The sequence below is a fragment of the Canis aureus genome, chromosome 25, assembly GCF_053574225.1.
Source record: "Canis aureus isolate CA01 chromosome 25, VMU_Caureus_v.1.0, whole genome shotgun sequence".
Lineage (NCBI taxonomy): Eukaryota > Metazoa > Chordata > Mammalia > Carnivora > Canidae > Canis > Canis aureus.
In genome coordinates, this window is record NC_135635.1 from 34,232,071 (window position 1) to 34,353,966 (window position 121,896).

Below are 121,896 nucleotides of genomic sequence, written 5' to 3' on the forward strand. Positions count from 1 at the left end.
TACAAGAAATGCTTAGAGTCCAGTCTATCGTCACACTGAAGGGTGCAGTTGGAGCTAAGAGGCCATAAAGTAGTAACTGACACATTATGAAAGGAAAGCAAATTAATACTTCATGTGGAGAAGAGAATGAGCAGGTACTCTTTCCCTCCTACTACAAAACCACCGTGAGGCATACTCCTGGTAAGATCTCCGCACAGGGGCTCTGTCTCTGACGGTAGCACACAAAAGTGGGCATGGATTTAGGTGCCAAATTTACCCTTCCTGGTAGCAACCTTAAGAGTTTGAAAACAGATCACAGAATGTTCTGATTCACCTCAGTGATTTCATATGGCTTTGTCACCACCGTTCTACCGACATGCTTTATCAAGCTAGATATAATTTCAGCCAAAACCACCTCCTATCCCCTCCTTTCTTACATAATCAAAATGCAGGGGTGTCTATATGTAGTGATGCTCCCTCATACAATAAATGTAGACTCCAATGTCAAGAGTATCTGACAATTTTTAGAGTTCTATTTTGCCACTGCACTTAAATTTTGCCTGCTCTGGTCTACCAAAACTTGGTCAGGGCTTCTTTATTTGTGTTCTAATTGTTTTCCTGACCTTTGAGGACTACTATGTGTCCAAAGAGGATTAGCTTAGTTTCCTGGGACCGCCATTAACAAAGTTCTACAAACTTGGATGGCTCAAAATGACAGAAATTTATTCCCTCCCAGTTCTGGAGGCTAGAAGTTCTAAATCAAGGTGTCAGTGGAACCATGTTCTCTCTGAAGGCTCTAAGGGATGTTTCTTCCTTGCCTCTTGTTACCTTCTGGGGGTTGCTAGTAATCCTTGGTGTTCATTTACTCCTAGATGCATACTCCAATCTCTGCCTCCATCATCACATGGCCCTTCCTTTGTGTGTATTCGGTCCCTGTGCCCAAATTTTTCTCTTCTTTAGAGACACCAGTGATTGGATTAAAGCCTTCCCTTACCCAGTATGATCTCATCAACATGATTACAGCTGCAAAGACCCTATCTTCAAATAAGGTCACATTCACAAGTATAGGGGATTATAATTTAAAATAACCTGTTTGGGAGACATGATTGCACCTACTAGAGAGCACTGCTTATCCTTCTGTTTTCTCTATACATAAATGTGACATGTGCAGAAACTATTTCATCATGCATCCAGGAATTGCTAGGACTGGCTGAGAAGAGGAAAAGATAAAGAACTAGAACATTCTGGCTTCTAAAACCAACCACTATATTTGGTTGAGGTCCATACATTTCAGAAGTGTCAGGGAGAGAAGAATGTGTGCAATCTTGAGCAAAGGCATAACTTAGTGAGTAGATTTTTTTGTGTGGATATGCTTTTAGCAATAAATATAACTCCAAAAGTGTGGGAGAGGCTAACCGAATAGGCATTGATACCATTTTATGGGTCTATGGGTGCCATTTCCAGGTTTTGTTTGTTTTCAGCTCATTTATATTGCAAGATCACCTACTAGTTGTCTCACTAGTTTCTCTACCTTAAATGCTTCCCCTCACCTCTCCACATCTCTTCTATTTTAGGCACCCCATGTCCTAGATCTTCTGTGGGACTTTCCTTAACTTAGTCTTCAATTCATTCTACAAATATTCATTGAGTGTCATTATGTGCTAGGCACATTGCTTGGTGCTTAATGATGAGTAAAAATGGATTCAGTCTCATCTCTCATTGTGCTTATAATCTAGTGAGAGAAATAGATACCAAACAGCCAGACAAGTATAATATGATCACAAGTGATACAAAATAGAAATGCAACATGCAATCATAGTCCCCAGTAGGAGGACTTGACCTAGTCAGTGATGTCAGGCAAGGCTTTCCTGAAGAAGAGAATGCTTGAGCTGAGATCTGAAGGATGGGTAGAGGTTGCATAGGTGAAGAGGACAGAAGAGGAGAGTGCAGGTAAAGTAAAATAGCATGTGCAAAGGCCCTGTGGCGAGCAGGAGCTTGGGAACTAAAAAGGTCATGGGGAGGGAGGACAAGTAAAGAGTGCTGGAGAGGTTAGTGGAGACATGTTGAGACTTGCTAAGTGGCTTTGTCTTTATCCTTTCTCCAAAGAGCAATGGAAAGACATGGAAGATTAGGTGGATTAGTTGTTGGTTTGTCTTTCTGAGAGTTGACAAGGGCTGCTTCACCTAGAGGGGAACTCTGGACAAAGACCAGAATTAGTGACAAACATCTACTTGGGCAGACATGGTCTACCTCTTCTAAACTCATTATTCTCTATTATTTGTATCCTCCTTACTTGGTTACCAGCTGTATGAAACCTTAAGCAAGCTACTTGTTTGAGTTTTCGCTTCCTCTTCTGAAAAGGAAGATATTAATAATAGTTACCTTAGAGAACTTCTGGGCAAATTAAATTAAATTAAATCATGCACATAAAACATTTAGAAAAGCATCTGATACATTGCATGGCCTCAGAAATATTAGGTGCTATTTTTTTATTATTACATCTTAAGCTTTAATTATCTATTTATTTATTTATTCTTTTATTACTTATGCCATATAATCAGCACTTCATTTTAATTTTGAATCATACCTTTTAATTGTGCACTTCTTAATTTTAACTCTTCAATTAAGACTGAAATCTCCTTAAAGGCAAAAACTGATTGTTCTCTTATCATCTAATATGCCGCTAATCTAAAATCTTGTTCATCAGTTAGATCTTCAGAGTTTGCTCTGTCTCTACTCTCATTTTTTTATTTATTTATGACAGTCACACACAGAGAGAGAGAGAGAGAGAGAGGCAGAGGGAGAAGCAGGCGCCATGCCGGGAGCCCGACGTGGGATTCGATCCCAGGTCTCCAGGATCAAGCCCTGAGCCAAAGGCAGGCGCCAAACCGCTGCGCCACCCAGGGATCCCTCTACTCTCATTTATTTTGAATCATGGAGGCAGCATAGAAAGGCGGAAGAGTGATATGGGCTGGTGGAAAAGGTAGGGGGAGGGAATGTATTCTAATCATGAACATTGACCTCCAGGGTTGAGTGGTCCAAAGAGCAGCTGCCAAGAAGGTGTGTTTAGAAACCCCTCAGGACCCAGAAGCAGAAGCAATCATCATCATCATCAGAGTTAACATCTAATGAGTATCTACTATTAGCACCGAATTAGCTCTTAATCCTCACAACAACTCTGTGAGGATGGTATTATTGCTATGACTCCATTTCACAGTAAGGTAAAGTACAGTAGTGTGGACAGCTTAAGCACCCAGTGTGACACAGCCCTCATGCACATAGGAAAGGCACAACATTGAAGGCATATAGCGGACTTATTGTTTCTGTCCCAATCTTGGGTCTGAGCAGGGTATCCCTTAGCCTTGCCTAGTCCTCCAAGTCTCCCCTGCAGCAGGCCTGAACCACAGGCAGCAGTGTGCTGCCCAGGTCAGACAAGGTTGTGTTCTGCTCCACCTAGCTAGAGGCTTAAGGCAAATCACCTGAATTCTCCATTTGCTATTTACTCATCCGAAAAAGGAACAGTGAAAAGAAAGGACTTTCATCAGTGTAGAAATGAACTGCAGCTGTTCTCCCTATTAACCTCCTCTCAACTGTTGGGGTGAGGTCAATCTTCTGTGCCATACATTTCCTGGGTTTTCCTGGCTTCCATATTCTCACAGTATCCCTTGTAGCTACTGACTTGGTTTAATTGCTGTGCTTGTACAGTACACTGTGCATTTTGGCATCTGATAAAAAGTTAAATTAGGAAACCTTCATGTGGCATCACTGCATTTATTTTGGCTTCTAAGTTGCAGAAGAGATCCTCTTTTTAGGTCTTAGTATTTTTCTAAAATCAGGAATGAAAAGAAAAGCAAGCCAAGCCGCTCTAAGTTGAATTGACAGAGAGCTCAAGGAGGACATAAATGAGTATTTTAAGCACTGACTTAGGTAACAATTAAGGGAAGTGGGATGGTCATGCACCATTTAACATGGTGGCACTCCCAGGTTCAGGTTCAACACCAACCAAACCTGTCTTGGATTTACTAGGTGTGGCAGAAGAAAATGCCACCTACAGGACAAACTGAGTTGGAAATAACAGTATGAATCCATAATTTTTTCCTCTTTAAAAAAAGAAGAAAGGGCAAAACAATAAGGATAGAAAGCAAATGGCCATGAGGAAATTCTGAGGGGTGAAGAAGTGTTCTAAAACTGGATTATAGTGATGGCTACATAAATTTGTGAAAGCTCATCAAGCTGTACAATTGAAATGGGTGATTTCAACCTCCGAATGATTTCCAGACCAGAAAGAGTAAGAGTGAGATAGGATAGGAGGGCATGAGGAGAGGGTGTAAACAGAGCATGGGGTTGATTTTAAATTACACGTTGGGTGAGAAGGATATCACAGAGCCCCAATATTGGGTTTTAAAGCCCAAGTAGGATTAGAAGAATGTCCTTGAATGGCAGTTGCCCAGAATTAGCAAGTTGGAAACTGAAAGGTGAGGAAAACATCCATAGGGGACCAGGGAGGGTAAAAGGAAAGATGGTTCATCATGAAGAATTGGAACCTGAGGAGATGAAGAGAGTATCCCCACAGAGGGATGTCACTGTGTGATATGTCTGAGCCAGATTGGTATGAAGAGGGTATGTTTGAAGGGGGACTATCATGGGATATTAGGGCCCAAGCAGATATGTCTATGCTATGAGATGATAGGCTGGCACAAGGTATCAGAGTCTAAGCAGGGTGATATCCCCACAGAGAGGTAACCTGGAGTAGGGTACTGGAACCTGAGCAAGGTAGGGAAGGCATCCACACCTGAAGGCAGCCGAGGATGAGAAATCCAAAATCAAGTAGGGTAAATGAGATGCCCAAGCATGGGGGCAATTTGAGACAGTGTCTGAGCACCCAAATGGAGTTATGAAGTCATCTACTCAGAGGTAGGGTTAGTAGAAGTTATGGGATATTGGTTATATACAGAAAGATTGAAATTTCTGTATATGTAATTCCAGAAAAAAAGGAATTAATATGAAAGCTAATAAGAGCCATCACTATTAGAGAAGGAAATTAGAAAAACAGAAAGGATGAAAACTAGAATAAACCCTCTGCTGTTAGATTGGAATTGGAAATATTGGTATGAACTCATGTTTTCCAATATAGAGAGAGAAATAAGAGATAAATGTGAACATATGTCTATATGTATATGTAATTTATATGTACACAAACATATGTATTTTTTAACTCTGTCCACTGAGAGGAACTAAGAACAATGACATCTCATTAGCAATGACCATACATAGAGCTCAGATGTTGGTTTCTAAATGCTATTATTTACTAAAAGGAACAGGAGGGCCCCTTGAAGAATGACTCTTCCCGAACTGTAGGGGGAAAGTACAAAAACTGCCTGGAATGAATGCCTTGTGGTGCCAGAAATAAAGTATTCAAAGAATGATGGAGATAAATCAAAGGACACAGAAGCCAGCTGAAGGGGGTGGTGCTCTCATTTGGCCAAGTTTGGGATAATTTAAGCATCAGCATAAATAATAAGTAAAACAGGAAGCCATAAATCCATACTGATATAAAGAAATAAATTGAAAGCTTCATGAAGAGGGGGTATTTATATTCTTACAAACCATCTCTCCATAAAAGTTACTAATTACAAAAGGAAAAAAAGTAACTGCGTAGTGAAGAAGCTCACAGATAGCACTATAATCAAATGATCAAAGTGACCATATCAGTAATGAGAAAATCAAAACCAGGAGCTACTTCATAAACTTCCAAGTGAAGAACACAGCATCAATTCTCTCACATTCAGTTAAAAGTGCATAACCCAAATCTAATCATAGGAACACATTAGATTCCAAATTGAGGAATATGCTACAAAATAAATGGCCTGCAGTTTAATGGAATCTGAGGATCAGATTGTAATAATGTGTCAATGTTAACTTTCTGATTTGGGTGGTCACAATTAGGTTAGGTAGGAGAATATACATGTTTGCAAGAAATATAAACTAAAGTACTCAGGGATGATGAAAACACTTTTTGCTCAAGTGATTTAGGGGACAAAAGATTCCTTGCTATACTTGCCACTTTTCTATAAACTTGAAATTGTTTCAAAATTATTTTTTTAAAATGAGTGGAGTTGTAGAGAGTCACAAGAGACTTACACCCTAACAATGAGAATAAGGGGATTAATCTACAAAATTACAGCTTAAAAAAATCTATCAGAGATATGAGGAGACAAAGAAACCCAAACGAACTAAATTTCAGTGTTATAAGGGCTTCCTAGGAAATAAGGGAACCACAGAAGCCTTCATTTCTGACAGAGTAGTGAAGGATAAAATATCTATGATATGGGAATAAGAAGAGCAGCTGAACTTTCAATGAACTTCTAATGGCTGTGTGTGGCAAGCTACAGAGCAAGTCTGCACCCACCTACCCATGTTTTCCTATGGCCTTCACCATATACACATGGGTAGTAACTCAAATGCTAGGGACAGGACAGGAAAGCTAAGAGAGATCTCCTCTAGTATGCAAGTCTTCCCCAAGCACACAGCTGCAGCCATGAAAAGAGAGCTGAAAGGAATCCCTCTGAGTACTCTTGGCCTTTAGGGAGAGTACTTCAGGGGACCTCCAAAGACTAGGGACAGAGCAGCAAGGCAAAGAGAAGTTTTCTTAGGTGCAGAAAGCCAGTAACATGACTGGAAAGCAAAGAGGACTTCCCAGAAACATATGCTGAGCAGCTGAGCTAGAAAGAGAGAAATTTCCATGGTTATGAAGCTGGTGGCTACATACAAAGCAAAAGATGATCTCTGTGGTCTTGCTAGTGTCAGATCCCAAGCTCTGCTAAAGGGAAAGTCCTTATCCTGTCCTTAAAATATTTGAAGCCAATGGTGATCTAAATCAAACTAAAATAGCAAAAATCCCAGACCTATTTTTTTTTTTAAGATTTATTTTAGAGAGACAGAAAGAGTAAGAAAGCAGGGGGATAGAGGCAGAGAGGGAGAGAGAGAATCCTCAAGCAAATTCCCCAGTGTGTGGAAAGCCTCATGTGGGGCTTGATCCCAGGACCCTGAGATCATGACCTCAGCCAAAATCAAGAATTGGCTAGTTGGCCACTTATCCAACTGAGCCACCCAGGCATCCTACCCAGACACATTTTAAATTTCAGCCTCCTATTCAGTGTGCCCTTTGTCGAGGATAAATATTACTCTGATTTCCATTTTCTATTTTATATATATATATATATATACATAAAATGTCCAGCATGTAATCTAAAATTATGAGGCACATAAAGAAGCAAAAAAATATGATCCATTATAAGAGAGGAAATAGTCGATAGACGCATTTTAAATTTCAGCCTCCTATTCAGTGTGCCCTTTGTCGAGGATAAATATTACTCTGATTTCTATTTTCTATTTTATATATATATATATATATATATATACATAAAATGTCCAGCATGTAATCTAAAATTATGAGGCACATAAAGAAGCAAAAAAATATGATCCATTATAAGAGAGGAAATAGTCAATAAAAGCAGGCACAGAGTAGGCCTAAACTTTGCAGTTATCAGACAGAGATTTTAAAATATTGTTGAAAAAAAACAAAAAAATAAAATATTGTTGATGAATATGACAAAGGAACTAGTGTAAAAAGTAAACACCATGTCTAAACAAATGAGGAATTTTAGCAGAAAGAAAGAGAGAAAGAGAAAGAAAGAAAGAAAGAAAGAAAGAAAGAAAGAAAGAAAGAAAGAAAGAAAGAAAGAAAAAGAAATTGCTAAAAATAAATGTTATTAGAAATGAAGAAGTCATTTGATGGTCTTAACAGAATTATGGGCACAGCAGAGGAAAGAATCAGTAAACTTAAAGATATTTCAATAGAAATTATCCAAACTAAAACAGAAATAGAAAAATGGGGGGAGGTGATAAATAGCATCAAAGATGCTGGGAGAGGACGCCTGGGTGGCTCAGTGTTTGAGGGTCTGCCTTCTGCTTGAGATGTGATCCCAGGGTCCTGGGATTGAGTCCTGCACTGGGCACCCAGCAGGGAGCCTGCTCTTCCCTCTGCCTTTATCTCTGTCTCTCTCTGTGTCTCGAATGAATGAATGAATGAATGGATGGATGAATGAATAAATAAATAAATAAATAAATAAATAAATAAATAAATAAATAAATCTTTAAAAAAAGATGCTGGAATGATATCAAATGGTCTACCATATTTGTATTTGAAGTCTCAGAAAAAGAAGAGAGATAGAATGAGACAGAATATTTGAAGAGGTAGGTAATAGATACAAATTTTCTAAAATTGCTTAAGGAAATCAACCCACATACCATAGCAGCTCAGTGAAGTCCAAGCAGAATAAATACAAAGAAAATCACACATAGACATATCACAGTTAAAATGCTGAATACTGGGACACCTGGGTGGCTCAGTGGTTGAGCATCTGCCTTCAGCTCAGAGCGTGGTCCCACGGTCCTGGGATCAAGTCCCACATCGGGCTCCCTGCATGGAGTCTGCTTCTCCCTCTGCCTCTGTCTCTGTCTCTGTTTCTGCCTCTGTCTCTGTGTCTCTCATGAATAAATAAAATCTTTAAATAATAATAATATAATAAAATGCTGAAAACCAAAGATAAAAATAAAATCTTAAAAGCATCCAAATTAAAAAGAACAATTATGAATTACAGTTCACTTCTTATCAGAAACAGGGGAGGTCAGGGGCACCTGGGTGGCTCAGTGGTTGAGGGTCTACCTTCCGCTCAGGTTGTGATCCTGGGGTCCTGGGATGGAATCCTGCATCAGGCTCCCTACAGGGAGCCTGCTTCTCCCTCTGCCTTTGTCTCTGCCTCTCTCTCTGTGTCTCTCATGAATAAATAAATAAATAAAATCTTTAAAAAAAAGAAGAAGAAACAATGGAGGTCAAAAGACAATAGAAAATTTCCCTTAGACAGCTAAAGAAACTTGTCCACCTAGAAATCTACATATATTGCAAACATGAAGGTAAATGAAACACATTTTCAGACAAAGCTGGGGGAATTTATGTTCATAAAGCATTCTTTACAAGAAGGGAAATGATACAGACTGAGTGTAGATCTACAAGGAGGAATAAGAGCCCCAAAGACCATAAATATAAAACTAAATATAAAAGACATCCATATGTTTTTTAAAGACCATTGGTTGTTTACGAAATACAATGACATTGCACAACATGTAGCATGATAATCAGGGCTCAAAGAATGGGAGTTTAGTAAGTGAAATTATAGTGTATAAGAGTCATGCATTGTTTGAGAACTAGAATAATGTTATTTAAAGGTAAATTGTGCAAAACTAAAGATAATTGTAATCTCTAGAAAAGCACTAAAAGCAACAGGTGATGTTTAGCTAAAAAGTCAATGGCATATTATTCAATTTGTCCAAAAGAAGGCAGGAGAAGAGGAACAGAGAAACAAATAATAGAAGGGACAAGTAGGAACAAAATGTCATCTAACCAAGATTTAGAATTAAACCTAAACATATCAGAAGTTACATTAAATATAAATGAGCTAGTCTCCAATAACAAAACAGAAATTTTCACACTGGAGCAAAAAGATCCAAGTATATGCTATTTAAAAGAAACACACTAGAAATATATGGACACAAAGAGGAAGGAGGATTTAGAAAATTTTAAGAAACACACTCCAAAGCATGGGGACTCCTAAGAAGCAGGGTGTAGAGGACCACCTCATTTGTTTAGTTGTAAACTCAGTGCTGTCCAGAAATCACGATGTGGGAATGGTGTGCCCCACTTCATTCTTCTGAGGAAATCCCTCAAGATCGAGGGGGAGTTGGGATGCTGGGAAGTCAACAAAGCAGCAAATGTCAACTCCATACCCATAACTAGCTACATTTCCTGATCAGCATGAGAGGACTGCTCCAACTACTTAGTATTTTTTTACCAACACAAAGCACTTGACCTTTACTTTGGCATGTACAGTCTTATTCTGAGTAAATGTAAGATTTTTTTTAGGCTCTGGAAATAGTGAAAATAGCTCACAAACCTGTGAACTCTTAGAGAACTGAGGAAAAATCTCTGGTTTGAAACTAGAATTTGGAGGCTACACTAAGGTCTAACACTATATGAATATAAAAACATAAGAGTGGGTTTGTTTTCTCATTTTACTTCAACATGTAAGGAACTTGGAAATTACCATTCCATCCTAACAAGAAGTTAAAGCTAAACACACTGAAAAATCAACAGCTCTTCTAGGATCTATACAAGAGGTAAGGATACATGTCAAACTGCTGCCCTCAAGTTTGGTGAGTGATAGGTGAATATAGGAAGTCATGGCTTCCCAGAGGAGAGACTCAAAACAGAAACCACTGTGGGAACCAGTGCCAGGGTAGGAAAAAGGAAAACCTAAACAGTAATTGATGAATGGCTGGATGTTCAGTGTGGACAACTCTGAGAATTTAAAACTCCAGAGGAGGGATCCCTGGGTAGTTCAGCTATTTAGCGCCTGCCTTTGGCCCAGGGTGCAGTCCTGGAGTCCCAGGATCGAGTCCCGCATCGGGCTCCCAGTGTGGAGACTGCTTCTCCCTCCTCCTGTGTCTCTGCCTCTCTCTCTCTCTCTCTCTCTCTCTCTCTGTCTGTCATGAATAAATAAATAAATCTTTTTAAAAATAACAAAAAAATAGGGATCCCTGGGTGGTGCAGCGGTTTAGCGCCTGCATTTGGCCCAGGGCGCGATCCTGGAGACCCGGGATCGGATCCCACGTCGGGCTCCCAGTGCATGGAGCCTGCTTCTCTCTCTGCCTGTATCTCTGTCTCTCTCTATCTCTCTGTGTGACTATTATAAATAAAAAAATAAAATAAAATAAATAAATAAAATACAATAAAATACAATAAAATACAATAAAATAAAATAAAACTCCAGGGGGACCCAGTCTATAGGAGAGCCTCACAATTTGTGAGATTTACCTCTAGGGGCTCAACCAGGTTCCCCTAATGAAAAGAAGAGAAAAATCTCCCTGTGCTTCTAACAGAGGGAGGGGAAAGGGAACCATTTGAAATATATCAGAGCATGCTGTTCTTCTTAGTAAGGCCTATCTTTAAGAAAAACTAGTTAAACAGAGCCTAACTTGCTAGGGTATTATCAGACCTGAAGGAAAGGAGGTGCTCAACTCCAGCCTATGCTAGCCTTACATGTAGAAGGGAAATACCCAAGATCACCTACTCTAGCCATCCTGTCCCACCTATGGTAGGAGAGGAAAAAAAGACTGAGACACACCTTAAGGTTCACAGTCCAGAGACACAGGCTCACTAAAGGACTGAAACTTAATCACAGAGCCACAGATTACCTTACCACAACTTCCTAAAGGTCCATTATAGCACTAAAGGTCCTATATACTTAGGACATTACTAAAGGTCCATTATAGCACTTCCTTTCATTCAGTCCAGCTATCATGTCCAGCTATCAAGAAAAAATTACAAGACATACAAAAGGCAAAACACACACACAATTTGAGGACACAGAGAAGCATCAAAATCAAACATGGGAAAAATGTTGAAATTATCTGGCTGGAAATTCAAATAACTACGATTAATATGCTCAAGATTCTAATGGATAAAACAGACAGCATGCAAGAATAGATGGACAATATAAACAGAGAGATGTAAATCTTTAAAAATAACAAAAATTAAATGCTAGAGATGAAAACCATTGTAAAAGAAATGGCGAATGCCTCTTATGGGCTTATCAATAGACCAGACATAGCTGAGGAAAGAGTATTTGAGCTTGAGGATATCTCAATACAAACTTCCAAACCTGAAAAGCAAGGAGAACACAGACTAAAAAAAAAATTTAAAAATTCAAGTCCTGAAAATAAATATCTAAATAGACCTATATCTATTAAAGACATTTTATCAATAGTTAATAACCTTCCAAAACAGAAAGCACCAGTTCTAGGTGAGTTCTCTGGTAAAGTCGATCAAACATTTAAGGAAAAAATTATACCAATACTCTAGAATCTCTTTCAGAGGATAGAAGAGGGAATATTTCCTAACTCATTCTAAGATCAGTCTTCCCATATTACCAAAACCAGACAAGGACATTACAAATATTTCCCATGAACATAGAGCAAAAATTCTCAACAAAACATTAACAAACCAAATATAACAATGTAAAAAAGAAAAGAAAAGGATTCTATACCATGACCAAGTAAGATTTATCCCAGTTGTTCAAGGCTGGCTTAATATTTGAAAATCAAGTAAATAGTCTAAAGAAGAAAAATCACATAATCATATCAACAGATGCAGAAAAAAGTATTTAACAAAATCCAACACCCATTCATGATAAAAACTCTCATCAAACTAAGAATATTGGGGAACTTCTTCAACTTTAAAGAGAATATATACCCCCAAAAAGTTCTACAGCTAACATCATACTTAATGGTGAGAAACGCAAAGCCTATCCACTAAGATCAAGAACAAGGCAAGGATGTCTCCTCTCACCAGATCTTTTCTTTTCTTTTCTTTTCTTTTTTTTTTTAAGATTTTATTTATTCATGAGAGACATAGAGGCTTCCCTTGGGGATCCTGATGCGAGACTCAATCCCAGGACCCTGGGATCACCACCTGAGCCAAAGGCAGACCTTCACACACTAAGCCTCCTAGGTGTCCCTCACCAGATCTTTTCAATATTATACTGAAAGTCCTTGCTAACTCAATTAGATAAGAAAAGGAAATAAAAGATATACAGATTGGGGGGACGCTTGGGTGGTTCGAGTCTCACATCAGGCTTTCTGCACAGAGCCTGATTCTGTCTATGCCTATGTCTCTGCCTCTCTCTGTGTGTCTCTCTTGAATAAATAAATAAAATCTTAAAAAAAAAAAAGGTATACAGATTGGGAAGAGAGAACTAAAACTCTCTTCACTAACAGATGACATGATCATCTATATAGAAAATCCAAAAGAATTGACAAAAAATCCTGGTACTCATAGCAAGTATAGAAATGTTACAGAATATAAGATTAATATTAAAAAGTTAATTGATTTCCTACATCCAGCAATGAACAAGTGGAATTTGACATTAAAAACATTAGGTCACCTGGGTGGCTTAGTTAGTTAAGTATCCAACTCTTGATTTTGGCTCAGAGTCATGAGATTAAGCCCCACATCAGGTTTCCCAGTCAGTGAGGATTCTGCTTCTCTCCCTTTCTCTCTTCCTTTTCTTCTGCCCCTCCCTCCACTCACACACACACTCTAAAATAAATTAATCTTTTTTAAAAACACACAATGTTATTTATATTAGTACTCAAAAAATAAAAAGCTTAAATATAAATCTAATGAAACATATACGAGCTCTATGTGAGGAAAACTACAAACTCTGATCAACAAAATCAAAGAACTAAATAAATGGAGAAATATTCCATGTTCATGGATAGAAGACTCAATACTTTCAAGATATCAATTCTTCCCAACTTGATCTATAGATTCTATGCAATCTCAATCCCATCCTCAAAATGCTGGGGAAGGGAAGAAACTGATCCCCAGGGTTACTACATTATTAAATTTAACAGTGTTCAATAACAACAACAAATCACAAGACATACAAATAAAAAAGTATGGTCCATTCAAAGGGGGAAAAAGATCAACAGAAATTGTCTCTGAAAAAGACCTAATGGCTGATCTATGAGACAGAGACTTTAGAATAACTGTCTTAAAGATACTCAAAGAACTACAGTAAGATATGGAGAAAGTCAAGAAAATGATGTGTGAACAGAACGGAAATAATAATAAAGATACAGACAACCTAAAAAGAAACCAAAAAGAAAGCTGATAGCTGAAAAGTACAAGAACTGAAACTAAAAATTCATTTGAGGGATTCAAAGGCAGATTTGAGAAGGCAGAAGAAAGAATCAGCAAACTTAAAGAGAGGAAATGGAAATTACCAAGTCTGAGGAACAGAAAGAAAAAAGATTGAAGAAAAGTGAACAGAGGGGATCCCTGGGTGGCTCAGGGGTTTAGCGCCTGCCTTTGGCCCAGGGCGAGATCCTAGAGGCCTGGGATCGAGTCCCACGTCGGGCTCCCTGCATGGAGCCTGCTTCTCCCTCTGCCTGTGTCTCTGCCTCTCTCTCTCTCTCTCTCTCTCATGAATAGATAAATAAAATCTTTAAAAAAATGTTTAAAAAAAAGTGAACAGAAAAAAAAAAGAAAGAAAGAAAAGTGAACAGAACCTAAATCACCTGTGAAACACAATCAAAAAGACCAATGTGCATTTTGAGGAGAAGGGGGGTTCCAGAAGGTAAAGAAAGAGGAAAAAAAGGCAGAGAGAATATTTGAAAATATAATGTCTGAAAACTTCCCAAATTTGATGAAAAACATGAGTATAAACACCAAAAAAAAAAAAAACCCTTAAAGAACTCCAAGAAAGATGAATTCAAAGAGATTCACACATAGACACATTACAATCAAATTTTCTAAAGCAAAGACAGAGAGAATCTTAAAATCAGCAAGAGAGAAGCAAATCACCACATACAAGTGATCCTCAATAAAATTATCAGCAAGTTTCTCACCAGAAATTTTGGAGCCAAAATATAGTAGGCTGACAAAAATACAAAAGAAAAGAGAAGAGGGAAAAAAAAAAAAAAGAAAAGAAAAAGAACGGTCAACCATGAATCCTGTCTGCAGTAAAAATATCCTTCAAAACTGTGGGAGAAATTAAGATGTTTCCAGGTAAACAAAAGCTAGGGATCACTAGGCCTGCCCTGCAAGAAATGCTCAAGAGATTCCTGCAAGGTAAAATAAAAGTACACCAAATAGTAGCTCAAAACCATATGGAGAAATAAAGATCTTAATATAGGTTAATATGAAAAACAAGAACAATAACAAAACAAAAAGATATACAGGTAAAGAAAACAAAAAGAAAAAGATATACAGGTAAATACATGGACAATTATAAAAGCTATCATTATTCTAACAATGGTTTGTAACTGCACTTCTGTTTCCTATATGGTTTAAGAGACTACTAAATTTAAAGAAAAAATTATTAATATAAAAGCTAAACATACTGTAACTTTGGTTTGTAATTCCAAATTTTCTTTTTTACATAATTTAAGAATCCAATGTATTTAGAAGAATTATTAGTTTATGTTTTGGGGTACAAAATGTATAAGATGTAATTTTGTGACATCAATCAAAAGAGGTGGGAACAGAGCTATAAAAGAGCAGAGTAATTGTATGTTATCAAAATTAAGCTGGAATAATTTCAAATTAGAGTACTATAACTAAAGGATGTTAAATGTAATCCCCATAGTAACCACAAAGAAAATACCTACAGAATATACATAAAAGGAAATGAGAAAGGAATGTAAACATTTCACTCCAAAAAAAAAAAAAAATCAGCTGAACAGAAAAGACCATGTAATTATGGAAATGAGGAATTAAAAAGCTATAAGGCATATACAAAACAAATAGCACAATGACAGAAGTTCCTTTCTTATCAGTAATTAAATGTAAATGGATTAAACCCTTCAGTCAAAAGATAAAGATATGGATAAAATCATGATACTATCAATTAATGCAGAAAAAGAATTTAACAAAATTCAACACCCTTTCATGATAAAAACATACAACAAACTAGGAACAGAAGGAAACTATCTCAATGTAATAAAAGCCATGTATGAAAAACCCAGAGCAAACCTCATACTCAATGATGGAAGTCTGAAAGTTTTTCCTCTAAGATCAGCAACAAGGCAAGGATGCCCACTTTCACCACTTCTATTCAACGTAGTACTAGAATTTCTAGCCAGAACAATTAAGCAAGAAAAAGAAATAAAAGGATCCAAATTGGAAAAAAGGAAGTAAAATTATCTGTTTGCAGATGTTATGATCTTCTATGTAAAAAAAAAAACAACAATAAAAACTAAAGATTCCACAAAAAAACTATTAGAGTAAGTGAATTCAGCAAAGTTGCAGGATAGATACAAAGTCAACACACAAAAACAAGTGTCATTTCTATATGCTATCAATGAACAATCTGAAAAGGAAATTACAAAACAGTTGCATTAATAATAGCATCAAGAAGAATAAAATTCAAAATAAAAGAATAAAATTCTTAGGAATCAACTTAACCAAGGTGAAAGACTTGTACAATGAAAACTATAAAATGTTGCTGAAAGAAATTAAAGAATTTATGTAATTTATGAATTACATTTATGAATTACATTCATAAATTAGAACACTTAAAACTGTTAAAATGTCAGTATCACCTGGTCATCCATGGATTCAATACAATTCTTTATCAAAATCCCAATTTTTTGCAAGAGTGGAAAAACTCATCCTAAAATTCATATAGAATTTCAAAGGACCCTGAATAGTCAAAACAATCTTGAAAAAGAAGAAAACTGGAGGATTCATACTCTCTGATTTCAAATTTTAGTACAAGCTACAAGTGATCAATATAGTGTGGTATCAGCATTAAGACATACACATAGGCCAGTGGAATGGAATAAAGATCCCAGAAATAAATCCTTTTATATATGATCAAATGATCTTTAACAAGGGTGCCAAACCAGGAAAGGATAATCTTTTCAACAAGTGTTGCTGGGAAAACTAGATATCCACATGCAAAAGAATGAAGTTGGACACTTACCTAAGATATACAAAAATTAACTCAAAATGAATCAAGGACCTAAATGTAAGTAAGACCTAAAACAATAAAACCCTTAGAAGAAAACATAGGACAAAGGCTTCATGACATTAGACTCGGTAATGATATCTTGGGTATGACACCAAAGGCATAGATAATAAAAGAAAAAATAGATGAATTGGACTTCAAGAAAATTGTAAAAATTTGTGCATCAAAAGATACTATCAGCAAACCAAAAAGGCAACCCACAGAATGGGAGAAAATATTTGCAAAGCATATATCTGGTAAGGAATTAATATCCAGAATATACAGGGAACTCCTAAAACTCAACCTCAAAAAATATATAAATGAATGAATGAATGAATGAATGCAAAAAAAAAAAAACAATTCAGAAATGGGTGAAAGACTTAAATAAACATTTCTCCAAAAAAGATATGCAAATGGCCAATAAGCACATGAAAAGATGCTAAACATCACTAATCATTAGGGAAATGCAAATCAAAACTACAGTGAAATTTCACCTCACACCCATCAGGATGACCACTATTAAAAAAACAGAAACCACAAATGTTGGCAAGGATATGGAAAAATTAGAACCCTGTTAGTGGGAAGGTAAAATGGTAGCCACTATTGGAAATAATTTGGTGCTTTCTCATAAAGTTAAAGATAGAACTATCCAGCGACTCCACTTCTGGATTTATACCCAGAAGAATTGAAAGCAGAGTGCTGAAGAGATAAATTTGTACACCCATGTTCATTGCAGCTTTATTCACAATAGCTAAAACTTGGAAGCAACCCAAGTGCCCACTGACAGATTAATAGATAAGCAAAATGTGGTCTATTGCATACAAGAGAATATTATCCGGCTCTAAGTAGGAAGAAAACCCTGCAATATTCCAAAACATGTGTATAACTTGAGGATATTATACCAAGTGTAATATGCCAGTCACAAATAGGTAATACTGTATGATTCTACTTACATAAGGTACTAAGAGTAGTCAAAATCATAAAGATAGAAAATATAATGGTGGTTGCCAGGGACTTAGGATTAGGGAAAATGGGAATTTATTGTTTAATGGATAGGGACTTCTAGTTTTACAAGATGGAAAGAGTTACAGGGATTGTTGGTGGTGGTAGTTGCACAATGATATCAATGTATTTAATACCACATAACTCTGCACTTTAAAATGGTTAAGATAAGGGACTCCTGGGTGACTCAGTGGTTGAGCATTTGCCTTTGGCTCAAGTTGTGATCCCAGGGTCCTGGGATTGGAGTCCCACATCGGGCTCCCCATAGGAAGCCTGCATCTCCCTCTGCCCATATCTCTGCCTCTCTCTCTCTCTCTCTCTCTCTAAATAAGTAAATAAATAAAAATATTTAAAAATAAAATAAAATGGGTTAACATGGTAAATTTTATGAGTATTTTATCACATTAAAAAAGAATGAGGAAAAAACCTGCACAAGGATGTTTATGGCAACTTTATTTATAATTGCCAATATTTGGAAGCAACCAGATGTCCTTCAGTAGGCAAATGGAGAAACTATGATACATCCAAACAATGGAATATTATTCAATGCTAAAAAGAAAAGAGAATGAGAAGGCATGGAAGAAACTTAAGTGCATATTACTAAGTGAAATAGCCCAGTCTGAAAGGGCTACATACTGTATGATTCCAACTATATGACATCTGGAAAAGGCAAAACTTTGGAGAAAGAAAAGATATCAGTGGTTGCCAGGGTTTGGGTGACCACAAAGGGATGAAGAGACGGAGGACAGGATTTATAAAGCAGGGAAAATACTATACAGTGTGTTACTATAGTCGTAGATACATTTGCCCAGATGCACGGAATGCACAACCCCAAGTATGAACCGTGAGGTAATATGGACTTTGGGTGACTGATGTGTCAGTGTAGTGTCATGGACTGTAACCAATGTACTCTCTGGTGGGGGGGGTGTTGGTAACAGGGGAGGCTGTGCACCTGTGTGAGAGGAGGTATATGGGAAATCTCTATACCTTCCTCTCAATTTTGCTGTGAATCTAGGGTTCTAAAAGATGATGATAGATAGATAGATAGATAGATAGATAGATAGATAGATAGATAAAGATGTATCAGAGTTTTGTCTGAAAATGAATTTAGGAATGAAACATGAAATAATTCTTTTAAAGGACTGTTGTCAGAATAATTCTCTAGAGCTTTAGTCTCAAATCTTGATTTAATGTAACATTTAAACAAGCTTCCATATTTGTATATATTTATTATAAATTGTTAACATACTTTATATACAGCCTAAAACACAAAAATGATGTGTTTAAAGAAAATGATGAGTTTAAAATAAATTATAGGGTGCCTGGGTGGCTCAGTCAATTAAGCATCTGTCTTCAGCTCAGTTTATGATCCCAGGGTCCTGAGACTGAGCCTCCACATCAGGTTCCCTGCTCAGCAGAGACCCTGCTTCTCCCTCTTCCACTCCCCCTGCTTGTGTTCCCTCTCTCTGTGTCAAATTAATGAATAAAATATTTCTTAAAACTTAAATAAGGGGTGCCTGGGTGGCTCAGCAGTTGAGCATCTGCCTTCAGCTCAGGGAGTAATCCTGAAGTCCCGGGATCAAGTCCTGCTCAGGTTCCCTGCATGGAGCCTGCTTCTCCCTCTGCCTATGTCTCTGCCTCTTTCTCTCTCTGTGTCTCTCATGAATAAATAAATAAATAAATCTTTAAAAAGAATTTAAATAAATAAATAAAGTATAAATTAAAATTCCAATATCTTCTTCACAACCCAAAAATTGTCACGCACTCCCCTGGATGCATGTGCCCACCATGGAAACCACTCCTATGGCCACAGGGGAGAAAAGTGAGCCCTGGCTACAGGTAACCATGAGTTACCTAGGGAGTGTGGAGAAGGGGCAGGAAGTGACCTTAGTGTTGCTAAGTGCCATAAACCTCTGCTGTTTATGTACAGGTTGTAAATCGCACATGACACACTTCTTTCTGTCCTTTCCTCTCTGTCCCTGTACCCTACCCAAGGGATCAACAGAGATGTGTACTACCCTTCTCACGTAAGTTTCTCAGCCTGACCCTTACCCTATGTCAACTTTTGCCTCCTTCTGCGCCTCCTTTGGTCATCATACATAATTGGAGTTCACCTGGACAAAGATGCCACACTTCCCCCATGAGAGCACCTCGTATCTGGTTAGAGACAACACTGGCGCTCATTAGGAAAATAGGTTATGCTAATCATTAGGGTTTTCTAAAACACTTTTCCACCACTCTTCTCATGAAGGAGACTCTAGTCTTAAAGATGTTAGTCCTGAAAAGCAAGCATTTTATTTTCCTTAGGCAGATATTATGAACAAAATTCCACTAGAACTTTTTTGAAGGAGTCTGTTAGGTCTCACTTTAAATAGTTGTAATCTCCTGAGCACAATGTAAAGCATATCCAAACTTATAAATGCACACATAATTTCCTTTACTCAAAGGAAAAATGAACAATCTCATTGATCGCCAAGAATCCTCTCAACCCTAAAGTTCTGATTGTGTGTGAGGTTGCACACGTGAACATTATGAAAGCATCCAAATGTCAAATTTATTCATTTTCCAGGGATTTGGTCAAAGTACAAAACTATAGTCCAGAGGAGCATCTTTCTTACCTCCCCCTCAACCCTCACCCTTTGAGTTCCACCTAAGTCAATGAAATAGAAACAGAAGCCACAGATTAACTATGATGTGATGGAATCTCTGCTTCATTTCGTCAGCATAAGCCCTCCCTGCAAAAGTTCTTGAACACCCTTGGATGGATGGATGAAATCATGGAAGACGCAGAATAAGGAATGATCAGGTTGTATTTTTAACATATCATAAACAAGCTTTTCTAGGTTTCCTCAAGAAATGAATCATTACTTCCAGTAAATGAATTGGTATATGCCAAGCCCCTAGCAAACATCTAGCACACAGCAGGCTCTCCATAGCCTCATTATAAAGAATCACAAACAAACCATTACAAATGTACAAACAGAATGTGTCAAATAAGAAATCTTCGGCGGTCCCCACTCTCTTGACCCACCCAGAAAACACAACAAGGATGTTGTTTTGAAGTTGGCACTGGATTGAATAGGTTGGGTTAGAATTTCTAAGAAGTCAAGTATTGGGCAGGAGTCATCATTAGACTCCTCCTGCAAAGGAATGCTTGGAGAAGAGCCAGCACAGAAATCAGCGAGAGCAGGGTTAGCCCAGTGTTTCTGACCACCATGCCTGATTGCTTCTCCTACTCTCATGGAACCAGAGGGACATTTCCTCATCACTGGGAGCTGCAAGATGTCTTTCTAGGACAGAATGGATGCAGAAGTGGCTCACCAGCTAACAAGCACCATGCTGATTCAACGGAGGAGGGGAGGCAATAGGCAAAGCTTACCAGATGGATATGCAGTGAGAGAGAGGGATACAACAGAAAGAGACCAATGGCTCAGAGAATTTATGTTTGTAAACACAAAAAACCTGTAGTGGGGTCGGGGTGGGGGTGGAATAACAGTACCCACAGGTTACAGGCTGGGGTGGGGGGTGAGGCATAAACAGAGGGCAAGTGACTTCATCAAAATCCCAGGAGGGAAGGGCAGACTTTGGAAAGAACAAAGCTGCTTGTAAGAGGAAAAGGAGGGAAGGCTGACTATGGCTGTGGAGCAGAGAGAAGAGAAGGCAACTTTTTCTTCGTACTACATCTGAACTTCTGTGTACTTGAGTCTCCCACGGCCCATCCTGTGGGTCAGCCTGAATTTTCTTGAAGGCTGTCATCCTTCAAATACCTGTGGGAAGTTCTCATACCCATGCTGACCTCCATCCCTTAGTCACTGTGGGCCAGACATGACACCAAGAACACTTCTAATGGTCTCATGATTACTCATTCTGCTCGGAATGAGAACTCTCGCCCATTCACAAGTATCTTTTCTTTTTTCTGCCATCTACTGGTGGAAATGAAAATGTCATATTCTCCCACCATATTCTCTCCCAATTTGCAAATAGGTTGAAAGCTCATTTAGGTTAATATTTATTTGCTGTAGAAGAAATGTTTCCAAAAGAAAAAAATATATATTCTATCATAGTACAATTCTTCCTTCAATAAGCACTTAATGAATAATGCGAAGTTACACACACACGTGCAGTGTATGTAGTATCAAGGGTAGAGTCTTGAAACCAAATTTTGCTTGGCCCTTTACCTGCCATTTGACCTAGGCAAGCTACTTAGCCACTCTCCCTCTGTAATAATAGTAACAATAACATACTTATATATTTTTTGGTCCCTGCGCCCCCAATAACATATTTATAATGGCTAACACATACTAATCATATGATGAGCCAGTCTACCTCATTTAAGCCTCACAGCCTTCGAAGGTAGGCCTATTGTTATCTGTGTTTCTTCAGATAATACTGAAACACAAATAGTTGAATAACTTGCCTAAGGAGCAGATTTGACCATCTGGCTCCACAGCTTATAATGGCAACAATAATATCTACCTTTCAGGATTGTTCAAGGAACTAAAGATAACACATATAAAGTTGTCAACACATAGTATATTTCAGAAGATGACAGATATTGACCATTTACTGTGTGCTGGGCCCTACAAGATATTAAAATTACATCCATGGATAAGCCACAGTCCCTGCCCTCTAGGCAAGCATCATCACAATATAATGCTAAGACTGAATTCACCTACAGCTGAGTTAAGCAAAGGGAACATCTGGTTTTTTTCTTCAGAATTGTCTTCCTAGTACCAGGTCCCATAGCTGGGAGGGAGATAACAGGATTTAAAAACACAAAACAGGGATCCCTGGGTGGCGCAGCGGTTTGGCGCCTGCCTTTGGCCCAGGGCGCGATCCTGGAGACCCTGGATCGAGTCCCACGTCGGGCTTCCGGTGCATGGAGCCTGCTTCTCCCTCTGCCTGTGTCTCTGCCTCTCTCTCTCTCTGTGACTATCATAAATAAAAAAATAAAAATTAAAAAAAAATTAAAAAAAAATAAAAACACAAAACATGGGAAGCCTGAGTAGCTCAGTGGTTGAGCATCTGCCTTCAGCTCAGGGCGTGATCCCAGTCCCCTGGGATCGAGTCCCACATTGGGCTCCCTGCATGGAGCCTGCTTCTCCCTCTACCTCTGTGTATCACTCATGAATAAACAAAATCTTTAAAAATAATAATTGATAAATAAAAACACGAAAACTCAGTACAAGACTCTGTGAGGCAGATGGGATAGATGCTCTTATTTCCATATTAACAAAGGAGAGAGGGACACCTGGGTGGCTCAGCGGTTGGGCATCTGCCTTTGGCTCAAGGCGTGATCCTGGGGTCCCGGGATCAAATCCCACATCGGGCTCCCTGCATGGAACCTGCTTCCCCTTCTGTCTATATCTCTCTCTACCTTTCTTTCTGTGTCTCTCATCAGTAAATAAATAAAATCTTAAAAAAAAAATAAAGGAGAGAAATCAAAATTCAGTAACTCCTACAAGGTCACAAAGTGAGTCAACAGGTCTCTTGACTAACATTTTGCCCACCCTCCGCTGCATTCCCCCATCCTTCCGGTTTCTACCAGCTCCTAGGTGGCACCTGTAGGTCAATAGGTGGAGGGATGGCTGTGAGCAGATAAAACCTTCCAAGAATACCAACGGACATCAGGGCTCACATCCTGGAGATTACATGGTCCCACATGAGCCCATTTTCTTCCTGTCTCTCCCTCTTCCATTTGGCACAAACCAGCTCTTCACTTTAGGGTTACTGTTTAGTGTTATTTCCCAGAGATCGAGTTTCTATAGTTATTTTTAGCTGGAGTTTTAGTGCATACCTGGGACAGGTGAGGCATGAAAAGGAATGTGGGTGTGGATAACCCTTGAATCTCTAGTGCCAAGGTCTGGATCTCTTGTCATTCCAACTGAAGAGATGACTCACACCTTGATTTATTATCTGCCCTGAGGCTAGATTTCACTTTAAAAACTATGTGGATCAAAACTTTTTGTATATTCTCTAATTTTGTATTCAAGTTCTTGGAACATACTTTCTGGATGTTATTTTGATACCTGCTTTTGATAACTTGGATGCCTTCATTTTCTGTGACCAATGCCACAGCCTGTAGTTCTTTCTGGTCCCCTTTCCCAGGCTTTGGAGGAGCTGGGGTAGACAGTCTCTGATTTACCTTTTTGGATATCTGCAGGTAGGAAGCTACCCAGAAAACACTTTGGCTGTAAGCCAGATGTTTTTATAGAGTCAGCCAAGTTCTAGGATATTCAGCACATCTTTAAGGGACTAAGAGTAATTGTAAACTAGTTGAATTGAGACCCCTCCTGGCAACTGCTGGAGTATGTTCAGAGTACCCTTAAGTTCCAGAGTACATGGATTTCTGGGCCTGCTTTAAGCCTGCAATGGTCGACCCAACTAAAACCCTATCACTAGGATCCCTGGACCCCTTCATGAGGTAGAGATATTTTCATCTCACTTCAGCTCTGGACAGAGGAAGTAAAACCAGGCTAGCTAGCATCATGAAGCCATGATACAATGACTATATAACGTGGCTTCGTGACTCAGATGAGAAATAAGGGGAAAACCTTCTCTGGGCCAGCATTACATGACTATTATAAGCTACTTCCTTTATGAAGTCATGCAAGTTAGGTGTGGGAACTGTTTGCCATTGGGGGAAAGGGTGAGGTTGATTGGTTTTTCTTTTTTTGAGAGAGCAATGAGTGTGGGAGTGGTGGGGGGCAGGGAACACAGAGGTGGAGCGGGTGGTGTGCAGAGGGAGACAGAGTCTTAAAAAGGCTCACACCCCAGCGCGGAGTCCGACATGGGGCTCAATCTTACAAGATATCGTGAGATCATGACCTGAGCCAAAATCAAGAGTCAGATGCTCAACCAACCGAGCCACCAAGGTGCCCCAAAGCTCTGTTTCTTAAATCAGGAAAGCAGAACTAAGGAATTACACCAAGAAGGAAACAGAAGAAAGGCCAGTAACACCCTCCCTTCTCCTGAAACTAGAGCCTTTGGTACCTTGACTGCAAAGATAATTTATATTTCATTTAAGAGAATTATCATTTTAAGCTTCCTTAAGATTTTAAATAATCTCTACACCCAACATGGGGTTCAAACTTACAACCCTGAGATCAGGAGTTGCATGCTCTACCAACTGAGCCAGCCAGGTATCCTTCATTTTATTTTATTTTTTTTTTGTATCCTTCATTTTAAACTAGGCTTCCACCCATTCTAGCCATTTCTAAATACCTACATTCTGTCTTTTCTCTACTTTCTTTGTTTTAAGATTTTTATTTTTATTTATTCATGAGAGACACAGAGAGAGAGGCAGAGACATAGGGAGAAGCAGGCTCCCTGCAGGGAGCCCAATTCGGGGACCCAATCCCAGGACCCTGGGATCAAGACCTGAGCCAAAGGCAGACACTCAACCACTGAGCCACCCAGGTGCCCTCTACTTTCTTTGTAATCAACTCTATCTCTACCACTTCTATTCCACAAGACAGTCTTAAATCCCAAACAACACAGTAGTTTAAAAAGATGGGTCTGTACTGAATTGAATAATCTCTCCCCAAAATTCATGTCTACCTGGAACTCCAGAATGTGACCTTATTTGGAAATAGAGTCTTTGCAGATATAATTAGTTACGACGAGGTCATACTGGATTAGGATGCATCCTAAGTCCAATGACTAGAATCCTTAGAGGAAGGCTAGGTGAAGCCACAGACACATGAAGAAGTTATCTTTATGTAACTAAAGATGAAGGCAGAGGTTAGTTAAATAGCCACAAGCCAAGGAACACCAAGGATTGCTAGCAATCACCAGAAGCTAGGAAGAGGCAAGGAAGGAGACTTCTCTAGAGGTTTCAGATGGTGCCAGGCCCTGCTGACACCTTCATCTAAGACTTCTAGCTTCCAGAACCATGAGCCAATAAATTTGTTTTAAGCCACCCAATGTGTAGTACTTGGTTACGGCAGCCCTAGGAAACTCACACACACCTTGATTGGGGTTTTAGCGGCAAGATCTCGCAAGACCTTGCTCAGAGGATAAGGGAACAAGGACACATCTGATTAATGGTACAAACCCACTGGTCTGTCCTTATTCACTAACAAATGACAATTATTTATTTCTGTGCCTCCTGTCCTTCACGGTAACATCTTTACTCATCCTATGTGGGACTCTAGCTTATGGTCCGGACCTACTAATATGCTTAAAGACACATCATTCATGTCTTTGCTTAGTGTCCTATCATCCCATCCTAGCAGAGCATAATTACCTATATACTTTAGAGACAACGGCTAAACTTTAGAGCACTAGTTTTTAACCCTTGTTTTCCCCAGAAATAGGCATCACATAGGGGTCTACAGATCCTATGTGAGAGACCTATTTAGAAAGTTCAGACTCCTTCAGGATAATTCTAATCTCTCTTCCTTACCCACCACTCACCCTCCAATTCAATGTCAGCTTGTTTCTGAAGTCCTCCAATGAACTGAAACAGCAACCACCCATTCACTTTTATCCAAAGGCTCAGAGAGAGACAGTTGCTATTATCCTAAGCTACCCTGGAGAGTTTCATCAGGAAAAATACAACATTCAGGAAGAATTAGCTCCAGTGGTACACACAACTCAAAGTCACAACCATGGCCCCACTCATCTACTTTCCTCTCCTTTCCTTATTTCTTTGTGACTCCTGACTTCTCTAACTTAACCTTCGCTCCAATGTACCATAAGAAGAGCAATGAAACATGGAGCAAACTAAACAACAAAATAAGCCATGTGTTTATACAATTAATTACAAATGCTTTATTCACAGGCATTCCTCTTGGATGCATTTGTGGCAGAATGTACCCCTCACCTTATGTTTATAAAGATCTTCCTGCAGTCCACACCTGACTACCACAGAGAATTGTACTGATGGTTATTAATCACTTCTCACCACTCCGACTTAAGAAACACAATCATTGAAAAATGTGCTTTTCATTAAGATATATACAGAAAGTTTCTCTTCTGCCAAACTCATTCTCAATCTTTTTTTTTTTTTTTTTTTTTTATTTCTTGGGCAGCCTGGGTGGCTCAGCGGTTTAGCGCTCCCTTCGGTTCAGTGCGTGATCCTGGAGACCCGGGATCAGGCCCGTCAGACTCCCTGTGTGGAGCCTGCTTCTCCCTCTGCCTGTGTCTCTGCTTCTCTCTCTCTCTCTCTCTGTGTCTCTCTCATGAATAAATAAATAAAATCTTTAAAAAAAAAAAGATTTTATTTCTTTGAGAGAGAGCACATGCATGATCAAGGGGAGGGGCAGAGGGAGAAGCAGGTTACCCCCCTGAGCAGGGAGCCTGACTCAACTTGGGGCTCAATCCCAGAACCCTGATATCATGACCTGAGCTAAAGGCAGATGCTTAACAAACTGAGCCACCCAGGCACCCCCTCATTCTCAATCTTGGATCACTAAATCTCTTCACCCTGGTTCTGCCACTGTTACATTTGACAAAAATGATTAGGTATCTTCTAGGAGTTAAAAGAACACAAGACTGTTCACAACCATGAAGCTCAGTTATTTCTGAATTCCGTCAACTCTCCCCTATCCCACCCAGTCCCTATAGAGCCATGCATGGTCTATTTTCTCTCCAGGAGCTGATGGTCCAGCTTTACTTCTTCTGAGTAGATGGAAATGAAAGAAAGGATATTAGCCAATGAGCTAATATTCTAGCTTCCAGAACCATGAGCCAATAAATTGGAAATGAAAGAAAGGATATTAGTCAATGAGCACTGATGACAATGTGGTGAAATTGGGTCTTGGAAATACCCTATATTTCTGATGCTTCTTGATTTTACTCTAGCTACTTGGGGATAAGTCTGTATAAGAAACCAGTCTTCCTACCTAAGTGCTTAGTCCAAGAAGCCAGGGGAGTAAATCTATTCAGTAATTTATCAGACTCTACAGTCCTACTTACGAACTTTGGTCCATCACCAAGAAAAACACAACCTCCTTTTAAGCAGGACTTCTCTTTCAAAACCATCCATCATCTTGTTCCTTTGTGGATTTTTTGAAACCATAAATAATGTTTATCTTAATTTAGGACAAGCAATGAATTTGCCACATAACTTGCAACTGCCAGTTTTTTATCTATCAGCAAGATCTCACTTAAATCCATAAAGTCCCTCAACCTATAAAGGTCTTCAAGGAGCCTGAATCTTTTAAAAATAGTATTTATTATTTCACATTAGATCTAATGAAGCATAAGCTGAGATTCTTTAAAGTACCACCATTTTACAGACATAATAGCTTCTTTTCTTTACAATAACAGGCCCAGTACTTCATCAACCTAGTCCTTGACTTACAGCTGAAAAATCAAAAGGTCTGTGTGAGCTGATAGAAGAGCACATCCTAGTCATGCCATGACCAAGGAACTAAAGCTGACATCAGCACTGTAAAAGCCAGTCTGCAGGAATGCTACTCTAAAGAAGGGGAATGAGTACTAAGTTAGATGAGGTTCTGGCTTCATTCTGCCAGATTTCAGTCTAAGAAACTCTGCTGAAGAGGTTCATTCTCTTCTACAATCCCCTTTTATGGAACAGAAGGCTGAAATTGAATCTTTATAAAAGAAATTAACGGCCTTTTCGTTTTTTCTTCATTTTTCCTCCAGCCACCTTGTTCCTGACACCAATAGCACCCTCCGTGTCATCGTTGTCCCCAGCGTCCTCCCGCGTACGTTTCTTCTTTTCTCCATGCTCCCTTAACTCCTGCAAGAAAAGAAAAGGATGGGAGTGAACATTACTCTCACTGCAAGTAACAAACACATCCTGGTCTCCTCTCCTTAAAATCAAACTCTAAGTAACTCTCTAATACTTCATATTAGCAAAGGGCTAAGACCAAAATTCCAATACACAAAAATGTTTATATGAAAATTAAAACAATAAGCTATTATTTTCACATGACAGGCCAGCAAAAATTTAAGAGGATGGTAACACCTCATATTGGTCAAGGTATGGAGACATCCCCATATATTGTTGTTCACAGGGCAAACTGCTATATCTTTTCCGAGAGGAAGGGCAGGAAATCTGGCATTCTATATGAATTTGAATTTTAACTGTATTTACTCCTCTGTCCAACAATTCTACTTCAAGGAATTTATTCTAAAGAAACAAAAAGCTGTGCATGCTAGAATGCCCAACATGGTACCAGTTAAAATACAAAACACGTGAAAAAGTATAAATATGCACTAAGGTAAAATCATGTTATATATTCATAACGGAATTCTCTGTAGCCACTAAGAAGTGATCACATGACTCTCTGTTAAAATAGAAAAATGTTAATCATATACAACTACGTAAAGATCTAAGTATGGCTGAAAAAAGAAAAATAGCCAAATGTTCTCTGTGCTGGGTGGCTTATATGCTTCATTTGTTATTTTAATCTTTTCTGTATTTTCTGAAATTCTTTCCAATGTACATGGAATACTTTTATAAACCAAAATACCAAAGAATTCCATGTGAGCAGAAAAATAAAACAAGCTCACACACCAGCTACTCAGAAAGCATCTCAGGGGCAGAGCTGCCTTATCCCTCAAACTGGAACTCTAGAGAACAGACAGTACTTGCTAGGGTTCTCTTCAGAATCTTCCCATCCATCCTACAACTATTATGACTACTACTTATTATTAGTAACTATGTAGTTCACATTAGCTTTATCTGGTGCCAAAAAAAAAACCCTTTTACAGTATCAATGTAATTATTATTCCCAATTTTCAGGCAAATAACTGATTCTGAGAGGTAGATGCATTGCCCAAACCTGCAATGTCCAATTCACAGTTGGGTCTTCTGATCTCAACTCCAAAGGTTTTCTTGCCACATGTGAAACATGAAGAGTGGCTGAGCATGTGGTCACTGTGGTCAGACTGAGTCCAAACCTTGACTCAAATTACCTACCATCTCCATATTTTAGTATGCTCATCCTAATTTTAGAATAAAATAATACTCAGTTCCTATGGTTCCTTCTGAGGATTAATACAACAGTGTCTAGGACACAGTTAACGTCATTTGCATTTAAGTTGATGAGAAAATAGGTTGCATACCATTCGGGCAAATCTCTGGGCTTCAGTCACACGTTCTGTCAGCATCATAACCTCATCATCCTGTGTTGGAAAGACAGGCAGTTTCTTCCCAATTAAGTGTTCTATGCGCTGAAAGAGTTCCACATCATACCTGAGGAAGGAAATGGCATGGCTTTGGTTGGCTGACAACGCAAATGTCTGTCCATTCCAAAAGTATACATTATGTGATATGATGCAACAAGAGCCAGTTTTAAACACTACTGAATTCATTATTACTCTTCAGAATACTGATTAGATGCAATCTTCTGTACACAGCCCACTAGATAATCACCCATCATATTCTTAGTCCCAGAAAAGTCCTGGTTACATAAAAATTTGTTCCTTTAGAAACAAAACCAAAATAATTACTCTAATACTTTTGAGTTGAGGGAAAGGTCACTGAGCTCCAGCTTCAGCAGCTGAAAGAAACAGCAGGGGGCTTCTTCCTCTGTTTCTATAATGCCAAATACTATACTAGATCCTTTACATATGGATCACCAATCTTCATTAAAACCCTGCTAGGTAGGTATTATTATTTCCATTTTACAAAAGATGAAAACAGCATGAAGGAGGTTAAATGTCTAGTAGAGATAATGGCAAAGTCAGGTGCCAAGTCAGAAGGCTCCAAAGCTGTTCTTTTCTCTCCATTGTTCTGCTCAACTCACTTACTGTGTGACAAAGGTGATAGCTTTTCCTGATCGCCCAGCTCGAGCAGTTCGACCCACTCGATGGATGTAATCCTGAAACAAAAAGCATAAATAAGTGTGAGTTATATAAAATACAAACAAAAAACTATGAACATAAAGTCTTATTGCAAACCTTTGAAAGAAAACAGATTCATGTTGAAACATGGAAAAATGGATTAGGCAATAGGTTGAGATAAATCTACTTCCTCTTCTCCTTGCAGCACCAAATTGGTTCTTTTTTCTTTTCTTTTACAAAAAGGCAAATCTAACGTGTATCTACATGGTCTAGAGAAAAACAGCAGTGGATCTAGAGGCAGACTTGGATCATGGCTCTGTCCTACTGTCTACACAACTGTCTGCAAGTCACACAGAGTCTCTGAATTGGTTTCTCTCTATAAAACAGGGCTAGAAATCCATGCCCAAACTCAGAGTCATTGTGAAAATCAAATGAGTTAAATACAAAGCCAATAGATATTAGTTGTTCTGAGGGCAATTCTGTCCTCCCCATGGAATATTTAGAAATGTCAACAAACCTACCTGGTTGACACAATGTCACCTGTGGGGAGAGGCCAGGAATGCCACTAAGCATTCTAAAATGCAAAAGACAGCCCAGCAAAGAATCTGCTGGCCCAAAATGTTAATGGTGCCAAGGCTGAAAAACCCTGAGATATGCTAAGAACCATAAGCTGATCATTCTAAAGAAATGAGACTGACAAGAATAGCATATGCTGCACCTACCCCTTTGGCTATAAGCCCCCAATACCTCTCTTTGGCTACCTTCATTCACATTAATATCACATTCTCAGGCAAGTGCAAGATAATGAGAATGAATAAATCAAGAATTTTCCCAGTTTTTGATAATTAATTGAGGGCAAAAATAAAATAAAATAATGTTGCAACTAAGGAGATATAAAAACATTCCATTAAGAAATACACTTTGGGGGTGCCTGGGTGGGTCAGTCGATTAAGCATCTGCCTTCAGCTCAGGTCATGATCCCAGAGTTCCCGGACTGAGCCCTGTGTCAGGCTCTCTGCTAAGTGGTGAATCTGCTTCTCCCTCTCCCTCTGCTCCTCTCCCAACTCACTCACTCTCTTTCAAATAAATAAATCTTTAAAAAAAAAAAAAAAAAAAAAAAGAAATACACTTTAGATACAATGGAGTATTATTCAGCTATAAAAAAAGAACTGAATCTTGCCATCTGCAACAAAAGATGGAGCCTATGGATATTATGCTAAGTGAAATAAGTCCAAGAAAGACAAATACTGCATGAGCTAATTTGTATGTACAATCTAAAAAGAAAACAACAACAAACTGAGCTCATGATACAGAGACTATATCTGATAGCTGCCAAAGGTGGGAATAATGGGGGTAGGGGATATAAAACTGGATGAAGGAAATCAAAAAACACAAACCTCAAGTGACAAAATAAGTCAGTCATGGGGCTGTAATGTATAGCATGGTGACTATAGTTAGTAACAGTCTATCACACACTTGAAAGCCACTAAGAGAGTACAGTTTAAAAGTTGTCATTCCGAGGGAAAAACAATTCGTACCCAAGTATAGTGACAGATATTAACTAAATTTGTAGCAATCAGTTTATGATATGTGCATATATCATATCATTATGGTATACAACTGAAACTAATGTTATATGTCAATTATACCTCAATTTAAGAAAAAGAAAGAAATACACTGAGACTAGAATGTCAGGTCAGCGACAGGACTCACCTTGGAATGGGTAGGAATGTCAAAGTTAACAACTACATCCACATGAGGTATGTCCAAACCTCGGCTTGCAACATCAGTTGCTAGAAGGATAGAACGAGCCTTTGCCTTAAACTTATTAAGGGATCCTAGGCGTTTGCTCTGAGATGATGAAAAGAAATGAAAAGAACTTTAATCTTGGAAAGTTAAGGAATCTTAGAATCTAAGTCATACACTCTAGGAACAATAAATTTAAGAACAGAGACACATTCACAGGTCAAAAGAAAACATAGAAGCAACAAAAAAATATTTAAGACTAAGGCTAGAAAAATACTAACATGAAATAATGAAAATTTAACATGATAAAGAGTAGAAACACCTGGGTGGCTCAGCAGTTGAGCAACTGCCTTTGGCTCAGGGTATGATCCTGGGGTTCCAGAATTGAGTCCCACAAAGGGCTACCTGCATGGAGCCTGCTTCTACCCCTGCCTATGTCTCTGCCTCTCTCTATGTATGTGTCTTTCATGAATAAATAAAATCTTAAAAAAAAAAAAAGAAAAAAAGCATGATAAAGAGTAAAAAATAATTTATTAAAAATCTTTTGAGACCAAAGAATCACTTATTACCACTAGGGCTGAATAAATCAACTCAAGAGCTTCCATATCAGACAAATAACTATGAAATCTTCTAATCTGGACCTTCTGCCGTCCTGAAAGGAGGAAGTGACCATCCAGAGCAACACTTTAAGGCCCATAAATCAAAATAATTCTAGGAGGATGCATTGACGTTGTTATTGTACAGACTTACTGCTCTATGTTTACTTTTCTCATGCCACCAGTCCACCACTAATGATGCCAAAGAATCTTTACCTGACTCATCTGTCCATGCAGGGGGATGGCAGTGAATCCAAGGTTTCGGAGTAGCAAAGCTGTTCTCTGAGTATTGTTACAGGTACTGCAGAATATCATAAAGGAGTTTCCAGCCAATTCATTAAGAATATAAACCAGGTAGGTATCCTAAGTTACAAAACAATGTGAGTGATTGAACCTGGAGGTCCTGGGCATATAAATTATGTAAGAGCCTAAGCCTATAGTTGTTTCCCAATTATCCAGACCCTAGCTGCCCATTTTGCATTCCTGAAGCAGTGTTATCATCTTTGTGAACCATGAATTTCACTTATAGCCTAAAGCCAAGCACAACTCCCTGTACCCAGCAACCAGGAAAAGCCTTTCCATCAAAGCACAAAACTAGGGTCCCAGGCCTATAAAAAAGGCACATCAGCAGCAGACAAAAGAAAAGCTACTTCAAGAATGGGTTGGAAAGGAATTACATCATTATTGTGGTTTAGCATGCTGTGAATTCCCGGAATGTTTGACTTTATCAGTGATAAATATAAGCACAGTATGTGCTCTAAAACAAACAGTAGCACAGCTCTTAGCTAATCATAAGTGGACACACTTTCAGATGCTTTGCTGAGGAAGGAGAGGGAGAGGCAGGAATGATCAAAGTAAACACTTCACCTTGAATTTAGAGGGAATAAAAAGATAATATTGCTGTAATTTCTCAACTGTCTGGTATTTGGAGGAAACAGCACACTTCACAGGATTCTTCAGTGCTGCTCGCTGAAGTTTTTGCACCTACAGAAAGAAAGCATGGAATAGTACACAGATTCCTAAATGCTCTATTTTTATTATTGTTATTGTTTTTATTACTTAATAAAGAAGAAAATGTTAAGTCCTAGAAAATTTCACCTTCTTGGTCATGGTAGCAGAGAAGAGAAATGTTTTCCGATCTCGGGGAATCACCTTGAGGATCTTGTCAACCTAAGACACAAAGAGGAAAAGGACAGCAATGTAACATTTACACTGGACACTGGCAAATGCTCTTTGTGAAGGAGACTGAGTACAAAACTAAAAGTATCCCTGTGGGAACTCAAAAATTCAATTCAATTCAGCTAAAATTTACTGAATATTACTTAAGATAATAAGTACTTATATTAAGTACTTTTTGATACCATCCCAGATGCTATCTTTAAAAATGTTATTCAGAGAAAAGAAGTTTAAATTAGAGTAGAGCCAATCTAAAGGAAAAGTGAAGAATAAATGTTCATCAACTAAGACATGATGACTGGGTCAGCTATGACAGAAAATAAAGACTTTTCATGAGAAAGATATACATCAAATCAAATGGAAAGGAAATCTATTGAAATTTCTCATGTCTGAAATCAAAATCAAACTACATTCTAGAGAGGATGCTGAGGCACTGACAATGTGAGGAGCACCAAGAATGAGAAAAGGTGGCAGAGATGTTTAGCTGATGCTGATACAGGATTCCAGATAAAGTAGGTGTGCAATGAACCAAATTTTGAAACAGGGCACTTGAGATGCCCAAAGAGGAAAAAAGAAATTGAATGCTCACTTCTGTCTCAAAATCCATATTCAATATTCGGTCTGCTTCATCCATGACCAAGTATTTGAGAGCTCTTAAGTTGAAACCTTTTGTATTTTCCAAGTGGTCAATCAATCGACCAGGAGTTGCTATCAAGAAATGTTGGGGAAAAAAAAAAAAGAAAGAAACGTTGGGGGAAAAGGTCAATATTTAAGGACAAGGACAAGAACAAAAAGAAAGTTACCAACCACCGCACTCCCCCAAACCCCAATTTTCAGAAATTAAAAAAATTAAACAGAATCGCAAAAATCCTTTCTTCAAAGTCTTTCCGCACAAATAAGTTACGCCCAACATCAGTAGATTTCCTCCAATTTATTATCACCAGTGCCTTTAACCTTTGTCAATTACTCACCTATTACTATGTGTGGTTTTTTGGCCAGGGCCAGAGACTGGGACATTGAATCAATTCCACCTACAATTACAGCTACAAAAACAAAAAAAAATTTATAGAAGAGAGATCCTTTATTTTTTCCATAGTTCACTGAACATCTTTTAAAGTCAGTGCTAGATTTCTACTTAAATTTTTCTTCCTATATAACTTTCCCCAAAGTTAAAATACCAAATTGGCTCTTAAGGTCAATGAACTCATGTTAATGATACTTCCTTCTATTCTCCTTTAACACTCATTCTAAACTTGTAAAGAAACTGTGATTCTTCTCCTCTTAGTCACTTACCACTTTGCACACCAATAGAAGACCCCAGGGCTTCAAATTGCTCTGAAATCTGAAAGGCCAACTCTCGAGTGGGCGTGAGAACTAAGGCAAACAGACGCTGGGGCGTCTCCAGCAGTGCATTCAGAATGGGCAAAGCAAAAGCCCCTGTTTTTCCGGATCCAGTTTCTGCCAGCCCGATGATATCACGACCTAGGAAGAAAAAGAAAACATCTAACAGCAAAGATATACTCTTTGCATTATTTCCATATTTTCTACAATGATCCAATGTGGGCACAAATAGACAACGAATAAACATTTGATGAAGTGGAGGGAGAGAGAGGCTGAGCAGGAAGAAGACATGGTCTCTGTCCTAGATAAGCTCAAAATCTGGGAGTGACATATACAAAGACTGTATGATGTGATAAGGGCTTTAAGATAAGCCCCTACAAAACAGAGTTAAAACACAAAGGAAGGAATAACTTAGAGCCCAGAGGAGTCAGGAAAGGCTAACAGAGGTGATGGGTAAATCAAATCTGGAAGTAAGCAAAGGAAAGGAAGGACATTCCTATACCAGGACAGAGGACGGAGGCTTTGAAGAACACAGCAGGTGCAGGGAGAGTGAGAAGTACAATGTAACCAGAACACAGAAGTGTTAAGGAGGGAAAGGGAGAAGAATGACTCTAGAAAGGAAACTCATAAGCCATGCTAGGGAGTTCTGATGTCTTCCTTTAAGAGGGAGGAACTGAAGAATTTTAAGCAGGGAACATCAAGATCAATGTTACTCCTCTGGAAGATAAACCCTAGGCCTGATGGCATAAGGAGCCAAGGAGCTCAACAGTACAGGCCATTTCCACTGCTTCTTCTGAGGGAAGAATGCCATAAGTAATCCCTTAAAAAGAGGTCCCCGGGGTTTGTTATCACCAATCAAGCTACAACTATAAAATTTGGAAATTAACTCCCAAAACAAGACCCCCATATCTAGGCTGGTGGGCTGCAGCTCAAAACATAGTTGTGCACTGTAACAGCACCCACTGGGAATGCTTCCTACTGAAAATGCCCTCTCGTTGATGCTCACATTATTCCTTGATTGTGTATAACTGCTTGGATTTCCTTACCTAGAGATTAATCCTAAAATAAACTCCTTCTCTCTGAGATTAGCTGAACATGACTCTTCCTTAAGATCTAAAATGACCTAAACAAACAGAAGGGGAAACACACAGGAAAATGAGAGCTCAGTTAGGATACTGGGGAGTTATGATGGTGGTCTGAACTAAGGGAAGGCCATGAGGACAGAAATAAGTGAGATGTAGAAAGTAATGCAAGAAAATGTAGTTGACACATGGGCTTCTAGATTGGGGAACTCAAAGGCCATAAATTGACATCAGGGATAAGGGCTTACAGAAAATTAGTTCTGGTGAGGAAAACAATGACTCTGGTCTGAACATAGGGAACTTGAGGTTTATGCAACAGGCTCAGAGAGAAATATCTAAAAACGAGTTGGACATACTTGTTTGGAGCACAGCAGAGAAGGTAGGCTAGAAACACAGACATGGGAGCCATGAGCATCCTAACAGTGGTACTACCCTAAGGGCAGATGCATTAGAATCATCTATAAGACTTTTATATGTATACACGCCAGGGTCACACATGTAGAAACTGTTTCAGTGGGTCTAGAAATCTCTATTGTTTTATTGTTTTACAAGTTCCACAGGTGATTCTGGTGACCACTGACTGAGATTCACTGATGCAGACAGTGTTAAAGATTCAGGATTGGATGAGAAATCTTACTAGTGTTTTAGAATGAGAAAAAGAGTAACGATAGAATTAACATTGCAAAGAAAAAGGAACCAGAAGAAACTGAGAACGAATAGTTAGAAAGACAAAGATACAGAGACAAAGACATAGAGACCTGTGTCTCTGCCTCTCTCTCTCTTTTTGTCTCTCATGAATAAATAAAATCTTTAAAAAAAAAAAGAAGAAAATACTGACTTGATATTGAAAAGAGAGGAGAGTGAGTGATATCAAATAGAACAGACTCCTCAATATCCGTCTCTTAGACATTAATGACTTAAACTGGGATCAGTCACGCCAGATCAGTCACTGCATATTCTAGTGAATGCCACCCTTCACCCTTCTAAACAGCAACATCAATGCTTTCCATATAAAAGTACGGGTGTAGAGACACCTGGGTGGCTCAACAGTTGAGCATCTGCCTTTGGCTCAGGGCATGATCCCCGTCCAAGGATAGAGTCCTGCACTGGGCTCCCTGTGAGGAGCCTGTTTCTCCCTCTGCCTATGTCTCTGTCTCTCTCTGTGTCTCTCCTGAATAAATAAATAAAATCTTAAAAAAAAAATTACAGGTGTAGAGGTGAATTATAAGTCAGACCAGACAATCGAATAACTTTGTAAAGGTCACAGAAACAAATGACAATATAGGGATAAAATTTCTCCTTCATTTACTAACTTTAAGGTTCCTCTTGGTTGTAGGGTAAGTGACAATGGACTACAATAGCATACACCTACTTGTGAGCTAAGGGCTTCCAAAGCTTTTTATTCCCCAACTCTGGGGTTTCTGCCCTCCCTGCTGGGGTACAACAAGCCTTCTGGAACAGGGGGAAAAAAAAGAAAGAAAAAAAAATTAGAGGGATCTCTCCTCCTTTTCTGTCAAAAGAAATCTTAAAATTTCAGAAGAAAGGAGTATACAAGAAAGATTTAGGGAAGTAAGGGAGTTTAAGTCTCTCAATTCACATGGCTCTGAGCAATGCCCACTGCCAGCAGGTAAGGCCTGCACCTGTACTGCTTTTAGTTCTCTATAATCTCTTCAAAACAATATTCACTTTGTTGAGACTAATTTTTCTCTATTATTTCCTTTCTTCCTCTCACAACCCCTAAGCCTTTCCAGTGGTACTATCTGTGTAGAATACACACCCCATAAGGGCACAATAAATCCATTCACCTCGGCCACATTGCCAACACCTAGCACACTGCATGGCATGTGGCAGCTTTTCAAAAAACTGTCTGAAATTCCTAGAGGACTGTGAATGATCTCTGAATTAGAAATAAACTTAATACATGAAACGGATGGGAAGAAAAGCATCCTCAAAAACAATCAAAAGGGGCACCTAGGTGGCTCAATCGGTTAAGCATCTGCCTTTGGCTCAGGTCATGATCTCGGGGTCCTAAGATCCAGCCCCACATGGGGCTCCCTGCTCAGCGGAGAGCCTGCTTCTCCCTCTCCCTCTGCCTGCCACTCCCCCCTCTCTCTCTCAAATAAATAAATAAATAAATAAATAAATAAATAAATCTTGTTTAAAAAAAATCAAAAGACTTTGTTCTCTCCATTGTAACACCGTGTTACAGGGCCAAGAACGCAAGCTTTTCTGCTAGGACATCCTATATTCAAATTCTAGCTCCACAAAATAGTTATGTGACTCTAGTCAAGGTACTTAATCTGCTGACCTTCAATTTCACCAATAAAATAATCATTCCTGCCTTTCAGAATCATTACAAGGCTTAAGAACAATGGATATACCCAGGACTCTGTAACTTTGTGGAAAGGGACACCTTTAATAGTACTCAAACTAAAATTTTAAAGCTCATTTAATAGAGAAAAGAAAAACTTTGTTAGATTATTTAAACCTCTTGCTTAGGGCCAGTGTGTATAGGTGTTTTTATTTATTTTTTTTAATTTTTATTTATTTATGATAGTCACATAGAGAGAGAGAGAGAGAGAGAGGCAGAGACATAGGCAGAGGGAGAAGCAGGCTCCATGCACCGGGAGCCCGACGTGGGACTCAATCCCGGGTCTCCAGGATCAGGCCCTGGGCCAAAGGCAGGCACTAAACCGCTGCACCACCCAGGGATCCCTGTATAGGTGTCTTTAATGAAGCATTTGTAAATTGCTCATTAGAATGAGATAAGCTCAAGAATAAGAATAATGACATTTTGCATGATGATTATGTCAATCACAGTACTCAGTTCCTAGTAATCTTTCACTGACTCCTATCTTCTCTGCATTCAATACAAACTTTTTACTGAAAACATTATGAATAATTTCAGAATTACCACCACCTAATTTGGGTTCCTTCTGCAAACACATTCTATAGAGTAAGCAAGAAAATGCCAGAATGCACCAACCCTTCTTTTTGCTCTTTGAAAGCAACTCCAGTAGTGCTGACTGCCGAAACATCTTCCTCGTTCGTGGCCCTTGTAGTCCTTATTCTCCTAGCTTCTCTAAACAAGTTCAAAGTGTTTACTATCACCTCCCTGAAACACTCTCCCTTACCTAATTTGTATGAAATTGTACTCTCACGATTTTCAACCCTCTACTGATCATCCACTTCTCCCCTCTCTCATCTCTTGACCTTACCTGGCAACCTCACCCATGTCCAGTTTCAGCTACAACTTCCCTTTGGACATGGTCTGTAGCCAGTTCTGGCCTCTTAAGCAAGCTCTAATCCCTAGATTCCAACTGTGCATTAGTCAATTCTATCTCTTTGATGCCTGAAATCAATTATTTCCAACCGAAATCTTCTTCCCTAAAATTATTCTTCCTCCTATGTTCCTTTTTACACCAGTAATATGTCCTAAACACACAGGCAATAATCTTAGATTTCCCTACCTCTTGCTTTCCATTAACAAATTCGTTATAAAACCATGATGATTCTTTTTCTATCATTTTCTCTTTTTCATTCTCACTACCACTATCCTATCCTTTATTTGTTGCCAAAACTACTGCAAGGCCATCCTAACTGGTCTCCCAGCCTCTGGTGCCTCATCTCTAAACTACCTTTCAAAGCTATGAGATTAATATTCCAAGAATACAACTCTAAGGATTTCATTCCCCTGCTAAAAAATAATCTCCCAAGGCACTCCACGGCCCATGGAACAAAGACCAAATTCCTTTACTCCGCATTTAAGTCTGGCATAATCTGGCCCCAATGATCTACTAATCTTTCTCTCCATTCTCTGTTAAGTATGCGCAGGCCTGCACATATGCCCATGTTTTCCAGCCTCCTTAGTTTTTTTTTTTTTCCATGCTGTTCTCTATGCCTAGAAACTCCTCCCTGCCATCATACATGAATGTCTAAATTGTATCCAGTCTTCACAGTTCAGCTCAAATGTCTTTCCAACCCTCCCAGCCAAAAACTAAAGTTTTCTCTAATCCATTCCAATGAGTAATAAACTATTCTCCCTCAGTGCACTTGGAATATAACTTTATGTCCCTTGTAATAGATTTATAATTACCTCCTTACTAGTCTCCAAGTTCTTGGAGAGGGCTGAATCTTAACTTCTGTGCCTTATATTTACAACAGATACACACTATTTATGGAAGGACCAAGTGGAATTTCACAGAGTAAGTTTAATTACTTTTCCACATGACAGCTCTTCAAATCCTGAAGCCAATTATCAGATCCCACCCAGCTCCACTCTTCAGAACGCACTCAGCTCCTTTAGCTATTTAGGACTATTCTTTTTTTCTTTTTTAAGACTTCATTTATTTGAGAGAGACAGAGAGCATGCAAGCCCAATATCCAAAGGAGACACAACTACAAATGCCAGGCACTGCTTAAACATTCTACTGTCAATTTAAAAATTGAACAAGTCTTGTTGGTTTTATTTCCATGTTTCTCAAATCTGCAGTCACCTCTCCCTAGCTAAAATCCAAAACCTCTCTATCCCAGATTACAGGGAGATAAGTAAGATAAGTGGAGAACAGCAAAGGGAGAGAAAGAATCTGAAGCTGACTCTGCACTAAGCATGGAGTCACACAGGGCATGTAGTCCTACTTGGAGCTCAATCCCAGGACCACAAGAGCATGACATGAGACAAAATCAAGAGTAGTAAGCTCAACCAACTGCCCCGTTTAGAACTATTCCTTTTTTCTTCTTCTTTTTTTTTTTTTTTTTAAGATTTTATTTATCTAGTTGACAGAGGAAGAGAGAGAAGACAAGCAGGCAGAGTGGCAGGCAGAGGGAGAGGGAGAAGCAGGCTCCCCACTGGGCAGGGAGTCTGATGTGGGGCTCAATCCTAGGACCCTGAGATCATGACCTCAACCAAAGGCAGACACTTAACTGACTGAGCCACCCAAGCAACCCAGGACTATTCTTGATACTATACCACATCCAGTACCACTCAGTTGGTCCCTCAAAACTGATCCCCAGAACTAAGCATAATATTCTAGGTGTGTTCTAATCAGCACAAGGCACTTTTCTCTCTCTAGAGCTAGTTCAGAAGTTCCTAACATGGGATATGCGGGAGAGGAATTCAGGGTGAGGGGGTAAATTCTATGTAAAGATACATTTATACATTTTTTCCTGGGGAAAAAAACCTTAATGTAGCTATGATTATACTCATTTTCTCTAAGGATCTTAATGAATTTCAGTTAACACTGCTGGGCCTCTTTTACCACCAATCCTAATCCTGTGAAGCTGGACTTCAGGAATATAAAAGCAGCACTTTACCCTTACTCCTAGAAAGTTTATCCTGTTTCGATCCCACTAGTCATCAACCAATGTTAGCCATTCTTCTGAAAATTTGATAAATATGTCTCACAAAGCAAGATCTCTCAACTCCTCTAGATACCAACAGATATTCCAGGCACTCTTATGTAAATCTGCATTTATTAACTCATAATATCTTTTTTTTTTAAGATTTTATGTATTTATTCATGAAACACACAGAGAGAGAAGCAGAGACATAGGCAGAGGGAAGCCCGGTGTGGGACTCCATTCCAGGACCCTGGGATCACAACCTGAGCCAAAGGCAGATGCTCAACCACTGAGCCTTCCAGGTTGCCCCTTGACTCATAATTTCTAACAGGTTTCTTGTTAGTACACTTTAATCCAGTGCTTCCTTAAAGTCAGCATCTATTGCAAACAACAAATCGCCTTGTAGAAAGTAACCTTAGAAGATAGAAGAGCATTACTTTTCCAAAGCCAATAAGCCACAAATTTTGTATCTTTAGAGATCATGTCTTTGTTTTTAATATTTTATTTATTTATTCACGAGACACAGAGAGAGAGAGAGAGAGAGAGAGAGAGAGACAAAGGCAGGAGGAGGAGAAGTAGGCTTCCACGCAGGAGCCTGATGTGGGAATCGATCCTGAAATTACAGAGACAAAGGCAGACGCTCAACTGCTGAGCCACCCAGGAGTCCCTAGTGATCATGTTTTTATATCACTTGAGCTACACAAGAATAGCTTTCAAAAGTAGTAAAGGATTTAATTGAGTGCAATTTCTTATTATACCTGTAGTAAGCCACATATTTCATTTCAGCCTACCTTGTAAGGCCAAAGGAATAGCTTCAATCTGGATCTTTGTGGGCTTTGTCCATCCCAACTGGTCACAAGCTTCACACAACACATCTGTCACACCCTTAGAATTCAGAAAAACACACTTAGGCAAAGAAGAACACACACACTTGCCTCCCTGCTAATTAAACGACTGTCAGAACCACCTTGCGGGTGACGTGGGCATCCCTTACCCTTTGATTCAAAGAGTACTGAGCCTGCTCGGTCTCCTCCTTTATTACGCGCACTAGGAGATCGCGCCTCAAGACGTGGCACTTTCCAGAGAAAAGCCAAGTTCTTCACATGTATTATTAGTTCATGCAATCCTTACAATTCTGTGAAGCACTTATTATTACCCCCAATCTACAGATGTGCAAAGTGAGGCACGGCGAGGTAACATCCCCTAGTAAGTGACTGGGTCGGAATCCAAACCCGTTTCATCTTACTCCGAAGCCCAAGACTTTGGCAGGAGTACAAGCTCCTCCGGGCAAATACAGACGTCGCCACACCAAGGTGGAGACAGACGCAAAGGGGGACCCTCAGGGATGGGCAGCCTCCCACCGTTCAAACCCGGGGGCCTAGGGGCAGCGTCCGAAACCCAAGCCAGGCCCAGCTGCTTTTGTACACCACCAGCCGGGATGCGAGGCAGCTGGACTCCGCCTGAGCCTGCTGCCAGCAAAACAAAGAGAAGCCGGCGCCATCCACGCTCACCAGATCTTTGAACGTTTTCGTTTCCTCCTCCTGCACCGCCGGCTGAGGCTCTTCAGCCGGAGAATCGTGCTCCTCGGGCGCCGCCATGTCTACCGCGGACTCCGGAAGTGCGTCGGCGGCGCGCGGGATGCTGGGAAATGTAGTTTTAGTCTCCCCGGCCAGCATGTTCTGGGCGCCCCCCTGCGAGCTCTCTGGGATTTGCCGGCCCGGGGTGGGGGGCGGGGCGGGGTGTGGCTTAGCGGAAACTTGTTTTTTGTTTTTTGTTTTAAAAAAGGGGACGGAGGGATCCCTGGGTGGCGCAGCGGTTTGGCGCCTGCCTTTGGCGCAGGGCGCGATCCTGGAGACCCTGGATCGAATCCCACGTCGGGCACCCGGTGCATGGAGCCTGCTTCTCCCTCTGCCTGTGTCTCTGTCTCTCTCTCTCTCTCTCTCTCTCTCTGTGACTATCATAAATAAAAAAAAATTAAAAAGGGGACGGGATAGCTATAAACGTGTGGACTTGTAAAATGTAGCCGAGTGCAGAAGGGGCTGATGCCATGGGCCTCCTATCTGTCGTTTAGGACCCTTTATAGAAACTTTCTCCACCTCTCACACCTGTTATGTTCCTTGCTTTTCTAACCATAGAGCTTTGAACAGGTTGATACCACAATACTATTTATTATAATTGTTTCATTCATTTATTCAATAATATTTCTTTAGAGCCTACCATAGGCTAGGGCTACATTAGATGTCAAGTGAACAAGACAGCATCCCCTGCTGTCATGGAGAAGACAGACAATAAAATGATCACAGATAATGTCAAATGGTGAAAAATGCTATGATGTAACAAATAGAAATAAGAATGGTAGAGCGTAATGGGGAGAGTGGGTTGTGGGAATAACTGTGAGATCCAGCAAGACCTCTGACAGGCAGTGATAGTTGAGCTGAGACCTCAGTGATGAGAAGAAGAAAGTCCCTTCAAGAGCCCAGGGGACAATATTTCAGACTTAAGGAATAGCAAGTGCAAAGGCCCTGAGGGAATATAGCCAATGAGGCTGTTCTGGAAAGCAATCTGCCACTACTAATGCAAATTAATTTATTTTATGTTGCATGCCCTATGTCCAGCAAGCACACTCTTATGGTCCAGCATGCAGGTTCACATGGGATCATGGTATTCACTGAATCATTATTCTGGAGGTGGGGAGTTGGAGGCAACTGGTGTCCATCCTTGCAAGAGTGGACAGTTAAAATGTGTTCACATGGGGCACCTGGGTGGCTCAGTCAGTAAAGCATCTGCCTTTGGCTCAGATCATGATCTCAGGGTCCTGGGATGCAGCCCCACATTAGGCTCTTTGCTTCTCCCTCTCCCTCTGTGCTCTCATTCTCTCTCAAATAAGTTTAAAAACTTTAATAAAAATAAAATATTAATTAATTAATTAATTTAATAAAAATAAAATGTGCTCGCGGTATGACCAAATGTGCCTACAACAATATGGCTGGATCTCAAAAACCTAGTGCAGAGTGAGAAAAGCATAAAATATGTCATGTACTTTTTTTTAAAGATTTTATTTACTAATTCATGAGACACACAGAGAGAGAGGCAGAGATATAAGCAGAAGGAGAAGCAGGCTTCCTATGGGAAGTCCGATGCAGGACTTGATCCTAGGACCCCAGGATCATGACCTGAGTCAAAGTCAGATGTTCAACCACTGAGCCACCCAGGCGCCCCGTCATGTACATTTAAAATACATGCCCACAAAATATCACTTTCTGCTGCAGCACATACACAGGGAAAAATACACTTTAGACATTTGAGATTGGTGATCTGTGGAGCAAGCAGAATTGGAATAAAATTGGGAACTGGGGAACAGGGAATAAAGGAGAATACATATACAAAGCAAAAGAAGGGACTTCTGATGACAATGTGTCTCTATCTGAGAATTGTCAGTTCAATCCCCTGTGCCTGAGGTCCTTTCCACTGCCACGCTGCAAAAAGGTCCCAATTTAGGAATCATGTTGGTGTCTGCAACCACAAAAAGTCAGAAGGGTACAGTCAGAGGAGTAGGATTGGTAAGACCCTGCAGGGGCCCTGTAATAAAAAAAATCTTGGGGTTGGATGTTATCCTGAATACAAAACGAAGCCACTGGAGGGTGCTGAGCAGAGAAGCAACATGATCTAACATATTTAAAATATCACTCTGACTCTTTATGAAGATAGATTGTAGAGAAGAAAGGATGGAAAGAAACTTTCTAAGAAGCCAGAGGTGATCTTCTTACCCTCAGCTCTAAGCATACTCCATGAATGCTACCTGGATGAATTATAGCTTAGCAAAGCATTGAGGTTGAGTATGATGGCAGATCAAAAAGGACTTCACTGGTTGTTTGCTGAGGAAGTGAAGTTGTTTCTAGCTTTGAAATTACATCCTGCAGAATATACTGGGGCCTTCAGTCTTTTTAGGAGAGAAGGAAAAAAATAGAGAAGACACACACTGCATAAAACAACAGGTCACCCTGAAATTGGTTCCATTTGCATGTGCTTGTGCCAACAGTCTGAGGCACTCCAGCTCTCCGTTCAGCTCCCTACTCCTGCATGCTCTCTGTTTTCCCAGGACTGGGGATTAGGCCACTCTAGGTGATTTCCCAAGTGGGTAATACTCTTTGGGATGAGAAGAAGTTTACTTATCCCAGAGAAAGTCTCCCAAACTGCTCTGGCTCTTCCTCTCTCTGTACTGTGCTCTGTAGACTTGCTAGAAATGTTGGATGCTTTGTTTGACAAATGAGAAACCCAAGTCCAGAGGGTGAAGAGAAATGTCACACAGCAAGGTAACAAGAAACAAAGAGTAGAACCCAGGCCTCCAGGACCCAGCCAGTGCTTTTACTGCAGAGAACATTGTCTTCCATGATCACAGCAGCTTTCTCCTGTGGGGTCACGCTCAGAATTCCTCTGCCACCCCGAGTTTTCTGTAAGAACAACAACAGAGCAGCTAAGTACTTATTCAGCTTCCCTTAGACACATTTTCTGATTTCATTTAGGAGGGGAATAGGGAATGAAAAGTGCTGAGGGAAGCTGGAAGCACCCACTGGAAAAGAAGTGAAGCTAGAGGCCTGGCCTGGACCCAGATGGGAACAATTGGAAGCACTATAAAATTGTATATCATATAGGGTCTAGAGTTACCCAAGTTTTGTTCAAATGTCTTACAGGAAAGAAAAAAAAAATCACACAGAAGATTTCTGGGGATCTGGTGCTGCTCTGAAGGAGAATGGATTAAAACTACTATAAAATAAACTGTCCTGTTCAGCCAAGCAAAAACCTCTTCTGTTTGTTTTTGGATAACTCAGACATCAGCTATTTTTAAAACTTCTTCCCATGCCAGTGTCCCCAAGGTGCAAAGGGACACCAAGAGGCCACTGCACAGTGGCGGTGGCAGCGACCTGGTGGCACCATTCCATGGTCCAGGGTGTGCCGGCAAGCTTTGGGCCTCAACCAGCACCCATCTCAGTGACAGGATTCATGTCACACTGGCAGGATGACCACAGAGGTTCCCACAGAGGAGAGCCTGCATCAGCTGCGAGAATCAGCTGCTTTTGACAATTCCTACCAGGTCTGGTGTCATTTGGATATTTATATTCTAGTCGTAGATATAATAGAATCCATTCTAGTAACCGAGCAGTGTCATATCCTCTACTTTAGAACAATGAGGAAGGTTGAAGAGGAAATCTAAATAAACTCTCAAAATGATGAGAGGGAAAAGCAAGTCTGAAACAATATACTGGGTCCAGAAAGAGAGAGGGCAAAGTGACTGGCCCCACCTTACTCTCAAAGGTCTTCACAGGCCCTAGGCACTCCTGCCTTCATAGGCCCCTTTTTTCTGCACACAAAAAAGTTACTAAAAATTACATTTCAAGGCTGTGTTAGTATAAGGACAAATATATAAATATTACCATATTAAGATAGTTTCTTCGATGTGAAAGTTCTTTTTTTTCCTTTTTTTTTTTTAAGATTTTATTTATTTATTCATGAGAGGCACAGAGAGAGAGGCAGAGACACAGGCAGCGGGAGAAGCAGGCTCCTGTGGGGAGCCCAGTGCAGGGCTTGATCCCAGGACCCTGGGATCACGACGTGAGCCAAAGGCAGATGCTCAACCACTGAGCCACCCAGGTGCTCCCTTTATTTTCCTTTTGATTTTAGAAGAAGATAAAACCTTTTTTAGGTGGGCCGCTGAAAGTATTGTTGGCTCCAGGCACGGTGGCCACTGCACTTGGCAGATAAGGGAAGTGGTGGTGACAAAGCTTTCAGCAGGTCAGGGACACTGGGCTGCTCTGGGATAGGAGCAAGTCAGGACAGCAGTGGATCCTGGACGAAATGTGAAGTGAGTCCCCAAACTTAGAAATAAGACTTCTGCAGAAGACACAACAGAGAATCCATTGTTCATCAGTTTCAGCTGAGAATCCTCCCAGAAGTCGCATTCCCTGTAGTCTATTGTGGAGAAAGCTCCCTTTCTGTTCTGAACTTGTCCTGTATTCATCAAGAAGGAACCAGTGCCACATTTAATCAGTCAGAAAATTATCTTTGGGGCCCCTGAGTGACTCAGTTGGCTAAGCGCCTGCCTTCGGCTCAGGTCCTGATCCTGGGGTCCTGATATCAAGCCCCATATCAGGCTCCCTGCTTGGTAAAGCCTGCTTCTCCCTCTGTGTGCTCTATCAAATAAAGAAATAAAATCTAGAAAGAAAGAAAAGAAAGAAAGAAAGAAGAAAGAAAGAAAGAAAGAAAGAAAGAAAGAAAGAAAGAAAGAAAGAAAGAAAGAAAGGAGAAAGAAAATTATCTTTTAACTTACAAATCAAAATCTGCTATGAATGTATATGTTCAAGAGAAGAGGCACACAGATGATTGCTACAATGAGAGAAACAGAAGAGAACCATGTGTACCCAGCATCCAGAAGACAGAGAGTTAACAAATTAGTTACATAACCAATCCAAGCCTAGAGGAAGAAAGAAAGCTAGTCCCAGTTGTTTGCTAATGTCTTCTTTTTGCTTTGGTTTGAAAAGCTTCTTAAAATACAAAGGAATCTGTATTTGTTTTTGTTTGTTTGTTTGTTTGTTTAGTAAATAGTCTCAAACATTATGTCAGGATCCAGACATCAGGATCCAGGAGTAAGCACAAAACCTGTGCTCCAGTTGAGGAGACAGCCTGTTTAAAAAATAAGAAGAAAGAGGGGCTCCTGGGGGGGATCAGTCAGTTAAGCGTCCAACTCTTGATTTCAGCTCAGTACATGAGGTGAGTCCTGGGATGGAGCCCAGCGTCAGGCTCTGCTGGAGATTCCTCTCCCTCTGCCCCTCTCTCTTGCTCACTCACAAGCATGCTGTCTCTCTCAAATAAATAAATAAATCTTAAAAAAAAAATAAAAGAGAGAGAAAAAGAAGAAGAAAGAAAGAAGAAAGAAAGAAAGAAAGAAAGAAAGAAAGAAAGAAAGAAAGAAGAGAGAAAGAAAGAAGAAAGAAAGAAAGAAAGAGAAGAAAGAAAGAAAGAAAGAAAGAAAGAAAGAAAGAAAGAAAGAAAGAAAGAAAGAAAGAGGGATCCCTGGGTGGCCCAGCGGTTTAGCGCCTGCCTTTGGCCCAGGGCGCGATCCTGGAGACCCGGAATCGAATCCCGCGTCGGGTTCCCGGTGCATGGAGCCTGCTTCTCCCTCTGCCTATGTCTCTGCCTCTCTCTCTCTCTGTGTGACTATCATAAATAAATGGAAAAAAAAAAAAAAAGAAAGAAAGAAAGAATCCTCACAGTCAGGTGGGACTTGAAAACAGAACAGTTTTCACACAGTTTTAGACACAAAAAAGTAATCACAAGTGAGATGAATGGTTCTAAGGAGAAAAGCAAGGGGATGACTTAACCTTTATCTGTGAATCATGGATGTTTTCCCTGCAGAAGTGACTTTTAAACTGAGACCTGGAATTGACTAGTTGTGTGGGAATAAGGAATGGCTTTATTTATTTCTTTTTAAGATTTTATTTATTCATGAGAGACCCAGAGAGAGAGAGAGAGAGAGAGAGGCAGAGACACAGGCAGAGGGAGAAGCAGTCTCCAAGCAGGGAGACTGAGGTGGGACTCAATCCCGGGCTCCCTGCATGGAGCCTGCTTTTCCCTCCGCCTGTGCCTCTGCCTCTCTCTCTGTCTCCTCTCTGTGTATTCTCATGAATAAATAATAAAATAAAAAAAAGATGATGATTTAGGATAAAGCTGGCAGTATAGAGAGGGATCTGAATATCTGGGACCCTATAGGCCATGAAAAGGATCTGAGGATTTGAGACTTTATTCCAAGGGCAACAGGAAGCCTTTGAAGAGATTTGGGCAGAGTTGTATTTGAAAAAATGGCTCAGTCTCCTGCAATGGAGAACAGATCGGGTCAGAGGGAAGAGTAATATCACTTACTAGGTATTCAAGCTAAAGATGATGGTATTTTGGACCAGAGAAGAGCAGTGGAGGTGGAGAGAAATGGACAAAATCAAAGGGTGTGGAAAAACTGGATAAATCCTCATGAATGATTTAACATGGAGGAGGAAGGCCGGGGATGTGTTGATGATTCCCAGTGTCTGGCTTGAGCAAGAAGAAACCAGCTGGAACCTTTATATAGCTAGGAGACACTGGAAGAGAGGCAAATATGTGGGCAGATAAAGTGAGTGAGGTCATGGTCAGAAGAGAATGGTTATTGTAGGAACTGGGCCTTTAACCCAACCCAGATTGGCTCCAGAGCTCCAACTCTTACCACCATACTGAATTATGTATGTGTTATCCCTAGTACAGCTACAGGAGATAGGAATATAAATAATATGCCCTTAAATTTTTCAATTAGGGGGCAAGCCGGGTGGCTCGGCAGTTTAGTGTCGCTTTCAGCCTAGGCGTGATCCTAGAGACCCAGGATCAAGTCCCACATCGGGCTTCCTGCATGGAGCCTGCTTCTCCCTCTGCCTGTGTCTCTGCCTCTGTGTGTGTGTGTGTGTGTGTGTGTGTGTGTGTGTGTGTCTGTCATGAATAAATAAATAAAATATTTTTTTTAAAAAAGGACTTTCTAATTGTGTGATTTCCCACCCGACTATATGCTCTAGAAGGGCAGTGATCACAACTGTGCTATGCCTCATTGCAATGCCCAGTGCCTATCATAGAATAAGCATTTAGCAAATAGTTGCCCAGTGAATAAATGAGACTGATTTGTAGATTAGGCTCCTATGAGTGAGGTTAGCATGAATAAATCCCCAGAGCCTACTTATTTACTAATTATATGGATCATAGGAGTTTCTGAAATTCAATTTAATAAGACTGCAAGCAGCCACTCCCATAATGGGCACCACCCCATAAGCAGTGGCTAGGAGCAGCTCACTCAGTGTGGCAGTAAAGCCAGCTGCTCAGCCAACCCTGCCATTTGGCCCCTTGGACGTTAGCCAGAACCCCTCGGTCTACTACCATCCTTGGGTCTTTCAGATAAGAGAATCCTATGTCCGGGACCTGAAAAAAAACTGGTGTCTCAGACTGAGAGTTACAGTGCAGAGGACAGTATTCTAAGATGTAAATAAAATATATAAAGAATGGAATTGACCTGAAGTCAACAACAAGCAGGAAATTCAAATGTTATGCTATAATCCTTATGTAGAAAACCACAAAGGCTAAAGTTTCAAGGTCAGTTCACTCATACTATGGGATGGGTGATAAAGGAAAGGCAGCTATGTCTCATTTCCTGGTTTCCTGGTTGTTTCCTATGCCTTTTACATAAGTGTTTTATTTTTAATCATGCACAATTTTACTTTTTTTTTTAAAGTAGGCTCCACACTCAACATGGGGTTTGAACTCATAACCCTGAGATCAAGAGTCTCATGCTCTACTGATTGAGCCAGCCAGGCACCCCTGCATACACAATTTTTTAAAGTTGTTAGAAATGGAGGTGTTTTTGTAATTCCTGGCAATCCAGGTACCATTGCCACAATGAATAGTAACACAGCAGCTTCCAGCCACACTTTCGAATAGAGGCCTGTGAATTTAAGTATAATGAATTTGATGTCGAAATGTTTAAAATAAATAAACATAAAATAAAACATTAACTATTATCTGGGGCATTTCTCATCCTTCATGATTGTCGAACTACTTTTCGACAACTGTCTGATGACTGACAATGTTTCCCCAGTACGATTTCTTTTCCTTAAGTAGAAACCAGAAACTCACTTGCCCACCCTCCCTTACACCTAAGGCACAAGTCTCTATCAAACAGAGACACCCATGCCAGGGCTTAGTTCAGAACAAAGTGATGTAAGGATGTGGATCGTGGCATTGGCAGAGGTGTCCAGCTACAGAGGGCAGCAGTGGCAAAGGTTCTGGTGTCCAGAGACTGTATTGAACTTATAGATGCCACCTAAGGTGTCCTAGCTTAGTGACAGCAGCAGTGGAGTTTCTGCTGGTGTAGTGATGTCACAGAGTTTGGGTGTTGTTCCCAGCTGCATTACCCACAAGCCTTACTTGTACCTTCTTGGAGATTCTCTGATCTTCCTAAAATACTTTAATAAACTTCTCTGTTAAATTAGTTGGAAGAGCTTCTGTTGTTTGCATCTAGGAACTCTGTAGCAGAACTGCTAAGGAGAAGAAACCATGCTTCCCCGATTCTACATAATTAAAACACACTCTTCAGCTGCCCCTCTGTAAGTGACGCTGCACGCTGCCTGGTGAGCCTAACACATTTCCTGTGTCTGTCTGCTGTCTCCCCTGCTGCCCTAAACATCCTCTCAACCACCCAGTGCCGCCCCTCTCCCATTGTCATTCTTAACCCATGACCTTGCTTTCTATTTTGGGGAAAAATGAAGAGGACTTCCACAAGTTCCCACGCCAAATTTAACACTTGCCTGCCCCACTTCCCCTCTTGTTCTGAGGATCTACTTTCAGTGTCCCAGCAAGTGAAGGGCAACCCCCAACTTCTTACTTTCTCAAGAACACTCTTCCAAAGCCTCCATTTCCTGTCCCTCCATCACCTTTTTCCCTCTCTCCTGGATCATATCCACTGCTGGACAAGATGAAGAGATGATTTCTCTTCATCTTATAGAATATTTTTCATGATCCTGTACACCCCCCCCCCCGCCGCTGCAGCTAGTGCCCACTTTTTTGTTCCCCTTGACAGCAAAACCCTTCAAGAGAGTTGTCTATACAGGCTGTCTCCAATCCTGTCTCTTAAAACCACTTCAGTAAAGTCCCCATTGTTTCTACAGATATTTCTCTTGTCAAGGTCATGGCCTTGCTCTTAAACCAAATGGCCAATTCTCATTCTTCATTTTACTTGATTCTCCAGCAGCCTTTGGCTCTCTCCTCTTTCAGAAATCCTTTTCATTGCCCTCCAAGTCACTGCAGACTCATGGTTTCTCTCCTGCTCTGTTGGCCACTCCTGCCTTCCTAGTTAGCTTCCCCTTATCCCCACCCACTCCTCACTCTGAATGTTGGCAGACCCAGGGCTGAGTCCTTGGAGCTATTCCCTGCCTTCTCTATGTCTACTCACTCCCAAAGTGTCATACCCAATTTCATGCCTCAAATACCACCCATTTGCTAAGAACCCTCACATTCACAACTCTTTTCTGACCCCTCATCAAGCTCCAGACTTATTTATTCAACCATCTACTCATCTTTCCTCCTGAATGTCTCTCGTGTATCAAACTCAATGTCTCTAAAATGGAACACTCCTGATTCCACTCCTCCCCAATTCGTGCCACCCACAGCTGTCCCCAGGTGAGGAAATGGCAATGTCCTCCATCTCAACCACTGAAGCCCGAAGTCCTCTCTTTCTCCCACCTCCCACAACCAACCCATAAGCAAATCCTGTTGGTCTACCTTCACAGTATATCTGTTATCTCATTTCTTTTCTCTACTGCCAGCTACCAACATCTCTCCCCTGCAGTATTGCAATAGCCTCCTAATTGGTCTTCTTGCCTCTACTCTCACCTCTCTGTAGAGAATTCTCCATGTAGCAGCAAAGGGATTCTTATAGAACATAAATCTGATCAGATCAGACTTATGATCAGACTCTGCTTGAAACCTTCCAATGACTCCATTTCACTCAGGGCAAAAGGCAAAGTCCTTATAACAGTCCACAAAGTCCAACCCATGTGGGCCCCACTGCCCTCTGAACTCATCTCCTGCCCAGCTCCCCTTACTTGCTCTGCTGCAGTCCTGCTGAGCTTCCAAGCTCTCTAAATCACATCCAGTATGCTTCTGCCTCAGAGACTTTGTCCTTTCTGGTCCCTCATCCTGGCATGTTCTTTCCTTGGGTACCTGCATGGCTCTCTCCCCCACACCAGCTTTAAGTCTTCACTCAAATGTCTCCTTGTCATTGAGGCCTTGCAACCCCTCTCTGCCTACACTCTCTCTCCTGTCCCTGCTTTGTTTTTCTCCATGGCACTTATTACCATAAGCAGAATAATGGCCCCCACAGATGTGCACATTTCTAATCTCCAGAATCTGTGCACACCTTCTGTTCAGGGGAACAAGGGGAATCAAATTGCAGATGGAGTTAAGGTTGCTAATCAGCTGATTTTAAAATAGGCAGATGATGGTAGATTGTCCAGGTGGGCCCAATGTAATCATAATGGTCCAGAAAAGTAGAAGAAAAGGCAGAAGAGGCCAGAATGATGCAATGGGAGAAGGACTCAACCCATCATTGCAGGCTTTGAAGAGGGAAGAAGAGTTTAAGAACACAGCTTAAGAACATAGCAGCCTCTAGAAGACAGAAAAGGCACGAAAACCATTCTCCCTTAGAGCCTCCAGAAAGGATCATAGCCCCATCAGCTACTTTATTTTAGTCCAGTGAGGCCCGTGTCAGACTTCTGACTGTAAGAAAATAAATGTGTGTCATTTTAAGCCACTGAGCTTTCAGTAATTTGTTACAGCAGCAATAGGAAACAAATACTATTTCACAAACTAGATATTTACTTCTTTACTTAGGTCTGTATTCCCTATCATCACAATCCATGATAGTAGAGATATTTGGCTATTTTGTCTACTACTCTGTGCTCACTGCCAGAAAAATACCTAGTATATAGTGGGTATTCAATAAATACTTTGTTGAATGAATGAATATCTACATATCTGTAGGTGTCTGATGTGTATGAGAGGGAATAAGGAAGAGGAAAGACAGAGCAGTGAATGTCACATGGAAAGGTTATATGCTCGTATGCAAAAGGAATAGTAAACTAGACTGAGATTCTGGAAACTGGGCCCAGATTGGTCATCCCTGGTAAAGAGAAGAGAAGCTCAACAGCTTTCCACATATAAGACAGGAGTGTGGGGACAAAGTCCAACTTGACTATGGTACACAAAGGAAAACTTTTTCCCTTACTAGCTCCTGTACACCAAAGGGAATGGTGTCTTCCCATCCTGTCCTGGGAGGGAAATGCAGATCACCAACTACATGAGAAACCTTACAGAGCTGGTCATGCTAGAGAGATAGAAAATGATAACCCAGACTTCCCCTCTTAGAAGATATCTCTTATTTAAAAAAAAAAAAAAAAAAAAGATACCTCTAATTAAGGAGGCCACTCTGGGGAGGAAAGCTTTCAGAGATCAGGAAGTTCACTGTCAGCATGACAGATTTATGATTCAGTGCTGACCTAGGGCTGGGTTTAGGTTTTTGATGCCAGAGCCTACGGAGATGAGGCATCAGGTTCAACATAGAACTGCCTTTTCTCTCTGCTCCTGCTTTTCATCACTAAAGGACTTGCAAACATTTGCACTGGTGGCACACAGTGATTCTTCTGATTCTTCTGCCCAGCTCATTCAAAACCACCAGGCCCAATGGATAAAGAAAATGTACTACATACATTTACAGTAGAATACTATTCACCCATAAAAAAGAAATCTGGCAATTTGTGACAGCATGGATGGATATTGAGAACATTATGATACGTGAAATAAGTCAGACAGTGGACCACAAATCCTGTATGATCTCACTTCCATGTGAAATTAAAAAAAAAAAAACTCATAGAAAAAAAGATCAGTTAGATTTGTGACCCCCACAGGCAGGGGCAGGAGAAGGGGGATTGGACTAAAGTAATCAAAGGGTACAAATGTCCAGTTATAAGAGAAATAAGTAGCAGGTCTAATGCACAACATGACAGCATGACAGCTAGAGCTAATACTGCTGTATAGTGGAAAAGTTGCTAAAAGAGTAGATCCTTAAAGTTCTCATCACAATGAAAAAAATCTTTTTTCTTTTTCTTTTCTTTCTCTCTCTCTCTCTCTCTCTTTTTTTTTTTTTTTTTTTTTTTGCATCTATATGAGATGATGGAGGTTAACTAAACTTATTGTGGTAAGAATTTTGCGATATATTCAAGTCAGGTCATTAAACAGTGCTGTATGTCAATTCTATCTCAATAAAAGAAGAAAAATCCCACCAGACCTGCAGTTTCTTGGAAGATATCCACCTCATAATGGCCTGACCCTGCTTATTCCAGCTGCTCGCCCTCTGATTTCCACCTTCCTCTCTCTCACAAGGCTTCCACCCACCACCACACTTGGGTCCTTGTTTTCCTGTCTCAGCCCTTCTTGTAAAATCCCCAAACTACATCATTGTTTTTTCATTAAAACCACAGAATCAAGTTCATCTTGGCCCTCACAGTCTCACCAATCATAACACCCTACTAAAACAACAACACAGGAACTCAGCACACTCAATTTGAGTTATGTACTCAAATTCAGAGTCAAGTTTTAGGTAAGGTTACATTCCATTAGACTGGAAAGTGGGGAAATCTGTAATTCATGTAAGTAAATCAAGGATTGGAGAGTAGCTTGAATTTGAGCAGAAAGAGCCTGAAATCAGGAGAACCAGATGGAAGATTGTTGCAGGTATTAGGGGTAAAAGCCCAGATAGGTCGTGGTAGCAATGGAATGGATCAAAATGGAAAGGCGATACCTTGGCAAAGGCTTATCAGAGAGATAAGGAGGGGGAAGATTTAGAAATGACAGGGAGATTTCAAGATAGGCATCAGGAATTCCAATGCTCCCTTTGATAGAAGTGTTGTGAAACTGCATCAGTTTTGCCAAGGAGAAGGAGAATATGTTTAGCTTTAGGCATGCTGGGAAGTAATGCCAGTATATCTCTGAGCAAAACAGCACTTGTTCATTTGTTCATTCATGCAACAGATGCTTACAGAGCATGTCCTGTGGTGGCAGCTGGAAAGACACTGTGGGGAGGCTTAATACTATCCTTGATATTGTTTCTGTTCATAAGAGCCTTGGGGTATGTACACATATCTCTAATAAAAGGCATCATGTGCTAAGTCTGTGTGAGACACAGAGTGCTCTTAGACATTCCGTTAAGTGCAAGACCATGGGATGCCTGGATGGGTCAGTGGTTGAATGTCTGCCTCCAGCTCAGGGTGTGGTCCCAGAGTTCCAGGATCAAGTCCCGCATCAAGCTCCCCCATGGGGAGCCTGCTTTTCCCAACTCTGACTGTCTCTGTCTCTCTCTGTGTGCCTCTCATGAATAAAAAAAAAAGCAAGAATGTTAAAAAATAAAACAGGGACACTTGGGTGGCTCAGTGGTTGAGCTTCTGCCTTTGGTTCAGGGCTTGATCCTAAAGTCCCGGAGTGGAGTCCCACGTCGGGCTTCCTGCATGGAGCCTGCTTCTCCCTCTGCCAATGTCTCTGCCTCTCTCTCTGTGTCTCTCACGAATAAATAAATAAAATATTTAAAACAAAAATGAAAACAAAAAACCCAGGTCATCCAGGGGTACCTGGTTGGCTCAGTCGGTAGAGCCCACGACTCTTGATCTTGAGGTTGTGAGTTGGAACCCCATGTTGGGTGTGGAGATACTTTTAAAAATAGTTTTTAAAACAACAAGGGGGTGCCTGGGTAGCTCAGTCAGTTAAGCATCTACCTTTGGCTCAGGTCATGATCTCCAGGTCCTGGGATGGAACCCCGCATTGGGCTCCCCACTGAGTAGGGAGTCTGCTTATCCTTCTCCCTCTGCACCTCCTCCCGCTCTTGCTCTCTCTCTCAAATAAATAAAATCTTTAAAAAAAAAAAAAAAAAAAAAAAAAACAGGAACAACAGATTATCCACAAAGTGTTATTATTTTGAATAGTTTCATGATACCTAAGGTCTTACTTGTACTCACACCCATCAGCTTTCCCACAAGCTTCCAGCAGTTTGAGGCCATACCACCACAATGGAATTGAGTACACACCCCTAACGGGAAGAAAACTGACAAGCAGGTTCAGTGGTGGTTTCGATGGAATGACCCCCAGATGTTTCATTTTCAGAGGTTTTTATACAAGATGTGGAAAGGCCTGTTGAACCAGTCATTTATTTATGCATGTCAGTGTGACCTCTGACAATGCCTTCCCAGCCCATCAGTGGTTAGCAAAAAGTTCTTATTAAGCATGTCCTTACATTCAAAATGTTTTGTTCACAAGAATTTTGTCATGATTGAGACATCTGGGGCAGCATTACAAAATATCTGTGCACAACTTTTTATGATCTAAGCTGAAGTTTGATCACTTTCAAATCACATCCACATTGCGTTTTTTGTTTTCTGGGTTTTTGTTTTGTTTTGTTTTGTTTTCAAATACTCATCATTTGCAAAGCTACATTTTAGTTTCTTGTTGATTAGCCTACTGACATAAGATTACCCTGCCTAAAAAAAAAAAAAAAAAAAAAGATTACCCTGCCTAGTTTACAGGATGGTTAGCACTGTGAGATCTAGAACACTGTCTATCTTGCTCACAGATGACAGTAGGTAATAAAATTAGTATTCAATAACTATTTTCCGGATGAATGAATGAATCTGTCAACCTATTATTAAAAATGTTGTCAAGATTGTGAGCTATCATTTTATATTACAAATATATGTACTCTCAGAAGAGCTAATGAGCATAATTCTGGAGTAGGACTGCCAGGATTCGAATCCTGAGACACCTCTAGCTAACTGAATGACCTCTTACTTCCTTACCTTCTTTATCTAACAGAATGGGGTAATCATATTGACCACCCCATAAGATTTTTGAAAGATAAATGTAATAATACATGTCAAACTGTACTTAGAACAAGTAAGTTTTCAATAAATGTTAGCTATTACTACTATCATTAAATATCCACACCTTTTATATTTATTATCTACATGTCATTTTATTTAAACACTGAGAAAAGTAATGTTCCTCAACAGTTCACCAGTACAATTTTACTAACAAGGGAGGGCAGGATAAATGTCTGCATGCCAACCAGGGAGCCTGGAAAAAGTCATTTTATCTAAAAGAAAGATTTGAGACATCATTACCCCTCCCCCACTCTATCTACAAAAATGTTGGTAAATTTAGCAACTTTATCCACACAAATGCTGGAACAAGCCATACCAAGGCTACTTCTGTGTATTTGGGAGGCAGAGGTCTTGGCTGTGACTCATTGCTAAAGTTCTGGGGCAAATCAGGTCACAAGCCTGCCTGCAGGCCCAGCCCTGGGATTATATTGGAAATACAAAATGGCATTAAACATCATCCTTTGCAGATGTAGCTTGGTAGAGCCAAGCTTTACCTGCGCAGGCAAGAGCATTTTGGAGAACCTTCTCCCCACAACTTAATTCTACTACCAGTCAGGATCAGGGGTGTGGATGGGGCCTTAATGTTCCTTTTTAGCCTCTGCAGTGGTCTTGCTTCAGCAGCATGACTTCCCCTCTCCTACGGATCCTCTGGTTGCTAAGGGATTATTTCCAGATCATGAGGCTCTCACTCTTTGTCCTCTTCCAGACCACAACAGGTTTACCTTCTATCATATGAGTTTGCAAAAAACACCATCTGAACCTCCTGTCAACTCAACAAGGAGAGGTTTATTGCAATTAACTAAAAGGACACTTGTCATGACAGGAACACCATATGCTTCAGCAAAGATAGGATCCCAGCTTGTGGCTGACTTTTGCAAACAGTCCTTCCAATGCAGCCTTTCCTTCTTTGCTTCTCTTTTCTTTCTTCTTCTTCTTTCTTCTTCTTTCTTCTTCTTCTTCTATTTTTTTTCCTGGCTGCATAGTCATTAATAGTGCAACATTCAGACCCAGGGGAATTTCCAAGGTGGAGACTTAGAGGCTGGCACTCGGATAGTGAGATCACCTCTGGGACAGTTCTCAAAAGACAACCACTACAGACTCTTTGAATTGCTGTGCCTTCCACTCAATGTCCAAAATCCTTTTCTTCCTTACAAAAAGAATCCAAGGGTGCTGGCTTTGGCATATACTATATACATATACTAAAATTGGAATAAACAGAATCCTAGGTATATTAAGAACAGCGAATTTGTGGCTAAAAATACTACATTTCCCAACAGGCCTTGCATGGTCAAGACAGTTACCTGCAAGGTAAAGTCTCCTGCAAATTTCCGGGACAGTTTTGCCTTCACCCTTACTTTCTGGCTCTCTCTAGTGTTTGGGTTTTGTGAAGGCTGATTTGGCGGATTCTAGGTTTCCTTTCAATTACTTCCTAGGTTGCAATTATGTCCAAAGATTTTGAAACTGCTGAGACTTCTAGATAATAAGAGAATTCCTGTAACAGGAGTTAATTGTGTTTTTAAAAATTGATTTATACAATTCAACACTGAATATTCTAAGTGAACATGATTACACATCTGCCCCTTTCCAAAGTTACTAATTTATACGCAGGTGGACATAAGATTAGGTAATTAATTACAAAAAGGTCAGAAAGTTTGAGGAATGGGCAATTTATTTCAATGAAAAGAAAGGACTTATTTTGCTACAGTGGGAAAAAATGTGCAGTTCAGAAACAGCTGCATTTAACTGTATCCCCATTTATCTCTGCACAATGTTTTATGCCCATGTCTCACTTCCCTCTACTTCCTTTTCACACTAAGGTATTGAATGAGAAAAATATCAAGTTGACTGATTGTTTGGCTTATCTGATCTAGGGTGGCTTCAACACCACTCTTCTCTTTTTTCTCCAAGTAACTACTTTCCACTTTGACATTTGCCTTCTTGGAAATGACAAGTGCCTGAGGGCAAATGCATCAAAGCAATGAAGATCAGAATGTTTGCTAAGGATCATTTTTTCATAGAGCAGAATGTCATTTTACTGAATCCTTGAAATGCAGAACCAGATAAACCTCGTTTTTGTGGAAAAAAACAATCCAAATGATTATAAACCCAAAAAACTAACAGAAGCACATAAATCTTAGTACAAAATTTTTATTTTTCAAACTTGGACATTTTCCTGGAGTGCATTTGTAATCTAAATATCCCTCTCTCTTCTTCCTTTTACAACATACCATTTCAATCTGTTTGTTTATAGAATGAAGTCCTTAAGGAAAAGCCTTATTTGCATTCCCGCAAAAGAAATAAATAAACATTTGTCTCTAGGACCCATTTAACTGAACTTGACTAAATCCTGGTTAGAAGGCTCCACAGAAAAGGATGGATAATATTTCATTACCGACAAATTCTTTTTAATATAGCTAAGCACTTCATTAAATTATCTAAATCCAAAAAAAAAAAAAAATTTATCTAAATCCATGTACTGAGCTCCTATAATGTTCCAAGTATTGTTGCAAAGTAGAAACTCTTCCTTAAGTGTAACAGGGGCCATTGAAATGATAAGTTTGGGAGTTTATGACTTTGATTCCCCCAGATACTCTAATGATAGGAAAAGTTTGCTGTTTGCTTCCTGAAATGCCAAGTTTATTTCTAGGGAACCACCGACCCATTGGAAAACTGTAACTCAAACCTCAGCATTAATAAAAGATGGCCTTAGGGAGTAGTTGTACCTTTGTGACATAACACAACCAACAATGCGAGGTACATTCTGATGATCTAAAATGCTGGTATCCGTGCACGGTAGTCTGAGAAATGACACCAGTTTAAAAAGAAACCAGTACCAACTTCAAAAGAAACCAGGATACAGATCAATTGCAATTTATAGGAAAAGCAAAAAATAGAACCGCTAAGCCGTCCTGCCCAGCACTGAAATTAAAGTTCCTCAGATATTCTTCCATCATCAGGAAACATGGGGGTAGAATGGGTCAATTTAAAGCATGTTAGATAATTAAATAACACAGCCTAGTTTTGCGTGCATGGTCCCAAAGCCTTTTCAACATATTTTTCGACATTATAGTTGTAGGAATGGAAATTGAAGAAACTATAAGCATTTTCTTACAGACAGCTTACAGATTCCTTACAGCTCCCAAAGTAAAAACATGACACCTCACACCGTGATACAAGCTATTTTTCTATCACCCATAACCTCACAGGACAGCAGGCTTCCCTGGTCTGAGTGCTTCCTTCACATGCCTCTAGTTGGGGTTCTTTCCCTGCACAAAATAGGTTTGCTTTTCAGGTCAAGTGTTACTTGTTGGTAAAGTACCTTCACGATAAATATGCTTGCATCATTTCTATAGCCCACAAGTCAAACCTCCATTGATAAGCTTAAATTCGGCCCTTGGTCTCTCTATTCAGAACTTCCCACATTTACCTAAAAGGACAGTTTAAATTACTGGGGAATAAAATATCCCTTGCCTGGAGAGAGACTTATTCAATAAGACCGTTGCCATTTCCAGTTCATGCCCCACCTTAGGGGGGAAATGAACTCAACCTCATCTCCTGAAAAGAGCCTCAGTAGTCTCCCATTCAGAAAATCGCTCTTCCTATTGTTTCCTAAATGTGATGTGGTGATTAAATACAACTAAATGCAAATAATAAACAGCAATTAAATAACAAACTTAAAATAAATTAAAAAAAAAATACATGGCCTGGCAGTTTTCAGAGAAGGTAACAAAGGTCAATATGCTTTAAATTCACATTCCTTTGTGTATCAGTTCTTACAATGAGTGGGCAACACTGCCCTCTAGAGGAGTTATGATGTTATAGCCCTTATTTCAGTGGTGGGAAATTGCCCCAGTACCCACTAAAACATGTCCCACACACATGCACATTCTTTCTTTTACTTTTGGGACCCTGTCTGTTCCTGACCTTCTGTGAACAACTCTGAAGACCATGGAGCCTCTGGAGAGGCCTTTGAGACTTTGTGAACGCTCACAAGGGGATCAGAAACAAACATGTGTGGCAGTGCTCTACAAAACTTGGTAGGTATCAGAATCACCCTGTGGGTTTACCAACACAGGTTGCTGGGCCCCACCTCCAGAGTTTCTGACTCGTTCAGTCAACAGTTGGGTCCGAGAATTTGCCTTTCTCACAAGTTCCCAGGTAATGCTAATGTTTCCAGTCCCGGGGCCACACTTCATGAGCCAGACACTGTGCTTGGCACTTTATCTCAATACCTCAATGACAGGGTGACATTTTAGCATCTGTTTCACAGACCAAGAAACTAAGTGTCAGAGAAATTAAGTGGCCAAGTTCACACAGCCGAGACGGCGCTTACAATAAACCCAGGACTGTCTAACTCAAAGCCACTGCTCTCTTCTGTACACTAGGCTGTCCGTAAATGCAATTGTTAGTCACTTCATCTCCCTTGGCCTCAGCATCTTGTTGCAAGGGGTGGGACTCAGATGACCGTTTAGCTGGTTTCCCTCCCAGAATATCTGGATATGATAAGGTCTGGATATGAAAGTCCTCAGGAATAACTCCTCTGCCCCGAGCTCGATTTGTGAGTGGGAGACACTGAGAGTGGTGCAAGGGCCAGTCGATGGGAGAGGCCCCTCTTGGGTACTAAACCCTGCTACATGGTGCAGAGGGTATCTGATGTGCTCTGGATTCTGGAGTTCTTTGTACTCAGAAACTCTGGAAGAGAAGTTTAAAAGCTAGTGTGTCTCCTCCCATAGGCATTCTGAGGCCCGCAATGCTGATGGAGCTTGGAGAGGCCCCAGAGGGTGGCTGCACCCGCATCCTTCCCAACCTCTACCCAAACCACCGCGCCTGGGGCAGGGACCCTGAAACAGCTTTAATGCAGTAGTGCCCACCGCAGTGGAGCCTGAACGGTTCTGATAAAGGAAACATCATTTTCGGCTCACACAGCCCATAGGATTAGGCAAGAAAAAGAAAAAAAGAAAAAAAAAAGCCCCTATCCCTCAACCCCAGGCAGGCCGTCACAGTGATGGGAACAGAGGGGCTCTGAGGACTCCCCCCTTTCCCCGATTTCAAGAACAGTCGAGAACAGTTTTTCTCATCCTTTGCGTTCGGCTCCTAATCCACCTTGGAGTTGTTTTCCTGAGGGAGCTGCAAATCTGGAGCATCCCGTGGGGACGGCTTCTGGCCTCGGTCACCGGGGAAAGGGTGTTCTCAGAGAAACAGCGCTGCGGCCTGGTCAGCAGCGATCCTGGGGTCGCGGCCGCGGCCGCCCTTGGCGCAGAGCTGGACTCTGGCCTCCAGCTGCTCGCTGAGCTCGTCCAGGGCCCCGGTGCAGGACTCCAGGCTCTCGGCCAGTTTCTGAATCTTGGCCTTCAGCACGGCCTGGCTAACCCTGGTGGCCCCCTCCGCCCGCCTGGGGAGGAGGAAGCCGCGGGAGCCGAAGAAGACGACGCAGTAGACAGAGTTGTACAGCGCGACCGAGGCGTTCCGCCCGCACTGCAGCAGCTGGCGGTCCCCGCGGCCCTGGCAGCGGCAGAAGAACTCGAGGCAGCCCAGGATCTCGCGCATCTGGTCCTGGCAGGCGGCGGCGATCTCCTGCACCCTGCGCAGCTCCCGGGAATGGCAGAAGATCAGGGACAGGTCGGACGTGACGGTGACGGCGCCTCCGGCCGTGGCCACCCCCAGCCCGACGGCCGACGCCACCAGCGAGGCCCCCAGCGTCACGGGGCTGAGCGAGAGCCCCACGATCGCCGCCACGGCGCCCGCCGCGCTCAGCGAGCTCCCGGCCACGTTGGCCGCCAGGGAGCGCAGGCGGAGGCGCTCGAGGCGCCGGGCCACGTCGCGCAGGCGCAGTACGTGGCCGTGCAGGCGGCCGCGGCGGTCCAGCAGCAGCCCCTGGAAGCGGCGCAGCGCGTCGGCGCCCTGCAGCTCCCGCGCCGGCGGCTCCATGCCCTGCGGGGACACACACGCGCGTCAGCCCGGGTCTCCGCGCCCGCCCCCCGCCCGGCCCGCGGGCTCGCGCTCGCCGCGCCACGGGGCATCCCACGAGCTCGCTTTCCCGCCAGGCCTGTGCGTGTCCCGCTCGCAAAGACCAGCTCTGCAGGCTGCGCCCAACCACACCAGTTCTCGGGACCCTAAAAGGCACGTGCACGCGGGGGGTGTAATGCTCCGCTCTGCTCTGCTTCCCTCCCCGGGAACGGGAACGCTAAGGGTGCGCTTGATTAACCGTTACCTAAGATGGGAGGTGCTCAGGGAGGAGGCAGTGGGGGCCTTGGAAGTCTACTGCAATTCCGAGGCCCCTGCTCCGTCACTTTACATCTGGTACATTGTACCCAGTTCGCAAAGCCTTTTCCTTACGTGAAGACTTGGATCCTGAGAGTTTTGCTATATGTTTTTTCCCTCCTGGTGAGTGAAAAAGACAAGTCACCCCCCCCCCAAAAAAAAAAACTCAAAAATCGTATTGTCTTATCAAATGTAAGAAACTAATCTTTCTTAGATGCTTCCCTGAATTAACTCTTCTGCTTGTTTTTCCAGGTTCTTACCTTAGAGTCAAGCCTAAGATGTCCTTTGGGCTATTTTTTTTTTTTCTAATTCTCACTCTTTGATGGGTGCACAGTTAAAACTAAATCACATTAAAATTAATGCCACTATGTTTTTTTACGAGGAAATCTTCCTTTAAAAAATGAGTAACGGCTGGATAAAACAAAGTGTCTGACATTTTTGTTTAACAACTCACGGAGGGCTACCTTGTACCAAGTTGAATTGAAGCCAGTTGAAGATGACAGAGAGAACTGTACATCTGGGGTAAAAGTACATCCTTCCTTGTTGCCAGAGATTCCCACCTTCATACCCACTGTACTCCTCGTTATAGGAACTTCTTAAAAGTCGCAAATAAACCTTAGAAATAGAGCATTTCAATACTGTGAGACATCAAAGCAGGATCATTATTCTCATCTGAAAGATGAGAAAAATTAAAATACAGACACGTTCTAGATGCAGCTGATTCTTCACAGAACCGTCTAGAATCTTGGTCTCCCGGCTCCTAGGCCTTAATTTTATTTGCACGCCCTCATTATTCCATCCACCAGTGATAAGTTTTCAGGCAAAGACACCTCTTAGTAAAATGAGGAAGAGTCACACAAAATATACAGTGGACCAAGGATACAACCCCAATATTACTATTCCAATGGCCATCCTTTAGACAGAATCCCTCTAGGCTCCCCCACTTACCATTCGCTTCTGGCTACCTCCAGGAAAGAAAAAGCTGAGGCTGTTTCTGGATGAGCATGTTTTATAGTTCCAGAGAACCAATGGCTGCCCTGGGAAAGCCTTGTCTCATTCTGAGAATTTGCCATTTCCTGTCCTGGTCCCCTGCTGCCTTCAACCAGAAGGATGTGACATGGTGGAAAATGACCTGCCAGGCACACAGCACATCCCGTTTTTAGGAAACGAACATTGTGTGTTCGCTTTCCCCCCAAAGGCAGGAAAAGAACGACAGGCTCTTCCCCAACTTGAAACAACTGTTGTCATTCTCCCAGGGGGCATACCCTGCCTTTCCTCTCCTGAGAATAGCTAATGACGTCATCTGGGAGGACAACAAACGCATGCCAGGCTGACCAAGTAGACTGTTTCTTGAGAGGACGTCATGACAAAATCCTTTTTTCAAAAGAAAAAGAAAGGAGGGAACCCTCTTATGGCTGATATAGCCACCCACAGTCCACTCCCGGTATTTTTAACAGCATCGTGAATCTGCGCGGTTGCAACGCGACCCACTCAGCGCACGGTCTTAAGAGTGTAAGGCCACACCCACAGGAAGTGCTCCGTGCAGTTTTGGGAATCTCCAGCTGCGGAGAAGATCCTGGAGGTCCCAGAAAGGGCACACTGCAGGCCAAATGCGTCAGAAAAATCAGTGGGGTCAGGCTGCACAAGGAGCTAATTATACACTTTCAACAGCAGCTGGAATTTGGCTTCCTGGGTTTTCATTTGAAGTGGCAATTGTAGCCCTATACAATAGTTAAATGAATGGATTCTACTCCCAGGTTAGTGGAGCATGGGCTGAAGGGCAATTATCTGGATCATTCCGGAGGGAAAAACGTAGGGCATCTGTGGATGCTTTCTGAAGCATTCAGATAGGTGGTTGGAGCTCAGCCTGGAAGCCCCAAATACATCATCCTTCTCATTCTTCCACCTTCAAATAAGGAAGGGCAAGTTGGTTTTTCACTTAAATAATGATTGTCTCAACTCTCTAGTTCATCTACAAAGTCTTTACAGCCATATCTTTCTGGAACAAAATTAAGTTCCCCACCTTTATGCTGGGAAAATTGGACAGCCACGTGCAGAAGAATGAAACTAGACCATTCTCTTACACCAGACACAAAGATAAACTCAAAATGGATGAAAGATCTAAATGGGAGACAAGAATCCATCAAAATCCTTAGAGGAGAACACAGGCAACACCCTTTTTGGACTTGGCCACAGCAACTTTTTGCAAGATACATCCATGAAGGCAAGGGAAACAAAAGCAAAAATGAATTATTGGGACTTAATCGAGATAAGAAGCTTCTGCACAGCAAAAGAAACAGTCGACAAAACTAAAAGACAACCTACAGAATGGGAGAAGATACTTGCAAATGATGTATCAGTTAAAGGGCTAGTATCTAAGATCTAGAAAGAACTTATTAAACTTAACAGCAAAGAAACAAACCAATCCTGAAATGGGCAAAAGACATGAACAGAAATTTCACAGAGGAAGACATAGACATGGCCAACAAGCACATGAGAAAATGCTCCACATCACTGGCCATCAAGGAAATACAAATCAAAACCACAATGAGACACCACCTCACACACCAATGAGAATGGGGAAAATTGACAAGACAGGAAACAACAAATGTTGGAGAGGATGCCGAGAAAGGGGAACCCTCTTGCATTCTTGGTGGGAATGTGAACTGGTGCAGCCACTCTGGAAAACTGTGTGGAGGTTCCCCAGAGAGTTAAAAATAGAACTGCCATGGGGATCCCTGGGTGGCTCAGCGGTTTAGCGCCTGCCTTTGGCCGAGGGCACGATCCTGGAGTCCCCAGATCGAGTCCCACGTCAGGCTCCCTGCATGGAGCTTGCTTCTCCCTCCTCCTGTGTCTCTGCCTCTCTCATTCTCTCTCTCTCTCTGTCATAAATAAATAAATCAAATAAATAAATAAATAAATAAATAAATAAATAAATAAAATCTTAAAAAAATTAAAAATAAAATTAAAAATTAAAAAAATAAAATAAACAAAAATGGAACTGCCCTACGACCCAGTAATTGCACTGCTGGGTACTTACCCCAAAGATACAGATGCAGTGAAACGCCGGGACACCTGCACCCCGATGTTTATAGCAGCAATGTCCACAATAGCCAAACTGTGGAAGGAGCTTCGGGGTCCATCGAAAGATGAATGGATAAAGAAGATGTGGTCTATGTATACAATGGAATATTCCTCAGCCATTAGAAACAACAAATACCCACCATTTGCTTCGACGTGGATGGAACTGGAGGGTATTATGTTGAATGAAATAAGTCAATCGGAGAAGGACAAACATATGGTCTCATTTATTTGGGGAATATAAAAAATAGTGAAAGGGAATAAAGGGGAAAGGAGAGAAAATGAGTTGGAAAAATCAGAGAGGGTGACAGAACATGAGAGACACCTAACTCTGGGAAACGAACAAAGGGTAGTGGAAAGGGAGGTGGGCGGGGGGTTGCGGTGACTGGGTGATGGGCACTGAGGGGGGCACTTGGCGGGATGAGCACTGGGTGTTATGCTGTATGTTGGGAAATTGAACTCCAGTAAAAAAATACATATAATAATACATAAAATAAAAGGAAAAAATAAATTCCCAACCTTTATAATTATGCTTTGTATTTATCAACACAACACTATTTGCTATACTACTCACAACCATAGTCCTTTGGAACTTGATTTTTCTGAGTTTTGTCCATGTCCAAGTATTTCAGTTACAGCTCCTCAGAGTATCAATACTCAAGATGACTTCAATATCTGCCTGCACTTTCCTGGTAAGAAGTAGGAACATATCTTCCTCTGTCCCCATAGATATAATCATCCCAAATGGAATGTAAGCCAGAGTGAATTGGGTCAGGGAGCAAAGTGGGACTGGTTCTTCAGTTCCCAACTTCCCTAGATATTTCCTTGTGTATTTGGGGTTTAGATGACTACGATTAAATTTTTATTTCTTGGATGAGGAATTTTACTGAGATACAGGAGGATCGTCTTCTTCAGAGCATCAGTAATCATAGCATAGACCTATAATTAAGAAATAGAAGAATGGTCAACATAATACCTTGAATTATTTATAATATTGGACCCTGGAGGGGCACCTGGGTGGCTCAGTGGTTGAGCATCTGCCTTTGGCTCAGGTCATGATCCCAAGGTCCTGGGATCAAGCTCCATGTCACGCCCTTTGCTCAGTGGGAGTCTACTTTGCTCTTTGCCCCTCCCCATGCTCATTCTCTCTCACACTTGTGCTCACTCTCTTGCTCTCTCTAATAAATAAAATCTTAAAAAAAAAAAAGAATGGACACTTGAATATAACACTTTCATCTCAGCATTTACTTTCATATATTTAAATGCAATAAGAAATTTGAAGAATAATCGAAGGTATTTTGATTAAAAGTTTTATGTGAGCAGTGCCCCTAAAAAATCTGTGGACTGCATCCTCAAACTTCTACTCTAAATTATGCTTGTGGCACTTGTAACACATCGCCCCAGAAATACTACATTGAAAATGGTGGTTGACCCTCAGATTAGCCTTCAGATCTGTTAAACCTATGATGAAGCTAAACAGTACTAGCTTGAATTCCAAGTCCGGGAACCATAAGTAAATAGGGAAGGAAAAAAGAGAGGAAGAGAGCCTTTTAAGCATAGTCATCTACAGACTCCAGTCCTGGAGAATCTAAATCAGGAGGTCCAGAGTGGGATCTGGGGGAAAATGTAGGTGATTCTGATATGCAGCCAGGATTGTGAACCTCTGCTTTAGAAGCTGTGACTTTTCTGACTGCTGGTTACATGGCAGCAAAACAGTAGGGCTGGCTGACAGCAGTTAGTGAGTTAGGTGTTTATACAGTTATTAGTTTGGGGTCTCTTGTTAAAACTATCACATTTTAAAGATAAAGTGATGATTATGACCAAGATCTCCCAGAAATTCAGAGATGCCTGGACCACCTCCATTTTTCTAAGGATCTCAGTAAATTTTTTAAAATGAAACCTTTCTAAAAAAAAGATATTTAAAAAGGGTGGTTTCTTTTAATTGCAATGTAATGTATCTTGTAATGGCAATATTTTGCTATTTAAGGTAAGCATAGAATTTATAAAATATTAACTCACAGAGTACTACAGGGGTAAAGCAACAGAAGTTTAGAATTATATGATGATGACTTTTTCCTTTTAATCTTTACCAGTATATCTCAGCTACTATACATAGAACCTTTTTTTGGAGACAACATCAAAAGTATAAACCTGGGGCACCTGGGTGGCTCAGTTAGTTAAGTGTCTGCCTTCAGCTCAGGTCATGATCTCTGAGTCTTGGAATCAAGCCCTGCATCAGGCTCCCTGCTCAGCAGAGAGTCTGCTTCTCCCTCTTCCTCTTCCTCTGTGATTTCTCTTGCTCTCTCTCAAATAAATTTTAAAAAAATCTTAAAAAAAATTAAACTAAAGAAAATTATTTTGTTCTCTCAAAGAAATGTCATTATTTTCATAATAATTTTATGAGAATTTACCATAAAACTCTCTCTTGAAATATACAAGCTAGTAGGTTACATAGAGCATTTATCCTGCAGAGGACTTTTAGGATATCGATGTTGCAATAATATCTCAACTATTATTGTCATCAACCCATGAAATTCACAGGAAAAGGGATCCCTGGGTGGCGCAGCGGTTTAGCGCCTGCCTTTGGCCCAGGGCGCGATCCTGGAGACCCGGGATCGAATCCCACATCGGGCTCCAGGTGCATGGAGCCTGCTTCTCCTTCTGCCTGTGTCTCTGCCTCTCTCTCTCTCTGTGTGACTATCATAAATAAATTTTAAAAATTAAAAAAAAAAAGAAATTCACAGGAAAAAAAAAAAAAAAGACCCAGTGAACTTTAGCCATCTTCATTTCTCCAAACTGGCCTCTGATCTTTGTTAAGGTACACACTCCTCATTAACCACTATTGTTTAAACACTGGTCTATGTTCTTTTTTCCACTTAACGTTCCTGCAGATACACACTTCTCTATGTTGACATAGTCCTCACCTCTATCATTTTTAATAGCTATGTAATAATCCCATTGTTTGCTTAGTCATTTCCCTATTAGACACTTGGATAGCTTCCAGGGTTTTTTTTTTTTTTCCCCTACTATTATAACTAGAGTTGCTGGGAACATCTGGGTACATTTTATCCATTTGGATTACTTCCTTGGGGAGTATTCACAAACGGGAAAATACCAAGTGAAGGAAAAAGAACATTTTCATAGTTTTTGTTACATGCTGCTATACTGCTTTCCAGAAGAACCAGGAATCCCGGCTGCAGAATTTAAGACGACTTAGTTTTCTTATATTAAAGGTTAATTTCATTGGTTTATTTCAGCTCTGTGAATGTGTATTGAGTACCTACTGTATGTCAGACATCATGCTAGATTTTGAGGATAAATAGCTGAATATGGGACGCCTGGGTGGCTCAGTCATAAGCATCTGCCTTCAGCTCAAGTCGTGATCCCAAAGGTCCTGGGATGGAATTCTGCATTGGGTTCCCTGTTCCATGGGGAGCCTGCTCTCCTTTTGTCTCTGCCTCCCTCTCTCTCTGTCTCTCATGAATAAATTTATTTATTTATTTATTTATTTATTTATTTATTTATTTATTTATTATAGTCACACACAGAGAGAGAGAGAGAGAGGCAGAGACACAGGCGGAGGGAGAAGCAGGCTCCATGCACCAGGAGCCCGACGTGGGATTCGATCCCGGGTCTCCAGGATCGCACCCTGGGCCAAAGGCAGGCGCCAAACCGCTGCGCCACCCAGGGATCCCAATGAAATATTTTTAAATAAAAAATAAAATACAATAATAAATAAAAAGCTGAATAAGATACCATTCCTGCCCTCTAGGAAATGGCAATCTATTAGAGAGAAAGATACAGAGCAAATCATCAATTCAATGTGGAGGGTGCCAGATGTGTGTGCACTAAGGAAGCAGAGGGAAAGTGCATGCCTAGCTAGGAAGGACCAGGAAAGACTTTCTTTTTTTTTTTTAATTTTTATTTATTTATGATAGTCACACAGAGAGAGAGAGGGAGGCAGAGACACAGGCAGAGGGAGGAGCAGGCTCCATGCACCGGGAGCCCGATGTGGGACTCGATCCCGGGTCTCCAGGATCGCGCCCTGGGCCAAAGACAGGCGCTAAACCGCTGCACCACCCAGGGATCCCCAGGAAAGATTTTCTGAAAGCAGTGATACCCACTTGAGAGTTGAACAGATGTTATTTGTATAAAATTAAGAGGGAGAGGAGGACAGAATAAAGGAACAGAATGGATGAAGGTACAGAGGAGTGTTTGGGATGCTTCAGGCAGTTTCATATTGATTAGCATAAAGTATGACCTGGGGAATGTCCAGAGATGAGGCTGAGAGGGTATGTAGAAATAAATCAGGATTGCTGTCAAATGCCATGTGAGGGAAAGGGAGAGATTGAAGGCTTTAATCTGTGGCTTTAAGGGGTTACATCTGACATCACTCACAGTTGTATGAAGGATAGTTTTCAGAGGTACACGGCTAAAAGGACAGAGATGATTAGAACGTTGTTGAACTAAACAAATGAGATTATCATGGATTTGGACAGTGTTGGCAAAATGGAATGGAGTAGATAAATATATATATACATACATACATACATACATACATACATACATATATAGGAAACAAAATTGAAAAATCATGCTTAAAGCTTCTGCTCAGACATGGTACTCATCATATCTACTTGCATTCTATTGGTCAATCAAGTCACATGACCAACCAAAAAATGGGAACAGAGAAGTACACTCCTGCCATAGTCAGAGGCAAGAGGAAGAAATGCAAACCATCAGGCCACCTACCAGGGTGCTTTTCTTGTGGAGGAGATACATATTCTATGGTGAACTGTGAAACCACCAAGCATCTCACACACTCTCTTCCTCCTCAGTTATTTCTTTGGAATTACAGGCTCTATATGAATATAGAAAGAATCTTGCTCTGGCTAGTATAATCAAACTATTGATATGAGTCTGTAGCAACATGCTTGAGAATGAACCAAGGAGCTCTGCCAAACCAAAGCTGAAAGGATAGCTGCTGTTTTATAGCTCGAATAGCCTGTTTGGATGCCACTGACCAACCACTGTTCTTTCCTGTACTGGCATAGGCTTAAACATCAAAATTCTAGGAGTGACCACCAGGTTGGCTGAGCTTAGGTCAAGTGCCCATCCCCTGGCCATACTGGATAGAGAGGAAAAGTGAACCATGTTAGCTTCCAAATGCAAATGGTAACAGACCTTCGCTAACACTACATATAGTCAAGGAGAAGAAATTTTACAGTAGGAAATTATGGTAGGTGTTGGGGGAGAGAGAAACCAATGCTTAAGGAAAAAAAAAGAAATAAGAAAAAGAAAGCATCCACCATAAACTCTTCATCTATTTTGAGCCACCTGGAGTTTATTATAGTACATGGTGGGAGTTAAGCTAATTCCTACCCAGATCAATATAAGAATTTTGATCAGTTTCATAAAAAAGTAGTATGCTTTCCTAAAAATGTGTTCTATAAAGGGACTAAATTTGTCTTGATTTGTTATTATTGTCTATATCTACTTCTAGAAATGCTATCCTGTTTCACTGATCAATTTCTCTGTTTTTGATTTAATATAATTTTGAAAATCACTGCTTCAGCCTGGGTGGCTCAGCGGTTTAGCGTCACCTTCAGCCCAAGGCGTGATCCTGGAGACTTGGGATCGAGTCCCATGTCAGGCTCCCTTCATGGAGCCTGTTTCTCCCTCTGCCTGTGTTCCTGCTTCTCTCTGTGTGTCTCTCATGAATAAATAAATAAAATATTTAAAAAAATAAAATAAAGTAAGGATCTATCATCATTGTCTTCTGGAAAAAAAAATATAATCTTACTTGTTCTTCTGGACAAACCTGACACGAAGAGCTCTTCAATTGGCCGGTCTCCCTCGTGTAATCAACTAAAGCCAGTTTAATTTTGTTCCACTTTCTCCTCCATAAGTGTGCACACCTGCAGAGCACACCTGGGATCACGTGAGTGAAACATACATTACATCATTAACATAGAAGTATTTGCCCTATGAGCTCTATTACAGCATATCTTCTTTACCACATGCCTTTTCCTATGGTGCCCAAAAGACTGCAGCTGAATCCACACCCCGCCAGGAGCCATAAAGATTCTCTTATCTCCCAGGACAGGACACCAGGAAACTATTACCTTTGCCTCTCCCTTTCCTAAGCTTAGTCATTATCTCTCTGGTTCTCACACATATACAATAATCACTGCACCTTGGATTAGAACACCTGCTGGCTCTGTATGTACAGAGGCATAATAAATCTTAAGCTCTCCCTTAACCTTTAGACTCCTTGAAGAGTTTAATTTTCTGCATGTCTCTTATAGGCAAGAGAATGTTGGATATAGGTTTTCTTTTCTGACTTTGTTCAAAGCCTTTTTTTTAAAGAAGAATGTAATCATTCACATTAAACATTATAGTGAAGAAAGGATGTATCTTCCGATACACCAAAAGTTGATTGCTATTTTTCTGGTTACTTGCTTTAAAAAAAATAGTTTCTATAGTAGGGTTTTTTATCTATTTGCTTTTGAATTAGGTGAGAAAATAACTTATCAATCCATTTTTCCTAAAATTTAGCACTTCAGAAATTATTTCTGCCTTTACTTTGATGCTAAAAAATTTTTTATATTATCTTTGAGAAAGAAGGAAAGCATATTCAATAAGGTAAAGCTCAGCATGTAGAGTGAGAACACCAGGCTTGAGTCCTGAGTCTTTAGTTCCTGTATAACTTTGAGCAAATAACTTCTCTGATCCTTGGTTACCTTTATAAGGTTTTCTTAAATAAATTAGAAAATGAATGTAGAATCCTCTTGAGACCTATAAAATGTGTTATAAATTTTACTAGTACCTTTTTTCAAACCAGTGACTGTGATTTCTGATTATCTGTAACTAACATTTTAAATGGTTTTAAAAATGTACACTTTAAAAAGTACACTTTATTATTATTATAATAGTATAGTATGTGATTTACAACTGATTTATTTTATTTTGTAAAAGATTTTATTTTAAGTAATCTCTACACCCAACATGGGGCTTGAACTCACAATCCTGAGATCAGATATTGCATGTCCTACTGACTGAGCCAGCAAGGCATCCCACCAACTGATTTTGTTTTATATCAGTGTTTTACCATAACCTTTCTATGGTTCCCTCAGAATATCATTTTTACTCTTCAGCTATGGAACAATGCAAAAGTGATTTTTAACTCATTGATTTATAATGTTCTCTGCCTTATTGGGAACTGTAGTAGAACATATCCTCTACCCTTGATCTAACAATATCTCTTTATCTCCTTCCAGAGGATTCTAGGATCTGTGGTGGTATTATATTGCATGATCCTGCTCCATTGACCATAGCCAACTGGACCAGAGGTGCCAGCTGAACCAAACTTGGCCAATCAGATTCTTTCTCCTGGAAGTTTAGAACAAAAACTTAAAGAGATTATAGAAAGAACATAAACTTAAAGCACCTAAAGAGAGTTAAGTTAATCTTCTCAGGGGTTACAGCTGTAGTATGAAAGTCCAGATCTGTGAGACACCTGCATTTTGGCTATTATATTCCCCAAAGAGCAGAGAAGGTGTGTTTGCTGGGAGCAATAAAGAGACAAGGACCTGGAGACAAATAGAAAGTCTCTTTTTTTTTTTTTTTTTTGCCATCACTATGTTCCATGAACCATCTATATATCCCTAGTTTTTTTTAACTCCCCTTTTATTCCTTGAATGATATTGATTTGAGTTCTCATCTTTGCAACAGAGAACCCTAACCAACACTATATCATACAAAATCTACTCTTTGACTTTAGCATTAAAATAATTAACATGTAGTGCACCTGGGTGGCTCAGTCAGTTGAGTGTCCAACTCTTGGTTTTGGCTCAGGTCATGATCTCAGGGCTGTGGGATTGAGGCCCTCATCAGGCTTTGCACTCAGCATGGAGTTGCACTCAGCTGGAGATTCTCTCTCTCCCCCACTGTCTGTCCCCTCCCCCCCAAAATAAATAAATCCTTAAAATATAATAATAATAATAATAATAATAATAATAATAATTAATGTGGATTTTGGGGAATGTTTCTCTCTGCAGTGCCCATGAGTGAATCAACTATTTATTAATCACTTAGGGGTTCTTCTACTTGGTCTTCATCTTAGGTGTAGCAATGCTTTCTTTTCTTTTTTCTTTTTTTTAATATTTTATTTATTCATTCATGAGAGACACACAGAGAGAGGCAGAGACACAGGCAGAGGGAGAAGCAGGCTCCCTGCAAGGAACCCCATACAGGACTCAATCCCAGGCCCCCAGAATCAGATGCTCAACTACTGAACCACCCAGGCGCCCCCACTGCTTTCTTTTCATGGAAAATATAGTTTATCTTGATTTCCCTAACCACCAAAGAAATACTTTTTGTAACATGTTTATATAATATAAAAATGTAGAAAGTTAGAAAGTTTTGTCTCCATCTGTTTTCACCCTCTACAAGTAACACTGAGCTTCACAGTTTGCTCTATGTTCTTACATTATGTTTATGATTATATGAAATGTGTTGTGGTTTTCCTTTATGACAATAGCATATTGTTGTACATATTGCTATGCAACTTTTTTTCCACTTAGAAAATATAAACATTTTGCTAGTCCTTTCCCTATCCCCATATGTCATTTTTTTAGCTTTTCTCTCTGTCCTGCTCTGTGTCCCAGCGGGCTGACCCCTGTGGATGGTTTCACTCAGGCTCCCTTGCCAGATGCCTCTGACTGGGTTCAGCCAATGGGAGGCACGAGCAGGAGATCAGAGCATAGGAGGGAGGAAGTTAGAGTGTTCCTTCTCTACTTTCACCTGCTTCAGCTCTGTCTTTTGCAGTAGATGTATCTCTCTTTGACTATAGTTCTACTTGTGGCCCTGCCTCTATGGTTCCAAATGTCACTGGGCTCCTGTTTCGTCCTCTCCCTTTTACATTAAGCCCTAGGAATGGTAATAGCTTTCCACTAATTGCTAGTCTGTAGGTACTTCCCCATCTCTTCTTTGTTGGCCTAACACTGTTCAACTTTCATAAGCAAATCCTTCCTTAAGATCTCTTCATTTGAACCATGTGGGGTGAGTTCTTTTGCCTGCCAGGACCCTCTTGTATACATTTTTTTCCCAGGGTGATTTATTTACCCATTCCTTTATCGATGGGCATTTATCATATTTTCAATTGAATGCTTATTACAAACAATAGTAGAGTGAATATTCTTGGGTGCAGCCATGTGTATGTTTGCATATACTCTAGATGAGTATTTCTACAGGAGAGATTCCAAAAAGTGTAACTGCTGGAACAAAAGGCAAACATATTTTGAATTTGATGAATATTTTCTCTCCCTCCTGGGCAGAGAGTCAACAATTTCCTCTCCCTGGAACATACAAACAGTGAGTAACAAACAAGCTATAGCTACAATAAATAAAACAGTAAGATCCTAGTAAAACATGCCCGTTTAGACCATTAATCCAAAAGAAATCATGGATATTTTTAAATCTAAAAATAAAGTAAGTCTTTATAAAGGAGTTTCTGAATCCTCCAGCTATTCAGACAATGTAATCCTTCAATCAGCTTTATTTCAAGGAAAGAGAACAATTTCTGACTGTTTGCACTAATCTGACCAGAAAAAGTTCCAGTAGTCCCTAAGTGTATTAGATTAAGCACATGATTAAGAATAAAATCCAAAGAACATTCTGATGGTAAATTGCAGAGGACATTGACATTATATACAACTTCTGTTTGAGGCCCAGACCCCAAGATATCTGCTATCATGTTCTAGGTTTAAGCTTACAACTTTAATATCTCAAGAGCAGACATAGAGGGATGTCCGGGTGACTCAGTGGTTGAGCATCTGGCTTTGGCTCAGGTCGTGATCCCAGGGTCCTGGGATCGAGTCCCACATCAGGCTTCCCGCAGGGAGCCTGCTTCTCCCTCTGCCTATGTCTCTGCTTCTCTCTGTGTGTCTCTCATGAATAAATAAAATATTTTTTAAAAAAAGAAGCAGAAATAGATTCAAGGAGGCAAGATAGATGTCTGCTGAGCATTATATGTAGTAAATTAAAAAGAACGTAAATTCCCATCATATAGAGAAATGGTTAGTTACACTGCAATAAACTCACGCTATGGAATGTTATACTGTAATTTTAAAATGTACCTTCCTGATTGTGAGTGAAATTGAGCACCTTTGATATGTTTTGGTTTTTTCCCCTTTCTATATCCTCTTATGTTTCTTATATCCTTTCTTATCCTCTCTGTTCATATCCTTTGCCCATATTTCTATTGGGTTGCCTTTTTTCTTATCGCATATAGAAGGTTTACAATGACAGGGGTACTAATTCTTGTTATAGATGTCAGAAATGTTTACTTTCATCCAGTTGTTTGTCTTTTAATTTTATTCATGGTGTTTTGTAGTCCTAACATCATGTAACCAAATTATCAATCTATCAACATGGCTTTTTTACCTTTCTGTGTCTTCTAATAACAGACTCTTCTTCTAGGTTGTTAGTACCCCTTCATTTAATATATATGAATGGTAAGAAGTTGAAATTAAATACCTCCTTCCAAAAGGAAGGCAAATTATCCCCATGTCTTTCCTCAAAGACCCAGTGAATGTGTTCTTGTCTTCATGGATTCTGGTCATGTCCATATCTCTAGAATAGTCACTGTGAACAAGGTGACTGGATAGCCTGAGTGGCGTAAGTTCGTCAAGGCAGCAACTAGAGCTGATGATGCCATCAGTTCCTCTGAACACACTTCAGGAAGGCTGAATGAGTAAGGAATGATAGCCAAAATAAACTTTGGGAAACTCTTCCTAGTAAAAAATGCAATAAATGCTGGCAGCAAAAAATATGTCCACTGCATAACCTTACAACTTTATTCTTTATTAAAGAATATTGAATTTATGGAGTACCATACATGCATTCTTAACCCCCACCCCCCAATTATCTTCTATCTCAAAAAATAGTATGGAAAAATTCTTCTTGAAGGATTCAAATTAGGTGAGACCATAAAGGGGAAAAAGAACATAATTTTCCTAAAAATCTGATTCAAGTTCAATAATTCTTTACATTGTTAATCACAGCTGGTTTATAAATCCCAGTTTATTCTGTAATGCTACAAACCTTATAAAATCAAAATTAGTAAACTTCAGTTCTCAGTGATTATATTTTAATTAAAAAACAACATGTATAAAGTAAAAAAAATATCTTGTAATAGCTGATTTTAAAGAAAATAAGTGATGAAAGAAAAGCACCTAATCTCTTTTATACCCTTACCTGGAATAAAGAACCCTCTTAAAAACTTAAGACTAGTAATATTGACATCATATATTTTAAACTATGCTTGGATTTTTACAAATAAATATAGGGTAAGCCATATTGCATAGGTGTGTGCTTTCTGTCTGTGACACTAAAGTGGCACTTGACATGTTTTCACAGTCATAGTAGGGATATCCATTTATGAAACAATTTCTCAGTAAACTTGCCACAGCAATGGAAATTAATTTCACTTAAGTTTGAAAGACTGTTTGTATGGGTGGTAGGTATGTAATTAATGCTTTTTATGCAGAAAAGTTGCAGTGTATGTCACTACTGCTGGCGGTACTAATTATGAAAATAGTTTATGGGGTAATCGGAGCCAGCCAATCACAGTGCAAATATTACTAGCAAATAGGACTGAGGAGGACTGTTTTGGTGTAAAAATTTCTCTGGAATTTCATAACCTTACAACTTACTAAGTCTCCATATTTCTATTAATTTGCTTGTTCCCACATCAATATCACACTGTTTAAATTACCAAACTCTCTGACATACTTTATAGAAGCTCATCATACCAGATATCAAGAAAGCTATCAAAGACAACTAGAGTTGTGTCAAAGGGACATAGGAGGCAATACTGGCCAAGGTGGGACAATTTGAGCTTCACTAATAATTTGCAATGGATTGAAACTCACCAAATATATTTAAAACCATGAGTGTACAATTGTTTTAAAAAACGAAAACAGGGGATCCCTGGGTGGCTCAGGGGTTTAGCACCTGCCTTCCGCCCAGGGCACAATCCTGGAGTCCCGAATCAAGTCCCAGGATCAAGTCCCGAATCGGGTTCCCTGCATGGAGAGCCTGCTTCTCCCTCTGCCTATGTCTCTGCCTCTCTCTTTCTGTGTGTGTGTGTGTGTGTGTGTGTGTGTGTGTGTCATGAATAAATAAATAAAATCTTTAAGAAAAAAACCCACAACGAAAAACAGAGACACCTTCCTGGCTTAGTCGGTAGAGCACACAACTATTGTTCTCAAGGTCATATGTTTAAGCTCCACATTGAGCATGGAGCCCACTTAAAAACAAACAAAACAAGACAATAACCACAACAAAATGCCCAAAAACAAAAGCATAAAAACCTCAACTAACCCAGTCACCTCTGAAGTATGTAAGAAAGTTCATTTAATATCTTGAAAACTGATAAATTAAGGGACAGAACAAACATTTATCCTGCCTTTCTTCTATATAGTGGGTATGAAGAAGTTCTATAAAAGTTAGGAGATGGTTGTACCACTCTGGGAATATACTAGAATCCATTTACTTCCACCCTTCAAATTCATGAACTGTATGGTATGTGAATTATACCTCAATAAAGTAGTTCCAAAAAAATCAAAAGACTGACTACTTGTGAGGGAATGCAGGTGATTGAGTTGGGGATGGGGCACATATAAGAATTTCTGGGGTGGCTGACAAGATTCTATTTCTTGACTCTGGTGGTGGTTATAATGATTTGTTTTGTGTCATATTCTAAACAGTTTTATTTTTCAGTAAAAAGTAAAGCAAATCATTAACAGGTTTGGGGAGGAGGGTGGTTTTTTTTTTTTTTTTTTTTTTTTTTTTGCTTTTAAAGATTTTACTTATTTATTTATTTATTTATTTTTATTTATTTGTGAGAGAGAGCATGAGCAGTCAGGAGGTGTAGAAGGACAGGGAGAAACAGACTTCCCACTGAGCAGGGAGCAGGATGCAGGGCTCAATCCCAGCATCCAGCGATCATGACCTGAGCTGAAGGCAGATGGTTAACCAACAGAGCCATGCAGGCACCCCATAAATTGTTAATGTTTCAAGTGTTGATGAGAAGAAGGAATGTAGAGTGAACTTGTCAGTGTGCCTCTCTGAACCCTGAGCCTGCTCCACTGAGAGATGCCAGTGCAGGTCTGGCTCCAGCTGAAGGTTGTGGAGTGTTCTAGAAAGTGGGGAGGCGTCTGCTGTGGTGCAGCGGGCCAACAGCCACCACAACACAAGCTGGTCTGTGGTGAACGTGAACTCCACAAAGGGGCTACAGACTGCCTCAGAAATGAGTGTCAGGCTTCTCCTGGAGAAGCTTACAACTGTAGTCTGGTTGCCTGAAAACATGAGTCTAAGTTCTAATTTCTGAGTTTTTTTGGAGATGATGGTGTGGGCAAAAATTATTGGAAGATTTTGTGATTTTTTCACTTGGGAGAACTTTTCACTCAGCTAAAAAGCAACTGTAGAAAGGACAAGTATTGGGGGGCCCTGGGGGGCTCAGTTGGAAGAGCATACAACTCTTGATCTCAGGGTCATGAGTTCAAGCCCCATGTTGTATGTAGAGATTACAAAAAAAAAAAAAGGATAAATATTGTATTATTCCACTTGTATAAAGTAAGTCGACTAGGCAAATTTATTGAGAGAGAAAGTAGAATAGTGGTTACCAGGGGTTGGGAGGAGAGGGAAATAGGGAGTTTTTGCTTCGCAGATGCAGAGCTTCTGTTTGGGATGATGCAAAAGTTCTGGAAATGGATGGTGGTGATGGTTGCACAACACGACAAAGGCACTTAATGCCACTGAATGGCACACTTTAAAATGATTAAAATGGTAAAGTGTATTTTACAATTACAAACAAATACCAAAAAACAAAACAGAAAGCATTGTAGAGGAAGGAGGGAAGCTCACTATACAACTTGACAAACTAATTGGAGGAAAATGTAAAATTGTTGAAGAGATTAGTCATATTAAGAAATTAAGATGGTGTGGAGTTATCCTTACAAGATGCCAGCCTTTGTAAAGAGTCATGGGGAGAAGCAAATCTGGAGGCTACTTATGAAAAACCACACAGGTCCAGTTCTATATTCTATGATGAAGCAGATTTGATGGGAAAAAACTGATGAAAAGAAATATGGGAAGTTGGCTGCTGGCATAACAAGGAGGGTAAAAACACCAGAACATACTCAGCCTCCCTGCAATCACTCAGACCTTTCCATCTGACACACAGTATTGTCCAGTATAGTTCTTCAACACAGCCTCAGCTTCATTTAAGAGCAGATCTTTTCATTCCTCTCCGTTCAGTCTTTTCTTTGCTCGAAGACTGTGTTCTTCTGCCTTGTAGTAAAATTCTCCAGAGAAACAGAACCAACAGGATCTACACAGAGAGAAAGACTTATTTTAAAGAACTGGCTCACACAATTGTGGGGCAGGCAAGTCTGAACTTTGTGGAGCAGTCTGGCAGGCGAGAAATTCAGGGAAAAGTTGATGTTGCAATTTTGAGTGTGAAATCTGCAGACTGGAAAGTCAGGTGGTAGTAGACAGTGCAATCTGGAGGCAGATTTGCCTTTTTGAAAAACCTGTCTTTGCTTTTAAGGCCTTCTACTGATTGGACAACGCCCACCCACATTATTCAGAGTAATCTGCTTAACTCAGAGTCTATTGATATAAACGTAAATCACATCTAAAAAATGACCTTCGTAGCAACATCTTGACTGGTGCTTGACTAAACAACTGGGCACCACAACTTAGCAAACTGACCAATAAAATTAACTATGACACACCTCATTCTCTAATTCATAGTTCTATGTTGCCAGTGTGTCCAGGGGGACCTCTTCTTCCTCCTGCTTCTCCAGAAAGCATGTATGGACCACACCAATCCTTTGGCCCTAGCCTACCACATCCTTTAGAAACAACAAGAAATACCGATTCGTCAAAATGTTTGCCTCCTTTTATTCCCTTATGTACTATTTTACTCTACCATCCTGTATCCTGCAGTAGTGAGTTCTTTTCAGGGTTGATTCAACTTTCAATCACACCCACTACTGAACCTTTTTTGGGGGGTTTTGTTTTTAAGAGAGAGAAAGAGAGATAACAGTGGGGAGGGGGGTAGAAGGAAAGGGAGAGAGAATCTAAAGCAGGCTTCACACCCAGCATTCAGCCTGATGCAGGAGCTTGATTTTAAGACTGAGATCATGACCTGAGCCGAAACCAAGAGTTTAGGTGCTTAAGCTTAACCGGACTGAGCTACCCAGGTGTCCCTGAACTGCAGACTTGAAAAAAATCTTTATTTTATTTTATTTTATTTATTTATTCATGAGAGGCACAGAGAAGGAGAGGCAGAGACATAGGCAGAGGGAGAAGCAGGCTCCATGCAGGGAGCCTGATGTGGGACTTGATCCTGGGACTCCAGGATCACGCCCTGAGCTGAAGGCAGGCACTTAACTGCTGAGCCACCCAGGTGTCCCAAAAAAATCTCTTTTCTAAATTAATTTTGAATGGTTGCTCATTTTTAGTTTAGGAAATTACTATTACTTAAGTGACTGTATTTTTACTTAAATGAAAGATTTACAGAATTCTGATTGTTATGGTAGAGTTTTAGGCAGATACAGTTGAACATTTTTTTTTTTTTTTTGGCTGTTGTTTTACCATTGTTTTTCCCCATTTCCTGTACAGCACCTAATAGGTAATAGGAACTCAATAAACCCCTGCTAAATGAATCTGTTAATGTGGTAAATTAGTTAACAATTTTAATTTAGATTATTCTTCCATTCTAAGATAAATTTTAAATAATCATGATGCATTATTCTTTCAGAACACATCCAAATTAGATTTGCTTATTGAGTCACTGATTCTTCTGTGTTCCTATATAGGACTGAGCCTGTTTCTTCTCTTGTGTTGTCCTTTTCATCAGGATTATAAAATGAATCACATAGCTTTCCATTTGATTCTGTGCTCTGAAATGGCTTGGATAGGATGGGAATCATCTGTTCTTTGACTGCTTGAGAGAATTCATTGTAAAACATGGGCCATGTTTGGACCATGTACCTTTTCAGTAGGTATTCTTATAACAATCATTTCAGTTTCTCTTGTGGTTATTGGCACATTCGGATTTTTCCCTTATTGTGGATCTAATTTTTGACATTTAGGTTATCTTCAATAATTGTCCATTTCATTAAATATATTGGCTTAAATTACATGTGGTATTCTCTAATAACTCTGAAAATCTCCTCTATATCTATAGTGTGTCTCTTTCTATCCCAAAATTAAGTTTATCTTCTTTCTTTGATTAAACTTTCTTTTTTTTTAATTTTTATTTATTTATGATAGTTACAGAGAGAGAGAGAGGCAGAGACACAGGCAGAGGGAGAAGCAGGCTCCATGCACCGGGAGCCTGATGTGGGATTCGATCCCGGGTCTCCAGAATCACGCCCTGGGCCAAAGGCAGGCGCCAAACCGCTGAGCCACCCAGGGATCCCTGATTAAACTTTCTAAAAGTTTACCTAATTGCTTGTTTTCCCCCCCAAGAAAAAACCTACTTTCGTTTTCTATTTTCATTAATTTTAGGGTTGCCAGGTTAGCAAATAAAAATATAACATGGGACACCTGGTTGGCTCAGTCAGTGGAATATGCAACTCTTGATGTTGGGGCTATACATTCAAGACCCAGGTTGGGTGTAGAGATTATTTTTTTTTTAAATCTTAAAAAAAAAGTAAGACATATGTTCCCTAGTTTCCCATTTTATCCTTATTATTTTCTTTACTTTACTTTCTTTGGGTTTGCTATTCTTCTAGCTTCTTGGGTTAAAAGCCTAGGCACTTATTTTCTGTCTTTCTTGTTTTCCAAAAAAGTGCATTTAAACCTACTGATTTGATTTCCAGGGCACCTGGCTGGCTCAGTTGATAGAGTATGTGACTATTGATCCAAGGTCTTGAGTTCAAGCCCCACACTGGGTGGAGGCGTTATGGAAAATGAATAAATAAATTTAAAATAAACAAACTACAGATTTCCTTCTTCGACCCCATTCCATAGTTCTTAATATATAGTGTTCTTTTTTTGTTCCATTCTGGGTAATTTGTTACTTCTATTTCGACTTTCATTTTAATCCAAGAGTTTTTTTTAATCCAAGAGTTTTTAAAATGTCTCTTATTATTTTTTAATTTAAAAAAATTTTAAGATTTTATTTATTCATGAGAGACAGAGAAAGAGGCAGAGACATAGGCAGAGGGAGAGGCAGAGACCCCTCTCTGGCTCGCCTTAGAGACCCTGATGTGGGATTCTATCCCAGGATCCTCAGATCACAACCTGAGCCAAAGGCAGATGCTCAACCACTGAGCCACCCAGGCATCCCTTAAATGTCTCTTCTTATTCTTAAATTTTTTTTAAGTGTATAGATTTGAGGATGGTTCCTTTTATCCTCAGTTTCTAACCTTATTACACTGTAATCACTGCATGCAGCTTGAAATTTGTTGAGCTTTTCTTTATGCTTCCCAAACTTTTTGGTGTTGTGGCAAATCTAGAAAATCACATTTGCATATCTTAGGAGGGCAAAAGAATGTAGAGACTCAGACTAGGATGCTAGTAGGAGTCAGGCTACAATCCTCAAACTCTGGCCCATGATATATAGGACCTACATAGTATACAGGTTGGGAAATGGGCTTACTACATTCATGCTCAATTTTTGTGCAAGTTTTATGTGAATTGAAGAAAATGCTATTTCTCTACCTGTTGGATATATATACCAACATATATGGGCTATATATGTTTCCAAAGTTTGATTAAGATTTTAATTGTCTGGGACCCTGGGTAGCTCAGCAGTTAAGCGCCTGCCTTCGGCTCAGGGTGTGATCCTGGAGTTCCAGGATCAAGTTCCTCATCGGGCTCCCTGCATGGAACCTGCTTCTCTATGTCTCTGCCTCTGTCTCTCTCTGGGTCTCTCATGAATAAATAAATAAAATCTTTTTTGAAAAAAGATTTTGGGCAGCCCAGGTGGCTCAGCGGTTTAGCACCGCCTTCCGCCCAGGGCCTGATTCTGGAGATCGGGGATCAAGTCCCACGTCAGTCTCCCTGCATAGAGCTTGCTTTGCCCTCTGCCTGTGTCTCTGCCTCTCCCTCTCTCTCTCTCTCTCTCCCTTCTGGATCAACAAATAAAATCTTAAAAAAAAAAAAAAAAAAAGATTTTAATTGTCTGATTCAAATCTTTTATAGTTACTTTTTTGATCTGCTGTTTTCTTAGTGATGACATTCTCCTCTTCTTCTAGTGGCAAACACTGTCCTGCTTATCAGGACATGCATTTTGTTAGGCTTTAACTACTCTGTATGTATCCTGAAACAATATATATTATTCTTTTGGTTTTAAATTTTATATAAATGATATCTTACTGAATGTATTTCTTTTTTTTTTATTTTTATTTATTTATGATAGGAACACAGTGAGAGAGAGAGAGAGGCAGAGACATAGGCAGAGGGAGAAGCAGGCTCCATGCACCGGGAGCCTGATGTGGGATTCGATTCCGGGTCTCCAGGATCACGCCTTGGGCCAAAGGCAGGCGCCAAACCACTGCGCCACCCAGGGATCCCCTGAATGTATTTCTTTTGGACAGTTTTTTTTTCATTCATTTTTTTACATTTGTAAAAGTCCTCCCTATTCTGAATCTGTAGCTCAAGTTTAATCACAATCTAAACAGATTCATTTATAGTAATCTTTTTATAAATAGAATCCAAGTTAACTACTCATTGCCATATATTTCTAATGTATGTTTCTCATTTTCCTATTTTAACAATGTCACTCTGAACTTTCTTGTCCGAGCGTTGCTGACTTTCTATGGCAAGATTTTCTCTAGAGTGAATGCCTCTGAGTGGAACTCTTCCAGACATTGCCAAATTGTTCTCCAAAGTGAACATACCAGTTAACTTCCCTCCAGAAGTACAGAGGAGGGATAGGTCCTATGACTCTATGCCCTCACCAACAATTGGTATCATATTTGTATTTATTTTTGCCAAAGTTCCTAAAGAATTGAGTCACGTTATCGTTTTTATTTGCATTTTTATGAATCTTAGTATAATGTCGATCATTCTATTTGTCATTTGATTTTCCTTTTCTGTGAATTTGTTTATATTTTTGTCTTTTTCTAATGGGTTATTTATATTTTATTGATTTGTAGGAGTTCTTTATCTAATCTGTATGCCAGTCTTTGTGGATTGTATCTGCTACAAGTCTCTTCTTTCAAGTGTAACTTCTCAATTTTTGTGACTTTTAATAAGCAGACATTATTTTCCTTTTAATGTTGTTGAAATTAGGATGCCTGGGTGGCTCAGTGGTGAGTGTCTGCCTTCGGCTCAGGTTGTGATCCTGGGGTCCTGGGATCAGGTCCCTCATCTGGCTCCCTGCAGGGAGCATACTCTCCCTCTGCCTATGTCTCTGCCTCTCTCTCTCTGTGTCTCTCATGAACAAATAAATAAAATCTTTTTAAAATGTTGTTGAAATGATCAATTTTGGGGGCACCTGTCTCAGTCCATTAAGTGACTGACTCTTGATTTTGGCTTACTCATCATGTCATGGTTGTGGGATCCAGCCCTGCTTTGGGCTCCACGCTCAGCAAGGAGTCTGCTTGAGATTCTCTCTCTCTCCCCCTTCCCTCCCCACTTGTTCATGCTCTCTCTATATATAAAGTAAATAAATAAACCTTTAAAAATAATTTATCAGTTTTTTCCTTTATGGTTTCTGTTTTTGGCTTTGTTTTATACTAAAAAGCAAGATCATAAACATATTCTCGTTTTCTCTTCTAAAATTTGCTTTTCACTCTGAATAGTTTTTTTAAAAAGATTTTATTTATTTATTCATGAGAAACACAGAGAGAAAGGCAGAGACACAGGCAGAGGGAGAAGCAGGCTCCCCACAGGGAGCCCAATGAGGGGACCTGATCCCAGGACCCCAGGATCATGACCTGAGCCGAAGGCAGACGCTCAACCACTGAACCACCCAGACATCATTTCACTTTGAATTCTTATCTAGAACTCATTTTTGGTATATCATGTGAGCTAGGTGTCTAACTATGTATAAGGGGTTATCCCAGCATCAGTAATATAATAGTTCATCCTTTCCCTATAGATCCAGAGTGTCCATTTTGAATAAATCAAGTTTTCATAAATGGATGGGTCTGTTCTGAGCCTATGTTTTGTTCCTAATTGCCTAATTGTCCATCCATGCACTATTATCACTCTTTTAATAACAAAAGCTTCATATAAAAAGTGGCTATCTGGTAGGAAAAGATCCCCATTCTTTTCTTCTGTTTTATTGAGTCTTATAGAATCCTAAATTAAAAAAAAAAAAAAAAGAATCCTAAATTAAAAGTTATTGTCTTGGGGCACCTGGGTGGCTCAGTCAGTTAAGTGTCTGACTTTGGCTCAGGTCATGGTCTTGGGGTCCTGGGATCCAGCCCCAGGACAGGCTCCTCATTCAGCAGGAAGTTTGCTTCTCCCTCGCCATCACCCCATTCCACCTGTGTTTTCTCTCTCTCCCTCTCAAATAAATAAAATATTTTTTTAAAAAACTTATTGTCTCGGGATCCCTGGGTGGCACAGCAGTTTAGCACCTGCCTTTGGCCCAGGGCGCAATCCTGGAAACCCGGGATCGAATCCCACATCGGGCTCCCGGTGCATGGAGCCTGCTTCTCCCTCTGCCTGTGTCTCTGCCTCTCTCTCTCTCTCTCTGTGACTATCATAAATAAATAAAAATTTAAAAAATAAAAATAAAAAACTTATTGTCTCTTCTGAAAGGATGGTGGCTGCTAGGGGCTGGGGGAAGAAGGGAATGGAGAGTTAGTGATTAATACACATCGAATTTTAGTGCAGAATGATGAAGAGGTCTGGAGATGGATAGAAGTATTGGTTGCACAACAATGTGAAATACTCAATGCCTCTATGTACAATTAAAAATGGTCAAAATGCTAAAAGAAAAGTTATTGTCCCTTGAAATTATGAGGAATTATTGCATTGGTATTTTTTAATACAGTGCTATTGAGGACAAATCTGATGTTTTAGAGTCTCCCTCCTTTGCAGGCATTCTATTTGTTTTGTCCAAAAGATTTTAAGGCTTTTTTTCCTTATCTTTTCTATTCATAAATTTCATACTATTTGTAGGTCCCTTCTATCTGAGGAAGCAAGACTCTCTTGAATGACTTATTTAAATGCCTCTCTTCCCCTACTCTATATTCTTTTCTCTGTACTTTTTTTTTTTTTAATTTTAGAGAGAGAAACAGAGCACACCTGCAAGTGGGGGGAAGGGGCAGAGTGAAAGAGAGAATCCTGAAGCAGACTCCCCACTGAGCATGGAGCCCAACGCAGAGCTTGATCCCAGGACCTGATCAGGACCTGAGCCAAAATCAGAAGTCAGTCACTTAACCGACTGAGCCGCCCAGGTGCCCCTGGAACTCTTATTAGATCAAAATTAGAATTCTGGATCTCTCACATATCTTGACTATATAGAGAATTTTATAGCTCTGTTTTCCATTTCATTTATCTGTTTTTCAGCAAACCTGACTTAGTCCATTTATTATTTCAACAATCAGATACCATAATCTCTAGTTTATTCATACTTATGTGTATTACGCCTTCACATTTATTTCACAACACAAATCGTAACTTATTATAAAGCCCTAACCCCAGGGATCCCTGGGTGGCTCTGCGTTTTAGCACCTGCCTTCAGCCTAGGGTGTGATCCTGGAGTCCCCGAATCGAGACCCATGTCAGGCTCCCTGCATGGAGCCTGCTTCTCCCTCTGCCTGTGTCTCCACCCCTCTGTTTCTCTCTGTGTGTGTCTCTCATGAATAAATAAATAAAATCTTTAAAAAATAAAATAAAATAAAGCCCTCTTGCTTTACAACCCTCTTGCTCTACTAACTCCATTTTCTCAAATGGAAGTTTAACCATCTGTTGCATATCCTCTCTCTTCCAAGGTGGCCTTCTTTCAAGTTAGGCATTCTTAATTTTTTGCTCATCTCTATAGAAGATAGCCCCTGTTAGACTTACATCATTGCATCATTTTTCTTTCTTTTTATTATTTTATTTATTCATGAGAGACACAGAGAGAAAGAGGCAGAGACATAGGGAGAGGGAGAAGCAGGCTCCCCATGGGGAGCCCAATGAGGAACTTGATCCCAGGATTCTGGGATCACCACTGCTGAAGGCTGACACCTAGCCACTGAGCCACCCAGGTACCCCATGCATCACTTTTCTTAGCCTGTTTTGAGGAAGGATGGAAGGTACCACTGGTTATACTTTGGTGGCAAGTGTTCTGATGTGGGTGCTCCTCATTCTTTCCAGATACCCCCAGACCCTGAAGGTGGGGCCCTGCTTTATCTTTCTTACTGTCACCATCCTTCCCATTTTTCTTCCCACTGGAAATGGACACCACCATTATTACATCATCTGGCTGAAGGGGTGGTAAAGAGGGATCAAACCATCTAGATATCCTTGGCTGTGGTACCTGAATTAGTCAATTTATTTGAACTTTGAACATTTTCCTGCTGCTAGCATCTACCACTTTGGGGTGATGAGCATTCAGGGCGTCTTTCCTATATTTTGCAGCAAAAAAAACACTATTCTAGTTTTATCTATAGTAGATCTTCTTCACCTGGTCCTATGTCATGCAGGCATTTTTGTCACAATTTCTGGTCCTTGGAAAGTTCCCCCTCTTGTTTCCCAGGCAGTTGTGATGCTCTTCACCTATCTTTTCCATTCCTCAACGAAATCTGGGGCTGGAAGAAAAGATTGCGTCATTTTTGTTCAATCTATTATCTTCAAGTTCACATTTTTACCATGCTTAAGTTATACACAGAGAGAAATAATCAAAGAAGTGATCCATAGGAACCAAAATATCACCTTTTCTGATAAAAGCCACTGGAGAATGTAGCTTAGCATGAAAGGCAAATGAGCTTACTACTACTGAACCACAGAATTATATAGACTTAACTAGCCGAACCTGGCAGCCCCAAGCGAACCTGGGTGGCCCTGCCCTGCAAGAAGCAGAGCTTGTGCTTTGTTGGGCTGACTGGCTCCCGAAGAAGAAGAAGAATGAAACCAAGCCCATGATGCTCAATTTATTATTCCAGAATTTACCAATCAGATTACATTACCCTCTCCAAGAACACAGATCTACTAAGTTAGGTTCCTTCGCTATGGAAGGTGTATTCATTTCCTGTTGCCACTGTAACAAATTACAACATGCTTACTTACAACACAACTTTATTTTCTAGTAGTTCTGGAGGTCAAAAGTCCAAAATCCATTTCACTGAGGCAAAGTCAAGGTGCTGGCAGGTTTTTTGTTTCTGTTGTTGTTTGATTGTTTTTTGTCATTTGTGGCTGCCTGTGCTTGTTGGCTTGTGTCTCCTTCCTCCATTGCCAAAGCTCATCATTTCCATTCTGGTTTTGTCATCACATCACCTTCTTCTGACTCTTAACTCCTCCTGTGTAAGGACCCTTGTGATTACATCAGGCCAACCAGATAATCCAGGATAACCTCCCCACCTCAGGATCTTAATTTACATCTGAAAAGTCCTTTTACCCCATAAGGTAACATATTCATTGGTTCTGGGGATTAGGACATGGACATGTTTGGGAACCATTCAACCTATGACAGAAGGTAATATCAAAAGTTGGGCAGCCCGGGTGGCTCAGCGGTTTAGCACCGCCTTCAGCCCAGGGCCTGATCCCACGTCGGGCTCCCTGAATGGAGCCTGCCTCTCCCTCTGCCTGTGTCTCTGCCTCTCTCTCTTTCTCTGTGTTCTCATGAATAAATAAATAAAATCTTAAAAAAAAAAAAAAACAAAAAGTTCGTTAAGAATTATTCCCCCACTAATATTCCCTTGAATTCTGTTCTCTTAAACCACTGGTATAGACATTAAATCTATGTCAACCAGAGGTGTATCTGACATTCTTAAGAGAGGATCTGAGCAGCCTATCAGAACTGTCCTGCCCCATCTTCCTCTTATATCGACCAACTTTTTCCCCTCCCAAGAACACTGATGGGAAAGAGATTTCACTCACAAAATGTTCCAAATAGTTCCTTATAATGCATTAATTAAATAGGCCAATGCCATTTTGTATCCAAAGCTGAAATTTTCATTTTTCTATCACCCATTTTTTATCCTGCTTGTCCATGCTGTCTGCAAAGCGTATCAGAGGATCAGGATGGAAATTAAATGACAAAACTACACTATTCCAATATTAATATGCACAACAAAACCTCAATAACAAAATGCCAATAGTATTGAGGGGAAACATTTTTTAACATAAACTTCTTCACTTGATCAAATGTCTACAGAAAAATTAAAGTCCAAGGAATGAAATCCAAATCATGAGGCATGAAAGTTCAAAGAAAGTAAGGTTCAAAATAAAATGAATCCTATTTTTGTGGGTTAAAATTCAAAGAAATTAAGGTCCAAAATTTGTCTGCCCCAACTTTTTATTCTGCTCTGTCTCAGCAGGAGGGGATTTCAATGTCTGGGTAGAGTCGGAGATCTTTAGCAACTACAGCTTAAGCTGGATCTCACTGGAATGGGGGCAGCTCCTACAGGGCCCAATTAGAGATTAGATTAATTACACCAGCAAGTCTGTAATGTGCTTTTTCCTAGAGTCTACAGATTTGGGAGAGGCAAAATGATCATAGCACCAGCTCTACATATACCATACCCAGATAAGTGATTTTTAGCAGGTATCTCAAGAAAAATACCCAGAATCAGTATCTTGGGTTGCCAGAGACTGTTGCAGAGACAGCAGCCTCACCAAGAAGCAAGTTGATTGAGACCAACAATCCAGAATCTATGGACTATCCATTAAAACCCAGTGGGATCCCTGGGTGGCGCAGCGGTTTAGCGCCTGCCTTTGGCCCAGGGCGCGATCCTGGAGACTCGGGATCGAATCCCACGTCGGGCTCCCGGTGCATGGAGCCTGCTTCGCCCTCTGCCTATGTCTCTGCCTCTCTCTCTCTCTCTCTGTGACTATCGTAAATAAATAAAAATAAAAATAAATAAATTTATAAAACCCAGTTAGGGCATGCCTGAGTGGCTCAGTCTGCTAAGGGTCTGCCTTCAACTCAGGTCATGATCCCAGGGTCCTGCCACTGAGTCCCACATCTGACTCCCTGCTCAGTGGGGAGTCTGCTTCTCCCTCTCCTTCAACCCCTCCCCCCCGCTCATGTTTTCTATTTCTTTCTTTCTCTCAAATAAATAATAATTTGGGATCCCTGGGTGGCGCAGCGGTTTAGCGCCTGCCTTTGGCCCAGGGCACGATCCTGGAGACCCGGAATCGAGTCCCACGTCGGGCTCCCAGTGCATGGAGCCTGCTTCTCCCTCTACCTGTGTCTCTGCTTCTCTCTGTGTCTCTCATGAATAAATAAATAAAATCTTTTAAAAATAATAATAATAATAATTTATTTATTTAATAATAATAAGTTTTTTAAAAAATAATAAAACCCAGTTAGAAAACTACTAGCTACAGGAAATTTCCCACAATGGTACCTTGCATTTACCATATCTAGGAAGCTCTACCCGCAGCAAGGCATTTGAGGGGATGTTGCCTTCTTGTAAAGGCAGAAATCTGCAGTGGCAATACCTTCCATCATTACACCTTATTTATGGAGCTGTTCTTTCCCATCCAGATACTTAAAACCTTTTAACTTCCATCCCCTTGTGAACTTTAGGTGCCTGCACTGTAGGGTTGCAATGAAGGTGAATTCCATCCAGTAACAGAGCTCCCACGATAACCAGGAAGCATTTTCTATTCCTCTGCTGCAATGGCTTTTTTTTTTTTTTTTTTAAGATTTTATATATTTATTCATGAGAAACACAGAGAGAAGCAGAGACATAGAAGGAGAAGCGGGCTCCCTCTGGGAAGCCTGATGTAGGACTCAACCCAGGGCCCAGGATCACGACCAATGCCAAAGGCAGATACTCAACCACTGAGCCACCCAGGCACCTGCAGCAATGGCTTTTTCCACCATCTCTTTCTATGAAATTCCTTAGGCCTAAGAAAACCATCACCTAGGGAGGATTTCTCCATCATATTTAAATAACCAGTTTCTAGCAAACTTCAAGACAAGTAGAAGGCATGGTTTTTAAGCCACAAAAACGCAAACTTAGCCTATCCACTTTTGCCCTTGAAGAAGTTCAAAGCAACATAAAAGAGGAATTAAAAAAAAAAAAAAGAGGAATTAAAATCGGGGCTGTTTGTTTACATTACCCACCTAGACCTAGTACTAGCACATTGAAAACCAATCTCTCACTAGTGCTCTGTGGTCCAAAGGGAACCAAGCTGCCCCCACAGTTTAAAAACAGCAAATATTTTTCTACTCCTTTAATATCTAACAGGGCAGTATATGAAAAGACTTTCTTTCTCCCTACAATGAATCCTAGCCTCAGCTTGTAACTGCTTATTAAGGCCTCTTCAGCTTGCTGGCCCCTGCGCCCTTGCCAAGACCCTCTTACAGCTTCTGAGCGGCTCTTCCAGGGTCTTTTTTTCCCAGGCCCCCACTGTTAAGAGCCAACTGCACCACCATAAAAACCTACCTGGCTCAATAGAAGCCTATACAAACTGCCAAGATCGAAATGTCCTGCACACACACTAAATAACAAGACCCCAGGGCCAAAGCCAATCCCTTGCCACTCCAGAAGCCTCAGCCACTCCACGGGTATTCATTTGCTTCTCCCTAATTGTGCATTTTATTTCTCACACATCAGTTTTCTGGCCAGTGCACGAAGTGTTGGAACACTGAAGCAGAACCCAATAAATACCACCCTTCCTCCTTTTCTGAGCTCAAAACAAATGAATTAAGATAAAGGAGTGGAAGAAGAAGGCCAAAGTATGACTTAGCTCCCGATAAAGCTGAGTTGAGTTAGAAGAGCTTCCCTACACCAAGAGCAAGAGCCAGCAGTTCTGGTTCAAAGCCGACTTGCCTCTCAGTGGGTGGGAGCGTCAGCCTGCCCCTGGAGCAGACCCCATGCCGGCAGGATTCCAAGGAGAAAAGTGGATGAGAATGAACTGCGCATGCCCACTCTATTTTCCCCAAATTTGCCAATCAAATCATGCCTTTTTCAGTTCAGGGCTGAGTTAAGAAAGGGCTGAGAAAAGCCTAGAGCAACCGCCTTCACTTGGAAGGCTGATTTTTGCTTGAATTTTTTTTTACTCGTCAAAATATATATATATGTTACTTGAATACTTAAACAACTTGACTTTTTTAAAAAACCAAAATGGTAGAAGCTCCCATCAGGTAGGACTGTGATGCTGTGGTTATAATCTGGAATTCTAAAGATAAGATTTCTGGGCATTGTCAACTAGCTTTAGGAAATGTTTCCCCAGTAGTTTTTTGTATGTCTTTATGAAAAAGAAATGTTATTTCATATATTTTTTTTTCAGTCAATTCATATATTTATTAGCTTTCAAAACACGATTCATTGGGACACTTGAGTAACTCAGTCAGTTAAGCTTCGGACTCTTGATTTCTGCTCAGGTCATGATATCGGGGTCATGAGATGGAGCCCCAACTCGGGCTCTGGGCATGGGGCCTGCTTAAGATTCTCCCTCTCTCCCTCTCCCTCTGCCCTTCCACCCTGAGCTCACTCTTTCTTTCTCTCTCAAAACACCAAAAAAAACACAATTCACAATTTGGAGCAAGATTTAAATAAAAGCTTTTCTCAGTTCTAGAGGCAAATGTTGTCAGCCTTCTCAGATTCCCTCCACTGCCTCTTCTGTTCTTTTCTTCCATCAGAGCCCCACCCATGCGAGTCACAGCACACTTCCAGACTGCAAGGAACCAGCCATGCAGCAATGTGTGAACTTAATTTCCAGAGGGGTCACAGAGGGGCCAGACCACACCACCTGGAAGTTTAGGGAGTTTGGCTCTGTATAGGGGGAACCTTGGCCAAGGGAAATGGAGACAGAAAAGGGCAGGTAAAGGTCCCCTTGTGTCTCTCTGTCTTGGACTGCTCTGAGGCATGGCTTCTCCCTGCAGCCTTTCTGAAGAAACCCTGAGGACTGAGCAAAACCCTGCTGAAAGGCCTGCCACTGGAAAGACCACCTCCTTCTCTCACCTCACTTGCCACCTGAAACTACTTGGGCTGTTTGGGGTCATCCCTCCCTTGCCTTAAGGCCACCCTCAGCACTTACCGCATCCAAACCCCCAAAGAGCCAGCGTTTATTGAGAGTTTCTTAGGGAAGCAAAGACAATAATAATACCTTACACATCATACAGGAAACCTTCCTTTTAAATATGCATCGAGTTTCTCTTTCCTCAAAAGTTCTACAGCTTATAGCTCACCCATCTCTTCTGCCTCTGCAACCTTCTCATAAAAGTTTCTTCCAAGGATCACCCTCAACCTGTGGTGGGTAGAGCAAATTGGTCTTCTCTCAGCATTTTAACTCCCTTCATTGATAGTCATCCCGCTTAATTCAACAAATTAAGAGTGAGCTAAACACACAAAGCATTCAGCCTTCCTGTGGACAAGAAGGGAGGTATTGCCAGTACATCATTATGATACATTTTCCCCCTCTGGCACACAGGCACAAAACAAAATTCCAAGCAGGCAAGAAGAAGAGGGAAGAAAAAGTTATGTCAGGGTTAAGCAAATGTGAGACCTAGGCAGACACAAGTTTGTAATGTAATGTGTAGGAAAAGCAGATCAGAACATGGACCTCGAGGCAGAGGCAGATATAGCATGCATCTGGGTTCAGAATGGGGTCAAGTCCCCTGTGCAAGAGGAGGTCAGGAGCTAGGAAAGTGTTTTTAGGAACACTAGTGTAGGCAACAGGACTGCAGTTGTTTTTGTGTTTTTAATATTTTATTTATTTATTTGAGAGAGAGAGAGCACAAGTGGGGGGGGGGTGCAGGGCAGAGGGACAGGGAGAAAGCAGACTCCCCACTGAGCAGGGAGCCAGATGTGAGACTCCATCCCAGGATCTCGGGATCATGACCTGAGCTGAAGGCAGACACTTAACCGACTGAGCCACCCAGGTGCCCCAGGAATGCAGTTTAATACTCAATCTTATTCTCAATAAATACCCCCATAAGTTTACTGCCAGGATCAGAACTGATACCATTGACAATGAGACTGATTCTAAAGTAGACAAATAGGGCAGCCCTGGTGGCTCAGTGGTTTAGCGCCGCCTTCAGCCCAGGGCCTGATCCTGGAAACCTGGGATCGAGTCCCATGTCGGGCTCCTTCCATGGAGTTTGCTTCTCTCCCTCTGCCTCTCTCTCTTTCTCTCTCTGTGCGTCTCTCATGAATAAAGAAATAAAATCTTTAAAAAAATATAAAGTAGACAAATAGATCACCTGCCTAGAGTTGAGAGATGAAGAACCAGGAAACCTGCTTAACATTAATATTTTCCCCCTATTGGGACACCTGGGTGACTCAGTGGTTGAGCGTCTGCCTTTGGCTCAGGGTGATCCTGGGGTCCTGGGATCGAGTCCTGCATCAGGCTCCTTGCGAGGAGTCTGCTTCTCCTCTGCCTGTTGTCTCTGCCTCTCTGTGTCTCTCATGAATAAATAAATAAAATCTTCAAAAAACTATTTTCCTCCTATTTAAAAGGAAAGTTTCCTATATGACATGTAATATATTCCTCTTATGTATTAGTTTCTATTGCTGCTATAACAAATTACCTCAAATTTAGTGGCTTGACACAACACAAACTTAATACCTTGCAGTATTGGCTAGAAGTCTGAGATGGGTCTCATGGGGCAGCAGTCCAGGTGTTAGCAGGGCTGCATTCCTTTCTGGAGCCTCTAAGGGAGAAGCCTTTTCCTTGCCTCTTCCAGCTTCTAGAAGCTGTGCATTCCTTGGCCCATTGTTCCTTCCTCCATCTTCAAAGCCAACCAGGGCAAGCTGAGTCCTCTTCTCCTCTCACTCTGATGCCTTCTGCTCTCCTCTTCTACTTTGCAGGATCCTTGTGACATTGGTCCACTTAGACAATTCAAAATAATCTCCCTGTTTGAAGGTCAGCAAATTAGCAAACATAATTCCATCGGCAAACGTCACTCACCATTAGCCGTGTAACATATATTCACAGATTCTGGGGATTAGGGTGTGTACCTCTTTGGGGATCCATGATTCTGCCTACTACATGGTAGTGAGTGCTATGGAGAAAAACAAATCAGGGATGAGGGAGAAGGAGTGACCAGTCTTCTATACTCATGGCTCCTTCTGGCCATACCTGTTTTTGCTTTGAAGGATTCATTTATTTAGATTGGGCCCACCCGGATGATCCAAGCTATTCTCCCCATTTCAAGATCCTTATCATAAATTGCATTTGGAAAGACTCTTTTGCCACTTCAGGTAATATTCACAGGTTCCAGGGACTAAGTGATAGATATCTTTGGGTAGCCATTATTCTGCCTACCAATCTTATCTATGATAGAATTTTCTAGAGACCTAGGCTTGTCATTGACTCTAAAATTTCCAGCTGGAGCTTTAACAAAAGCCCTTTCAGAGAATTCAACTAGTAGATATAATTACTCCAATTTAGTCAGAAAGCAAAAGATTTCTCATGTTAGCTCCCTAGATTGGAAAAAAAATATGTGTACTCTTCTCTTGGCTCAGAAATGAAGCAGCAGTATTATACCACCACCACCATTAAGATACAGAAGAGTTACATCAGCCCAAATAATCCCCTTATGCTGCCTCTTTATAATCAATACATCTCCTCACCCCAAGTCCCTGGTAACCAATGATCTCTGAGAATAGCAAATAAATGGAATCATACAATCAGTAGTCACTCAGATCTGCTTCTTTCACTTAGCAAAACGCATCTGAGATTTATCCATGTTGTTGTGTGTATAGTTTGTCTCTTTTTACTGCTAAGGAGTATTTCATGGTATGCATATACCACAGTTTGTTTATCCATCCCATTGTTGATGGACATTTTGGTTTCTAGTATCTGATGATTATGAATAAAGTTGCAACAAACATTCATTTATAGTTTTTTTGCGTGTGAACTTAAGTTTTTGTTTCTCTTGGGTAAATACCTAGGATTACTGGTAAGTGTGTGCTATCTTTATAAGAAACGCCCGCACTGTTTCGAAAGTGGCTGTGCCATTTTGCTTCCTAACAGCAATGTATGGGAGTTCTAGTGGCTCCACATCTTCACCAGTGTTTTATCATTTTCAGTTTTTGTTTTGTTTTAGTTTCAGTTGAGTTAGATAGGATTGGTTTGGGTTTTTAGCCATTCTAATAGGGGTATGGTATTGTCTTTTTTTTTAAGATTTTATTTATTTATTCATGAAAGACACACACACACAGAGAGAGAGAGAGAGGCAGAGATACAAGCAGAGGGAGAAGCAGGCTCCATGCAGGGAGCCGGATGTGGGACTCGATCCTGGGACTGCAGGATCACGCCCTGGGCAGAAGGCAGGCGCTAAACCGCTGAGCCACCCAGGCGTCCTGGGTATGGTATTATCTTATTGTGATTTGCAATTCTCTAATTACTAATGATGTTGGACATATATCATGAGTTTATTTGCCATCTGTATATCTCCTGTCATGAAGTATCCAGTCAAAATCTTTTGCCCATTTTTTTGAAGAACAAATATTGTTATAATGTTCATACAACCCAAAGCAATCTACAAATTTAATGGAATCTCTATCAAAATACCAAAAGCGGGACGCCTGGATGGCTCAGTGGTTGAGCATCTGCCTTCAGCTCAGGGCATGATCCCAGGACCCGGGATTGAGTCCCACATCGGGCTCCTTGCAGAGAGCCTGCTTCTCCGTCTGCCTGTGTCTCTGCCTCTCTCTCTGTCTCTCATAAATGAATAAATTTTTAAGAATCTTTTTTAAAAATACCAAATGTTCTTTTTTCACAGAACTAGAACAAATAATCCTAAAATTTGTATAGAACCACAAAAAGACCACAAATAGCCAAAGCAGTCTTGAAAAAGAATAAAACTGGAAGTATCACAATCCCAGATTTTGAGATATACTACAAAGTTATAGTAATCAAAACAGTATGATACCAGCACAAAAAGAGACACATAGATCAATAGAACATAGTAGAGAGCCCAGAAATAAACCCATGATTATATGGTCAATTCATCTTCAACAAAAGAGGGAAGAATATACAATGCAAAAAAGTCTCTTTAATAAATGATGTTGGGAATGCTGGACAGCTACATGCAAAAGAATGAAACTGGACCACTTTCTTACACCATATACAAAAATAAACTCAAAATGGACTAAAGACCTAAATGTGAGACCTGAAACCATAAATTCTTAGAAGAGAGCACAGGCAGTAATTTCTCAGACACACCCATAGCTACAATTTTCCAGATTTGTATACTAAGGCAAGGAAGAGGAAAACAGAAACAAAAATAAACTATTGGGATTACATCAAAATAAAAGGTTCTGCACAGTGAAGGAAACAATCAACAAAATTAAAAGATAACCTATTGAATGGGAGAAGATATTTGCAAATGATATATCCAATAAGGGTTTATATCCAAACTACATAAAGAATTTATACAACTCAACACCAAAAAAACCCCAAGTAGTCCAATTAAAAAGTGGGCAAAGACCTAAACAGACATTTCTCCAAAGAAGACATCCAGATGGCAAACAAACACATGAAAAGATGCTCAACCTCACTTATCATCAGGGAAATGCAAATCAAACTATAACAAGGTACCACCTCACACCTTCCAGAATGATTAAAATAAAAAACACAAGAAACAACAAGTGTTGATGAAGATGTAGAGAAAAAGGATCCCTTGTGCATTGTTGGTGGGAGTGCAAACAGTGCAGCCACTGTGGAAACTAATATGGAGGTTCCTCAAAAGATTAAAAATATAAATAAATAAATAATAAAATATATTTAAAATAATAAATATATTAGTATATAAGTATATTATTTATATACATTTATTTATAAAATAAATTTAAATGGATAATTTTAAAAAATTAAAAAAAAAACCTCCAAGACATAGAAAAAAAAATAAATTAAGTAAATAATAGAAAAAATAAAAATAAAATCCATCACTGGGTATTTACCCAAAGAAAATGAAAACAACCAATTTGAAAAAATATATGCACCCCTATGCCTATTGCAGCATTATCTACAGTAGCCAAGCTACGGAATCAACCCAAGTGCCCATCCATAGATGAACAGGTAAAAAAGAGGTAGTACGTACAATAGAATATTACTCAGCCATAAAAAAGAATGAAATCTTGCCTTTTGAAACAACATGGGTGGATCTAGATAATATGCTAAGTGAAATAAGTCAGTCAGATAAAGACAAATATTCATATGTGGAATTTAAGAAACAAAACCAAGAAAGAAGAAAAGAGTCAAACCAAAAAACAGATTCTTAACTATAAAGAACAAACTGTGGTCACCAGAGAGGAGGTGGGTGGGTGAATGGGTGAAACAGGGGAAGGGGATTAAGAATACACTGGGCAGCCCGGGTGGCTCAGCGGTTTAGCGCCCCCTTCAGCCCAGGGCCTGATCCTGGAGACCCAGGATAGAGTCCCATGTCAGGCCCCCTGCATGGAGCCTGCTTCTCCCTCTGCCTGTCTCTCTCTCTGACTCTCATGAATAAATAAATAAAATCTTAAAAAAAGAAAAGAAAAGAGAATAGAATTGTTGAAGCTATATACTGTGTGCCTGAAATTAATATAACACCATATGTTAACTATACTGGAATTAAAGTAAAACATTTTTAAAGATAAAACACACTTTTACAAATTATATCAAATAAGAAATGATGTAAAAATAACTCTGTAACAGTGAGATTTAATAGCAAGACAGAACCACTTTTTTTTTTTTTTACTAAGCCGATGTTGATTACTTTTTTGGATTGCTTAGAAAAATATAATAAGTTTCAGAAAGGCAGAAAATCTATATATCCTTTATTTTTGCTCTGTAATGTGATAAACAATAAAAGCAGCCTCTAAAATTGCTCAACTATGTGAAATTTTAAAAATTATCCCCTTAATGCCTATGTCATGCAAAAAAATCCAGGTTATAATGATAAAGTATTATTTAAAGGATGTATATATATTTTTTTAAAAAAGGGGGCACCTGGGTGGCTCAGTGGTTGAGTGTTTGCCTTCAGCTCAGGGCATGATCCCAGAGTCCCCAGATCGAGTTCCACATTGGGCTCCCTGCACAGAGCCTGCTTCTCCCTCTGCCTATATCCCTGCTTCTGTTGAAAGAAAGAAAGAAAGAAAGAAAGAAAGAAAGAAAGAAAGAAAGAAAGAAAGAAAGAAAGAAGAAAGAAAGAAAAAGAAAGAAAGAAAGAAAGAAAGAGAAAGAAAGAAAGAAAGAAAGAAAGAAAAAGAAAGAAAGAAAGAAAGAAAGAAAGAAAGAAAGAAAGAAAGAAAGAAAGAAAGAAAGAAAGAAAGAAAGGATATACATAGAGATGCCTAAGTGGCTCAGTCAGCTAAGCAACTGACTCTTGATTTCGGCTCAGGTCATGATCTCAGGGTTGTGGGATCATGCCCCACATCCGGTTCTGCGCTCAGCACAGAATCTGCTTGTCCCTTTCGCTGTGGCCCCTCCCCCTTTTTGCTTGCTCTTTCTCTCAAATAAATAAGTAAAATATTTTTTAAAATAAAGGATATATATAATTCATACATAGAATAATGAAAAGAATCTTGCACATTTTTAATTGGGTGGTTTTCTCATTGATTAGTTTTGAAAATTCTTATATATTCTGTATACTAGTCCTTTGTCAGGTACATGATTCAAAACTATTTCTCCTTCTCTAGGGTTTGCCTTTTCATTCTCTTGACAGTGACTTTCACACAACCAAAGTTGTTAATTTTGATGAAGTCCAATGTATAATTTTTTTTCTTTCAGGATCATGCTTTTAGTGTCATAGCTAAGAAATCTTTCCCTCATCCAAATTCACAAACATTCTCTTCTATGTTTTCTTCTAGAAGCTTTATAGTTTTATATTTTACATTTAGGTCTATGATCCATTGTGAGATTTTTGCATAAGGTGAAAGGTATAGGTTGAGATTCTTTTTCTTTTTTCTTCCTTTTGGCTTTTTTTTTCTTTGCTTTTTTTTCGTGTGTGTGTGTGTGTGTGGTCATTATTTGTTTCAACAGCATTTACTGAAAAGTCTATCCTTCCTACACTAAATTGGTTTTGTGCTTTTATTAAAAATTGGTTGACAGGGATGCTTGGGTGGCTCAGGGGTTGAGCGTCTGCCTTTGGCTCAGGGCACAATCCCGGAGTCCCCGGATCGAGTCCCACATCAGGTTCCTTGCACAGAGCCTGCTTCTCCCTCTGCCTATGTCTCTGCTTCTCTCTCTCTCTCTCTCTCTCTCTCTCTCTGTGTGTGTGTGTGCTTCTCATGAATAAATAAAATCTTTTTAAAAATTGGTTGACAACACATGGGTGTGTCTATTTCTGTATTCTGTATTCTGTTCCATTGTCTTTGTGTCTATCCTTTCAATAAATACCACCACTCTCAATTACTGTAGCTTTGGTGAATAGACAGATGTATTTATTTTGAATAATCTCTATATTCAATGTGAGAGTGAACTCACAACCCCAAAATCCAAAGTTGCATGCTCTACTGACTGAGCCAGCTAGCCATACCTATGTACATCTATTTTTAATCCAAAAAGTTTCATCACTCAAGATGTGTCATTTTGAGAAACTTATATAACTTCTTAACTTCAATTTTCTCAGCTGTAAAAAGAGGGTAGTAGTAGTACCTGTGTGAAAGAATAATTATAAGGACTGACAAGCCAAGACATGGAAGGCATGGTGGTAAATGTTGCTTATTTTGTTTCCAGTACTCCTCCTTTCTTCCCAGATCAGCAACTCCTTCTTTTGGGGAAAAAGCTCCTCTTACTCACTTCAAGCACATGGTCCTATTGTAGTTGCCAATCATACTACCATGTCCTCACCCTGGCCACAGGGAATGGTCAAGGGATGGACGCAGGAGCCAAGCATAGCTAATTGGAGATTTTCTCCCCTTGGTACTACAGAAGGTTGAATTACTGGCCCTAACTTTTCCTCCTCCCTCTATCCACTCACTTTACCATGTAGTTTACAGCTTTTGTCACTCAGAAATTAGTATATTTCCTTGAATTTTGCCTTTGGAGTTGGCCATATAACTTGCTTTGGCAAATAGAATGAAGCAGAGAAGACAAGAATACCAGTTTTGTCTAGAATTTAAGAGGTCATAGGATCCTTCTTGTCCCTGTCAATAGATAAGAAGAAGAGTTTTTCATGTGAATGAAGACTGAATTTTGATTAAGCATCAAATTGGACAATTCTAGTTGCTGAATTGACACTGTGAGAGAGGATTTTTATTATACAAGAGTGAGCTAGTGAGCTAAAGGGGAAGCCTATGACTAAGACAATTAGAGACAAGTGAAGGCTATGCCCACTAAACATTCCTTAGGAGGGTGCTGTGCCACCACGTGGCATTTTGCATTTGGCCATTGAATTTTGAATACCCTTCCCCACATCACACTTGTTCAAATACTTTTTTTTTTTTTAAGATTTTATTTATTTATTCATGAGAGACACAGAAAGAGAAGCAGAGGCACAGAGAGAGGGAGAAGCAGGCTCCTCACAGGGAGCCTGATGTGGGACTTGATCCCAGGACCCAGGATCACGCCCTGAGCTGAAGGCAGATGGTCAAATGCTGAGTCACCCAGGTGTCCCTCAAATACTTTTAAATAGTTGTATCTCCCTATATCTCATTCCCTATTATCTCTATTTTATCTAATGTTAATCCTTTTCAAGAGCTTTCTCTTGACTTATTGACACATCTTTTGTTCTTTTCTTTTTAAATTTTTCTTTTGATCAAAGTCATACATTTTCCTACTGGCAAATCTCAGTAGTAAAGAATGTAGAGCTGAAAACAGCATTCCTTTGCCCTTTCTGTGCACTATTATTCCAGGTCCTCTGAGATGCAGCCACCAAGGTGGAATTAGACACACAAGAAATTTCCTAGGGGAAACATCTGCAGAGGAAGTGAGGAGGAGCCAAGAGAAGTTGGGGAAGCTGTCAAACTATGATGCGTATCTGACCTTGAGTGAAGGAGAGTGGGAAGGAAGGAAGGCTGAGTGAAAGTGTCTTGGATTGCAGTGCAGTTCTAAAGAAAGTTCAGCAAGGCCACTGGGAGTCCTTAAGCCAGTCACCTGAAACCCGCACTTGACTCTGTGCTGGGGCCATGCTTCCCAAGGCTGCTGCCAGCCAATGATTGAACACAATCACTCTATTGAAGACCACACCTGGCAGCCATGAAACTCCTCTGGCTGCTCTTTCCCCCTGACCCAATCCATCATGGCTTTTCCTATCTTAGACCTGTCACTTTTCACACTCCCCTTCCATGCATAGTTAGATGGTCCAGGAGCTGCTTTCACTTATGGAGAAGGCACTGTTTTAGACACTCAGTAAGAATTAGATCAAAGCACAGGAGGGATCCCTGGGTGGCGCAGCAGTTTAGCGCCTGCCTTTGGCCCAGGGCACGATCCTGGAGACCCGGGATCAAATCCCACATCGGGCTCTCAGTGCATGGAGCCTGCTTCTCCCTTTGCCTATGTCTCTGCCTCTCTCTCTCTCTGTGTGACTATCATAAATAAATAAAAATTAAAAAAAAAAAGCACAGGAGAAAAGAGATGGGAGGAAACCACTTAACCTTGATCCTGGTCTAGTAATAGGAGTTAGTGTGACTCTGGAAATCCAGCATTATTTACTAAAACAGGTAATTCAAATGATATAAGGTAATTTTATCATAGAACCTATGTGGTTGATTCAGGGTTCAGAATTTCACTCACATCTATCTCCACACAGAGAATTGATTCATAAGAGTTCTACTGATCGTCCATAATTCCACACCATGAAGTAGAGGGAAAATGATTTTGGCCTACAAAAAGTAGATTGTAGCAGATGATTACCACAGCCATGGGGCAATCTCAGAAGCAGATCCACAGAATGTCTAATTATTTGAACCATGCACCCATGCATTAGTAACACTGGACTACAACATCATAATTCCCCAAGCTTAGCAATACCAGACTATGTATCATGTTTCAATCATGTTCATCCATGTCTCTGGGCCTTTGTAGATTCTGTTCAGCCAAATGGATGGCCCTTCTTTTACTCTTGTTTGTTGGGTTTTGGCCCAGCAAATTCCTATTTATCCTCCAATAGTTAATGTAACATCTGCTCTGCAAAGCCTTCCCAGATTTGCCTTCTCCCATGTGTGTACTCACAGAAGGTTGTTCAAACCTATCTCATTGTTCATACATAACTCATTGTACTGTGATCTCACATACACACACACACACACACACACACACATCTGAGCTCTTTAAGGACGTCAGAGCAGGATGCTTTTTTTATATATACCTAATGCTTGGCATATAGTAGGTACTCAATACATTTTTATTGGAAAAAAGGAAAGAAGGAAAAAAGAAAACGGATACAGAAAAAAAAAAGAAAGAAAGAAAACTGATATAGAACTGATATTTTTCTGAACTTTGTAGCAGCATCAAAACTACATTAGTAAGGCAGCCTGGGTGGCTCAGCGGTTTGGCGCCTGCCTTCGCCCAGGGCGTGATCCTGGAGACCCAGGATCGAGTCCCACATCGGGGTCCCTGCGTGAAGCCTGCTTCTCCCTCTGCCTGTGTCTCTGCCTCTCTCTCTCTCTCTCTCTCTGTGTCTCTCTCTCATGAATAAATAAAGAAAATCTTTAAAAAAAAAAAAAACTACATTAGGTAATTCTTCCTCATACCAGGTGTGAGAACCACGGTTCATACAGTTATTTTAGCTATCTTGAATAATTCATTTAGGTGACCAAAGAAGAAATTATGCCAAGCACTAATGCAGTTATTTCATACCAACATGACCTGGTTCTCATTTGATTAATTAAGAAATATTGTGCTTGGTAATGAGGCACTGGCCCTAGGAAACAGGTATAAGACACCAGTCCTGAAGAAAACATACCTATTATTCCAAGTATGGGCCATGTTACATCATGTTATTAAGCAGTGTTACAACATGCCCTTGGCTTTGGATTGTCCTCACTGTTCCTGAAGTAAAGAATAATGTGTAGTCAATGTTTGCTTCACACAGAACAGAACAACTAAGGAAACCAAATCCACACTTTAGCTGCTAAAAATGAACAGAAGCATGCATTTGTATGAATATGTTATGCAAATTGGAGAGAGCCGGGAAGTGATGGGAATGGATGCTGAGGAATATCAATGAACAGGTAGGGTGAGGATATATTTTGAAAAGTTGCCACATATATGTATCAATCAACTTCCTCCAATTAGGCTTAATATTGAATTGCACTCCTATTAATAACTGACATTTTGTAGCACTACCATTAGCCACCATTTTCGCACATTATTATAATGTATTTATAAAGCACTTCCAGATACATTATTTCAGTGGCTCATGACAACAACCTTGTGGGGAGGTTATTAGTTTCCCTCATAAGCTAGGCATCCTACACAAAGATGATGACCTCACCTACAAGTCTGCGGTGGCCCAGCTGATGGAGACATTGCCAAGGCCCAGTGAGGAAGATTGCCTTAGATTTCAAATAGTCAGCTCTGCCTCCACCCACCCACTCCACTCCCATCCCCACCTGTGGGTGGATTCCCACCCAAAAAACAACTGGCCTTTCCAGGGCCTAACTGTCAGATTGAAAAGAAAACCTAAGGCTTAATTGTTCTTTACAAAATTACCTTCGAAACAGGACCTAAACTCAGATAAATGAGAAAACTTCCCAAGGATCTCTTTAGCCACACAAATAGGTGACCATTTTAATGAGATCCTTCACTAAATAAAGAAATTAGCAAACATCACTTGGCTCTTACCTTACCACATTTCCCCCAAAACAAGCTGGGTCCCCTCTCCCAGGCCAATGAAGTAGGACGTAGGAAACCTAACACAAACAAGGTTAGCAAAGATAGGACCAGGTCATCTTACCTAATTTGTAAGGTGATCTTGAAGAAACATCAGAATCTATATGGAGCTCAAAAGCAAAAGGAGCTTCTGAGGCAAACTCACATTTTTTTTTTAAACCCTCCCTTAGGCCTTCCAAGCTTTATCCCTTAAGAAGGGGTTTCCTGGGGCACTTGAGTGGCTCAGTTTAGCGCCTACCTTCAGCTGAAGTCATGGTATTGGGGTGCTGAGATTGAGCCCCATGTTGGGCTCCCTGCTCAGTGGGGAGCCTGCTTCTCCCAGTCATCCCCACTCATGCTCTCTCTCACTATCTCTATCTCTCTCTCTCCCTAATAAATAAATAAAATCTTTAAAGAAAAAAGAAAGGGGGTTTCCTGACCTTAAAATGTCCTGTGGTAGTTGTAGCCACAAAAAGTATCTACTAATCATAACTCAGTAGCATCCTCTGTTTGTCTCCTTCCTAAAGCAACTTTGGAAAGTGATACTGTTCTTCCCATCTTGCCCCAGGAGAGACAGAGACAAAGGTGCAAATACTGAGATTTTCCTGTAGTCATTCCAAAGTTTAGCAGGCGCTTTGTTTTGGTTCTTAATAAAACAATTATTAAAGATTAGGGGGTATCATTTTTCCATAAATGGCAAGATATTGCTGGCCAGAAATATTTAATCACTAGACAGTCTTCCAATCTGGCAGAAAGTAAAAGAGAATGATTTGGGATCGAGTGTCACACTGAGCCAGTTGGCCTTGTTCTCATTGAGATTATTTACAGGAAAAACAGGACTGCCTCTAACCCAGGCAAAAAGTCAGTGAGACCTGGGTCCTGGTTCAGCTGCTTAATGTGACTGTGAGCAATAGTGCCAAGGCCCAGTTTCTTCATCGATACAGCGATTTTTCAGGATCTTCATCAGGATTTTAAAAAATGATATAAACAAGTGACTTGGCACATGCTGAGTGCTCCATAAATGTTAGTTCATGTTATTATCTATTCAACTATAGGAAGAGAACATCTGCTTATCAGACTACAGGGGATTCAACCCAGGCACTTCAGGGAGCTGTAAATCAAAACCTAATATTTGGAATCATTTTTTTTTCTGTTTCTTCCCCTTGTAAACGAGGGACAATTATATATGCTATTAAAATTGAGCTGGTAGGGTGCCTGGGTGGCTCAGTTGGTTAAGTGTCTCCCTTTAGCTCAGGTCATGATCCCAGGGGCCTGGGATCAAGTGCCCTATTGGGCTCCCTGCTTAGTGGGGAGTCTGCTTCTCTCTCTTCCCTTACCCCCTGCTTGTGATCTTTTCTCTCTCATTCTCCCTCTTTCAAATAAATACATAAAATCTTTTTTAAAAATCTAAAAACTAAAATTGAGCTTGTAGAAAAGTATGGAGTTTGCAGCAGATAGTCCAGGTACAACTAATAAGTTGCTTGCATTCTTTTTTTTTTTAAGATTTTATTTATTTATTCATGAAAGACACACACACACACACACACAGAGACCAAGAGAGAGAGAGGCAGAGACACAGGCAAAAGGAGAAGCAGGCTCCATGCAGGGAGCCCAATGTGGGACTCGATCCTGGGACTCCAGGATCATGCCCTGAGCCAAAGGCAGGCGCTAAACCCCTGAGCCACCCAGGGATTCCTTTTTTTTTTTTTTTTTAAGTAGTCTCTACACCCAGCATGGAGACCAATGTGAGGTTAGAACTCACGTTCTTGAGATCAAAACCTGAGCTGAGATCAAGAGTCAGATGCTTAGCCAACTGAGCCACCCAGGCACCCCCAGTTGCCTGCATTCTAATGTATTTTTTTCCAAATGGAGGAAAGAGTGGGGAGACATAATTAATGCAGGAGAATTTTCATGTAAGGGCACAGCATGTGAGAAGTATGCGGGCTGGCTATCACTGATCCAGGTAATTCTGATACCATTAGAAGAATGAAAGAACAGACTGGTGAAATGTAAATCATACAAAATTTTTCTTTAACTAGTCAGAGCTTGTGAAAGAAAGAAAGAAAGAAAGAAAGAGAGAAAGAAAGAAAGAAAGGAAGAAAGGAAAAGAATTTTCAGATAATACTGGACCCATCTGCCTTCCTATGCACAGGCGGAGAAAGGCTGAAGGCCAGTGTCCAAAGGGACCTTGAAATTCATAGTAGGCTTCCAATTACCTGTTTGAGCCAGGCTTGGAAGGAACAGAGAGACCGAGATATTAAGTTAGCACATCTAATTCACAGGAAAGCTATTCTATATTATAGCTATACTGTTATATGTTCCTAACCTCTTTCAACAAGAATGAAATGTCTTCTGATCTAGGAGGTGTGACATTAACTGCCCAACCTCAAGAGGGAACGTTCACTAGGAAGATATGAAGCTTAAAGCTAGTTCATAAAGTAGTTTTTCCCCTTTGAGAGATTTTTTTTTAGCTTATGAAATGTATCTTTACCCTGCAAGTTGCTCCAAGATATATTTTTAAAATATTATTTACAGTTGCTCTCTAGTAGAGGATACATTTCAAATGTATCTTGATTAGACAGTCCCATGTAACAAAAGTTCCTTTCCTTGAAAATGTCTGCAGGAGTTTGGAAAACATAGTAACTTCACTTGACTGTAACAGTGATACTCTTTTCCCGTGCCAGCTTTTGCCTGCTCCTTTTTAAGACACAAAGAATACCCATCTTCTCAATCTCCCTAGCTTTCGGGCCACAGGACAATAGCACAATGCAAATCACTCAGTAACTACATATTTAAGTAACCACCATATAATAGGAGTTTAGCAGAGGTGTCCTGGGGGAAAAGAAACAAAATCAATGACCCTGTGTGAGATGTGTATTCTCTTCATTCAAAGCCTACCCACCCCCCATCCGTCCACACCCGCCAAGCCAACTTTATCTCTCTATGGCCCGGAACACCCCCTCCCGGAATCTATCTCTTGTGTAGCTACCAATCAGAATCAGTCCCTTGCTCAAAAATCCTCAAGGACTTCTATATCAGTTAAGATTTGCATTTGGCAGCTAGTAACAGAGACCAGAAATAATAGTGGCTTAAATAAGATAAAAGTGTATTTTTCTTTTCTTTAAAGGAATTCTGGAGATAAGCAGTGCAGAGCTGGTGTAGCATCGCTTATAGTTTCTGCATCTTTGTGCTCTACAATGCACCTTCTATCCTCAGAAACAAAGGATGCCTCCTCAGGTTGCATCCATCTTATCCACCTTCCAGGCAGCCAGAAGGGGACAGATAGGCAGATGTCAAACTTTTTTTCAAATGTCTTCAAGGGCCTCAGTACACCATACTTTATGGGTTACTCCTTCAGTAACTGCCAGATCCATGAATGAATGAGTTCTGCACGAGTTCTGAAGCAGGAGGATTTATCACTTACAGAACTAATGAATGTGGGATGTCTGGGTGGCTCAGTGGTTGAGCATCTGTCTTCGGCTCAGGTCATGATCCCACAGGCCTGGGATCAAGTCCCGCATCGGGCTCCCTGCATGGAGCCTGCTTCTCCCTCTGCCTGCGTCTCTGCCTCTCTCTCTGAGTCTCTATGAATAAATAAAATCTTAAAAAAAAAAAAAAAAATCCAAGGGCTCTGGGTTCCAGTTCTGCCTCAGCCACCCACTAGCTAGGTAACTCTTGGTAGCTGACAACCTCTTTGGGTCTCAGTTTTCTCAAAAGAGAGGTTTTGACTAGATCGTGTAAGGTCCCTTAACAGCATTAAAGTGACCATTACCTGATACTAATAGCTCCTGCATTAGCCAATGCTGAAAAAAGGTTGTTGGAACCTAGGAGAGGGGCTCAGCGGTTGAGTATCTGCCTTCGGCTTGGGTCATGATCCTGGGGTCCTGGGATGGAGTCCCAAATCAGGCTGCCCGCAGAGAGCCTGATTCTCCCTCTGCCTATGTCTCTGCGTCTCTATGTCTCTGTGTCTCTATATCTCTCATGAATAAATAAAATCTTTAAAAAGATGAAACCTAGGAGAATGTTTAAGGGGTAAGAGCAGGTTAGACAGGACATGGAACGATCATGTGGAAATAAAGTGCCACACTGAAGAGACCCTTCTGGTGCTCTCCACCACAGGCCCAGAGGTATTACCTTGGAAGTGAATTTAGGATTTACTCCAGGGAGCACAAGCACAGGGAAAGTCTCTTCTCATACGCAGGGTGGGTGTGGTATACTGCAGAGTCAAAAAATACTAATAAAATAGCAAACATACACATAGTTATTAGTTTTATGCAGGTTTTGTTCTAAATTCTTTACCTATTTTTAATTTTTTTTTCTAGAGAGAGACGGTTTTAAGATTGTAAAGACAGGGGTCCCTGTGTGGCTCAGCAGTTGACTGCCTTCTGCCCAGGGCGTGGTCCTGGAGTCCTGAGATTGAGTCCCACATCGGGTCCTGGCATGGAGCCTGCTTCTCCCTCTGCCTGTGTCTCTCTCTCTGTCTCTCTGTCTCTCATGAATAAATAAATAAATAAATCTTAAAAAAATATAAAAAAAGATTGTAAAGAGAGAGGCAAAGCAAGAAACAGAATTAAGGTATGTAAAGCACTTGGCCTTGGGCACTCATCATTGTCATCATTGCTGACAAACAAGAAGGCACAAGGAGACTTCTCCCTCCCTCCTCCCACATCACCACCCTCTGCCTTCTCCAGAGGAGCATCAGGTCTCTGGAGTCCCACTGCCTCATGCACAGGGTTCATGGTTCTGCTGGGGTGTATCACCCAACCCTGGCCCCCAGCCACCATAGTCAGTGGATCACTACAGATAAGCGGTTAGTTCCTCCCTCTCCCTTTCACCAGCACTAGCTCCCTTTTGAGTGAAGATTTGTTTTATTTTGTTTTCCCTGGCAGAAGGATGGCAAGGAGGCGATGGGCAGAAAAGAGGAAACAAAAGAGAAGATGTAGGAACTATTTCAGGCCTGGGTTTTCACCAGTTGTTGATATTTAGAGCTTTTGTTTTCTAGAAATATGCAAAGACTATCTGACGCTCTTCCTAGAGACTGGAACAGAAGCAAGATGGCCCGGCCTGGGAATTACAAGTGACTTAGATTCACTCCAAAAGCACTTGATTTGATTGCTGAGGAGATGAACAGTGAGCTGGGAATTTGCAAACACCTGTACCCACTGAACGGACAGCTTCTGCTTGGGTCACAGACCAAATGCAGGTCATTATCTCAGTTTAGCCAGCAGAGGTCTCTCTTTTCCTAAACTTCAGTTAAACACCACTCCCCACCACCACCACCCCACCCCCGCCAAAAAAAAAGAACTCCGGGTTTGCCCATTTTTCTCATCCCTCCTCTGAAGTCTCCCTCCAAAACCAAATAAATAGTGAATCCTTTGGCCAAAGTAGCTGTAAACATTCCAGCCAGTTGCCCAGTAAAAATGGAAGACAAAAACGTTGAGCTATTTGAAGAAAACGACGCAGTATTCACCCCTAAGCTGTTTGCCTGCTTAGAAGATTCACACCAACTCTCCTGGCAAAACATGGGTTGGCCCCTAAAATGACACAAGCAACCGGCTCATCATGGCAATGAGAAGAGAAGGCAAGCTGAACTGTTAGCAGGTGGAGCCCAAGTGGTGAGATTCACTCCTTCAGCTTTCATGGCTCAACAGAAGACACCAGGAGGTGGGACTTGCAGGGGAGGGGGTGCCCCCCCACCCGTTGAACCTGCAATTTATCAATTGTGGCCAGTATTCGCCCTGATGGTCCAAGGACTTCATGTCCCCTTCATTTACTGAAACCAGAATTTTATTTATTTATTTTTAATATTTTATTTATTTGACAGAGAGCACAAGCAGGGGGAGCAGCAGGCAGAGGGAGAGGAAGAAGGCTGAGCAGGACCCCACTCCTCCCCCCCACTCCCCGCCCCATGCCGGGCTCCATGCTGAGCTCACTGGGTCCTGGGATCATGACCTGAGCCAAAGGCAGACGTGTAATCAACTGAGCCACCCAGGCGCCCCTTAAACCAGAGTTTTAAAACATATTTTCTGTTGTGTATTTTTTTTTAAGATTTTATTTATTTATTCATGATAGAGAGGGAGAGAGAGACAGAGACACAGGCAGAAGCAGGCTCCATGCAGGGAGCCTGACATGGGACTTGATCCTGGGACTCCAGGATCAATCAGGCCCTGGGCTGAAGGCGGTGCTAAACCGCTGGGCCACCAGGGCTGCCCTCTGTTGTGTATGTTAAACAGCATCACAAAGGAACATAAAGGTGCCAGCTTAAACATTCTTTCCCACATCCTATAGAAATGATCCTGATCAAGACTAAGGGCTTTGACTAGAATTAGATAATATGAGGAAATAAGCAAGTTTAATTGAACCTGCACAAGTCATTTGCTTAAGAAATGGCTCCCTGGGGCGCCTGGGTGGCTGAGTCCTTTATGCATCTGCCTTCAGCTCAGGTCAAGATCCTAGGGTCCTGGGCAGCCACGGAGGCGCAGCGGTTTAGCACTGCCTGCAGCCCAGAGTGTGATCCTGGAGACCCAGGATCGAGTCCCACATCAGGTTCCCTGCATGGAGCCTGCTTCTCCCTCTGCCTGTGTCTCTGCCTCTCTCTCTCTCTCTGTCTCTCATGAATAAATAAATAAAATCTTTAAAAAAAAAAAAAAAAAAAGATCCTAGGGTCCTGGGATCCAGACACATGTCAGCCTCCCTACTCAGCCAGAGAGTCTGCTTCTCCCTCTCCCTCTGCTCAAGTTCTCTCTCTCTCTCAGGTGAGAGAAAGGAAGGAGAGAAAAAAGAAAAAAAAGAAAGAAAGAAAGGAAGGAAGAAAGAAAGGAAGAAAGAAAGAAAAAGAAAGGAAAGGAAAGGAAGAAAGAAAAAGAAATAAAGAAATAGAAAGAAAGAAAGAAAGAAAGAAAGAAAGAAAGAAAGAAAGAAAGATGGTTTCCCATTGCTCTTAAGGTCAAGTTCAGAATTCCTAACATGGCTTGAAAACCCCCTCACGTCTGGACCTCACCACGGCTCCATCCGAGTACTTATTCCTGCTGGCCTTGTTCACTGCTCTAAGCCATAAGCACCTTCTTTCACTTCCTCAAAGTCCTTCTCCAACTTGGGGCCTTGGACCAGCTCAGCCTGTGTTACTCTCCTTCCCCTCCTCCCTTAGACAGGTTAATTCTCCTGCTCAGTCTCCAGATCTGAGCTGAAGGTCATTTCCTTAGGAGAGATTTCCAAGCTACCATCCCTAGGTTAGGCACCCTGTCTCAAACTCTCACAGCATCCTATAGGAGAACCCACTACAACCCGGGGAACTTTCAGCAGACTGCAGAAGGCCCCATGTGGAGAGATGGATTTTTAAAGGTTTGTTTCTTTTTGGCCAACACAGGGAGGCTTGAGGAAAGAGTCTGGATTTCAGCCCCTGCTTTATACCCTCAGCTAAACATCTTTTTATGGGGCCCAAACTATTGGAGCATAAAACAGAAGCTTTGAGATCCCTTCATAACATTTCCGAATGCTCAAGTAAATTGCATTTAATAATGATGGCTCAGATTCCCTGTCCATCTCCTCCAACAGCCTGAAGAGGGCAATACTCCCGCTTGTCTCAGACACGGAGCCTGGCCCCTAGCAGGGGTTTCATGAGTACACATGCAACAGTGAAGAAGTACTGAGCAACCAGTAAGTTATCACATGCTTTTTTTCTAGTAAGATAATACATGTTCACTGTTCAGTCTACACTATTTTACTATCATCTTCCTTTGACTCCTGTGAGTATGTGGTTTTCAGCCAAAAATCAGGAATCTAGCTTCCCTGGAAAATAACCTGATCCACAGGGATGGACTACGTGATTCTGAGTAGGAAACAGAAATCACAGAATCATAAGCCAGAAGGAACCTATAAATCATCTTGTTTAACTTCCCCACTTTACAGGAAATCAAGGATAGAATATTTTTGTCTATGAGATGAACACTGGATGCAGTGATCTCCCACACCTGGTATTCTGAGATTCTAAGATTTGCCCCACGTCAGTCCCATGTAGAGTGACAGCTAAAGACGGTCTGCTAACTAGAAATTTAAAACAATCTCTGCAGCACTCCATCCTAAATAATAAAACTAAGACAGGGAGTTAATCTGTTGAATTCTGGGCAGCATCCCTGGGTGTGCCAAATGCCAAAGACCAAAGAATGTGAGGTTTGGGATAATGTTATCCACAGGATCTCTTGTGCCAAAAAGATGGAAGAGGCTCGATTTTCCATGGCTTGTTAAGATATTCCTTAGTCAATGGGAATGATATTCATACCTCATTTATGTGTCCTGGAAGCAAAACCATATACCCAAACACATACACTCCTGGAAATTCATATATGGATTTAATGATATATAAAACTAAATAAAGGGCATCCCGGGTGGCTCAGCAGTTTAGCGCTGCCTTCAGCCCAGGGCCTGATCCTGGGGGGGGGGGGGAGATCGAGTCCCACGTCCGGCTCCCTGCATGGAGCCTGCTTCTCCCTCTGCCTGTGTCTCTGCCTCTCTCTCTCTCTCTCTCTCTCTCTGTCTCTCATGAATAAACAAATAAAATCTTAAAAAAAAAAAGACTAGACAAAAATAGAGGGGAAATGAATTATAGAAATGCTTGTTCTCTGCTAATGTCTGAGAAAAGAGAATGTGAGACACAAAGAGAAACTTCTGCATTCAAGAATTATAAAGATAGGGGCACCTGGGTGGCTCAGTCAGTTAAGCGGTTAAGCGTCTGCCTTCAGCTCGGGTCATGATCCCAGAGGTCCGGGGATGAAGCACCATGTCCAGCTCTCTGCTCAGCGGGTAATCTGATTCTCTCTCTCTGCCCCTCCACCCACTTGTGCTTGCTCTCTCTCTCTCTCTCTCTCTCTCCCAAATAAATAAAAAATTAAAAAAAAAGAATTATAAGGATAATTATTTTTCAAATTTGAAATATCTTTGTGGTGGTTTTTTGTTAAAAATTTTTTACAAAAAATGGGGTCATACCAAAACATTGCTCTGCGCCTGCTTTAATATTATTGACAACTTTTCCTATTAATGTAGATGAAGCAACCCCAGGGTGTTTTAATGGCTGCAATCTGTGTAATTCTTGGATATACTGTAGTTGATTCAAATAATCCCGTATTCATATATCTAAGGAGTTATTGTTCAGTTGTTTACTTTTTTGTTTCTTTTTATAATCAAATATGTAACTTCACAAAGATCATTCTGGTGAATATATCTTTAGTCATACATCTAATTATTTCCCAAAAGTAAATTTGTAGAAGAGGAATTGTTAAATCAAAAAGTAAACCTGCAGTATATAATATAAAATACAATATGTGTATATATGTGTTTGTAGGAGAGATTTAACATTTTTCCCACATTGTTGGCTTTAGCCCTATAATCTAATGCCATTTATTCCATAACACGGTCTCTCTGCTGGTTCGACATTTTGTGTTTATCATATAATAAATTCTGCTTGAAGCTTTTAAGAAAATAGAGAACTTGTAAGAAAAACCAGGATAAGGTGGTGATTTTGGAGAGGCTCAGATTATCAGCCAATATGCAGGAATTAAAAGTGGAAATGGATGAAATGTGTCAAGAAAGATGGTTGTACTCACTTTAAGAGGCTGATTTGGGGGATTTCTATGGGGAAAAAAAAAGTGACACTAAGCCAAAGATTAGCTGGTTTGGATGAGAGGAATTTTACACTGAATTTGAAAGGTAGTCATGGCTTCCACACATGCAAACTCTTTGCTTCTCTGGTCACCAATGAAGCTGGTGAGTTGGGGGGAGGGGCGGGGGGGGGCGGGGGGGCGCAGGGGGGGGAATCACTCAGCCTTGGACAGAAAGGAGGGAAGCAAAGCTTAAACTATCAAGGAAGGAAAATGACCGCCTTTGTATCTAAGTGAAATTGTGACTTTTTTTGCCTCGACTTATGTGTTGTGTATATAATTTATAACTCTTATAGTTTTAAACTACCAGTGGAGCATGTTTTCATATTTTAAGAGCCTTTAATATTTCCTTTTCTGAAAACTATGTTCATATCCTTTGCTTATTTTTCTGTCAGTTTGCTTTTTCTCATTGATTTGAAGAAATTTTATATTTATCAGAGAAATTAGCCCTTCAATATATGGGTTGTAAACATTTTTTCCAGTTTGCATTCTACCTGTTTGTGGGTGTGTTATTGATTTAGTTCCACAAACAAACATCTGTACCAGGTTCTTTCTGAGATAATTAGAGATGGCCCTAAACTCAGCAAATGCCTTATTTTTAAAGCTTTTTTAAAAAATTAGCGTTAAATATACATAACATAAAATTTACCATTTAGCCATTTTTTGCAATATATTGTGTTTATCAAATACTCAATAAAAATTGCCCTTCTTAATTATAATTATAATTAATTATAGCAGTAATTAAAACAGAAACATATTTACAAGGTTAATATACTGCTGATTGTGGTTGGTTACTTGAGAATCCAAAATATGAAGTGGATGTTATACTGTTATAAATATATATAACGATTAGTATTTATTATATAACAGGTACTGTGCTAAGTACTGCAATACATTATCCAACTGAATAGGTTAATAAACACTATGAGAGAGCTAAATGCATCCTTATTATACAAAGAAATAGAAACTTTAAAAGGTGAGGTAACTTGCAAAAGGTCATATAGGCAATGAATTAGGTAACCCAAGTAATCTGATTCAAGCCTGAAGTGCAACTAGTGTCTCAGAAACGAAGGGCCCCACAACACTGTGTGTGAGACTCTTTTAGAACATAGACAAACTTTAAAATTTTTCCAGTAGTGTGTGCATATATATATGAATGTATGTAAGTATGTATGTATTTATTATTAAATACACATATAATTTACCACTTTAACCATTTTTTAAATGTACAGCTCAGTGGCATCAAGTATAGTCACATTGTTCTGCAACTATCACCCCCATGTCATTGTGTCTAACTTTGCTATGATAGCTTTTGCCATGCAGAACATTTTCTTTGTCATTGAATTTAACATTTTAATAGATTCTGCTTTGTTTCATACCTAGCATGACCTTCCCAACTCTGAGATTATATTTTTTTAAAAATCCACTTGTTTCTTCTGGTAGATCTATAATTCCTTTTTTTTTTTTTTTAAATTTCATTCTTTAATCCTCCAGGAATTGATCCTAGTGTAAAGTATGAGGTAAGGATCCCACTCCATTTTTTTTAATGCCAATAAAAATTATATTTCCAACTAGACAAATTCATTTTAAATCTAAATGGGAAAAAAGCCAAGCAAAATGGGCCAGGAAAATTCTGGGGGGGGGAAAAAAAAGAATAAAGGGAATGGTTGGGTATGGAGAATTAGTGCTACCAGAAATTAAGACAAAATTCTAAATCTGCAGTAATTAAAGTAATATAGTCCTAAATACATAAACTGATAGAACAATGGAATAGGATAATCAGAACTTACCAGAATTTAGTGTAAAAGTATAATTTTTTAAAGTATAAATTTAACTGCCATCTTTATCACATTGAGTATTTCTATCCAAGAATATGGCACACAATTTCATTTGTTGAAGTCCTCTGCTAGAGATATATCCACAGAGAGAACATCGCTCTGTCTGCCCACTGCCTTCCTGTCCACTGAAGAGTGGTGGTGGTGAAAAGCTACTGGGGACACTTTGTTTGGAGTCTAAATTGTTTTCCAGGGTCATTTCTAACATATTGGACTCCTCTATTTACATAATGTGGAAAGCTGTTATCAAGTCTGATTTAATCAGACACATATCTGTACCATATTTCCATAGTCTGGGCTCAAACCCAATACCAAGTGTTAAAGATGAAATAGTAGGTGTTAGGTGTTGGCAGACTTCTTTTTAAAGTTTCCAGAGGCTGTTTGGGCCACGATTTCAGTTGGAAAGTTAGAATGGCAGCTGGAAGTTACCAGCTACTCCTCAGTATTATTAGTTACCACTCTCAAAGACAGTGCTTCAAGTTAGCAAAGGTGTTGGTCTAGAACATAGGTGTTCAATGTCCAATAGACATATAATGGGAGGGACGCCTGGGTGGCTCAGCAGTTGAGCATCTGCCTTTGGCCCAGGGTGTGATCCTGGAGACCCGGGATCGAGTCCCACATCGGACTCCCTGCATGGAGCCTGCTTCCCCCTCTGCCTGTGTCTCTGCCTCTCTCTCTCTCTCTCATGAATAAATAAAATTTTTTAAAAAGAGAGAGAAATATAATGGGAGTCACATATGCAACTTAAAATTGTCCATTTAACCAGGCTAAAAAAAGTAAAAAGAAACAGATGAAATTAAACATTTTTATTTAATCCAATATACCAAAAATACTATCACTTCAACATGTAATCGATATAAACATTATTGAGATAGTTAACATTCTTTTTCATACTAATTCTTGGAAACCTGGTGTATATTTCAGTTACAGCACATTTCAACTTGGAATAGCCATACTCAAAAGCTCAAGAGCCACACACGGCTTCTGGCAGGCTACCATACCGGACAGTACAACTCTAGAAATGGTAATCACCAGGGAAAATTGCTTAATTTACTGGATATCCATAGCATTCAAGATTGGAAATACAATATCTCAAGGATTTAGAACGGACTTTGAAAGGGACTAGTTCTCACACTCACTTGATATATGGCCCTTGTCTACAATGTCCTTATCAAGGGGTCATCCAGTCTAGTGCCCGATTCACACTTCCAGGGATGAGGAACTCATTACTTCCCGAGACTGCCAGTCCATCTGGAGGACCTCACCGAGGGCACAGGTGGGTTGGTTTACGGTGGTCGCAGGAGCTTTGTTAGGTTGAGTAAGCACAGGGTTAGTTGGGTCAGGAAGGATTGGAGGAGTTAACTAAAAAAATGGCTGGGGAAGTTAGTAACTGTTAGGACTGGGCTGAAGGCTGGGCTGCACGTCTGCTTAAAATCGTTAGCTACACTGCAGGAAGAGTAACAGACCCCCAAAACATATGTATATATGCTGGCTTCACTAATCTGAAGATAGAGTGATTTGAAGAATACTTTGAATCATAAACTTCTGAGAATTTCACAGCATAGTAAAACCTAATTGGGTTACAATTAGTAAGGGATATCATTTCTATTAGACCTGTAATACAAATAACATTATCCTAAATCTTTTTTTTTTTCATTATCCTAAATCTTAAAGGACTTTATCAAAAGATTGAACTTCCAGACGCAGAAATCAAAGGCACTTTAAAAAGTCATATTCCCTTTTTCCTCAATTTTATTTTCACATTTGCCTTAAGCAAAAAACCTCTGGGCATCAAAGACAGAAAACTTAAAAAAAAAAAAATCCAATAAAAATGACAGCGACTGGCTGAATTATGATGGATTCTAGCTGAGTAGCGCTTGAAATAATAGACCTGAGCTATATTTACATCTCCCCAGCCAGTTTCTTTCCTCTTCCCACCCCCCCTTCCTTGGTTGTGAGGAGGTGTTCTTTTCCGGGCCACCTTCACCCCCAGCCCCAGCGCTCCCCAAGTCTACCTTTCCAAGGCAGGGGACGGTGCATCCTCCTCTCCCGGGCTCCTGTCAGCGCTTCCCTAGCACCTCTGGCCGGCAGCCGGGGAAACGGCGCGCCCTGGACATCCATTAACGTTTTATACTACATCTCTGCCCCCGCCGAAGCTTCTCGGTTTGTTTACCGCGGCCCCACGCTCCCCCCGCCCCCGCCCGCACAATGTCAACCGCACTTCGGGGCAAAATTTTTGCACAGATGCTCCGCCCACCCGCCTCTCCCCAAATCCAGCTAAAACACCCCACCTCGGGCCGCCAAAGTGGGTTCCGTTGTACGATGCGAGGGACTGTATTTTTTTTTTTTTTTTTTTTACGAGAAAACAAGCATCCAAAAAAAAAAAAAAAATTCAAACTGCTCGGGCGGGCCAATGGGGAAGGAGCGGGAGGTGGGCGGAGGAAGAGCGCGGCGGGCGGGGCGGGCGCGCGGGCTGGTACCGCAGGGGATTCGTGCAAACGCGCCGGGCGCACGGTTTGGGGCTTTTTTTTTTTTTTTTTTTTTTTTTGCTTTTTTTTTTTTTTTTCTCCTCTTTCCTCCCTTTCCTCCCAAACCAGCCACAGCGCGAGACTCCGCCTGAAGCTGCAGCCTTTTGGATCCACCTTAAATCTTCGGTGGACTCGGCGCAGGGGTCAGTGGGCGCAGCCAATGCCAATCAAGTTTACAACCACCAGCACGGGAGGGAAAAAAGAGGAGAAAAAAAAATAATCTTCAAGTTCTCTAGTCCTACACACACTCAGACGGACGCACGCACTCACATACAGAGGCACACAAAAGGAGGGAGGGGTGGGGGGGCAGGCGCCCGGGGGAGGGGGAGGGGCAGCGGGGCAAGGTTTGCAAAACGCGCGTTTGGGGCTCGGTGCCCGCGGCCCGAGCGCTCGGGGAAGGCGCGCGGGAAGCGCGGCCCGACCCGAGCGCCATGATGGTCGCCGCGGTTCGGAG

General features: G+C 40.6%; 2 protein-coding genes and 2 long non-coding RNA genes across 9 annotated transcripts; all 4 read right to left on the reverse strand.

Annotated features, from left to right (window-relative positions):
- Nucleotides 1-19,882: 19,882 nt before the first annotated feature.
- On the reverse strand, nt 19,883-24,763 carry LOC144297200 (uncharacterized). Its single transcript, XR_013364284.1, has 2 exons — nt 22,864-24,763; nt 19,883-22,402 (listed from the first exon to the last, which is right to left on the reverse strand). It is a non-coding gene; the product is annotated as an uncharacterized LOC144297200 (long non-coding RNA).
- A 3,010-nt stretch (nt 24,764-27,773) lies between these two features.
- On the reverse strand, nt 27,774-43,323 carry DDX47 (DEAD-box helicase 47). The gene is made up of 12 exons (XM_077871013.1): nt 43,167-43,323; nt 42,447-42,540; nt 35,186-35,374; nt 34,864-34,935; nt 34,482-34,600; nt 33,815-33,886; nt 33,584-33,700; nt 32,933-33,079; nt 32,088-32,225; nt 30,342-30,412; nt 29,655-29,784; nt 27,774-28,323 (listed from the first exon to the last, which is right to left on the reverse strand). The coding sequence occupies exons 1-12, from the start codon at nt 43,251-43,253 to the stop codon at nt 28,189-28,191; spliced, it is 1,371 nt and encodes a 456-aa protein (XP_077727139.1). The 5' UTR covers nt 43,254-43,323; the 3' UTR covers nt 27,774-28,188.
- A 17,005-nt stretch (nt 43,324-60,328) lies between these two features.
- On the reverse strand, nt 60,329-65,866 carry APOLD1 (apolipoprotein L domain containing 1). 4 transcript variants are annotated; one of them, XM_077871015.1, is made up of 4 exons: nt 65,723-65,866; nt 65,406-65,589; nt 64,922-65,072; nt 60,329-64,127 (listed from the first exon to the last, which is right to left on the reverse strand). In XM_077871015.1, the coding sequence occupies exons 3-4, from the start codon at nt 65,021-65,023 to the stop codon at nt 63,387-63,389; spliced, it is 843 nt and encodes a 280-aa protein (XP_077727141.1). In that variant the 5' UTR covers nt 65,024-65,072; nt 65,406-65,589; nt 65,723-65,866; the 3' UTR covers nt 60,329-63,386. The 4 variants fall into 4 exon arrangements, with proteins under 4 accessions (XP_077727141.1, XP_077727140.1, XP_077727142.1 ...); XM_077871014.1 differs by having other exon boundaries at nt 65,406-65,859; XM_077871016.1 differs by lacking the exons at nt 65,406-65,589; nt 65,723-65,866 and adding an exon at nt 64,408-64,577 and having other exon boundaries at nt 64,922-65,060.
- Nucleotides 65,867-81,381: 15,515 nt separating this feature from the next.
- On the reverse strand, nt 81,382-121,266 carry LOC144297204 (uncharacterized). 3 transcript variants are annotated; one of them, XR_013364288.1, is made up of 5 exons: nt 121,206-121,266; nt 97,251-97,537; nt 90,795-91,024; nt 90,193-90,316; nt 81,382-81,936 (listed from the first exon to the last, which is right to left on the reverse strand). It is a non-coding gene; the product is annotated as an uncharacterized LOC144297204 (long non-coding RNA). The 3 variants fall into 3 exon arrangements; XR_013364286.1 differs by lacking the exon at nt 121,206-121,266 and adding an exon at nt 120,930-121,122 and having other exon boundaries at nt 97,213-97,537; XR_013364285.1 differs by lacking the exon at nt 121,206-121,266 and adding an exon at nt 120,930-121,118.
- Between the last annotated feature and the right edge of the window lie 630 nt (nt 121,267-121,896).

What these genes read in the sequence shown, in the direction of transcription:
- APOLD1 (XM_077871015.1), bottom strand. Translation starts at nt 65,023, where the DNA reads ATGAAGGTGGGAATCTCTGGCAACAAGGAAGGATGTACTTTTACCCCA. An exon ending in TCAATTCAACTTGGTACAAG is followed by an intron (nt 64,128 to 64,921) that starts GTAGCCCTCCGT and finishes GTGTCCCCGCAG; the next exon opens with GGCATGGAGCCGCCGGCGCG.
- DDX47 (XM_077871013.1), bottom strand. Translation starts at nt 43,253, where the DNA reads ATGGCGGCGCCCGAGGAGCACGATTCTCCGGCTGAAGAGCCTCAGCCG. An exon ending in CGAAAACGTTCAAAGATCTG is followed by an intron (nt 42,541 to 43,166) that starts GTGAGCGTGGAT and finishes CTGAATTCTAAG; the next exon opens with GGTGTGACAGATGTGTTGTG. An exon ending in GCTATCACCTTTGTCACACA is followed by an intron (nt 29,785 to 30,341) that starts GTAAGTGAGTTG and finishes TTCCTTCCTCAG; the next exon opens with GTATGATGTGGAACTCTTTC.